We start from the raw sequence: 137,032 nt of genomic DNA, 5'->3' as shown, positions 1-137,032 counted from the left end.
GAGGTGGTGAGAGGCATACCTAGCTCTGAGAAGATCGTTGTAGCAGGGAATTTCAATAGTCACATCGAGGTGTTACCAGAAGGCTATGACGATATGCATGGTTATGATTTTGGGGAGAGGAATGATGAGAGAGTTGCTTTATTGGATTTTTATTGGATTTTGTGAGGGCGTTTGAGTTGATGGTAGTGAATTCGAGCTTTTCGAAGAAGGATGATCACCTGGTCACCTTTCGAAGCGCAACAACCAAGAGCCAGATTAACTTTTTACTATTTAGGAAGGGGGATAAGGTGTTGTGTAAGGATTGTAAGGTCATTTTGAGTGACTACCTTTCGACCAAGCATAATTTTCTAGTGATGGACCTAGGTTTAAAAAAGGATAAGAAGTGACGGGGCGGAGAGGGCTGACCTAAACTTAACTAGGGGGCTTGACGCCGGTGAGTGCGCTGGAGATAGGGGAAAAAGTATCAGAAATATCTAAATGACTTATAATAATTAATTAGAGGTGATATTTAGTAAAATTATGGTTGAAGCAGGTGAAACAAACGTGTCATAAATATCTATTTTATTCTTTTAATTAAATATTAAATTTTTAATATATAAATAATTTATAATAATTAATCAGGGGCGATATAATAAAATCATAGTTGAAGCAACATAAGTAGACATGTCGAAACCTTAAAAAAATTTAAGTGAGTCTCATATAAGACGTCAAGTTAATTTAAAATATCAAAAGTTAATTTATCATTTTATGTCTATTTTACCTTTTCACTAAATATTATTAACCTTTTAATACTTAAATGACTTACAGTAATTAATTCGTAAATATTTATTAAAATTATGATTAAATTTCTTTTTTATTAATATTATTAATTTTTAATACTTAGATGACTTATAATAATTAATTAGGATGATATTTACTAAAATTACGATTGAAACAGCTGAAACAAATATGTCATAAATGTATATTTTATTTTTTGTATGAAATATTATTAATTTTTAATATATAAATTTCTTATAATAATTAATTATGAGTGATATAGTAAAATAACGGAGAAAGCAATCTGCTAAAGCAGGCATGTCGAAATCCTCTCTTCTAGAATATATTTATATATATATATATATATTACTATATAGAAGAGCGAGTAAGAGTGAGTAGATTGGACGACCAAGGGTAGTTTCATCATTTTAAAAATAAGTCTACATTATTAGCCTTTAAAATTTGTCCATAAACTTCTAATGACAATAAAATCAAGCTTCTTTCAATATATGTCAATTGTATCCTAAGTTGTAGATATTTTAGTAGACCCATGATATCCAAATACTAGTCATTTCTATCCCCTTTTTATTTGGTGAAATTTTAATTTTATTTTATTCAAATAAAAATGTTCAGAAGAAAGTAAAATTAATTTTTTCCCCACATTCGATTGTTGTATATAATAATTAATAGAGTAGGATAATAAAAAATAAAAGAGACATCATTACATCAACACTATTCGCAAGTAATTTTAGATTTAAACTTTTCATAATGTCCACATATTTTTTACGATATAATTTATTAAACTTTAAAATTTAAATCAAGTGATGAACTTTCTTCATATTTTATAATAATACTACAATTTATATATTAATTGATGTGAGAATTTAATTTAAGTAATGTACAATATGAAGTACTTTCTCTATCTATTTTTACTTATTCATTTTGACTTATTATATTTTTTAAGAAATAATAAATAAAAGATTGTTTTTACTATATTATCCATATTAATTATAAGTCATCTAAGTGTTGAAAAACGAATAGTATTTGATAATAAGTATAAACAAAATAATAAATTATCTCTTGATTATTTAAAATAGACCAATAAAGTTGAATAATTATTTTTAATATAGCAAGAAAATAAAAATAAATAGAGAAAGTAAAAAACTTTTTACTATCATGTTATATAAGAATATTTTTAAGTAATAAAATTGAGATTTGTGGTTCTTAAAAGAAAGGCAGACTATATTCTATAATAAATAAACGAAGCTTGACGCTAAATATTTATTTACACTATATACATATATATATATATATTACTCCATTCCTTCATGAGTTATTTTTATTGATAATATATAAATGGACTAAAAAAATTTCTTATGTACTTTTTGTGTTGTTTCATTATAAGTATTTTATGAGTGAACATATGTTGTTAAGCTAAAGAGACAAAACATTTTTGTCATTTCCGTTTAATTGATTTCTTATAGATATAATCATGTTTGACTATATTTTTATAGTTATGTATCAATATATACAACTTCAAGTGAACAAATACGAATTATATTCATTGTATGAATGAATACTGTTGATAACAAACAATTGGTTACATTAACAAAAATTGATAATTAAGTAAAATATTTTTACGATAAATAATTAAATAATAAATTATAATTATTTATTTTTCTTAAAATTAAAATATTGAGCCCGTAACTGGACCCTTCAATATATCTAGTATATATAGAAAATGTATAAAATTATGTAATTATTGTATAAAATATGTATCGAAACTATCTAATTTTTTTATAAAATATTTATATGTATAAGATATGTATAGAACAAACCAACAAATTAAAATGACTAGAAAATGAAATTTGAAATTCACGAGAAATTAATTTCGATCGAGAGGCGGTTTATATCCTTTTCCCTTTATTCAAATCTGGTGGATTTTGAGATTTTGGACTCAACAAAATTGGGCATGTCCGTACAATTGATCCAAGATTGAACTTTTCGTTTCTGGGCTTGTCCGACGACCCGACCCACCTTGAGGGGTCGTTGGTTGGAAGTAATTTACTTGGGAATAATTAATTAATTTTGGGATTAGCTCTTTTGATATCAGTAATGTCATCAAGTATATGAGATAATTTATTTTATTATTATATGGTATAAATGATGAAATGATTTTTTTAATTTGAAATTAATAAAAGCTCATATAGGTCCGATTTTATTTTGGGAGTTCTATTTTTGGGCAATTGAGATGTGAGAAAGAGACTATAGGATTGTGGTTTTGTAGATATGATTATTTTTATGAAAATTTTAGTGAAATGACTATAAATTTGGAATCAATTACAACTACAATTTCAGTAATTGTATTTGTTCTCACAACAACTATACAATTCTATTGCATTTTCAGGATTAGCCTCCCTTTTTTTTTTACCTTATCTTATCTTGTTTTATATATTTTTATTTTTCCTCCATATCTAAACAATGAGTTGGCCAGGATGTTGTAGTTTTTTTTTTTTTTTTGGATGAAATTTTAATGGTTGACTTTGGTTGTTGACTGCTGACCTTTGATTAATCTTTCAACAAAAGATACTATAATATCAGGATATATCACAAATGCGAAAAAACTAAAAAAAAAAAACAACCAAAAGGACAGAAAAGGGTGCCTTTAAATTAAATATTCTATCCATTAAGAATAATTTTACAGTGAGTAATCTCTAGAATTTGAAGTTATAAATTCTACATCAACTTCAGATATTACGTTTATCATCACATTATTTATAAATTGAGATAATATCCACTTACCCCGAACTATACCCAAAAACGTTATGACACACCTCAACTTAAAGGGGTACGTCCTATTACCTCCTGAACTAATTAAAAGTTTAATTTTGACACCCTTAATGCCTACGTGGCACAACACACTTACTGTTCGTTTTTATTTGTTATGTTTTATTTTGATAACTAAATTGTATGAGCTTTGATCAATATTGTAAACCACATGTTTAATTTCATCATATTAACTTAAGAAGGATTACAATTTATAGTAGTGTTGTGATGGTGGAAGTGGAGAACTCAGAATTTAGAGATCGTGGGTGTCTAGGAAGTTTGAACACATAAATTGATGCTCAAAGCCTTTAAGGTTCCGCTTAGAAATCGAAACACCCAACTATTTTCTTGGTTAACCGGGTGTTTTTATAAATTTTATACCAATTTTTATACATTTCTTAATAAATGTATCTAGCCTAAGTCGAATTTAACGGGTGTCAGAGCACCACAAAATAGGCCATATAGGTCCTCTCTTGGGCGGTGGGGATTGCGCCATTTTTAATTAGATTCGGTTCCGAGTTTGAACTTCGAGTATGGAGAAAATCTTATTGAGAACGTCAAACTCAAAATGAACGTTGCAGTGCACGATTCAAATTAATGAAGGCTTTAATTTGAATAAACACTTTTTCTTCATAGTTAGGGTAGGGTCAAAGTTTTTTTCGAGTTCAAATGGTAAAAATCATTGCATGAAAGAGTTATTTCATGTTGTGGATGAATCATTTGAATTCCTTAGTGCAAGACAACCTGACCAACCTAGCCAGCTACTTCAATTTATTGTGATTCTAAGTATTGGTTCCAAAACAAATTACATAAATCCTTTTATGCCTAACTTGTAGGATTTGGACGGCACTACTTTCACATATTCTTAATTATATTATTTGTTTTCATTCATTCATTGCATGTTGTTGAACATCCAAAATAATAAACACACACACACACACATATATATATATATATGTCATCTTTTATAACGAGATATAATATTTAAATGTGTTGACGGCAAGCTTTGACGCAATAATAAGAGTTATCTTCATATGCTTCGATAGAAAATAGATCTCGAGTTTTATTTATGAATATGTATTTGTATATGTATATATGTATGTATGTATGTTTATATGTGTATGTACATAGATAAAATCTCAATTATAATTTTCTTTAAATGCGATAACTAACACGTATATGTATTTCATAAAGGGCAGCCTGGTATACTAATGCTTCCCTAAGTTGGGCAGAATTTTCATTTTTTATGCTGCACCCGTATCGGATTCTTCAAAAATACACTAATTTTGGCGAATTCGACACGCATTCATTGACATTTTTGACGAGTTCGAGCAACATAGATGCTTCCGCTATGCGTAGGAGCTGTCACAAATTGTTTCAAAGGCTTGAATCCATGACGGCATGACCTCCTGGTCACATGTATATGTATTTCATTTATGAATAAAATGATAGATTAAAGTTTTCATTATTATCTTAATAATTATAAACGTCAATAAATTTAACTCAATCCAAAAAACTATTACATGCATGTTGTGAGAATTGCCTATGTATTTCATTTATGAATAAAATGATAGATTAAAGTTTTCATTATTATCTTAATAATTATAAACGTTAATAAATTTAACTCAATCCAAAAAACTATTGCATATATATATATATATGTATGTGTGTATCAGATTGCACCTCCTTCACTAGTGTGAGACTCTACATGTATGGGGTCATAAGTTCAAATTGTGAAAAAAATATCTTGTGGAGCTACATAAAAAGATTATATATGTAAAATGCACTTAATGTGGTTTGATCTTTTCGAGGACTTCATGCATAAAAGAAGCTTAATTAGTCCAACGAGCTTCTTTTATACTCCATTCCGTCCTAATATATGCAATGGCAGAGCCAGGATTTCATTAAGGAAATTCAGAAATGACATACAAATAAATCGAAGGAGGTTCTATATTTACTATATATACGTAAAAAATAATTTTAACCATATATTAAATAGTATAATTTTTCACCGAAGGAGGTTCGGATGAAACCCCTCGTCAAAGGATAGCTCCGCCCTTGAATATATGCGATGTCTTTTGTTTTTCATATTAGAACTAGTATAAAAATAATGTTGTAATTAATTTTAAAACTGAAAATTCTGAATTCGTCTCTAACTTTGTTTTGTGCGTACATAATTATTCTTTGAAATAATGTACTAATACTTTTCGCACACACACATTGCACTTGATTTTTACTATGTTACGTCCCTTCCGAAAATTACCATATTACCATATTTGCAATAAGAATAACAAAAAATAATTTGGAAAATTGTTGTCAAAATATTTGATATCTCATTACAATAATATTAATATTACATAAAATTTAAGATACATACAGGGAGTACATAGAGTCCTCCTCCTTTTGGGTTAGTATTTCAATCACTTGATTAATAGTTATTGTTATTTTTTTTGTGATTTTAATTTTCTTGATTAAAAAATAAGTTTTGAGATATAAACTATTAGTCGAGTGACAACAAATTTCACTTTCTGAGTTTTGAGGATAGAAATGTATCTAAAGTCTTCCACTTTATGTTGCATGCTTACTACTTTTAACATTAATTTAATTTAACTAATTACGATACTATTATTTAATATCTTCTCAATGACTTAATCCATTCTTCAAGGAACATTTTGATAATATGGCTTAAAGCATGTATGGTTAGCCAGGTTCCTGTAATTAACTTTTTAATTAATTTAATTACCAGATTCCTGTAATTAAATTTTAAATTAATTTAGTCATTAGTCAAGTGAAAGACGATTAATTTAACTTAACGTACCCACACTTGGTTAAGGCTTATGAAATATAATCGCATAATTAACCATAGTCCTAATTAATTAAGTTTTGATATATTACATGTATATTTAAGTGCAATATTATTACTTAGTTATCGTTAATTGATACATACTCTCGTTGTAATTTATAATTTAATCACAATAAATTAATATAATCGTTGGGTTCATAGAAGTGTGAATGGAAAATGGAGGAAAAAAATGGTGGAGAAGAGGAGACACCAATTTGGAAAGTGTACTCCCAAAATTGAAAAGTTCACTAATTCTCCTACATTGGTGGGAGAAGGGAACTTTTGGAGTGTTTATAATGATGAATACTTACTCCACATGATAAGTGAGGCAAGAAATAAGAAATGCCTCGCGCCGTCGTCGTCGTCGCTCGCTCGGCTTCGGATCGATGAGATTTATCTTTTTGGACAAACTTTATTTGACGAAATCTGATCAATACTCCATTTATATGCATGCAGTAACAGTAACAGATGCAATGTTTCGACATAACTGATGCACTGTTTCGACTCAACTGATGCGCGGTTTCTGAACTGATGCACTGTTTCGAACAGGTGCACTGTTTGGTGAAATGGTATACTGCTTCAGCAAAAATGCTGCAGACATGCATTTTCAGAAACATCACACCATTTAAGTGAACCAATATCACCTTTTCGAAGAGGCATCGGCTAGGCTATATAAACCTGCTTTCCTTTACAGGTTTTGACACGAAATTTTCAGATTAAAAACTCTCTTCTTGTCTAAAAAATATTCTGTGTAATCACTCAAAACGTTCTGCGAGTTCGAAGATATTCCAACCGTTTGAGGTACCGCTACTGTTGGTCTATTAGTCACTTTATCCTGGGAGGAAAAATTTCACAACCTCGGGTACAGTGAGGGGGATTATTTCCTTAAGAAAAAATCGTGAATTCGGACGACTTGGCTATTTTCTGTTTCATCTTAATTTCTGCAAAATAAAATACACCTCTTGAAAAGGTCATTTTGATCTTGTGTTGAGAGTATTTGATATACTTCATTGTGTTCTTGTTTATACTTGAACTCAAGTTGAAATTGGTGTTGTAATATACAAATTCTGTGTACCCAAAGTACAAACGAAATAACAATAATTTGACATAAACATTAGTGATAGAAATTCCTTCCTATTGGGATCGAAGAAATTCTTTTATATGTGACTAAATGTCTCGAGTTTAATTTAAATCAGGAAACTCTTAAAGGACCTTATGCATGCAGTGCAAATTTCTATTTATCCGGCCTATGAATTTTATATACCACATAATTAATCAAAAGAATGAAATATAGGTTTTACTTTCATGGTGAATATATAATAGAGGGTGAGATAACCCATTTTTTTCATTTTAAAAACAATTAAGTAATAATAGAGCATCATCATCATAAATTAATAAAGGGGAAGAAGTGACGCTCTAAAATTCCTTCTTAAGAGTAACTAGCTTGCTGTCATATAATTATATCAGAAGGTCACGAGTTCAAGTCATAAAAATAATCACAATAATACAAGATAAGATTACATATAATAAACCATATGGTCCGATCCTTCCTCGGACCGCGCATAGCAAGAGCTTAGCTTATTGTTCTTAATCACTTTAGTGGACAGTCTAGTAGCGGATAATTCATGATTTAGGGGATAATTCATGATTTAGGGGTCATGGGTGCTCGGGAGATTCAAAAACGTATATTGATGCTCAAAGCTTTAAGGTTCTGCTTGAAAATTAGGCAAAATGATCTTTACTATGTCAGTTTTGTAAGTTGGACACTTCTACTTACATGTTTATCATGTGGACCCTTGAACCCATCAAAAAACAACATTTTGCACCGTTTGATCGTTGACCTTGCCTATGTGGCAAGGTCGTGGTGACTAGGACAAAGAGAGTGTAGCCACTCGCCTGGGGTGCGAGTGGGGGTCAATTTTTGGCTAATTTTACATTAAAATAATTAAGAAAAAATATTAAAATTTAAAAATAAAAATAAAAAAAGGTCCTTTTTTCCTCCATCTTTTTAAATTTAAAAATATTTTTAAAAATTTAAAAATAATTTAAAAATATTTTTAGAAATTAAAAAAAATAAAAAAAGATCCTTTTTTTCCCTCCACCTTTTTTCCCTTCCCCACCCCTCCCACAACCCCCATACCCCTCCCAGCCTCGTCCCCACCCAACCCCACGCCTTTCCATCCCCCACACCCCACCCCAACACTCTTCCAGCCCTCCCTCCCCCCATACACGTTCACTTTTTATTTTTTATTTTAATTTTCCCTCTCAATTCAATTCTTTTCATTTTTTTAATTAAAATTTAAATTTGAAATCTTTTTATTTTTTTGGGGATTAAAATTTAAATTTAAATTGAAAGTGAGTGATAGTGAATATTGAAAAAAAAAATAGTGAATTTCGCTTGAAAAAAATTAAACTTTTTGTGAATTTGTTAAAAATATTCAAATTTAAAAATAAAAAATTTATTATGTTTGTATATATGAATTTGTAGTTAAAAATTTAAATTAGTTGGAGAAGAATTTTAATTATTTGGAATGGATTTGATGTTTAATTTGTGAGAAAAAATAAAAACATGATTATTTAAATTTTTCTACAATTTATAAATTTTCTTATTTAATTAAAGTAATTTTAATATTTAATTTGTTATGTAGCATTTTAAAATTGACTTGAAATTTAATGTAATATATTTTTTTTTCTTTTTTTTTTAAAATGACGTGGCAGACGTGTCAGACGTGGCCATGTCAGCTGACGTGGGGGAGAATGTCTTACACTCACCAAAAAAGGGTTTTAAATGTTGTTTTTTAGTGGGTTCAGGGGTCCAGGTGACAAACATATAAGTAGAAGTGTCCAACTTACCAAACTAATATAATACTGGGGTCCAGAAGGTCATTTTGCCTGAAAATTATAGCACCAACTATTTTCTTGATTTACTGGGTGTTTTTTTACGTCTTATATCAATTTTCATATATTTTTTATATAATTATACCTAGTTTGTCTCGATCTTAAAGAATGCCGGAACACCAAAAAATATCATAGATTTGCTCCTGATGACCACTAGGTTACGCCTTGAGTGAAAAAAAACATTACCTAATCGTAGCAACATAATGAAATATGTGAGGCAGACTTATGTAAGATATTATAATTAATTTATATAGTATAATTATGTCTCTCCTCACTAGAAGATATTATAATGTATATTAAGTTAAAAGAATTATTGTTAGCGTGAAATTTACAATATTGTTTTCTTTTTACCTTCCTTGATAGTAACATCTAAAAGGGTCTTACAGTAAAATACTAAAATACTTCAGTCAAAGGAAAATTGCAGTTCAAAAGTGTTCATGAACGTGTGTAATGCACTTGAAAGTTGAAATTAATCACAACAAATGAATGGATGATTATATTGATTATCATATAATATGGAGTTATTCGGATGGTAAGCATTATCACTTTTACATTATTAATCAAAGTAAATACAAACATAGGCACAGTTAGCGAAAATGATTATGCATGTCCCCCTAACCCTGCAAAGTAGCTTGATGGTTGAAACACATATACTTTCAAGAAGAATAGGTTTTTGACTCGTGAATCAAATATCGTCTCACTTGACAATTTCAATCTTGAGTTACGTTCTAGGACCACGTGCTACAATCACTAAACGTGATTCGAAATGTTAAAGCTCGAAGACATATGGGTCAGGGTTCGTATAATGATTGCGATTCTTGTATGTTACAAATACAGAGATCTAAGCATGAAAAATTTCTTGTTAGTGAGCTTTATCTCACGGCAGACCTATCTAATATAAATTGAAATTATTCGAATTAATGAACTTGGAATAATATTGAATTACAAATTTTGGGTGATTATTCAGTATTCATTTTTATTTTTTTATTTTTTTATTTTTTGGTTGTGATTCCAGCCAAGAATTTAGACTGTTGAAAGTGCTTTACTGCGGTTTTGAAAATCCAGCAACTAGTAATAGAATGTTCTATTATTGTATTTGTAGGGTCAAGTAAAAGGTCATTTTAATTAATGGAGGATGACTCAATAAACCTTTCATTAATTAATACTCTACTAAAATTATATTATTCTAATTCCACAATATCTCAAGAACTCTAATTCATAAATCATGCAAGACTTGACAGATGTCATAGGTGGCGGAGCTAGAAATTTTATTAAAAAGTATTACAGATAATGTGAAAATCGCAATATACTCCTTTTGTCTCATTCGTCGTTTTTTGATCGAGCACAGAGTTTAAGAAATGAGTAATGACTTTGTAAAGTTTATAATATTGGCACTCTTAAAGTTTACTTTTTAGTTGTATTTTTTTTATGAAGTGGGACCCAATAACGATAAAATAAAAATATTATCAATAAATAGTTATCAAATAAAGAAAGATTTTTTTTTGAAACGAACTAAAACAATGGTAACATATAAAATGAAATGGATTGGAGGGAGTACCTCTTAAATTATAATCAATATAAATAAGTACATTAAGTACTTACTCCGTATTGTAACTTTTTCTTCATGAACAGTGTTATAAGAATTGGAATAAAAGAATAATAAACATTTTGCTCCATAATTTTTTTAATACTAATTAAGTGGCATGTGTCAATGCAAAAAAATGCAAGTGGGAGTGCAAATTAATATCCTCATATTTAGGAGATTGAACTATTGGATTATGATTACTTTATTTATTTATTTATTTATTCATTTATTAATTTTTGTTGCCTCTATGAAAAATATATTTTTGATTTGTGCTACCCATTTGGTCCTAACGTCTAATAAATAATGCATTCAAATCATCATTATTATTTTTTATATATTGATTATCTTTTAAATTAGTATATTTTCATGGAAATATAAGTTTGAAATTTTTAAAATGATGAATTAAGTTAAGTACGTTGATTTTGATCATTGTTTCATTAGTCCATCAGTTTATTTGGATCAATTTATATTTGCATGTATAAATTCTAGGCAAGACTGAAAAATAATTCATTTCACTTATTTTTATTCTTTCAAATTCAATTCAACTTATTCATTTATCACCTTTATATTTATACGTGTCGTGCATGTATTAATTTAGTTATTTAACAAGAAGTTGGATTTAATCACATATAATATGATAGTAAATATCTTTGTTTGATATGTATTGCAAAGATTAACTCGATTCTTAGACGATGAAATATCTTCTTGAGATTATATATGATTTGATAGATGAAAATAATAATTAATAAATAGTAAATGGAAGTCCTTTTACCAACTCTTATCATATCTAGCAATATTTGCCGTACAACAATTATCCAGCTTTTCATTATATTTTTTTTTTGAGTCGAGGCTTTATTAAAAATAATTTTTCTACCTAATAAAAGTAAAAACAAAATCTATGTATATCCCACCCGTTCTATATATTCTATGTTACTCAAACTTTTTAATAATATCAACGAGTATCTAATCCTCAAAGAATAGTGTATTTTGAGAGAATATCAATCACAAGTACGATAATATTTTTGGACAAACCGAACAACATGATAAAATATTTATGCCATGTAACAATTTGAGATTGAACTAGTTGGTAGTGGGTGCAAGTTGAAGGGACAATAGTATAATCATGGCATATTAGAAAAAGAATAAATAAAGTAAATTACAGCAATTAAACTTATGAAGGAGACAAACATGATCAGAGATCAGATACTAGGTAGTATTAAACTAAAATAAAAATAAAAAAACAACCTTATTAAAGTGAGAAATAAAACCTAGGATAAAGAATCCACCTTGAAAATCTTGATGGGACTATGCTTTATATTCAAGATTCTCCAAATCCAATGACTTGGCTAATATCAAATATATTAATAAAACATATAAATTCGCGTCGAAAAATCTTACACAAAATAAAAACACTCCCTGATAAAAGTCAATTTCGCTCTTAGAATTCAAATTCGAAACCTTTAATTAAAAATGAAGAGGTACTTATCACTTTACTACAACTCTAACTGATATATGCACATGCTTAGTATAATAAATTAAATCACAAAAACAGTGTGTACTAACATGTTGTAGTACGTAACTTGTCTTATTTTCTAGAAATAACTAATATCACTTTTTATCAAGTCATTATAACCTATAATTGTTGTTTGTATTATTAATGTATATAAATTAGTTTAAATTATTATATACACTTGAGAAAAATAAAGTATAATGCTTCTAGACAAATCTTTAATTTATGGCATATTCCAACACGTCCTTTAGCTTAACCAAAACAAAAGTGATTAAAACTTAATAAAATTCCAAGGTTCTTATCCATATCCACTTTGAAGTGACACATTTTCAATTTTTTTTTTAAATAATAAATTTAGAGGTACAATAGATTATTAGTGATCAATAAGGGTTGGGGTGGAGTACTAATTACTCTTTTATCCTTAATTGAAATCTCACGTTCGAGTTCCAACCGGATACAAAACACTTTATCCATTAACGTGATACTTTCTGACATTAATCTAAATTTAATTGAACTTTAATACGAATATCAAATATCAAATGAGAAATTAAACCAAAAAAAAAAAGTTAACAAAAAAACAATAGATGACTAGTGTAAGAAGAGAAGGCCAATAATTAAAGATTGTCTCTACCTTTACTATTTTAATTGCTTTTAGACAACTGTTTAGCCACTAAATGTTGATTAATTAATAAATTAATAATATGCTTTGCAAAGTGTAAAGTTGCAAGTGTACTTCTTCATTTAAAAGATTATTAATTTTTCTTCTTCTTTTTATTATTACATCCGTACATCACACGGATTATAGCTATCTTTTCTTTTTGGTTACTTAATTTATTAAAATTCTTCTTTTATTTTTTTGGCTAATATTTTAGTAAATTCAGTAATTGGAACTTTTTGGATTTGATTTTGGTTCACTTTTTGTTGTGAAAAGGTATTTGGAATAAATTCCGCGAATTTTTCACTGACTTTTTTATTCAATAAAAGCACTGACACACAACTTTTTAAAGCTCAAAATAAAGTTGGATAAACGATAAATATAACTAATTTTAATAGGTAAGCATAAATATAACTCTAAAGTATGACTATAAAAGTATATTTAATTTATTGAAAAGGAATAACCAAAGAATAAATATAACTTATTTTCCAACGAAAATACAAAACAATTACAAATTTAAAGATGAGTATTTCGTTGCATGTCTTATTAAGTTCACGTAGAAAAATATTTTTTAAACACTTTAAAGTCGCACATTATTTCTTTCCTGCAATGAATTCGATGAAAAAAATAGCTAAATTTATTTCATGTACGAAAAGTTTGCATAAAAAAAGAAATATTTTATTAAAAATAAGAATAGAATGCTGATATAAAAGAGCTTTCCAACTCTAAGCATACTTACTTGCTACGTATATTTAAACATAATTTAAGATTCCCTCTTACTTTGCTTTGAATAATAAAAAGGACAATTATAAGTGGAAAATATATTTCGTAGTGGAATAATAATCCATCAAATCAATATTAGTTTCCTATATATGCAATCTTATATTTAACTCGAAAATAGAGGTTGTTTTCTATAAATCATTGGCTCAAGTAAAATATATCAAAATCAATAGACACCTAAAATAAAAGAAAACAACATATGATGATACGATCGAAGCATAATATAGTAAGAAAGTACAAATACTACTATTAATAGTGAACTAGACAACGCTCGACTAATTATTGGCCTTCTACAATAAATTTTGAACTCCAATCCTTCTGTTTAAGATCATCTTTCCGATAAGTTGTACGGTGTGACATGTCTTGTCAACCCACCTCTTCCCAGTACTTTTTTAATTTGGCCTACCTAGTCTATCTGTCCTAAAGCCTAAAATATATAGCAAATCTCACACCTCCTCGTCAGGATAGTATCTATACATCTCCTCTTCACATGCCTCGAATCATCTTAATCACGCCTCCCTCGTTTTGTCATCCGTCATGAAGTCCATTCTACCTTCTCCCTAATATCGTTGTTCTTAATCCTACCTCTCCTCGTATGCTCACACATCCATCTATATTAATAACCACAAAAAAATAGCTAGTAAATAGATACAATAATGAAGATAACGAAGAAAAGAGAGAGTAACACCGACAAATAATACGACACCTTAAGCAAAAGAAAACAACATATAATAATATGATTGAAGCATAAAATTGTAGGAGAGTACAAATACTACTACTAATTAATAAGAAACTCGATTAACTACTTGTCTTCTATAGTAATTCTCGACCTCCAATCTTCCTATTTAAGATCTAACTCCTCGATAAGTTGTAGGGTATAGCGTGTCTTGTCAAACCACCTCTCCCTAGTACTTTTTTAATTTGACCTACCTAGTCTATCTCTCCTAAGGCTTAAAGCATATAGCAAATCTCACACATCCTCATCGGGACAGTATCTATACATCTTCTCTTCACATGCCTCGAATCATCTCAATCACGCGTCCCTCGTTTTGTCGTCCGTCATGAAGTCCATTCTACCTTTGTTTTTAATCCTACCTCTCTTAATATGCCCACACATCCACCTATATTAATAAACACACACAAAAAAAAGCACTGTTTTGTGGTTATTAGCTACTATTTTATTTTTATTTCATTTCATGACATAATTAGCTATAATTGATCCATAAAATTATTACTCCGTACTATATCCCTCGTATAATATATATAACATAATAAAATCTGAAAATATTAGTGTGCAAATCAAGATTAACCTTATAATGTGGTCTTAAAATATCATTACTTTGAACACTACCTGTTCCCTAATGACGTATTAAGAACATGCTTAGCTTGATATTTTTTACAAATTAATCTTATTTTAATGGACCCCCAATAATACCCAAAATGGAATTCAACAAATTATAATTAATTATATAATGGTCATTACCGTGTATCTATCTCCTTAAGAAGTAAGTTAATCCAACACTTGGTTCTTTCTTATTAGCTAGCTAGTGGCTTTCAAGATTAAAATATTATCCACCGAATTAATTTATTGATTAAAGTTTTTTTTAATATTAAATATAACAAGAAAAATTCCTTTTTAAAGTCTTTATGAGTGTATCAAGTTGTCCAAATACATTAACCTATGTTATACGTGGCATTTGTCTATGAAACTTAAATTTTTTAAAGAAATTAAATTATGAGGGCTCACTTTTTTGTGTTTTAATATTAAATAAATTTACTTATGTGATTTGATCAAGATGTGAATATGTCACCCAATCCCTTAGCAATCTTCTTTTTTCCTTTCAAGTATGTTTTTTTGGATATTATATATTTTGGGCATTAATTTTTGTAGAATATTTCAAATTTGCAATAAAACATATATTCTCTTGATCATTATATCAACTATTAAATTATTTAAAAAGGGTTTTTTTGATAATTTCGAAAATCAAATTGCTCATTTTCATCAATCGAGAATCAAACAAACAGGACATTATAGTAAAGCGAGAAAAAAAAGTTTAATTTCTTATTCAACTTTTAATACAGTCTTAGATATTACACATCGAGTTGATTATCATTTTCTCAAAAAAATTATTATTTCCAACAGATTATCATTTTGTATCATTCAACTCGATGAAGTCGATAAACAAATATAACCTCTAGCAAATCTTTATTTTTATTAAAATTTAATTTAACCAATCTGATAATTGTATATTCAGTTTGTGTACTGATTATACACTTGATATACATTGGCAACAACTACAATCTATTAGTGTTAGGCTAGTACAATTCGGTTAGCCGACAACAACATATCAATATATTTTCACAAAGTGAGGGTCTGAAAAGGGTAGGGTACGCAATCCATACCACTACTTCAAAAGAGAGATAGAGAGACTTTTTCGATAGACCCCCGGTTCAAGACAAATTGTTTAGCTGACTGACTAAAAATATTAACGATATTATATTTTCCTTCTCCACATTCTAGAAAGTAAGCACAATATAGTAATTTCACATGTTAAGTGGTATGGTACAGATCATATCTAGCTTATAACCAAAAACACAGAAAACAAAATTGAAAAATAGGATATTGATGATTTGAAAAGGACATAAAATTGACTGATGAAAATAGGGTCCTTGCTTTTGCCACAAATATAAATACCCAACAAACACTTGCAGATTATGTCACAGAATTTATAAAGCACAAAGTAGAATATATAGCTTAATACCTAAATATATAACTCCCCTTCTTATATTAAGAGGTCTTTAGATATATAACATATATTATGGTTTGTGAAATAACTAGTGAACAAATGGGGAGCAACTGGGGATTTATTGAAGAAGTATGGAGAAAAGGGCCATGGACTGCTGATGAAGACAGATTGTTAATTGAATATGTCAAGTTGCATGGTGAAGGCAGGTGGAATTCTGTTGCTAGGCTTACAGGTAATTAGTTATAAATATTACTTACAAATATATACTTTCAAAATAAGTTTGGTATGTAGGAAAATATTTCTAAAAAATATTTTTAGTACTTGGAAAGAAGTGTCCTCTCTACCTTCTCTCTGAGGTAAAGTTGAGGTCTGCGTACTTTCTGTTCTCTCAGACTCGACTTTATGGGAGTACGCCTCACCTCTGAGGTAAAGGTGAGGTTTGCATACTTTCTGCCCTCCCAGACTCGACTTTATGGGAGTACACCTCACCTCTGAGGTAAAGGTGAGGTTTGCACACTTTCTGTTCTCCCAGACTCGACTTTATGGGAGTACACCTCACCTCTGAGGTAAGGGTGAGGTCTGCGTACTTTCTGCCCTCCCAGACTCGACTTTATGGGAGTATACTGGGTATGTTACGTTGTTGTTGGAAAGATGTGTTAGTTCTTTTGATATATATATATATATATATATATCAGTGTGTGTGTGTAGAAATGTTTCTTATTTTTTGTTATTTGATTGTTATAGGATTGAGAAGAAATGGAAAAAGTTGTAGACTAAGATGGGTAAATTATTTGAGGCCAGACTTGAAGAGGGGGCAAATAACCCCAAATGAAGAGAAGATCATACTTGAGCTTCATGCTAGATGGGGCAATAGGTAAATTTTTTAACTTTATAATCATGAAAATTCTTTTGATTATCTTCTTAATTAATAAACTTTAACATTTGACAATTATTATTCAAAATGATATAGATGGTCAACTATTGCTCGAAGCTTGCCAGGGAGAACGGATAACGAGATCAAAAACTACTGGAGGACGCATTTCAAGAAGAAGACCAAGAACTCATGTGACAACTCTGAGAAGTCACGTGCAAGTCTTTGGAAAAGACAACAATTCCAACTGCAGCAGCAGCAACAACAACAACAAATCAAAAATCAAATCGACATCAAAAAGGTCATGTCATTACCAACTATGGCTCAAGCAAAACAAGAAATGGCCATCTTGTACCCAAACATCTACACAATTGATCAACAAGATCAAGTTGGGTTGTTCTACTCGATGCTTAATAACTCGACCTCTATATCACAGTCTGAACCCTCTTCGTCCAATGAAGATATCATGTGGGATGACTTATGGAACTTGGATGATTTTTATGGCCATTTTATCAACTCTACAACTTATAACAAAACCAACACTAGTCCTTGCCTTCAACCTATGGCTAGTACTACTACTCCATCTTTCTATTAAATCCTCAAGAAAATCACTAGGAAGCAATTTCCCTCTTTCAATCCTAATTTTCTCAATGTTTGTGTGACCTATAAGTTACTTGTTCGAGCCGTGGAATAAACCACTAATGCCATGCCTGCATCAGGATAGACTGCCTACAAGGTGCGGCCTTTTTCCGAACGTCTTGTGCGTGAATGCAGGATGATTCGTGTATTAAGCTGCCCTTTTTTTGCTTACAACTTGTTGCTAGTTGGGAGTTAACCAAAGAAGGTTTATTATCCAACCAAAAGAGAGATTGCAATTTGTGTTCTGGATAATATATGAAGGTTCAATAATTTTGTAAGTCTCTTATAAGGCATTTTAGTATTATAGTATAAAATTTATTAGAATTATGTACTTTGTGCTATCTGAGCTGCAAAAATAGCCCAGTTAGTGATTAGTGTGATGGTCATGTTGAGGAAATTGTACCATAATTGCCAAAATAATCAATTAGTTTTGCTTGGAACTTTACTATTTTCATCAACTTAGACAAAACAATTGGTATTACTTTAGGATTACTTTTCGATTTGTTTGTTTTGTCATGCTAATCTTCTTCGTATCGTTCCAACTTTATCAAGAGATGTTGCCGTAAGAGCGTCACTTTAGGAATCCAAGACTAAAGTTAGCAATTGATTACAACCATATCCTTGATATTAAAAAAAGATGAACAGTATTTTTGAGGGGGGAAATAATCTCGAATAGCTTAATAAACTATATCGTATATGTATTACTAGTTGAGATGTTTTTGTTGAAAGTCGAAGTCATAAAAATATATTACACGAGTATATATTGTCAAAGTTCAACAAGCTCTGATTATCGACTAACATATCATACCGCTAAATACCGAACTTCAACGATAATCTTAACGATAATCTTTTTTTTCTTTTTACTATCCTCTCGAGAAACTCCCACCTTTTTGCTTCCCTGATGACTCGTTTAACTCTTCCTTTATGTGAAGGGAATGAATACGTTAACCAAATGAAATCCGGAATCCAAGTAGATTAGATTAAGACAAGTACGTGTTCAACTCTTTTCTCATCGAACCAGTGTCAATAGTTGTTCAACCTGAGGAAAGTGCAATCAAATTAGAACTTAAAAGTGAACGGTGCTTAACATCCGAGCGACCCCTTCTTGTCAATGATAATCCTCTTTTCTATTACCCCTCTCGAGAAGCTCTCATCTTTTTGCTTTTTTGGTGATTCGTTTAACTCTTCCTTTACGTAAAGGGAATGAATGTCTTAATCAAATGAAACCCGAAATTCAAGTATATTAGATTAAGACAAATACGAGTTCAACCCTTTCTCATCAGACCAGACCAGGATCAATAGCCGTTCGACGTGAGAAAAGTCCATTCAAATTAAAAGTTGGAAGTGAACGGTGCTTAACATTCGAGCGATCCAAACAACTCCTTCTTGTCAATGATAATCCTCTCAGCAATCAAAATCTTGAAATTCTCAACTAAAACCAAATGCCTCTCCACTTTTTCCCCTCCAAATTTCACCAACTTACTTCAACTTTCCATTGAATCTCAATCTTTAACAACTACCCAAAAGCTCCACTCCAAAATCATTCAACTTGGACTTCACCAAAACTCATTTATAGCAACAAAACTCATCTCTGCATACTTTACTTGCCAAAACCCTGTTGACAGTCGCCGTGTTTTCGACGCATTTGAACACAAAAATGAGTTTCTTTGGAACATTTTGATCAATGGGTATGCGAAGAATGCGTTATTTGGTGAAAGTTTGAATGTTTTTAGTCAAATGTTTAGGTGTGGGGTGGTTCCAGATGAGTTTACGTATTCGAGTATAGTGAAGATTTTGGGGGAGTTAGGGGATTTGGTTAATGGGAGGAGTGTTCATGGGAGGTGTGTGAGAAATGGGGTTGTTTTAGATTGTGTTGTTGGTAATTCTTTAATGGCTATGTATGGAAAATGTGGGGGTTTTCAAGATTCATTGAAGGTGTTTGATGAAATGCCGTATAGAAATGTTTCGTCATTTAATGTTGTAATTTCAGGATATATGAGTGTAAAGGAGGGTGTTTTGGATGAGAAGTTGTGGGATTTTGTGAAGGATATGTTGTTTGAAGGTTGGGAGTTTGATGCATTTACTGTTTCGATGCTTCTTTCTTTGTGTGGAGAGGTGAAGAAGAATTGGTGTTATGGGAAAGAGCTGCATTGCTATATTGTGAGGAATGGGTTGGAGGACGATTTCGTTGTTTCTTCTGATGTTCACTTAGGATGTTGTTTGATTGATATGTACGCGAAGAGTTCCAGAGTTGAATTTGGAAGGCGAGTTTTTGATAGGTTAAAGCGTAGAAATGTTTTTGCTTGGACAGCGATGATCAATGGGTATGTGCTGAATGGAGATTTTGATGAAGCTTTGGTGCTCTTTAGACAGATGCAAGTGGAAGGTGTGGAACCTAATAAGGTTTCGCTAATTAGTATCTTACCTGCCTGTTGCTCGTTTGATCGTTTGAAAGGTGGAAAACAGATTCATGCATTTTCAACTAGGAGAGGGTTGAATCATGAAGTGTCGTTGTGTAATGCTTTAATCGATATGTATTCTAAGTCGGGATCCTTGAGTTGTGCACGAAGAGTCTTTGAACATGATTGTGTTACCAAGGATGCTATATCGTGGAGTTCAATGGTTTCTGCTTACTCCTTACATGGTAATGGTCGGGGTGCTGTTGGTTTGTATGAGAAAATGCTTCAACACGGGATGAAACCGGATAGGATTGTGGTTGTTGGGGTTCTCTCTGCTTGTGCTAGGTCAGGATTGGTAGACGAGGGCTTCCGGATATACAGTTTTGCTGTAAATGAGTATGATTTAGAACCAACTTTGGAGATGTGTGCATGCATTGTGGATATGTCGGGTAAAGCAGGCCAATTTGATAGAGCATTGGATTTCATCAAGACCATGCCTATGCAACCTGGTCCTAGTATTTGGGGTGCACTCGTGAATGCATCTGCAATCCATGGAAACAGTGAGGTACACGATTTAGCGTATAGGTTTCTTATTCAGATGGAACCCGAGAACCCCTCCAATTATGTGTCGCTTTCAAATTTGTATGCGACTTCACAGAGGTGGGATGTTGTTGCTGAAGTGAGAACGACGATGAAAGATAGAGGGCTGAAGAAGTTCCCAGGTTGTAGTTGGATTAGCATTAACACTGAAACTCATAGCTTTTACGTTGCTGACAAGTCTCATCCTTGTTCTGTTGTGATTTATGATATGCTAGATCAACTCATCTTAGCAATGAAGCGAGATGATAATGGTGTTCGCTTTGAAGATACTGTGAAGGTTTATGAGTGATCAGAACTTGTCAAGTTACAACAGTTAGCAAGCAAATTTGAGTACGCGATTGCCTTTTAGCTGTGATAGATCCCTCCAACTAGGCCGTGTTGTTATGCCTACGATCATGAAGAGAAGTAGTGCTGAACAACAATTAGTGACAAGTGTTGTAACACCCACTTTAAGATGACCTTTTATTCAGGACATCGGGGGGAAGGCATGAAGGTGCAGCGATGCAGCCTAGCTTGGTCTAAGGGGAAGCAGGTGTAGGTGAAAAAAAGAAGGAAGAGTTAAAGTTTGGAGCACATGTGGGGCAAACGGAGAGCACCTAGGAATGCCATCCACACATAAGCCGCTGGTGACAGAGAAAGCGAGCAACACCTTGTGTAGGCGGTGCCAATCTTAAAGAAGCACAAGCTTGTCTTCTCGCTGGGAATCATAGAGAAAAGCACGCACCTTGCCGCGGCTGAAGACCTAAGAAACCAACCTAGTCTTCATTGTTACTCCTAAAGAGACTATACTCTGGAATCCAAAGAGAGCTCCAGCCTGCAGTATACAGGCAGTTGAAAGATCTTATCATTTAGTCTTTCAAACAGGAAATACTGTTGATTTTCTTAATTCATACTTCCCCCCTTTTCCATCAACCTTGTAACAATATCTTGGGATTATATGAAAGTCTAAAATTTTAGAATCTATTGAAACTTTGGGGGACAAACACTCATGAAAATGTGAGGTAGAAGTAACATGAAGTACGCAAGAACTTGAACAAAAACACATTAATTGCTTCCCAAAACCAAGAACAGGTAAAAAGGAAGACCACAATGGGAAGTTCCATCACCGTTTCTATTCAATGAACAAAAGCCAAAAACTTGATTTACAAAACCTATTTACAGCAGCACATGTTGATGAGGCACACAAGCCATAGAAAGTACCTACTCAAAGCACGAAAATTCAAAGAACTATTAACACTCCATTTTCTTAAACAAACTTCTGATCAGCAATTCCTAGAAGGTCAAATGGCTCACTTAGGTAACACTACTTACTTTCGGATCAACTTCACAAAAAGACCTGAAAATGCAACAACGAGACATAGCAACTGCAAAATCATGATGCGGGTAAGTCGTTTCTTCATCAATCTCACATCTTCCAGCATAGCTGTCAATCGATCATTGATTTCTCGCATCACATTTAAATCAATTGGTTCAGCTTCTCTTGGCACATACGCCTCCAGTTCAGGCATGTAGTGTTCAATCACAATTCGGGGCTTGCCATTTGGACGGTAATTGATCCTAGTCGGAAATTCCTCTGATGGCACCTCCAATGATCCTTCGGTTGCCATTCTAACATCATATGAGAAACTAATGTATAAGCAACTGGCTAGTTCATGAAAAATTGGATGATGGGAAAGATTCAACTCACTAACAATCAAAACAGAAAACAAAAAGTACAGACAACACCAACCTTCCAAGAAACAATAGAATAGGAGCAATAATTGTCAGTTACTGCTCATTCATGACAACAAAATACACCATTGAAATTAGTGAAAAAACATGTTACGTATACACTCCAACTCCATTTGGTATGACAGAAAATAATTTCAGATGGTGACTTCTCATCATTAAGACTCTACCAAGAAGACGAGCCCCTGTAGCGAGAGTAGCCATGTGACAAAGACTCATCTTCTTTTAACAGTCATCATCATAATATATTGAAAAGACTCCAGGTTGTCGACTTGTGGGAGTACTTATCTATGTATAGAACTATGTAAAGAGAAAACATCATTTTTATCAGTAATACAACTGGAATATGACGGAGAGAGGGAGAAAAATATCGAGAACAAGAAAGAAGGAAAGAGAAATCTTTTCATCAAGAGTTGTCGCTCTGCAAGGACAACCTATTACCACCGCAAACTTTGATTTATCAATAAATTATATGTAAGCTTCTACATTGGTAGAACAAAATGTTAAAAAGCAAAAAAGCAGTCTCATACATTCACTGAAAAACAGTAACCTCCACGATGGAGGTCAGTGATTTTCCTGGATGCAGTCATAACGGGTTGTTTGATTCACGGATTAGTTATGGAGGGGTTACGATGCAGAGTTTATTTATGCACTGAATAATAATGTGGAGATTGTTATGCAAATAAAAATGTAGGTGGATTACCTACTGTAAGAACATTTTTGTCTTTAGATACTCTTATTCACATATTGCTACACATATTCTTATTTAACATCCTACCTTATGGTTATTAGCAATGCAGAGTTAATAGACCAACTAAATGTTGTAATTTTGTGGAGCTTAATACTACAAAACAAACCCGACACTAGTTATGTGGAGATTATATTCTTACGAGGCCAATTGCACTTTGTATTACCTGTGGGGGACCTTATGCTGGAAGTAATTTGTATATGCACCCAACCAACTCCAAAGAGTCAACTTTGCATAACTAGAAAACTAATTACGAAGGACTAGTGTCCGTGCTCTCCTCCATCATTCTACGACAACAACATACCAATGTAGTCCCACAATTGGGGTCTGGGGACGGGAGGATGTTCGTTAGACCTTAACTTTACCTTTGTAAGGTAATGAGGCTGCTTCCGATAGACCCTCGGCTCAAGTAATGACACAAATAGCAAGATGACCAATGCGGAAGAAGCAACAGATAAATAGTAAAAACAGGTCATTCCTAGTTTTGCTTGGTGATTGTGAAATTCCAAGATTTTCTCCACCTACTCCTTGGATTGTCCACAGATGGAATTGTTTACATTGGAGTTATCAGACTCATACTCTTTGTTTTTCCTTATACAACCAAATGTTGACTGCAATAACAAGGAAAATGCACTCTTAACAATCCAAAAAAAGCTACCTCCAACAGCACAAATGCCCAATCAAACAAAAAAAGAATTGACTAAATAATTTCAATAATAAAATAGTCACCAAATTCAGCCAAAAGCCTTTTTTTTTTATAACCGTGCTGTCTGACCAGCTTTTGCACACCTCGACTTCAGTTATTTCGTTTTGTTCTGCTTTGATATGCTTTGCCTTGACCCAAGAGTCTATCGGAAACAAAATCTCTACCTCCCAAAGTAGTCGTACACTCCCCAGACCCCACTTGTGGAATTACACTAGGTATGTTGTTGCAATCATACCCAATGACGGACCCAGGATTTCATAAAGGAGTTCGAGCAATGAAAAGTCAACACACAAAGAAGCCAAAGGGGTTCAATATCTAGTATAGATATACATTAAAAAAATAATTTTAACCATATATAACAATGTAATTTTTTGTCAATAGGTCCCCCTTGGCCCTACCTAGCTCCGCCCTATACCTGACATCTCTCACCAACAACAGGTACTAGATAACTCTGTCTAAAAATTACATATCTAGTCTTATCTAGCCAACTTTGCACACATCTCTCATCAGCAACAAGTTCTAAGTAACTCTATCTATCAAAGCTAAGGACACAACAACCAGTGGCGGAGCCACCTTTGCTTTAGGGGGTTCATTCATCCAAACCTCTTCGACGGAAAATTATACTTTTTTTTTACATGGTTAAAAATATTTTTATGCATGTCTAGTAGATATTGAACCCTCTTCGATAAATTCATATTTTTACTTCTGAACCCCCTCAATAAAAATCCTGGCTCCGCTATTACAGCAACAACAATATTGTATTCCCATTTTGTGGGGTCTAGAAAGGGTAAAGTGTTGCCGGTTCATACCACTACCTCGTGATCAAAGCTAAGGACACATGGGGAAAAATCACCTAGTATTCAGCCAAAGTTAAACCACAAAAGGGAATTTCTCATGAGATAAAGCAAAAAGACCCATTAAAATTTCACATTTTTTTCTTTCAACAATTTCCCTAACATTTTCAAGATCGCAAAAAATAAAGAAATAGTAATAAAAATTCAATAAAAAAGAAAATCATAATAACAAGAATTTCCAATTGAAAAAAAGAAGAAGCAGAAAATGGGTATGGAAACTTACTGAAAATGCTCTGTGTTGCCCCAACACATGGGAGAGTGTGAACAGGGAAGGTAATGATAATTTTATTGGGCTGAATTTTGGGCTTTTGTTCATGGATCTAAATGGGCCAAATATATAAGGTCAACAATATGAATTCCGACAATGTAAAGTTTAATTACTAAAAATTTGATATTTTGTATAGTTACTGAAAATCTAGATTTTAAATATGTCAAGATACATAATTAGCTCCTGATATATCTAATAAAGATACATTTTTTTCTTCTTAAAGATACATAATTAGCTTCCAAATTTGGGTCTGTCGAGATATATAATGGGCTCCCGATACATCGTAGATACAATAATTTGTTGGAATTTTTGTAATTACTCTGTAAGGATGAAGATTTGTGTAAATATGGTAATTTAAGGTATATGTTTATGTTATTTTTTCAAACTAAATTAGTGTACGTGCTTTGCACGTGTCTCTCATGTAAATCAATAAAATATATATAAGAATTAAGAACAATATAATTAGAAAACAGCAATATATTAACGTTAAAAAATGATATCTCTATTTAAATTATATAAATAAATATTTTTTCTCAAATATATTATTATGTGATGTGTCTCACTTCAATGTTTATTATAAACAAAAAGAACAAAGCTAATTTGAATTTCATGCTCATAAAACTATTCTTGTCATGTAATATATATATATATTTGTATGTATTTTCTAGTTTAGTAATTTTATATCTAGTTGATTAATTAAGTTATTCTTTTTTACATTATATTATATGATATAATAAATATTAAATCTTGAAAGCTTTCTAAAATTTCAACCAACTGGTGAAGTTTTTAGGCTTTTCCTTTTCAAAACAACCCTTTTTATACAAGTATATTCATATACAATTCCTATATGATTTGTATTAGATATATATTATTTGTATTATATTAGAATACTACTGAATTTAACCAAAAATAAGGAAAGAATTTTGCCAAAAATATATTTGTATTTGTTATGAAACAATAAAGAACAAGAAGAAGAGTGGAGAGAATAGAGAGAGTGATTCTTATTTCTCTTCTTGAGGGATGAGAGATCATAAGATTATCAATACAATGAACAAAACTCCTTTATTTATAGGAAAAATTTACTCCTAGTCTGAGTAAAAGACAGATGCTTCAAATCCTAATAGATATCAGAGTAGATCTTCATAGATCTTGATAGACATTCACTATAATGTAAATACATTTATAACACTCCCCCTTAAATGTCTAATTGGTATATAATGTGCCTCGTTAAAACCTTAATAGAAAAAATTCAGTAGAAAAAAAATCCCGTGAAGGAAAAAGAGCACACATCTCTAATAATACGCATTTCGGTTGCCTCATTAAAAACCTTACAAGGAAAACCAGTGGGACAAAATAAGGAAAAAAGAGTACAACGCGAATTAACTCCCCCTAATGAGAACATCCTTGACCTTTGCATCTCGATCTTGCGCACCATCTTCTTAAAAGTTGTAATTGGAGAAGACTTGGTGAATAAATCAGTCACATTATCAGTTGAACGAATCTGTTGCATGTTAATATCATCATTCTTTTGTAGCTCGTGTATGTAGAAAAGCTTTGGCAAAATGTGTTTCGTTCTATCTCCATTTATGAATCTTCCCTTAAGATGTGCTATGTATGTTGAATTATCTATGTATAAAATTGTGGGTAGATTGTCATATTTCACACCACATTTTTCTCGAATGAGATGTATTATGGACCTCAACCATACACATTCTCGGCTTGCTTCATGAATAGCTATTATCGCAGCATGATTAGATGAAGTGGCTATGATAGACTGCTTTATATATCTCTAAGATATGGCAGTATCACCACATATGAACACATAGCCTATTTGAGATCGAACTTTATTCGGGTCAGATAAGTACCCAACATCAGCATGACCAATAAGATCGGGACTGAAATCTTTAGAATAAAACAAGTTCATGTGTTTTATCCCATTTTGATGTCTCATAGTAGGAGAAGAAATATACCTTGCTAACAAATTGACTGAAAAAGCTATAGGCCTTGTAGTATTTGCAAGGTACATGAGTGCATCAATTGCACTAAGACATGGTACTTCATAACCAATCCAATTCGATATATTTCGAATTTCAGCAAATAAGCTATTGCTTTGAAAACTCTCCAAGAGTTCCAATGATGTTCAAGCAATAAGCTTATACAATATAAGGATTATAAATAAGTTTCCCAGGAACTTTTATATGCTTCAAGCATTTTGAATCCTTAAAAGTTTTTCACATAAGTTTTGTCAAGTGACAATATTCAACATTTCATGAGTGGCATCTTCAAATATCTGGACTGCAAATCAAATAAGTTTAATGCATACCATGATGCATCCTTTCATGTCACTTGATAAATATTTCTACGTCAGCATGTTTAAATTAACGTAGAATTAAGATCCTCGTAATCTTTCACAATATTGCACCAATATTGTGTCAAAGATATTGATGATATATCATTTAGTACCGGTTCACAATGCGACATAACATTTTCAGATCTCATCACTTCATTATTTTCAGGTACATGAACCTCTCATAAGGTTTCATGAAGTGTTATGTCGTAGACTCTTCAAGAGCTCATTGCCTTCTTATTATGATTATTTTCTCCTTATTTTTCAAGGACTATTTCATTTGAAATCGATTAGTCTACCACACTCACACATGCATAGACTTTGTCTTTTAGGAACACAAAATAAGAGCACTTGCGCTTAATATGAGATGCTTTTAGCATTTGACTTGAATTATCTTTTGGATGAGGATCTGGTGATAATTCCTAACATATTTCATAGCGTTTATAATCTCCCCCTTACGTTAGGAAAACTAACATACATCCTCTACTTCTTTGAGGAATCCATCTTTGTATATTATGGTATATTCATTAATCGTATACCGCACATCAAAATTATTAGATGGAATAATTGGTTCCCGACCTTGAACCAATTGAGAGGGAAGAAATAATCATAATTTATTGGTCTAATGTATACAAGTGCTATTGCAATATATCATATTTTAGACCAATACATGAAGTTTTGTTCTCATTAACAATGGTTTAGATATTTATCGAAGACATTCAATGCTAAACCATCATCATCAAGATGAATTATCTTGATTACACAATCTGAAAGTCATGCTTAACTCAATTTTATTGAGCAAGCAACTTTATGAATGTCAAACTGCAGGTTGACAATAAATGTACATGTGATCATCTTATTGATGCATCATTTTAACATATCACATGATAGATGAACGAGCCCTTATTCACCTTTTATAATTTTCAGATTTAAAGAGATCCAATCCCAATATTAGTTGGTCCAACCAACTTATCACGAGAACAAACGACATAAACAATTCTTGAAGAATCTTCTAATTCTTCAATACTTGCACATCTTCGAGATGTCACAATCGTTCATATCAATTTATGAACTTTTATTCTAGTAAACTCTAAGTTTACCATGACATGTACTTTTTCTTTAGTAAATTTCAGATTTACTATTACATGAATAAATTTCAGATTTACTACTTCAGAGGTAGATTTCAAAATTATTCAACCTCTTTTGGAGGTGAGTTGTGATACAATCACAATCAAGTGCACGTTTGCATTAATAAGTTTCTCATTCCCCAGGAATGAAATATAATCATGCCTTAAGCCTATCAAATTATGATAGTTTATAACCTCTTTCAAGATTCTGCTACTTCAGAAGCAAATCAAGGCATATATATGATGTAGAGAATTTTTCTCTAGCATATCTTATAATCATATAAGCGTGTGAAAATATCATCACTTTTGATGATCATTATCATATTGTCTCTCCATGCGTATATTCGTGCATTCAATCACTTGTCTTCTTTCAGACATATTATGCACTGTTACCACATATACCTCAAGAATGGAGTAAGTTGTCATATTTCAGACTTATCATATATTGCTACCACATTCACTTCATGGAATGAAGCATATTCAATGGGTCAAATTTCATGACTTTTCATTAAACATTCATTATTTTGCCTTAGCCATCACAATATCATCAATATGGTGTATTGAGATTCAAACTCAATATTTGATCCATATAAAGGCGTCTTAGGCATGAATTGATGGGATTTGAACTCAGCATATTATCATTTTTTTTGATAATATTGTTCTTGAGGAATAAATTTAAAATATAAATGGTTTCAAACCAATTATTTTTTCTCAAATCCAGTAATAATTATATTAGTAGTAAAAAAAAGATAACATAAAGAATTACTAACCTTAAAATCCTTCAGATCTATAATCTCACCTTGTTTGACAAAGTCTTGTGCTGATAACGTGTTATGAAATAATAAAGAACAAGAAGAAGAGTAGAGAGAAATAAAATAAAATTAAAAATCATTCATTCTTTCATGTTTACGGAACCATCACCAATCAAGTGATCAATCTTTCCTCCAGGGTGCTCGAAAAAGTCTGCTACTTCCAAACATGTGATGTCAACATTATTTTCAGAGAGAAAGTTAGCCTCGAGATTTCTCTCTTTCTTCTTTAGTGATGCTTGATAAAGATCAACCAAGTGCTTGAGAGCACGACAATCATGTGAATAATGTCCTTTTCCTCCACATCGAAAACAAGTAACTGTTTCACGTTTCTCATCTTTTCTTTTTTTGTTTGATGAATTATTAACACCCGAAATAGGATTTCTTTCTTGGTCATCACGACCACGACCACATCCACGACCACGTCCACGACCAGGGCCGCGGCCTTTTCCACGCCTAGCATGGTGAGCGTGCACATCATTCACCTCAGGGAATGGTGCAGATCCAGTTGGTCGGTTCTCATGATTTTTCATCAACAAATCATTATTTTGTTCAGCCACGAGAAGATGAGAACTCAGTTTAGTATACTTCTTGAAACCTTTTTCTCGATTTTTTTGTTGTAAGAGCACATTCGAGGCATGAAAAGTAGAGAGCGTCTTTTCCATCATATCATCATCATTGACCGTCTCCCAACAAAGTTTCAATTGAGAAGAAATTCTGAACATGACAGAATTGTATTCATGAACAGACTTGTAGTCTTGAAATCTTAGATGCATCCACTCAGATCGTGCTTTCGGGAGGATGACCATCTTTAAGTGGTCAAACCTTTCTCTTAGGTTATTCCATAATACGAGTGGATCCTTAGTAGTAAGGTACTTAATTTTCAGAACTTCGTCAAGATGATGACGCAAGAAAATCATAGCCTTAGCACGATTTTGACTAGATGCTGTATTTTCATTCTTTATGGCGTCTCCAAGACCCATAACATCTAGGTGGATTTCAACATCCAACACCCATGAAATATAGTTCTTGTCCGAACTTTGAAGGGTAACAAACTCACATTTCGTAAGATTGTTAGCTATATGAAAAAAGGAAGAAATAAAAAAAAATAATACCTTAGCCTTAGCCTTCAAATTTGAGAAGGTAGAGTCTCGTGTTGATAACATGTTATAAAACAAGAAAGAACAAGAAGAAGAGTAGAGAAAATAGAGAGAGAGTGATTCTTATTTCTCTTCTTGAGGGATAAGATATCATAAGATTGTCAATACAATGAGCAAAACTCTTCTATAGGAAAAATTTACTCCTTGTCTGAGTAAAAGACAGATGCTTCAAATGTTAATAGATATCAAAGTAGATCTTCATAGATCTTGATAGACATTCACTATAATGAAAAGATAATTTTGTCTATTGCAGAGATTTTTAATAAAGGACAAAAAGTTCAGATTAAGTTTTTAAGAGTTTTCACATTTTTAATATATTCTAGATTCTAGATCTAGATAGATATGAAATAGTGTAGTAAAAAATTGACGAAGCAGCCTATTTTGATATCATCATTTAAACTTTACTTATATTTTTTTAAAAAAATTCACATATATCCGCTTCAAATACGGGGGTTTGTTAGTTAGGTTTCATAAAGCTAACTCTAGAGACAATGTTTGAAGTTATATATGGTTGATGTTTAGTCTTTTTTCTGAAATTCACTTCAATCATTTCAATCAAAAATCGTAACTAAAATCGAGCAAAAATAACTGAAAGTCATATATGTTTGAAGTTCAAGCAAAATAACTCAAGCGAGGCAAAACGACTGAACTTCAATACGATATTCATCAAAATAGGAGGTTGTTTGGTTGATTTAATTATGAATTTATATGGTGAATAATGATACATAGATTCTTATTTGAGAATAATAATCTGGATATATCACCTTAATTAATAATATACGAATTGTTATCTCGAAATTAATTATTGTAAAGCTACTCTTTTCTTAATTGTTGTTATCTGGACACTGTTAATATATGATTCTTCTAGTCATATTTTATACCTCATAAAATAATGCATAAAAACTATAGCCAATGGTTAAAAACATAAATCAAAATGTAGCATAGTTATGTTAAAAGTTACTTATTTATTCATTGATTAGTAGCTTTACAAGCACCCTTTCCTCTCTCTTTCTTTTATTATGTCACACTCGAACCAGCTTCCGTGCACCTCGACTATTTCAAAAGGGCATACTACCCTCCGCCAGTACAACTATTGAGTAACTCTGACACCATAGGCTAGACAGATGAAAAGAAATCACCGAATGTTGAGACTTTTTGGAGCTCAAAATCATGTTTCCTTTTGTTTGTTTCTTACTTCTTTTCCTTTGGACAAGGTCTACAACAACAACAACATACCCAACGTAATCCCACAAGTGGAGTCTGGAAAGGATAGGACGTACACAGACCTTACCCCTGCCTCTAGCCCTCCATTGCAGAAATAGTACTCGAAACCAGCTTCTGATCAGTGAGAACTGCCTGTGGAGATCTTGAAAAGACCCCTCTCTTGCCCCTCCGAGGCAACAGTTTACACAATGTGGATACGCTACAGCGTCCTCATTCAATCTGCCCTATAAAAGATACACCTCTTGAAAGTCCAAACATAGCCGAGAAACAAACTGCAGCGTTGCAACTTGTCACGAAACAATTGAGATCAAGATCACTGCAAGAGGTGAGTTAGTGTACCGGAGACTGGTCAGGAGTTGTTCCGTTCTCATCCTCATTTCCTCATGGTTGGAACAAGGAGATGAGCAAATTTCTTGAAGCAGACTGATCATTTAGCCAGCAGTGTATTCTCATCTAAATCAGATTCTCTTTTGCGTCTATAAGAATAGAACGACTCAACAACTACTCTCCCTACCCTTCTATATTTTCTCGTTCTTTTACTTTGACCTCTCTTCCTTCCCTTTTCAGCTGCAGGTTGAGCCAAAGGGACATAACTGAGCCATCCCAGCGGCAGTAACGCCGCAACAAACTGGATAAGAATTCCAATATGCAGACTCGAGTAGTTACCGGATGTTATACCAAGGAAAGAAGCCAAGGTAACACCCAAAACCCCGCTTAATATTGACGAAAAACACAGAGCAGATGCCAAGAAAGACATGAGAGATCCTTCACATCCGGATGGAGCCAAACTTGCAAACAGCACATGGAATGGCAAGAGCTTAAATATTGCAATAGTTTCTGCTACACCGGAGAAGCAGAGAGCAAACCATTCATTCGGAATTCCCAATTTGAGGTTAAGCTGCTTAACAAGTACAAGGTCGAGAAGAAGAGAAGCAGCATATGTGATCTGCACAATGCCAATCAGTTTTCTCATCGGAACCCTTTTGCCAAACCGGTCATACAAGACTGTCAAAGAAAGAAGGATCAGTTGGCCTATCACCTTTGACATCCCTATAACTGATGGATCAAGATTTAGACATTGTGTCTGATAACAAAATATAGATCCGGAGAGGAGCGGGACTCCTAAAATTGACATAACAATCCATATAAGAGGACGATAAATACTTTCTTCTTTAACTGCAACCATAAGATCCGAATACTGTTTCTTAAATATTTCCGTAATTGGCTCCCTAACAGAATAATTTGATGATTGGGCCAAACCAAGGGACTCTTCTCTGGTTGCTGAAGTTACGGCTAGTTGCAGCGCAAGCAGAGAGGAAAAAGCTAGAAACATTAATTTAGGCTGCTGTGTTTTGAGTAGGAAATATCCTCCGATCAAGTTACCTAAAATTCCACCAGCAGCCGAAGCCATAAATGCATAAGACTGTAGACCCTGCATTCTGTTTCTTTGACCATATTCAGCCACTAGAGCATCTTTGGCAACTTCTGTGATGGACGCTCCAACGTTGCTAAGAAGAACACATGCCATAAGAGTAGGAAGAGCTTCACTTGCAGAAGAGATTAATGCCAATTGACCCCATGCCAAAACCTGGAGTAGAACTGAAATGAGCACATATTAGTGCTTGTACAATATTTAGACAAAGAGATTCTACTTGGTACGTCACATTATATACCTTTATTTATAACAAAAAACATGAATAGTTAAACCAACAATTTTTTCGACCACCTCAACTTCTTCACACGCACACAACAAAAGAAAAATACAAGAAAAGAAAAGGAAAACACAGACAACAGCGAAGAACAAGATAAATAGAATTTGCTAAGTAATTCAATTCATATATCCCGGTAACATTTAGAGTCAAAGGAATTAAAACAGGTGCACTTCAATACTAATTTTAGAACTTGTCTCAACGGTTCTAGAACTTAAATTTTTGACTTGCTACACTAAATTACATCCATTGTACCCGGTCCTCCCCACCATGGTCTGAACTAGGGTACTCGAAAAAATTACACTACGTATACACGATCAAAATTATTTTTTTTATTTATATGGTAGATATTGAACCCCCTTAGCCTCTTCATATGTTCACTTCTTTACATTTTGAATTCCCATAGTGAAAATCCTGGTTCCGCCATTGTTTCCCACTAAGTGAAGCTTTCAAATCTTGTGACCGTCAACTTCCAAGCAGTGAATTGGAAATGGTATCGCTTTCTATACACTTAAACTCAGTATCTTATCTGTAGAAACCTTTCCTACTGTAAAGGAAACTAAAAGCTACTGTTAACTTTATTCCAACCACCTTAACCTCAAGGAACCTCTTTGCTTTTGCAAGATACCAGAATCAAAACAAAAGTGGTAAAAAGGATCAAAAGACACAACACACAAAAACAAGGTAAACTGCTAAATCTTGAAATTCCAGAAGAACAAAAAAGCAACAAATATAGCAACAAAGACCAAAGATATGGTAAATCAAATAAACCAATTGCAAAAGGGAAGTAAAAATATTACCTCCTAGGGAAATATAAGGTATTCTATGAGCACCACCAATATAAACAGCATCAGACAAAATTCCATAAATAGGCTTAGCAACCATAGGCAAACAACCAAAATTCTGTACAAGCTGCAGTGTTGATGGATGCATATTCATTCCATTAGCCATATGAAAGTTCAGAGCTAACCATGGAAAACACCTAAACCCCTGTACCCAATACCCAACCCCACACAAAATTGCCATATGTTGAGAAAAAAAACCATTCTTCTCCTCAAACAACACTTTTTTCTTAGCCTTATTAGGAGGATAATTAACTTTCTCAACTTCCTCAACTTGTTGGGGTATTAATATCTCTATCAAGTGAGTTTTGGGCTTCCATGGTTTGTTGATGGTGTTCTTGATGGAAAGAGTTTGCTGCTTACAACATGACAAAGATTGGATTTTTCTTGAATATTGGACATTAGGCAAAAAAGGGTATCCAGTAGAAACTACTGAAAACATCATGATGGTAGGATTTTGCTGCTTACAACATGAAAAAGATTGCCATTTTCTTGAATTTTGGACATTGACCAATAAAGGGTATCCACTAGAAACAGCTGAAAACATCATGGTGGAAGGATTTTTGTGTTGACAACATGATAAAGATTGCATTTTTCTCAATTTTTGGACATTGGGCAATAAAGGGTTTCCACTCGAAACAACAGAAAACATCATGGTACAAGGATTTTGCTGCTTACAACATGAAAAAGATCTCAACTTTCTCAATTTTTGGACATTAGGCAAAAGGGTGTTCTTGGTTGAAGGATTTTGGTGCTTACAACACGAAAAAGATTGCATTTTTCTTGAATTCTGGACATTGACCAATAAAGGGTATCCACTGGAAACAACTGAAAACATCATGGCACAAGGATTATGCTGCTGACAACATGAAAAAGATTGCTTCTTTCTGAAATTTTGAACATTGGTGGAAGGATTTTGCTGGTGACAACACGATAAAGATTGCATTTTTCTTGAATTTTGGACATTATGGAATAATGGGTTTCCACTAGAAACTACTGAAAACATAATTTTTATCAAAAGGGTGTTTCTTGAAAAAAAAAAAAATCAAGGAAGAGGAAAAGGGTGTTTATTGGTTCTTGATTTGTGATGAATTTTTCAGAAAGGAAGGAAGAATATAATTGTGAAGAAGAGAGAAATCTAGAAGACAATAGAGATTAGAAAACATATTTTATAGATTATTTATTGTCCTAATTAGTGTGGAAGAAGGATTAATAATTAATTAAATTAGTAAATTAGTTTAAAGAAAGAAGAAGAGGGTTCCAGCTGATACCTTGGACAACAACTTTGGCTGTACTTTTCTATGGAGATTTGAAGGGACCCATTCCACGTACCTCATTGGGCGTTTGTTCTACACGCGCCTCCCCCCACCCCCCACCCCCCACCCCCGTTTGGTTGAAAAAAGGGGAAATGAATTTTTATAAAAAGGGGTTTGTAAATTGAATTTATTTTTTGTAGATAAGAGATGCTCCATATTAATGTTGTTGCTATTACTTTTTTGGTTTATTATTTTTAATATGATTTTTTATTTCTGTATTTTCTTTTGTATTTCTTGTTAGGTTTTATTTCGGAGTTGGGATGAGAGTCCATTGAAAAGGTACTTGCTATATTCGTAAGTATATATCACCCTTTTCGGACTTCACCGCGAAATTATATGTTATTTGAATATAAAAGATTTGTGATTGAAAACTATCATTTTTCATGACTTCATACTTTTCATATAAGTTTTAAACCATCCTCAATAATGCAAATATTAGTTTACGAAATTATATGATTTGATTAAGTAACTATACAGATTAAAAATTAATATAAAACCTAAATTATTAAGTTGAAATCTCTCTAGACAAGTGTCTAAAATTCTTGAACCAAGAATCTATCGAAACAGTTTCTTTACCTATTCAAGATAGAAATAAGATTTGAATATAGTATATCCCGTTCAATTTTAGCTTGTGAAATCAATATGTGTGCGGGGTTGGTGGAGGGGTTGGTGTTATATATATATATATATATATAAAGTTTGTTCCCAAACATGTAATTTTCTTAAGAGTTTTGCATAAAAAGTTGGAGCTTTCCTTATGTTGAGATCATTGATCCAAGTTTTTCTGCAAAATAGCGAAACTAGTTCGGAGATTATAATTCTTAAAATGTACTAAAAATTTTAATTCATAATGGCACATACTCTATAAAAATTAGAACATATTATAATATTAATATTAGTACATTTTCCTAATTTTATGGATCCTGGGAGGGGGGGAGAGGGGGAAGAGCGGCAGTAGTAAAATCAGGATTTTGCACTACGGGATTCACAAGTACACATACAAACTAATCGAAAGAGTTCAATATGTACTATATATATACATAAAAAATAATTTTAATCATGTATATATAGTATAATTTTTCATCGAAGAAAATTCGGATGAACCCTCTCCTAAGTGTAGCTTCGCTCGACGGGGACGGGGGATAAAAACAAATATTACTACGTAATCAACGAAGAAGACTTGGACATCTAACATGTCATGATTAATATACTTTATATATGGTATATATGTTCATGATTTGAAGCATTAATTAATTTGACTAATCTAATCAAACTCAATAACTAACGTTCATAATTCATGTACATAAAGAATTGACTGAGAGTGAAAGAAAAAGAAGAGTAGAAGAATAAATACCGTTGAAAACAAAAATTAAAATAGAAAAATAAAAGAGATTATTTTGTCAATTAAAAACTTAAATTAATCTATCCGTTAATTTTTCTCTAATCAAATATTCTTCTTGCAATACGCATGCATGTTTCCTCTCTAATCTCTATTATATCTATGAATGAATTTTTTACTACACATTCTAATTTTATAGGGTCCTATTATTTTTGACCTAAATTCTAACATGTTTTTGTCAATTTTTTTAGCTGATGTGACACCTTTTTAGCTAACGTAACACATTTAACGTGAATCTCATTTTTATGTAATAAAAATGTCACGTCGACATAAAAGGGTGACAAAAATAAGTTAAAACTGATTTTACGGGTAATAGAACTCCTGGGAAATTGAACTGTGTTGAAACAATTTTGACCATAATTGAAGAATGTATTAAATGCTTAACATAATAACTAAATCAAAATACCACAATTTATTAATTATTTAACCAAAAAATGCTTATAAAATTGAAAGGGTAAATCGTTTTTTGTCAAATTTTTATTCATTTCTCAAGATTCAAGTATTAAAACTTCTTGGAATTGAAAAAATTTAGTTTGATCATCTCACGACATGTTAATTTGGTGTCCATCTATAATAATTTAAAGTTACTTCGATCTGTTCGATAATGTTACAAAGTAAAAATCGATGTAACATTACCCCATGTTTTCGAGCCAAAATTTGATTCATTCAAATATGAATCACGAGCTCGGAGAATATAACTGTATTCAAATGTTATGGTTATGATTTACGTATGAAATTATACTGCTTAAGATTAGACTCATGGATGCCGTTTATTTTAATTCGAACTTATCTCGATCCTTCGAAAATAACGAAAAAATCATGGACCAATGAGAAATAAGATTGCATAAGTGACATGTTGACCACAAATATAGCAACACGTGGAAGGTAAATTTGAAGGTTCAATGATTAATATGTGAAATTTTATTTAGGGGCCACATGGCATACTATATAGAAATTCATGTGAGCCGCAACAACATATGAACCGGCCAAGTGTGTGCATGTGTGAGTCAAGAATTTTGACTCACACATGTTTTTTACATGAGACAAAATGTGCAAACAAATAACTCATAAAACCATGCATTAACAAATACGGCCCACCTTCGTCTCATTTTATATATCATTATATGATCGGATACGAAATTTAAGAAATAAGTGATAACTTTATAAAATTTATAAAATTGTTCCTCTTAATATTTACTTTTTTGTTATTTTTTCTAAATAAGTAGGACTCATTAAGAATAAAATGAAAATGATGTCATTAAATAATTACCAAATAAGAAAACGTGACATTGTTTTTGAGACAGACCAAAAGAAATGGCCAGACATAAAATGGGACGAATGGAGTATGTATAAACCATGCAATCCGGATCAAATTCAATATCAAATTCATAAATCATCAACATATTAAAATGACATAATACACATATATATGTGTAGTTTAATTTGGTATTAACTGACATTTATATTCTTCAATTTTGAGTGTATATAAATAGACGCTTAAAGTTAGAATAAGTAAACACACGCGTTATTTGTGTGAGATTGTCATGCATATGTCATGTAGATGCTACATAAAATGTGTGTGTCTACTTATGCAACATTATACAAATCTATATACATTCAAGATGAAACGACATAAACATATTAAAATGACATAATACACATATATGTGTCATTTAATTTGATATAACTGACATTTATATCCTCCAACTTTTGGTGTACATCAGTAGCAAGGGCGGCTCAATACTTTTGGTGGCCTAAATAAAGCCGCACTTCCACAAGAGACCCTTAATATTTTTCTAGGAAGACCTTAATATTTTTTTTTTGAATTTTATTTTCCTAACTTCGTACGATGTAAAGTTATGAATAACTATTTTATAATCGATTCTTCTTCAGTTGATAATATATTTAATGCATTCATTCTTTCTAGAGGCATTATTGATCTTAAGTAAGATTTTCTAGTTAACATAATCAAATTGAATAGCTAGATTCATATTAAAAAATAGTACTTATTTTATCACATCTCTTCACAATTTTTGAGCATAGTTTTAATCAAATCAACATTTAAAAATTATTTTTACTTTTAATAGAATTATTTTTTATTTTTTACAAAAGCTATGTAATTATATTTATACAAAATGGGGCCTCCAAAAGTTAGAGGCCTAAAGCCAAGGCTTTACTTCAAAGCCGACTCCGACAAGCAACACTTAAACTTACATAAAATTAGAATAAGTAAACATACGTGTTCTACTACATAATAATTTGCGTGCGATTGTCATATGCCATGTAAAACGTGTGTATCTACTTATGCAATATTATACAAACTAGTTTAAACCCACGTCCGTTGCACGTGTATATCAAGTCCTGTAGAATATAATACTGAAAGATGGTATTAATATATTTAAAATAAAAGATTGAATGAATAATTTTATATGAAAGATAAAATATACATTTTTGTGAGCGATTAATACAAATTTTAGGAATATAGTAAAGATTGACCATGAAATTTTCAGCATTTAATAAGAATGGTCGGCACACAAAACATCAATGAAAGCTTAAATCAAAGCAAAAGCCAAAGACCTACAAGCACGGTACTAATAATAATACTCTCAAACACCTTAGTTATCAAACAAAAATAATCCTAAAAAAAATGAGGTTCAAGAATAACCATTGAGCCTATATCACATAGAAGCGAGAGAAATGCTCAACTATCAACTAACTTTCTATCCTAATACACGACCTTTAAACTCTCTCCTATCTAAGTTCATGTCCATGGTAAGATCAAGAAGAACCAGGTCCGACTTAATCACTTCCCTCGATACTTCTTTGACCTCTTCCTCTGCTAATGCCCGCCACTACCAATGCTCACACCAAATAAATTCTACTTTACCACGAAATAATTAGGAAAAATAAAGCAACACAATCAAATCAATGAGAAAGAAGATGGTACAATTGAATTGTAAAATATGTTATTCTAACATAACATCAAATACTTCAACAAAAAAGGTATAATCTTAATATTCAAGTCCTAATGATATCTTGTGATTGTGTAAGGCAACTAAATATAGAGCTGAATTTAAACAACTAAAGTTGCATTCATTCTATGATCTTTACCATTTCATAAATAGAAAAACACAAACCACTGAAGGTTGAGCACAAGGAAATAAGAATTTGTTGAATCCAAACAATTAACTAAAGAAAATAATTAACAAGCCAGTAATTCATTTACGAAAAAAAGTAAGCTTAACTGCCTTCTAATTATAGAAGCAAATATCCGAAATCAAATTGAGGCTAAAATGAGCAAAAATTCATAGAATCCTAGCTATAGAATGAATTCAAAGATACTATTACTGAAATTCCAACAAATAATACATTAGGTTCTAGTAATGAAAATTCTACAGCAATAACATATTGACACACACAAAAAGAATTGAAAAAAAAAATGAATATTAATGAAGTACCATAAGCTTATCGCAGAAAGGAAAATCCTACATTAATCTGACAAAGTGCAAGCAGTCATAGAATAAGGGCAGGCCTCATTTTCTTCTAATATTGAGATTTAAAGGTCTTACTTTTTTTTTTAATAAACTACTCCAAATCTTTCTATGCCATAGCAGCTTTCTAGACACCTTAAGCAGTTCCATTCAAACCATCTAATTTAGAAAACAACAATCTCATCTTTCCCCGTGCTAGCAATGCCTTAGACTCCTCCATCGAAAAACTAGTCATGTCGTATAGATCACTAAGGCGTTCAATATCAATAAGATGTGCTTTTTTCCTAACACAAGTAGGCGCCCAAGTAAAATTCTAGCCTACAAGCACATCTAATATTTGCAACAATAACATACGTGCACGCAAAACCTTCCCCTACCCCATTATTAGTATTTTTATAGAGTAAAAGATTATTTTTAATAGATCCTAGACTGAATTAATAATAATAATAATAATAATAATAATAATAATAATAATAATAATAATAATGCTTCAAAAAGAAAATAAAAAAGACTGTATTCCATCGTCTGTGCAATAACTTCACAATTGATAATTTGGTGCACTTGAGATACCCATGTTTAAGACCTCCACACTTTCTAAAAAATGTCATCGTACATAACCAATCTTAAGTACCTACAAACACTTGATTTGAGGGTGAATATCTTCTCGTATCTAATATTGCTGAATATAGAAGTTGCAAAACTTTCAGAACTTATATCTTCCCCATTCAAATCAAAACACTTGAGTTAAAGTTAAGTCCCTTAGAGTTCGATATGAATACAAAAGAAACTATAAATCATACAACTGTTGCTGTTAATCAACGGCTAGCGACACCCAGCAACACCAACAATGCAAAACAATGTATCTACTATGAAGTAAAATACAATTATTTGAACATGATTTACCTGGCTTGAGTGAGGATGGACCAACTTTGCACTACTATTACTGTTAAAGAGGCAAATCATTGGGATAGTATATTTGGGAAGGACTTTTGGACCTGCCTTTGTTTATCATTAACATAAAATCTTGAAAACATAAGCTCTATAACTTGCTCTTCACATATCCCTTTCTTCATCTTCTTGTACCTTAATAGTATATATTTACGGAATCTTAACCCTAGAATTGAAAAAGAGAAAGAGCAACATAATCGACCGTCTCTTTATGCATTATGTATTTGTATTTGTAGGTTTTATTAGGACTCCTTATATATTAATTCTTCTAATTAATTTGTCTTACCATATTATAGTAGGAAAATATAATAGGACTTTGTAATTTAAATAGAATAGGACTTTGTTGGCTAATGGCTAAATTATAATAAATTTATTATAGATAATATTTAATATCATAAAGGGCGAAAAGATGATTTTATCTAAAGGTGAGACTTTTAATGAAGGACAAAAAGTTCAAACGACATTTATAAAACCCTTCATACGTTTAATATAATAGAGAATAGAGATTTAAGTGTTTATTTGTAACATTCAGAACGAAACGACATAAATATAAGATGACCAATACATTTATACCACAAATTACCTCATGCATTGCGCGCATGTAATCCATGCAACATTAATTAATTGGTTGTGTCTTCCATTAGTAATTTTAAATTAAAACAAAGCAATTAATAAATCATCCCCTTCATTAATATTCCTTACAATGAGAAGACCAACCATGCATGTTCCTGATTTACTTATTAAACAAAGAAAAAAATTGATGTTTGACCAAATCATCACCTCATGAGTAATTAACATGCCCCCTAATTGAACAATAATACTACCTCCAAGTTAATTTATTTGAAATATTTTGATTTGGCATGAAATTTAAGAAAGTAATGAAAATTTTGTGATCTTAAACTAAAGGCACATGAAACATATCAAAATATCATTTAATCCTGTGGTGTAGAAAGTTAAAATTTAAAGCATTGAGGAAATAATCATTCTTTTTAAACGAACTAAAATAGAAAGTACGTAAAACGAAACGAATGAAGTAGAGTAATATATGAAGAAAAAAAGTTATTCATACAACTTTCCTAAAAAATGTTTGTGATAGTATTAACTAATTAATGTGTCATTAGTAAGTACAAGATCTTCTATAGACCAGTAATTATATTCATAATATTTCATGCAAATAAGTGGAGATATTATAAAAGAAAAAAAATATTATTCGAAATTTTTTCCTAGTAAAAGTAGTTCCCAATTTGCTTGCCTGCCTGACCTTAATGTATCACAATAGCAGACGAAGAGAAAATAGGAACATTATACAAACTGTACTGTTATAAGGTGATATTAACAAATTAAAAGAGCCAAAAAAGTAAAAAAGAAATGGAAGTAACACTAGCTATTTCACTAAAACTAATATGTAACATACGTAATTATCATGAATATTATTTTTGTATGACTATCAACAATTATATTCCTGTTGGGACAATTGAAACATCTCCATGGCATGCCAAATCAGCAGCTTAATTCCACCCTTAAGACCTACACAATTGAAAAGATTTTTTATTAAAATTGCAAATTTAACTGAAAATTAAAACTTTAATTAGTATTCAAATACAGATGGTCTAACAAGAAAATCATTCATCTTGAAATGCAAATAACTAATTCAGAATACAGAATTTTAGGTTCGAAAGAAATATTTTCAAATTTTAATTAAGATAATACTAGAAATAACATTTAGAGAACATATAGTCGTAGAAAATTTAACGTAAATTCTGCAAAATTAGTTCATCCAAAGAAGTTTATTTAAATATTGATTTACAAATCGCCAAAAACAAACAAAAAAAGATAATTAAATACGAAATTTCCAGGTCTAATCAAAGATATCTTAAAATAAATTGCAGTAAAAGTTCTAAATAAATTAAAATAATAATGATAATATTAATAAAAAGAAAATTAGAAAGATTTAGTACGCTACATTCATGTTTACAATTATCGCATCGAAATATACTTTTTAAACTATGATCAACCAAGAAAAGATTTCATCTTTAAAATATGCAAAACATTACTGTACGAAAAAAATAATACCTCAGAATTGTTATCTTCTTTTTCTTGATTTTGAGCATCCACTTCATTCAAAAATTCTTTTAATTCTCTGCAAATTCAATTCAACCATATAATTAAACATTAATTTCACTAAACACAAAAATATTAGTAAGTAAATACTAAAATTAAAGACTATTAATTGCATTTATTTTACCTTGCTTCTTGTAGTTTCTGAAGTCAATGCCGGAGTTCCAAGAACAATATCAGCAGCTGTGGGATCAGAAACTGATCGACGAATAAGAGGCGATTTTACGGAGATTGGATTGTTGTTGGTGTTTTCCGGTGACTGAGACTGTTTCATGTAATGGCAAAGGGCAGTAAAAGAATCGAAAACTGGTGGTTCTGAGAGTGTTCGCCGCAGATTCTTGTTGTTAGTGAATCTTGAAAATGGAAGTGGCGGATTTGCCTCCGTGGCTTCATTAGTAGTGGTGGTGGTGGAGAAGGGTGATTTTTCAGATACCCTTTTGTAGAAAGGTGAAAAAGCAGGTGGTGGTGTAGTAATTTGTGAAATGGAAGCTTGACAATCCTCATCTCCGGCGACAATGGTGGTGGTGGTAGAAGAAAGTGTTTTTCCAGATACCCTTTTGGAAGATGGTGAAGCAGCTGGCGAAATAGAGTCTGAACCACCCTCCTCAGTGGCGGCGGCAATGGCTGCGACGGTGGTGGTAGACTTTTCAGACACCCTTTTGGGGGATGATGAACCAATTGGTAAACTGGAGACTGAACCACCCTCCTCAGTGGCGGCGTCGGCGGCGGCGGAGGGTGGTGGTGAATTGAGAGTGACTCTTTTAGGAGAGATTTGAGAAGGAGAAAGAGATTTTCTCTTCATAGAGCCAACATTACTGTTCATGATGCTGCAATTTTCACCAGAGAAGACGGTGGCAGATGGGTGGTGGACGGCGGAGGAGCAACCGTGAACGGTGTAAGCCATATTTTTCAGTTTGTTGTAAAATCTTTCTTTCTTTCAACTGATTTCTTGAAAATGAAAGCGCGCCAATATTATATATTTTGCTGTTTAGCGGTTAAATTTAACGGTTTACACTTTGCACACTTAGTCCCTCAAATATTTACAATTTCTATTTTAATCCTTATGATATTTAACTAAAACATGTCTTATATGTACGTAATTTGTGATGAGTCTGGACGTACAATTTGAATAATTGTAATATTTATTTAACTAAGCATATTAGTGTTCAGTTGATTGGAATATGTAATTTTGATCACCATGCTTGTGATAAGTCTTCAAGAATTTGATGGATTATATACAATTATGTGGTTCTAACAAAGTAATAATGAATATTAGATATATGCTAGATCTGCCACTAGTAGGACCCATTCGGGGGAAGCACTCCCTATCAAAATTTTTTTCGTACCCAGAGCTCGAATCCTAGACCTCTGATTAAGGAAGGAGCAGCTCCATCCGCTGCACTATATTTTTGATGGTCCCATTTGTTATTGTTGATATGCTTCTAACAATAGTGTAGATGCAGTACATTTTCCATATAAAAGGGAAAAATTGACAAAATAATGCATTTTAAATTTGTAGTTAAACTAGCTTGAAGCAAATATAGAAGCTGCACAAATAACTCCCAGACCATTTTGGTCTCATTTCTGAAATATAAAGAAAATCTTTGCATTGACAAGTACAAGTTAAGTTAATCCTAAGAAATCTAGCTGCTACAACATAAATCGTTGGAATTCGGAGAAGAAATAAGAGAGTGATCGCGTAGGAGAACCGTGCTACCTTAAGTTCCATCACGCGCAAATAGGTGACAAGAACACTACATTCGTAATACATTTAGGTTCGCCCTAACGAACCTGGCTAGTCGATAAAAAGTTTATCATCTCTAAAATCACCAGGAGCAAACAAGAATTTTTCCACATTTTGGCTTGAAAAAATGTAGGATTTGTCGCCACCACTTGAGCAACGCTGCAATCTAAAAGAAACATGCATGCAGGAACAGTATGTGGAGGCTTACGAGGGTAAACCATATCTTGCTGCTCAGCCAGGCAGGGTGGCGTTCCAAAGATTTGCGAAAAATCAGGATGTCAGCTCAAAATCTCTTTCTAACAGCGACTGGACCTCAACGAGAGAAGACACCTTATAGTCTGGTTGGTGTTCAACGTTTGCATATTCTGGGGCATCATACCTTCCCGTTTCATCGAGCAAGCAAGTAAAAGCTCCAGCTCGTTTGCCACAAGCAACCTGTATATCAAACCCAAAATTTTCATTACAAGTCACTAAACATATTTTACCATGACTTTCTAAATGAAAAGAGGAGCATGAACAAAAAATATATTTCACAAGGCTACATAAAGCATCAATATGGCAAGCAAAAAGTAATGTCAAGTCAATCGGTACCAATATGAATTAGTTGAAACTTAGTCAAGCTAAGCGTGCATCGAGTCACCTATTGCAAAGAGCGGACGTGAAAGAGAAGAAGAGAAGTCAGCTTGAGAGGAAACTTACATCATCTTTAAGGCTGTCCCCAATCATCATTACTTCATTAGGTTGAATTTCCCAAGTTGAACAAATGTGCAGTAATGGAGCTGGATCGGGTTTGTAAGGACGATATTCCCTGCTCAGTGCAGGAGAAAATTTCACCTGTATCAAAAAGAGATTCTAAAAACGTAAGCTTCATATAGTATATGTAATAAAAGACCATGGAACTAACCATATAGCATGAGCTGAGGTGAAAGATATATTATAGCAAACATGGAGAGATTTACCAACCAAAGATGAAAATATCCAGCAAACTAATAGCAAGAAACAGGACTGCGAAAAAGAACTAGCCTTTTATCATTTTTCCTTTTTTTTGTGTGGCTTAGGGCAATTGATATGAACTATCTAAAATCACTAGACATGAACAAAATATCCTTCTCAAATAAAAAAGACATATTACCCTTTTATTTACATGAAATCTGATTGCTTTTACAAATATATTTTTTTAATCTTACGTCCTTTGATCATCACATGTCAAGAATCTGTACTGCTAACTGGAAAGTCTTTTATCGTGTATCAAACATAGTCCTAACCTAAATCATGGAAGAGTAGATTGTGAACTAGACATGGAGTAGTATATTACAAACACCCTTTAGAGAGAATAGATTAGTCCTCCAAGAACCAAAGAGGAAACGATAACATCTGATTGAACCATACATCCAGCCTAAGACTATTTTGTACAACAAGAGAACAAGGACAATTGTTAAATGCAGATTTTCCTTAATAGATTAACCATAAGTGGAACACCTGGAGACTATACTCAGACATCAAGCTTCCTTAAGCACCTGGAAAATCCACTCAGATTTCAAGATTCTTTTCATTTTTCTAAAAGTTAGAATTCAAGCATTTACGGGGCCCCGAAATTAAAGCAAGTGACCTATTATGCTTTCATTCTGAAAGATACTAAATAATATCGTGGAGAAGGGAATTTGTTTACTCATTCTTGGACTCGGACAACACTATGAATTTTGATTTCCTCCTATCAGATATGTTCACTTCAGAATGAGACCAGTTCTCCGTAAACTGTTCTCTGAAACCTACTAAAGACTAATTGGACACAATATCCGCCGGTATTGTCCATGCAGATTGAAAACAGAAAAGATAGGGAGGCTAGTTCTTTTTCCCTTCTTCTGGTTCTTTTATAACCGAGAAACCTCGAAGGCCAATGGCACACGGTTTGAAACTCAGTGGATAATGAGCCTACCCCTCTACCCTTCTCCATTTATTAAATGCAAAGCTTTTGTCTGGGGCAAGATTCGAACCAGTGTTATCAAAAGCGAAAAGCGCAAAAAAGCTCTACGGTCCGTTGGGGCTTTATGTGCAATAAGCGAATAAAGCGTGGGCTTTTTAATGAAAGAAAAAGCGCAAAGGGAGAAAAAATACAAAAATATATGTTTAGTCCAAGATTAATAATTATAAGCATGAATGACAAAATATGATCAAAGAAAATGAACAAATATTCCGATAAAGTGATATATCAATTGTATAGTGTCGTCTCTTCAGAAGAAGCTCATTTGCAAGGAAAAGTATGCCTTGGAAAATTGATGATGGTGCGCTGAAGCGCACATTAAGAGACGCGAAGCGCTCGACATGTTTGGGCTTTGCTTTAGGGCTTAAGTGTGCCTTTGATAACACTGATTCGATCTTGTGATGTGTACATAACCCACACATCACATGTTGCATTGTACCAGAAGTCCAAAGCCATGGGGCCCTACTTCTGATTTCTGAATATTAAAAGGATAAGTAAAAGGCTACACGTAATATCAAAGCCATGGAGCCCTACTTCTGAATATTAGAAGGATAAGTAAAATGTGTCTTAGATTATCTTTTTTATCTTTGTTCAACTACATGGGGGATCCTGTAAAGAAATGAATTGAGCATGCTATCATGCTTCTCGTAAGCTAAAATGAGCAATGCAGCTTAGAGCAACATAATTGTGACGGAAACCAAAGATTCTCTAATTGGGCTGCCCTTCTTTATTTGTGACTATCAGAACGTACAGATTCTCCACCACACTGTCTGCACAATTATGCTAGGCCATCACGACCTTTAGCCGCTCATGATCCTCTGACTGGTAATGAGTGAAGAAGAAAATTTTAAGCTTGAATATCCATTCTGCTTTCCTATTTGCCTTCACTTCACACTAAAGAAACCAAAGCGTATGAAAGAAGATATATTCTGCCTCTTCCTTCTCCTATGGATTGATGATTCATGTTTCATCCCTATATAGAACTAGCATTTTTGGGGGGAAGTCCAATTACCTTTGTTCACAAACTTCAGCATACAATATCAACATATAACTCATGCCAAAACAATTGTTTTATATATTTTATATATCCAACTGAAAAGCGAAAAAACTTACTCCAAAGCGTTGATGAAACAAGTCCACTGCATCTTTGACATTTCTAGTGATTAATCCCCTTCTGAAACAATTAAATTATTCTCTTACGAAGAGCCATAAACATCTAACCTGTGAAATGACATCTCCTTCTTCTAGTACATTGAGTAAATATAAGTACTTTTCAATAAGAGGGAAGCATACATCAAATCTATCAGTACCACTAACACAGGACGCGAACTGTTTCCTTCTAACTAATTTAACTCGAATATATCATTTCTCTCATCAAATCAAAAGTGTGGTCCAAGGGAAGCCATTAACAGTGAAGGGCACAAAATAATGAGAGTGAAGGCTGAAGGGCATAAAATAATGTAAGATGCCTTCGACAGATAGAAGAAAATTTAAAAATACCACGAGCATAGCATTTTATCACAACTTATATATCCCAAAAGAAAGAAACCATTATGTCACAAGAGAATTAAGCTTGATAAGTCTTCCAACACCAATTTGAATATAATTCGGCTACATCCTCATGACAGTCGAAAAGGAGGAAAACAGTAAATGATGCATCCTAAGACAGTACAAAACAGAAGTCTAAAAGATCAACAAATTGAGCAAAAAAATTTTATGCACGAGAGAAATGCCAAAAAGACTGCCCTGGAATTGCATTGTAGTAAATACTCAAAAAAAAATTGGAAAAAACATCTGGCCAATTCGCATATCAGGGCTTTGGCTCACTAGCAAAGGTAGTAGAATGCGGAACATGTAGTAGGCGTACATCACACGTGTGGATCCTGACTAGTGAACCAGGTCTCATATATTAGCAAAGAAGGGTAGAGGAGTTAGTCCACGACCCATCTACTCGAACTTGGAATTTAGAAACATCAGATTTCTTGGTTTAAAAAGAAAGGGCCCGCCAATCTGCAAACCTGCATTCTCAAGCAGTCTCATGAAGAACTTTAACATTTAACCACACCTCGAGTGGCAACTGTTCAAAGAATAAGCAAAGTTCAGGATTGAGAAAGAAAGATTAGGCACATTGGACCTTAGGCCATGGCATAGACACGATAAAACAGATGGCAAAGTTGAGGGAGAGAGAGGAAAATAACTACTTTGATAAAGGAAATTGCTCAAACTGGTTACCCGGGAGCTAGATAAAGCGAAAAGCTCATGCAGCTCACAAGGAACATTACATCATAAATGAAGCTCCCCTTCCATCCTTAAGGTGGAAGCTTGATTCTCACCTTTCTATTCCCCTACTACGTACCATTACCCCCTTCCCATGAAAACGAACGAGCAAATGGATCAAGTACTTGTTGGGTGTTCAGCTACATGAATCCTCCATATCCGTTCGGATCCATTCTAGGATCTAGCCCAACAACATACACAGTGTAATCCCACAAGTGGGGTCTGGGGAGGGTAGAGTGGTACGCAGACCTTACCCTTACCTCAAGTAACACAAAACAAGTCAGTTTGAAAATGACCTGTAGAAATGTTCAATTAAATAGTTGTATTTAAGGACGCTCAAAATAACCTTTAGAAATGCTTGAGCTACCCAAACTCTGTAGCTTCTACTCTGCCATACTAGATGCTGACTAAATAACAAAAATCTACAGCATATAACTTAGTCTCACCTAATATTCCTAGAATCAAGAAAACTGCAAAGCTCAGCAGCACCTGCAACCAAAATCAAGATTCCAAAAACACCCCACAAACCAAAAAAAACAATCAATCAACATCATAACCTCAATAATCAACAGAAACATTCCAAAAAGACTCAATCTTTTACTCACCAGGCATAATCTGGAGATGATCAAGACCCTGTTTTTCAAAATCAGCAATAACTTGATAAGCCTTCTTTTGCTTATCAGGAATCCAACTTTCAATATGGTGCAAAATATCAATACCAGAAGGGTTCTTAGATTTAACAGCAACATACTCATCATGACCAAGAACAGCTCTATACATGGCTTGAAAATCAATAACAGGAACAGTTAGGGTTCCATCCATGTCAAATACAATACCTTTCAAATGGGGTTTTGAAGAAGCAGCCGCCATTGTTGTTGTTGAAGAAAAAATGGTTCTTGGATGGGAAAAAAGGAAGGTTCTTGAAAGTGGAAGGAGCATTTCTGTTTAATAGAGATATAAAATGTAATGAAATTGTTTTGTGTGATTATTAGGAAAGAAAAATAAGTGGCAATGATGAGTGGAGGAAGTGAACAAAATTTTTTTTTTTTTTTTAATGTCTGTCGGAGAAAAACAAGATTTGTCATAAAGGGTGGTGTAAAAAATGAGTTTGTTCTTTTGATTTGGTGAATGCAAAGGCGAAATGTTTCCTTTTCTATTTTCCTTTTCGCTAGAAATACTTTCTCCGTTTTAAATTGAGATGACACAATTAAAAAAAATAACTATTAGCATAGCCAGTTTATCATAGTATTTCTATTAATGATATTTATATTTTAATTTAAAGAAAATATATTTAATGCAAAGAGTAAAACATGAAAAAAAATTTATCTCTACTTGATTAATAAAAAAAGACAAGTAAAATGTAAAATTAAATTAGAAAATTTGAAACGGGTAATTTTTAAAGGAAGGAGTAGTAAAGCGGTACCCATCCGAACTATCACCAAATTTTCTACACACACTTCGACTTCATAAAAATTCTATTACCGATAAACTCAATTTTAGTATATTTTTATCATTCTTTTTAGCTGACATGTTACCTTTGACGTGAGGCTTATTTTTATGTAAATAAAGGTGTCATGTCAGCATAAAAGATGACAAAAATATGCTAAAATTAAGTTCAGTGAAGTAATAAAACTCATGTGAAATTGAAATGTGTCGTAACAATTTTGACCATAAATTGAAAAGGTATAGATGCTTAAAAGGGCAGTTCGGTGCACTAAAGCTATCACTATGCATGATGTCCGGAGAAGGCCCCACCACAAGGGTATTAGATGCATATCTCCACTAATAGTAATAATAATTAGTGGTAGAAAATATATTTAACACTTTTTAAATCCTAATTTATGAAAATATACTGAATATATTATTATTGTAATAGTAATTAGTAAAAATAGCACATAAAAGGTGCTTTGAACTAAACCTATGCTTCTTTCCCCAAAAAGAAATAAATCTTCAGGTATGTACTGATATTCTAGCTTGATTCTTTTTTTTTTTTTATGCTTTTATGTTTAAAGTAATGTCATCAATGAGTTGAAGGTCTGTCTTGTTATGTTATGGAGTATATATTTTCCTTGACCTACTTCTATTTTAATTTTAAAAATTAATTAACTCAACTCATGACATGTAAAATAAATGAAATTATTCTCTAATTTTATTTTAGTTGGCCTTTGGTGATTTATACATTTTTAAGGAAAATTTTAATTGGGGAGTGTATTTTTTATTAAATTAAACTTATTAATAATATTTTAAAATTTTAAATTTAATTACTATTACTTTATATAAATAGTTATTTAATGCTAATGATAAAAGGAAAAAAAATATGTACTTAATCTGTTTTAAAATTGTTCATTGTTGTTGATTTAGACATTCTCTTTTAAGAAAAAAATTATTTTATCAAATTAAGCTTATTAATTATATTTTAAAAATATAAATTTGAATATATATATTTTATTTAGTCATTTAATACAATAGTAGTACTAGAAAAATATAATAATATATTCTTACTTTTATAAAATAAATAATTAAATTAAAATAAATATCTTTAAGAAAGCGTCAACTATTTTGAATTGAACATAGTATTAAATAATCATAATTTTGTATAATGGGACAACTAAAACAAAGGGATAATAAATATTTTTAGCAAGATAACCACCTAAAACAAACAATAATAAATAATTTTAACAAAATAACCAGCTAAAACAATGGAAGGTACTTAAATAAAAAAATAAAAATAAAGCCCTAAATGACTTCTCCTTAAACCCTTTTTCTCCTTGCTGTTCTGGTAAGAGAAAATCTTGAACTCTCATTGTATCAATGGCTTCTCAAACTTCTTCAGATAATAATAAGAAGACAAAGAAAACAAAGAAAAGAAGCAGAGTTGAATCTGAAGAATTCGAGCGAATCAACTCATTGCCATGGAACCCAACAGTTACTGAGAAAGATGATGCTTTTTCCTTCCTTATTGGCTCCAATGAACTTGAAGGAGGTTCTTTTTTATACCCCTTTTTGTACTGAATCACTTGTATTTATCTCTTTTGATAGTTTTAGAGAAACCCCATAATTGGATAAAGCAATTTATTGTATAAAGATTGGATTTTTAGCTTGTTATCTATTGGGGAAGATGAATAATGATCTTGAAGGAGGTTTATATTTTATATCCTTTTGCACTGAATCAGTTGTATTTCTCTTTTTTGATAGTTTTTGAGAAAACCCATTATTGGATAGAGATTGTTATTGTGTAAAGTTGAAGTTTTGGTACTATAAAGATTGGATTTTTAGCTTATCTTCTCTTGTGGAAGATGTATTGAGGTTGAGGAGAGGTGGTTAGACACGACATGACGCATAATGCAGCTTCAGCTTACTAGGGACATGACCTTAGATAGGTGGATGAGGAGGTCACGGATTAGGGTAGGTGGGTAGTAGGTAATTGAATTTTGTCTTGCGTTTAGACGGGTTTAGGCTTGGTGGTCCAGTGAGCTCGCAAAGAGTTTCTTGTTTTTCACCCCTTTTTGCATTGAATCAGCTGTATTTCTCTTTTTTGATAGTTTCTGTGAAAACCCATAATGGGACAGAGAGGATAGAGATTGTTATTGTGTTAAGTTGAAGCTTTAGCAACAATATAAAGATTGGATTTGTAGCTTATGTTCTTTTTGGGAAGGTGTATTGGGGAGAGTTAATTAGATTAGATATGATGCAGCTTCAACTTACCTAGGACATGACCTTAGATTGGAGGATTGTGGAGGTAGCGGATTAGGGTAGAAGGATTGTAGATAGTTGAGTGTTGTCTTGCTTGGTGGTCCAATGAGCTCGAAGGAGGTTTCATTTTTGTCTGCCCTTTTGTATTGAATCAGCTGTATTTCTCTTTTCCGATAGTTTTAGAGAAACCGATTGTTGGATAGAGATTGTTATTGTATATAAGGTTGAAGTTTTAGCAAAAATATAAAGTTTGGATTTTTAGCTTATGTTCTCTTGGGGAAGATAAATAATGAGCTTGAAGGAGGTTTCTTTTTTCTGCCCTTTTCATAGAATCAGTTGTATTTCACTTTTCTAATGGTTTCTGAGAAAACATATTATTGGATAGAGATTGTTATTGTATAATGTTGAAGTTTTAGCAAGATAAATATTGGATTTTTAGCTTATTTTCTCTTGGGAAAGCTGTATTGGTGTGAGGTGATTAGAACACTACCCGGACTTTGTTAGATCTTTAAGTTATTGTGCTTACTGAGCTGACAGATCCCCCATTTTGTATCTTTGCATCTACTGGATGCCTTAATGAAATCTCACTTCATAAAAAAAAAAAAAAAAGGAACAATAATGGATCCATACAAAACATTTATGATCTTGAGGATTCTTATGGCCAACCCCAACTAGCTCGGAGTTGAGGCGTAGTTATCATTGTTGTTGTCATTGCTGTTGTATTCTCTTGGCAGAGATAAAAGGTTGTTTTTTCAGCCTTTTTTCTTTTGAACAATGTAAAAAATAACTTATTTTAGCGGTATCTTTGCTAATTTAAGCAATTATACATCCTAGGAGATTGCAAACCTTAGCATAGCAATAACTTTTTGGTTTGTAAGCTTTCTTGAACTCTGGGTACTTTGCGTTAGTCATTAAGCTTTCTTGTTGTTGTGTTGATTTTTCCCTTTTGTTAGTTAAAACTTATGTGTTTGTCAATTTGGATTGTTGAGCACAAAGACTGATACAGATTGGGGTGTTTGAGTGTAGGATTTTTATCTCTTGAAGAGATCGATGAATCAGAATACAATTTGGATATTGCCAAATCAACTGAAGGAAGCAAAGAAAAGGGGAAGATAAAACTGAAGAAACAAAAAGTAGATACCAAAGATGAGGAATTGAATGGTGAATTGAAGGGTGATAGCGAAGAGGAGATTAAGGAGGTGAAAAAGGAAGTGAAACAAAAGAAGAACAAGAAGAAGAAGAAAAAGAAAGATAGGATCAATAAAGATACTGTAAATAAAGCCAAAGGAGATGAAGAGTCGCCAGTTGGTTAGTGTTGTATCAAAATACTAGTATATTTTTTTTTTTGTAAAGGCTTCTTAATTTTCAGGTTCAGTATAATGCTAACTTGTTCTTTAATTTGTCCATGGATATTTTCATAATTTCTGAGATTCTGGTACCAGTCATTTAACTTCAAGTTCAGTGTCAATGAGAGACAAACTAGAATCCCATTGGCAAATTTTTTAATAATATCATTGGCTGTTCACTGGATGTGCAATGCATCGATATGTTGACCTATTGTTTCACCAAGCTAAGTTCTGTGTTTGGGGTTCTTGAATGGTTTTGTAAGTTATATATTTTGTTTCAGTTTAATTCAATTCCATTTATAAAATAGAAATTTAGCAATGCTTGAATGTTGGAAAAATGAAGGATAACTGCAAAGATCAGAGCTATAGGATATGTAATTCTTTTGCTAATGTATTGGCGATTCATCATGTTTTTAGTTATCAAAAAAGATAAAAACAATAGGCATCCTTCCTATAATTCTATTCCCACAAGTGCTTCTAAATTTTCCATTGCTGCAACTTCAAAGTCTATTGGTACTCTCTAGAACCTTTTGACCTATTTCCGTTTGACTGTTTTAATATATGGGGAAGGTTAACTTGCACAAGTTTGGAGTAGACCGATCCATTCTTATTGGACAAGAAACTGGTGTAACTTAATTTTGCAGTAGAAATTATCCTTAATTAATCTTTCAGAATAACTGACTAGTGCCTCATCCATTGATTTTATCATTGCAACATTATGTCACATTTTTATTTTTTTTTGAAACTGGTAACTGTGTATGACATCAGAACAGATCAGTACTAGAGTAGTACTGGAATCATATTTACAAAGTCCACTGCCTATGATCCTATGTCTATAATGAGTCTTGTACATCAATAATAGAGACAAGATCATTAGAGCACAGCTGATTACACCAAAAACACAGAGTCAAGATACAATTCCACTTGACCTGTTGCATACTATTTTCTATCTTCTCAAAGCATCTAGGAATCCTTTCCCTCCATATTGTCCACCAATTACCAGATGGGATGATTCTCCACCTGTTTCTATTCTTTGCCAACTACCCCACTTCCTCCCAACTTTGTAGTGTCTCTATAATCTGTCCAGGCATAGACCAAGAGATGCCTTTGAGACTTAGAAATAGTCTCCATAGCTGTCCTGCAACTCTACACTGTATAAATCGATGATTAACAGTTTCTGCATATTCCCCACAGAAGAAGCATCTGGAACATAGAGGTATCCCTTTCCTCATCAGGTTATCCTGTGGAAGGACAGCCTTTCTTGTTAGCAACCACACAAAACATGCAACTTTATGAGGTACTTTAGTCTTCCAAATTTTCTTCCATGGCCACTTTTCTTGCTGTTGGCTTTACATCTCTACATGTTGCATTGCCTTGCCAATTTATCTCATCTTCTGCTTCTTCGAGCCTACTGAACTGCTCTATTGTACCAAAAAACTCAGCCACCCTTTGAATCTCCCAATCATCGAGTTGTCTCCTAAAGTTGAAAGTCCACCCTTTATCAGTCCACAAATCTGCTATAGTCTTCTGTTGGTGCTGCACCAGGTTGTAAATATCTGGGAAAAGTATTGATAAGTTCCCTGCCACATTCCAGTCATCTACCCAGAAAGCAGTCTTTTCTCCATTTCTCACTTTGATCTTGGAATTTTCCTTAAGCACACCCCATAGAGTTCTCATTAAAGACTTCTATTATGGTTTAGTATTGATTCTTGTTTTGAAATCTGACTCAAACAGTCACCGATGGAAACAATGATCAAGAACAAGATTCAATAGATGAAACTGAATATTATGCATGGAATGAACTGAGACTTCATCCACTGCTCATGAAATCGATTTACGCGCTCAATTTCAAAGAACCCACTCCAATACAGAAAGCGTGCATTCCTGCAGCTGCTCACCAAGGAAAGGTTGGTTATGTGATAAAAATCAAGGTATTTCACTGGAGTACAATGATGTTTATGCTGGTTGGTTTGTGTGCAGGATGTTGTCGGTGCTGCAGAGACAGGTTCAGGGAAAACATTAGCATTTGGTTTGCCTATTCTCCAACGTCTGCTTGAGGAGCGAGAAAAGGCCGAAAGGCAGTTTACAGAAAATGGTGAACTGGATGAAAAAGTTGCTCCAACAGGTCTTCTCCGTGCTCTAATTATTACTCCTACAAGAGAGCTTGCCCTTCAGGTGTGATGATTCTCATAATATAACTTGTTTTCCTGTATTATTTTAAAATAATAAGCTGATATCTTGTCATCTATTTAAGCTTTGTTCTAAACAAAGTAGTATGAAGTTCTTTCAAGAAGTTTGTATTTGTACCGAGACACCTGTAATGGCATTTATGCATTTGTGTATACATATTTACATGCACCAACATGTATATATGTATGCATGTCGCTTCATCAAAATAATAGTATATCAAATTCTTGTTCAAAATATGTCTAGCAGTAGAAAACCAGCTGCTTGGCAAGTTTCTCCTCCTGGGTTTCATGCTGTTGGCGGCAAGCATTGCCAAGTATCACCCAGGAATCTCTTTCGATCAAGATGAAGGTGGTAATGTTACAGAATTCAATCAAGATGACGGTGTTAATGTTACAGAAAAAAATGTATTGATGCTGAGGCTTACTCTGAGGTGCATCAAATTCAGGACATTATTTCCCTGTAGGCCCCTTATCTAACCAACGTTGGGGGGAAAACAGAAAAATGGAAGATTATATGTGCTTAACGAATTATGTTAAGTTTGCGTGTTCCTATTTGCTGTGAGCCTGTGACTTTCCAATTTAAGTCCTTCAAAATGGAATATGGACTTCATGTTTGTATTTGCATTGCAGTTCTTGTTAACGTAGTTGGATTTTCCTTTTGTTATTCAATAATTTTGCCCGGCCAGTGCTATCTATCTCTTTAGACTGCAACTCATGTTGATTGTACATTGTGAGGGGCTTCTCATTTGCAGTTTCTTGCCTATCCTTTTTTCCTTTTAAAATTTATAATAATTCCTTCTCTCCAGGTCACTGATCATTTGAAGGCAGCAGCAAGACATTCCAATTTTAGGGTTGTCCCTATTGTTGGTGGAATGTCAAGTGAAAAGCAAGAAAGACTTTTGAAAACAAGGCCGGAAATTGTTGTTGGAACTCCTGGGAGACTCTGGGAACTTATGTCTGGTGGTGAAACTCATCTTGTGGAGGTTAGTGCCAATTTATGACTTGCAGTTGACTTGTTTCCCAGGGCAATACTTTCTATCCCTCCCTTCTTCCCCAGCCTAAAGAAAAAAGTAGAATGATCAGTTGGCTAAGTAAGCAAAGGATAGAGAGTTGATTCTGCCTCTTAATTTTTGAAATAGATTCTTGTATGACCTTTTCTTTTCACAATAGAAAATTATTCTGTTTCTGCATCCCTCAAAACCCTCGGTTGTGATTGGTCGTTGTTTTACTTTTAACATAGAATGGGAATGCCAGTGAGGTTGTTCACTGGTTGTATTTATTGCCTGGTTTGCTTAATGATTGCAACTCAAGTGTTAAGATCCAAGGGATTGTGGTCCATAAGTCTAACTGTTATCGAGTATTGGTTGTCAATTCTCATGAGACCTGATAATCTGAATGGATCTTGCTAGTTGTTCCACATTTTGTTGTGGATAGGGTGATACATGCATTGCCTTGTTTCTATTCTTTCTATAGAGTGGGTAATGCTAATTTCTTTTTGCCTCTGCAGTTACACTCACTGTCATTTTTTGTGCTGGATGAGGCCGATCGCATGATCGAAAATGGCCATTTCCATGAGTTACAGTCTATTGTTGACATGCTTCCTATGGCTAGTAAATCAACTGATGACGATTCTCAGAAATCACAAAATTGCGAAACAATTTCTAGTGTCCAAAGAAAGAAGAGGCAAACATTTGTGTTTTCTGCAACCATTGCTTTGTCCGCCGATTTCAGGAAGAAGCTAAAGCGTGGATCACAAAAATCTAAAACAAACGATGAGTTGAATTCAATAGAAACTTTGTCTGAGAGAGCAGGAATGAGGGCAGATGCTGCAATTATTGATCTGACCAATGCATCAATTCTAGCCAACAAGCTCGAGGAGTCATTTATAGAGTGAGTTGGTATTTTTCTGAGTTTTTTCTCTATTGACTATAATTGGGCTAACATCACCTCAGCTTCTGAATATATTTCAAAGATTTTTTTATGCTTATTTGCTGGTGAAGTTTAATTGTTGCCCAGATTTGCAAATTTTGTATATATTTCATCTGAGATACCCTTTCCTTTACTTGGTATACTTTTATATTCCACTGAAGCTTCACACATGTTTCTGCTACTGTAAATTCATTCTTGTTTCCTCATGCATGTTACCCATCTGAACTGCATCATCCATTGTTGGGTTGCAGCTGCAGGGATGAAGATAAAGATGGGTATTTATATTACATCTTGAGTGTTCATGGACAAGGTCGGACAATTGTCTTCTGTACGTCGATTGCAGCTTTACGTCATATCTCATCCCTATTGCGCATCCTTGGCGTTAATGTCTGGACACTTCACGCCCAGATGCAGCAGAGAGCCCGACTTAAGGTCACTTTCATGATTTCTTTTACATATTAGTTTCTGCTCCTTTTTCTTTACATTGGAATTGTCTTGCTAAATTCTTTTGCGGCGAAAAGGAGGAAATATTCAGGCTCTTGCCGTTTGATTGGTACACCAATGATCTGCTTTCGAATTAGTTGACAAGGAACAGGAAAATGCAATGATTTTAGATAAAGTAATAATTTAATTGATTTGGGAGTTGGGACAAACTGCCGTATACCAGGAGTAATTATATATATAAAAAAGAAGAAGAAAAAGTAGAGAACCTACACAAAGCTATGATTCTAAAAGAAGACATGATATTTTCTACACAAGCAGGGCATTTGTGAAGGTTCGAACAGTTGAACAAATTTGGGAGTCTTCCTCCTATGTACCGAGTCATTTCCACCCCTTCAAAAGCTCTTTAAAAGAAACATGAGAGCTAGTGAGGCTGCATCTGGAATGGAGACATGCCTTAAGTCATTAAGTCTAGTTTTCTCCAAAACATCTCAACAACAACAACAACAACATACCCAGTTTATTCCCACATAGTGGGGTCTGGGGAGGATAGAGTGTACGCAGACCATACGACTACCTCAGGTGAAGTAGAGAGGCTGTTTCCGATAGACCCCCGGCTTAGAACCAATAACAGTATAACAAACACAAAAGCTACGTGCAAAATAAACTAACACCGCTAACAACAAGATAATATTACAACCACAAGATAAAAATAAGAACTATCTAACCGAAATCATAGACTTAACACAGCACCACGAATAAAAACTACAAACACAAAAGAACATCTATGAGACAATATTCCATCAAAAGGCGTCGGGCCAAAAATTGCAACATTATAGCTCGATGTGTTCATATGTAAGCTCTCATCAGTACATGCCTTCTTCCTCCATCACTATGCATCCTCCTTCAGCTGTGAGCTTAAGTTTTGGTAAAGGATCGACAATAGGTAGTATCAGCTGGTGCTATCAGATCGAACAACTCATTTCTTCTCCGGAATAAAGTGAATACAATTCATGGCCAAACGGGTTGTAAAGACCATCATTGTGATTAGCAAAAACTTAAAATAACTGTGCACCTAAGGGTGTGGCCCAGTAGTGGTTCAATGAAGTGGGTTGAGCACCATGAGGTCTCAGGTTTCATCCCCAACAAGGACATACACTAGGTGATTTCTTCCCATCTGTTCTAACCTTAGTGGACAGAGTTACCCGGTAACTTATACTGGTGGGAGGTGACAGGTATCCCATGGAATTAGTCGAGGTGCGCACAAGCTGCCCATGCACCACGGTTATCAAAAAAAAAGAGTATGGTATGCAGTGTAATAGATTCACCTACCTCCTGCAAGTCTTCTAGTGAAAGACCCCATGAGAGAGGCTGTTGGCACATGATTTTGGCTGGTGAGGTTGATGGTGCACGGCAATCAATAAAGGCTTCCGGTGGTGAGATCATGGGAGATGAGTTGTTGCTGAGGCCTAGAAGATAACATTGACATGATTAGAGATAGGGTTCTGGCTGACAGTTTGACTTAGTCCCATAACCACCAACCACTGGACAAAGCTCTGTAGCTTTTCCAGTGAGCAGTTTTGTTTTTCCATGACTCTGTGATTAAAGAGTGAGATATAATGGAAATGCTTGATTATTCCCTAAACTTGGTTAGTTACGTATTTTACAATTTGGTCAGATTATTGATTTGGTGGAACTGAAATCTCCTAATCTATGCTAAGTTACAGCAATTGTTTGGATCTAATCAGATCAAACTAAATTAAATGATTCAAGTCAGTACAAATCACTATTGAATCATGTATATCAATCAACATAAATAAACCGGGAATAAGTTTAGATATTGTTTTCAGGTAAATAAAGATTGCTAGGGCTTATTGTGCTAAACCTGGTAACTTCACATTGTTGTATCATTTATGTCTTTGTTATCAGTTTTTCTTTCGTCTTGCTAAAAAGACATTGCAACCCGCTATCTGCAGTCATGACATTTTATCCACTTGCTACGAGATTGTTCGTTCTCCAACTGAGAAGAGAAAATATGTCATTTTGTTCCATCTTGTCTAATCATCACATCAATATGCTTTTCCTACATTTTTACGGACACTGAATTACTAAACATGTGCTTTACCTTATGTTCTGTTGCCTTTTCTTCTTAACCATTTTGTTCAATGCAGGCAATTGACCGGTTTCGGGGACACGAGCATGGTATACTCATTGCTACAGATGTCGCTGCCAGAGGTTTGGATATTCCTGGTGTTCGAACTGTCATTCACTATCAGCTACCTCATTCAGCTGAAGTAAGTTTGTAATGTGCCTTCTTATTGGTAGCTTTTTACAACGTTCACAATTTCAATCTGTAAAAATTATTGTGCAGGTTTACGTTCATAGAAGTGGAAGAACCGCTAGAGCTCACTCTGATGGGTGTAGCATTGCTCTAATCACTCCAAACGATACCTCAAAGTTTGCTGCTTTATGCAAGTCTTTTTCAAAGGTAATCTTTGAATAGCCACTGGAAGGGGCAATTGCTCAGTATATGGATAATATCCTCTGTAAATGAAAGAATAACTATTCTAAGTGGTGACTTTGAGCGGAATACAGCGTGAGAGTAGAAACCATTCAGTTTGGAAGTTGACTCGATTAAGTATAGATTTTTTAACATATGAATACTTCCTTTTAGGTTTTTAACTTTTGTGATTATTTTGCTTTATATTCTATATATACAAAATGATTAGACGAAACAGTGACATTGTGTATCTCTAAGCAGACTGCTTCTCTTCTCCCGATTTATAGTTTCTTGCTTCTATCTTTCTCTGTTGGTTGACTGTGGCTGTATGCTTGCTTAAATTGGTTGACAACCATTTCAAGACATAATTTATCTCCCTCCTTTTTGTACATTTATACTTTTTTTAATGAAAGCTTCTATTAGAGTAGCTTTTTTTTTTTTGCACTAATGGATACTGTTGTTATTTCCAGGAAAAATTCCAGCGGTTTCCTTTAGAAATGTCATACATGCCTGAAGTTATGAAGAGATTATCCCTGGCACGTCAAATAGACAAGATTTCGCGAAAGGACTCTCAGGTGATCTTCTGATCCATGTATCTTTTTGAGTGTTGTAATGTTTCTTCTGGTGTCACAGTCACGAGTCTGTGTGACCAATCTTACTCCTGAGGATTATAGTGCATCTTTCTTGACAATGCAATTTACTTTACACTGCAAAGGCCTCTTTGTTCTTCGGCAGATGGTATTCTTCAGTATAATAATTTTACTAATCGCCAAGGGAAATTCACGAAAGAATGTTGTTTTTGACAAGTGAAATGTCTTATCTTGTTTTCCAAATGCTTCTTACTAGCATCACTTCATTGTACACACCGAGTTCCTCCTTATATTTTTTGGCATACCAAAGAGGAATAGCTTATTTGTAAGGCCCTTCAACCTCCAGCCTTATGGTTGGGGTTTCATGTCATCGAGGGAGCAAAGTAGGAAATTGCCACTGATGTTAAGAGGTTCGTAGGGTGTGGGCGCTTTACAGAAACATCAACCACTAATACAAATTCGTACTATTTGACGGGTGGGGTTCACAATTTAAAGGAAAAAAAAAAAACATTTAGCAAATTGTTTTGTCCGTATCCTGCTAGGAGCTTCATCTTAAAATTTCAGAATATTGAGTTCAGATATATACTATTGGTTCATTGTTAGTTTCCTATTTTCAGGACAAGGCCAAGAAAAATTGGCTTGAACGAAGTGCTGAATCAATGGAACTAGTTTTGGAAGATAATTATAGTGAGGAGGAAAGAGTGAACAATCATAAGCAAAAGAAAGCCACGTCTGCTCAACTAACCAAGCTACAAGAGGTCAATCTGATTTTGAAATTTCTGATATTAATATCTAAAAAAAGGGCTCCTCGGTGCACTAAGCTAAGGACCGGAACACTTTGGGTCTTAGGACTTATGTACGCTAAAAGCATTGTTCTTTTGACACTGCAGGAGCTTAAAAGTTTTCTTTCACAGCCATTGCAACCCAAAACATTTTCAAAACGCTACTTGGCTGGGGTGAGTTCTCTTTCTCTCCCTCTCTCTCTATATATATATGTTTCTCATCCCATATGCAGCAGATTTATTATGATGAGACTTTTTAAGGTGTTGCAATGATCAACGTTCTGCTTGGTTATGCAACTTGTTCAACACTGGATGTTCATTGAATTTAAAAAAAACCAGACACCCTCTTTTCCAAATTGCCCTTCAGTTCTCTTTTTTCTTGGGTGTTTTTTCTGGGAGCCCGGAGACGTCCTGCAATAACGTGATGTTTCTCGGAATAAGCCATCGTTCCATATATAAGGTTGAAAGATGATATGGGACAAATAGACTAGCTATTCTTTCTTTCTGAGATACGTGGTACGAGTAAAGGATAACATAATCCTATTCATTGGTGTTTTTTCATGACTCTAATTAGGACGCATGCATCTCTACGTGTGTTTGTCTAAAGGTTTCGTTGTTCTTTTCAGGCTGGTGTTTCACCTCTCCTTCAGAACCAATTGGAGGAATTAGCTAGGCAAAAAAATCCAAATGATTCCGGAGATGTCAACAGGAAGAAACTGATTGTTATCGGTCAGGATTGTGTCGAGCCCCTCCAGGCACTAAGAAGTGCTGGTCCAGAGGTAATATAGAAGTAGTTTTCAACAATACAGTCATTATATACATACTTGCATATTCTGTATAATGGTACGTTCGTTCCTAAACTCTGCCTATTATCCACATTTTACACACGCAGACTAAGTTGAATTTGAAGGAAATTGCTGAAAAACGGAGAGATATGACCGAGTTAAGGAGAAAGAGAAAAGAAACCAAAAAACGTATTCCCCTCTCCCCCCTCCGTCCTCTGATAATTATCGTTAACATCTTCTTGTTCACGTTAGTCCTCCGGCATTAGTCCTTATTCATCTTTGTTTTGTTTCCATGTCACAGGCTTGCGTGAACAGCGACGAAAACAGAAGAAAAAACTTCAAGCTGGAAGAGAGTGATTCTTTATGTATTCTGTCAGAGTCGTCGAAATCGGGTATGGATTCTCTATGCTCATGTAAACAACTATGGTTTAATTTGATAGCTATAGATCACTCTGCCAATTTTGTTGTTACATCTTAAGTTAATCATGTTGTAAAGACTGTAGATTATACTTATTGGTTTTGGAATCAAATACTCAATGAGATGTACAAGAGGAACTTCTTTTTTTTTGGTTTCCCGACACCGGTGCCCGCATTGGAGCCCCGACTAATCCGGATCGCACGTTGCAGTGCCTATTAAGGTGCCAGCGCTCCCAATAGAGTTTTCTCTGCAATCAGGGTCGAACCCTCGACCTCTAGTTAAGGGTGGAGCAGCTCCATCCACTGCACCACAACCCATGTTGGGGAGGAACTTCATCCTAATGCTAAAAGGTTTTCTTGTATTACCGAATTTATTTGTCTAGTTTTGATTTGAAACAGAGTTTAAAAAACTAAGGAGGACTTTGAATTTTATAGTCTTAAACATGTCGTGTGACAAGTTGAAGTAAAGAGTTGCCAATAAGGGGAATAAACATTTTTTTTTAAACGGACTAAAAAGAAAAGATAAACAAATAAAAACGGAGGAAGTCATTTCAACTTAGATAATTTGGTGAATGCAAATTTTCATTTAGAATATATGATATGAATAAGCAATATGATAGGCTATAGAAAAACAAGATGAACACACAGATTTACGTGAAAAACCACGGGCAGAGGAGGAGAAATTTACTATATTGGAGAGGAATACAAGGAGGAGCCAAAGTTCTCAATAACACACAAGAACCGTCATATTATATTACAAGCAACCCTTTAAAGCACACTTATATAATACGTGCGTACAAGAAAACTTTAAGTCCAAAAACATACAGATTTCTACGCTACCATCATAGACCCCCCAAAAATTTTCAAACATAGGTCACACCGTGATTTTTTCAGTGCCGGATCAATAAAATTCGGGTCACAAACTCTAATAATATACTTCCTCATTTCAAGTGGAACATCAACCTATCTCTTTTATATATAAAGAAGGAACAGATTGAATATCCATCATTTCCTTTACTTATGTTTGTGCCCTCTTTATTTGGCAAATTCTTTTTTTAATAATGTTTTATTTATTCAAAATGACTTTTCTTGTTTCTAGATGAAGAAAATCTTTTTTTTTTTTCTTTGTAATTCTACATAGATTTGGTATATATAGTGTTGATAAGAAAGGTGACATATCAAATCAGCACTTTGTTTCTTGATATGGAGGCTTACAAGTACGAGTTGTGAAATGGACGGATTAGGCTAAATTTGGAGAGGTAAAAATAAATCGACTGTTGATTTCTCCAAGAAACTACTTGGCCTAAAATGAGTTGGATTAAAACATTAGGTCATAATTCAATTCGTTTCAATTCCACTTGGATGTGTTTAATAGTACAAAATCACACTTCAACTTGGTCGTAGTATTTGGCTACTTGCAATCAATTCAAAGTTTGATTGAGATGTGGTGCCGCTTAAAAGGGTGTTTGGTAAAATTTGAAGTTGCAGTTGCTTAAAAACAATTTATTTTTGGATTTTTTTAAGCCAAAATCAATAAGCTGCAAATGACAACTTTTTTTTATTTCAACTTATAATTTTTTAAAGCTTGACCAATGAAATTACCTTTGTGCCCTAATATTTTTTTCCTTATTCCAATTTTACCCTTGCTCGTCATTTTGAGGCCTTTGGATCCATAAGATTGGGCGTTTTGTGTGCAGTGGATGACAAAATTGTGGTGTGTTACTTGAATATATATATATATATATATATATATATATATTAAAATATATATTAATTTTAATTAGAATCATTTTAGCAATAACAATTAATAATAATCAACTCTATATATTATTAACAGTTATAAGTGTCAAATCATTTTAATAAAAAAAAGTGCTTAAAAACATTATTTACCAAACACATCAATAACTTTTTTTTCAGTTTCAGCACTTTTATTCAAACACTTAACTGCTTATTTTTAAAATAAATTCAGCAGTTTCAAAAACACTTTTAAACAATTTTTTTTCAGCTGCTTTTTTTTCAGCCTATCCAAACGGCCTAATGATAACGTAAATTGTACATTCACATTTTATACTCATACATAAAACTCATAGCAATTAACTCAACAACGACTACTTCTCTTCCTCTATTCTTTTTTTTTTTTTTTTTTTGTAGTTTTTGTTAGTTATATAAATTCAGCGACCTTTGTTCCATTAAGAAAAAAGCAAGATCACGCTAGTGGTCAATGAAGTGAGTTGATTAATATAAGATTTAGAGTTCAAACATTAGTGGATGTAGAAATACTTGATGATTTTCTTTTCATATGTCCTCCCGATACATGCATTGATGGAAAGTAACCGATATCTCATGGAATTAATCGAGATCACTTATACATTTCGTTAATGGTTTATTTGAACAATTTTGCCTTGAGAATCTATATTGTGATTTAACATTTTCAGAAAAAGATGTTTTTTGTAAAAGATATTTTGCCAATTTAATTTAAGACAAACAGAAACTAGAAAGTGACTTAACCTAAAGATCCATCATGATTCATGCATTTTCTGAATCAACTTCCAGACAACTTTTGTCTTTTGGATTAATCAAAGAAGCTTAATGTACTATAGAGCTTTGAAACATTTATGTCTCAATTTAGAAAGCAAACAACAACAACAACATATCCAGTGTATTCCCACAAGGTAGGGTTTGAGGAGGGTAAGTGTACGCAGTCCATACCACTACCTCATATGAAGGAGAGAGGCTTTTTCCGATAGACAGATAACAGTATAACCAACACACAAACAGAAGACATAGAAGCACACAATAAAAATGGAATAACATACCGCTAGATAATAATGAAAACAAGGCACCCACAAGGTAGTTTGGTGGAGCGAATGGGCAATTTTGTGAAACTTGCGCGCGCCATTGCGGGTAAGAAGGGGTTTGGGCATATGGCTGCGCACTATATACTGGGTACGGGGGTGGTGGAATGGAATATAAAGGATTTTGTGGAGGGTAGTAATGGTGGGGAGGAATATATGGAGCTTGGGCGTAGACTTAGGCTTGGGATTGGGGATAGGGGAGAGGTGGTCTTTTGGGATAGGAATGGGTTCCAGCTACGACAGTCGCTACATCCTCTTTCTTCTTTTTACCTCCAAATGGGCCAGATCCTCCTTGAATCGTTTGTGTGGTGGCTTTTAATGCGGCAAAACTCACTATTCGGCTGGTCTTAATTTCGTCCTCTATCATCTCCCCCATTTTGAGGACTTCTATAAAAGATTTTCCCATTGCCGGAAGTAAATGTTGAAAATAGGTCTCATCTTGCGCCTGAATAAAAACTTCTACCAACTTACTTTCTTTCATTGGAGGCTTTACCCTGGCGGCCTGTTCACGCCACCTTATCGCGTATTCCCTAAAACCTTTAGTGCTTTTTTTCTTCATGTTGACCAAGGATTTTTTGTTCGGAATCAAGTCGATGTTGTACTGAAAATGTTGAACAAATCATCCCAGCTGTTCCATTTATCGATGTCTCGATCGATAAACTATTCTGAGGCCAGATCTGAAAGACTCTCGCCAAAGAAGACCATGAGCAATTCTTCCTTTCCTCCTGCAACCCTCAACTGGTTGCAATAACGTCTTAAGTGTGCCACGGGATCGCCGTGTCCTGCATACTTCTCGAACTTAGGCATCTTAAAATCGGGGGGAAGATTGATATCTGGGAACATGCAAAGATCTTTATAGGAAACACTCCGAAAATCTCCGATCCCTTGTAAATTCCTCATAACCTGCTCTAAACTCTTCAGTTTCTGAGCTATGATATCCTGTTCCTCCATTGCAACAGGTTTCTCCGTATCAAATGGAAATGCAGGCGGCTGAGTGTACCCATACGGTTCATTCATTTGCAAAGTAGGCTCCGGGGCATAATACTGGCTATCTGAAACCTTCAGTACTGGCTCACTGGCAGACCTAGGAAGCCTCATTGTGGGACACGCAGCATATATGGGAGTTTCATGTGGTGGCGGAGCCACGAATACCGGTGTGGTCGGTGGCGCTGGCTGAGCAGCTGGTCTTGATTGGGGAGCTGCCAAGGGCACACCAGAACTGCCAGGATAATAATGTCGTGGAGTGAATTCTGGTGCGTGCTCAGGTGACTCAGTAGGAACAGAGAATTGTGCCTGAGAGAGCGGTGGGCAGTTAGAGATATTCCCAAGACCTTCAGGGAGCGGAGGAGGAGGCATTCCGCTGGCCCATGCCCGGTGCAAATCTATCAATTGTTGCCTTAGCCTTACTACCTCATCATTGTGTTCAGAGCTTTCTTCCCTGTGATCCTGATCCGGGTCAATGAGCGAATTTTCAATCTCCCTGCTAGCCATGGCGAGCTTTGCTTTGGATCTAGTGAAGTATGGATGACTAGCCAGAGTGCTGCAAACCTACCACTATTATCTGAAAGAACATGCTCATCAAAGATGACATCTATTAGGATTAGGGCACGCAGCAAGGATGGAAATCACATTGGTAAAATTGTCCTAACTTTATGTTCATTTCTACCAGTTTTTTAGGGTATCGAGGTCATTTTAACATCATTCTGATTTTTGTCTACACCTTTTTTTTATTATATATTTTTTATTTATTTATTTATTTTTTATCTACACTTATCATTATTATCCATCTCTGTTTTTTTCTTTTCTCTCATTATCTACCTTTATTTTATCATTCTTTATGGCTTTTGTTTTTCTTTAAAAGAGGAAAAATAATAAAAAACAACGAAATAAAATAATTAGATCAAACCCAAAAGTAGGTTGCCTACGTATCATGTTGTACATGAATCAGATCTTGCGTAGTTCGGGCAGCATGCGCCTAAATATCATTCATTTTTATTTTTTTTGCGAAAACAAAAATAAACAAACCAAGGAAAGACGTAACATCACATTTTGAAGAAAGAAAACAACAAAAACGTACAAAAGTTTGGGACCACTTTAAAACTAAGCAACAAATACGAAACAACATTATAGACCCCTAAGACGACGTAGGTGAAATTACTAATAAAGACTCTACTACCAAAAACAACTTGACTTTGACTTAAAACAGACACCACCCTACAATGACAGACACATAAAAGACTCAAACTAAATAAAGATAAGAAGTGCTCTTTCAGACTGGTGCTCTGCGTGATGACCCTGGCTGATATGGACCTGCCTCTGAAGTTCTCTTTCTCCCATTTAAGCTTTGTAGCATATCTTGTAAAGACACCCTGATACCGGGGAAGAAGCTTCGGGCCCGTATTCCTGCTTCATGAGGAGTGCACTTGGAAAGATTATTCTGACATCTTTCTACCATCTTGAACGAATCTGCTAACTGAACTCTCAGTGTTTCCACTTTGAACCCTACACTTTCATCCTGATGGTCGTCTACTATGCATTCTTCTTGTATTCTCCCTCTAAGCTGTGCTGGTAAGGGTTGATTGATACCCCGAGGGACAGATTGAAGCCAGACCTCATATCCCTGAGTGTGACCTGGATTATCCAAACTTTCTTTGAGTGTGTCCACACCTAGCTTTGTTGCATGCTTCCAAAACTGCTCATACTTGCTCTCACCTAGTGCCTGGTCCTTAAAGTACTCAACATCCTTCAGAAGATCCACTGCTGGTGGTACGTCCTGCAGTCTACCCAACTGGCGCATTACCCTAGAAGGACTGTATGGTCTAGTGCAATTGAGCCCTAACATAACTAAAGAGAGCTGTGTCTGACAACCCAACAAGATTATCTTCGGTCGAAGCCACAGATAAGTCCACAAAATGTTATCTCCGATTCTTGGTTCAAGAAATTCAATCCAAGCCTCGACTTCTACGGGTAGCGAGAATTTGTCCAAACGCAACCTGGCATCTATGGCTTTCACTCGATTGGGAATACAACGATCTAACACGTCTGGTCTAACTAAAGGAGGTGTATGCAAATGCTCTATCATCCATAACAGCAATATCAGGTTACTGCCCTCAAAAAATCTCCTTCCCTCCCTTCACTTCGGTTAAAGCCTTATATATTTCTGCTAAGATAATGGGTATGAGAGTGAACCTTCCCTTTTGATTTATGCCCTTGTCGTTTTGCTCCTTATGAAATAGGGCCATCACACAGATTGCAAACGGGTATTAATACGTCTTTCTTCTAGTGGAAACACTAAAGTACCTAACAAAACGAGGGTGAAGACTTCAAGACGCTTTCTCTCCCACTTCTCGTTAGTCACATGAAATTCATCCCAAAAGCAATCAAAACCTTCCGAGGGCCCGAATCTAGCGAACAAAAAATCTAGGGAAACCCACGAGTCACTTAAACAACCCAAACGAATACCCTTACTTTTTAAACCACTAGACTGCAAAAATCTCACGCCAGTATGATTTCGTGCTCGGATCATATCCTTCTCGATATAGGGCAAATGCAACAAACCGGATATTTCTGCCAAAGTAGGAGTCATTTCACATTCCCCAAACCTGAACACCAAACTACTTGGATCCCAAAAGGTCAACAAAGCCTCTATTAAATCTGGACGAGGGGTAACATGCAGAAGTTCCATAAGATCACCTAATATTTTAACCAGTTTCTGCTGATCAACATAGTTAAACATTTCCCACCATTTGATTAACTTTTTGGGCACCTTGACAACCATCAGAACTCTAGACTTGGTGGACAAATTCATCCTGTAATAACATACAAGATGTTATCTCAAAAATTCGACAGGAGTAGAAGATTCCCAACCCTTGGGATTTTTGACGCAAACATATGTCGATGGGACAGACCACATCCATGACTCCAATTTGCCGAACAGAAGTATTGAGCGAAATCAGTCTACTTGGCAAACGGCTCTCGATTACGGGGCGAGAGACCTAGGCTAATACTAAGACAAAGGCCAACACAAAGAATTACCGGGCCCACCAAGGGTTGCCTACGTATCCCAACCCAAGGGAAGGGAATCAGGTATGCGTAGTTCATCCCGATTGGACAATTAACGATTAACTAATAAATTGACCCTAACTTAAGAGACACTGCCAAAACAAACGAATAAAAACTTTTTGGATTTTCAACTAGACACTTCAACTAAGACTGACACCACTAATTATGTAGAAAAATCTTTTTGGTATTTCGTTTTTGACAAATAAGTAGAAAAGGCAAACAAAACCCTCTTTTTTCATTTTTTTTTTACGGTACTTTACAAAACTTACAAAAAAAATCTTTTTGAGTTTTTGGATTGTGAAAAACAAAAGACATAACGAATTCTAAAATAAACTACGACATTCCTCTTTTTTCATTCTTTTCGACTTACTTTTTTTCTATTTTTCCTTTTTCATTTTTGCCTACGCACCTTACTCCTAACAATTTTTTTTTCAAAAATCAGTCCGTCAAATGACCACGTTACCCTTAAAAATGCAGCAGTTAGCACGTAGGGATGCTTTAGAGGTGAGTCTCCTACAAAGGGCCATGTGGGTCCCGCTAGGTCTCCGTATGATGCACATAAGCATGAACTAAAGGCTGACCTACGTTGTGGTTCACTAACAAGGTTGTTCGGAGGAGCGTATGGTCGATAGTGGCTGCTTTGCTTTCCACCTACTCCATAACACCGACGGCTCCCCCCCTAAAATAAGGGTGACTCAACTAGAGGTTGTGTACAACACGTGTACTACGGACTTATTGCAGAAAGAAGGCCGGGGGGTGGACTTATGATGACAGATATAAAGCGGTAACACATAGGATAAATACAATAAACAAAGAGCACGAAAACGCACAAAAGTGAAAACAACATCAACAATAATCACAAACAATGTTTATACACTCGTAATGCCAAACAAAGCCGATACTACTCCAAAAATAGCTCGAATTCTCATACTGTCCCCAGCAGAGTCGCCAGAAGCTGTCACACCTCTTTTTTACGTACTCCAAAAAAATGTATATTTTAAGTCCGAAAGGGTTTTATTATTTAAGTGGTTTTATTATTTAAGTGACAAGAAATGAAAATTTATTTCGGAAAAGGATTATTTATTCAGAGTCGCCACTTGGCATAATCCGGTGTGCCAAGTCACCTTTGGAAAATCCTTTTCGAAACCATTTGACTCTTAAACTGGTTTGCGAACAAAGATTCCGGCTAAGGAGTTCTGTTGACCGAGGGGAAAGTGTTAGGCACCCCTCGATCCCGTGGTTCAACCACGGTTGCTTGGGTAGAGTGTATCAACTATTTTGGCATTACGAAATGTACAAACCACACAAAAGCACGCAAAATGATCAAACAATAACAAAAACAAAACAAAAATGTAAAGTCCAGTCCAATTATTACAACCCGAAATAAAAAATACTGAAATAACCCACACTAGTCCTAAACCATGCTTTACCCGATGCCTCGCGCCTTGATCACGAACATCCTTAGCGTACAAAATTCTTTGGGGCATTCCCCGGTGAGTAAATACAAATTACCTCGGGGCATTCCCTGGTTAAATAAATACACTTTCCAAACACGATAAACAAGACATTCAACAAATATTCCAATCATTCCAACACTACACCGATCCTAAACTTGCCTACCCGAGCTTACTGTTTGCCTACCCGCTCGACGACATATCGCATTCAACATCAACAATGTATCAAAAATATCATAATATTCACTTTTATCAATTTTCGATTCCCGTCCCCAAATCTATTTCAACCAATCGCACCATTAAAACTAATCAACTTCTTTCATCAATACACCGGAGTCACATCGCCAAACACGTGATCATAACAACAACAACATCAGACAATTACAATCACCTAACACATAATCATAGCCATTTCAACCAAAAAATAAAATAAAGAAGAAAGTACGGGAGTAAAGAGATGGACCTCAAGAGCTTTCGATTGATTTTAATAAGAGAGATAAGAGCCGCTTCAAGAACCTCGATAAACCAAACTTCAGACTATGATCCAACTCCAACCCGGTAACCTTCGAAATTCCATCCGAAACCCCGAAACCAAAACAGTAACCAAGTTTCCAAAAACCAGTACGAAAACCCACGAAGAATACCCAACAGGCCCAAAACGAGACGCAAATTCAAACGGAATAGCGACAAGGAACCTTTTCTGGGGCAACAAATTGAGGCTTTCCGTCAAGATTCCGGCCACCAAACTCTACACCGGAAACTCGATTTTAACATGAAATTAAGAAGAAAGACCAAGAATTCTTGTGATCTCCTACATATTTCCAAAATACCCAAGGCTGAGTTTTGAACGTTTTCCTCCTTTCTCGACCGATCTGAAACTTTTATATCTTTTAAAACTCGTTTTCTCCCCTTTCCCTCGAATCTGACAAAACCTCCATTTTTGGACCTCTCTAAACACTCCCTCTTTTAGTGATGGAATTGAAGGTATTTATAGTTAAATTAGAACTTCAAAATTTGAATTTGACACTTAAATCTATAGAAGCCGACGGATAGAAAAAAAGATGGGGATTCAAATTCAAAAACACGAAAGAGACATCACATAACCTAAAATTTTGGACGATCCTTGGACCTTTAGTGTGGATTTGAAATTGATTTTCAATTCTTGTACCGATTTGGAACTGTTTTTCTAATGTCCGTTGGTTTCACGGGTTGGAGGAGATAAAATTGAGGGAAATCTTGACAAGTGAGGGCAGCCGATGGTCAGTTATGGTGGTGGATAGGGTTTCATTTTGGGGGTGGTTGAGGAGAAGAAGAAGAACAAACAAGGGAGGGGTCAGTAGTCTTGCTATGCATTTTTTTGAAGAATGGATGGAGACTAGTCGATGCTTCTCTGATAAAGAAGCAAAGACGCGCCTGTGCTCATTATTGAAGACCAATTTTCTTGAGATATGCTGTGTTATTATATTTTTTTTTGTTGTTGATGATCCAAAATCGTCCTTTTCTTTTTTGTTACTGTTAATGCCAAAAAAATGTTCCTCCTCGAGTATGTGTGTATCTGTGTATATATATTGTGAGGTGGGTATTAGGGTAGGGTAGGTGGGGTAGGGTATGGGGTGGTGTGGTTCATTTGGATTGGGTAGGTTGTTAGGATAAGATAGAATTAGTTATGATAGGTTTTGTTAGGAATTGTGTTATTTTATTATTATTTTTAATTTTTTTTTGTATTTTGTGAGGGTATAATAACATGGGTGAGGGTACACGGTAGGATAAAATAAGAATGGGTAAAAACGACATCGGGGAGGGACGAAATTAGGTGTCTACATTTGTAGTCATTTGAATTTTGTCATCATGCGTGACAAAGTCTTCACTAGGATATATTCGATACGAAGGAAAATATTTTTTCCTAGAAAAAGTTATAGCTACTCTCGAAAAATAACATCGGTCTCTAATTTTGCTAATCCAAAACACCATAATTTATTTTGCTCAAATTGGACATACAAATAGGGTTTGATCCCCGCCTCTGGCGATTAGAGCAAAGTTTGTGGTCAGTTTTCTACAGCAAAATGCGCTGACCGAGGAACGAATGATTAATCTTACGACTGCTGACTGTGGGGATATCTTGGGAAACCAAAAAAAGAAAAAAAAAGTTGAATGGGTAAAAATTCAAAAATCATAAACTTTAAATTTGAGACTCGCCTCGGAATATAAACTCAATACAAGTAAACTTAAGCAACCTAGCTATTTTTGCTTTCCCCTTAGTAAATTTGCATTCCTCGAATAAATGGTCCCTAGCTAATCACTAAAGAAATTAAAATTAGTTACGGATTTCATTGCTAATCTTTATTAAATCTCTCGTAGTCAATAGAATTTGTTGATTAATATTTATTGTCAAATAAAATTAGTGATTAATTTTGTTATTTAATTGTAAAGCTGGCTGTCATTAATTAGTACCCACTCCTTTTCATTTTATTTGGCCACGGTTAACTTGACACATTCCTTAAAAAATAATTAATTAAAGGTGTATTATCTTGCTAAATTAATTTTATTAATAATACTATAAAACTATAATTTCGACTATTAGTATCTCATATAGTTAGTTAATTAATACTAATGGGAGCATGAGAAAGAAGTAATAGAACTTTTTTGATTTCTGGACAAGTAATCTGAAACAATTCCTTTTAATATCATGTTTGATAATTATTCAGGAGGTAAGTTGTTTGTGTATAAAATTAATAAGATGATTTGTTCGAAATTTAAAACCGATATAAAATTTATATAATTATTTATGTACGATACAAGATGGAATAATTAATATGCTAATAACTAAATTTTGGATGACTAATATATTTCGTTTTAGTCTATAGATTCCATAATATATTAATCCACTGACTTGTTGGGAATCTAATAACCACATATCAAAAGTCAGAGTTAGAGGATCTTATTTGTTTAATATCCAAATATAAATTAATGATTACGAGATATATGTGCTTGCATTACAAGTTAAAGAAATTGTATACGTATAATTACAGGTTTGAATTTCAAAATTTAATAATAAATATATTCTCATAGAGTACGTGATTAAGAGTTTGTTTGATTCTGAAAGTCAATACTAATTGGAATCTAAGCAATTATTAGTGTTTAATTAAGAACTGATTAATGTACTTCTCAACTAATTGATTATGATTAATTTCTATTAGTTGGAAAGGTAATTTCAATGGATTTTAAAATATGCACGTTAGGAGTAGTTATATATGTAAAGATTAAAATGAAGACAAACTCGCTAGGATGGTCAAGCTGGTTAAGTAAGTAATCTTTCTTCGAAATCGGGGGTCTTATCGTTTTACGTTCGAAATTCTCTACATATTTTCTCGGCCGAGTTCATTGCAGACTTGTCTAATGTAGTTACGGGCTATTACACTGAAGCGGGATTTTACCTTACACTCATTCAAAGTGTTTGATCGTCAATATCCAAAATTGCTCAATTAAAATCAACAACTCCTACACAGAGTTTCAATTTATTGTAACAACAAATTGTTAATAGCCCAATATCAAATTCTGTCAAGATTCAAATATATTGTTTTTGGTTTCGAACCAATACTGAAAAATAATATGAGTGTTGGGGTTAAGATTAATCGAAAATTTTTATCGTGTTGGAATAATTAAAGAGAAAAATATTTCTTGTTAGGTTAGAATTCCCAATATTTAGGACTCAAATTCAATGATTTTGATTGAGGCGCGGGGGGAAATTTCATTCATCCTACCGCAGCTATTGCACTGATATCAAAATACAAGTATCTTAGTGAGGGTTCGAGCCAGCCTATGGCTAGGGGGTTCGTTTGAACCTCCTTCGATGTAAAATATACTATTTATACATGATTAAAATTATTTTTTTTATGTATATATATATATAGTAGGTGTTCGATCCCTTTCAGCTAATTTTTCTTCAAATATTGAACCCTTAGTTGAAATAGTGACATGATTATCTCAAAATAGAAAATTAATTAATTAATTTGGCAAAATCTCCAATCGAGCATAGAACTCTCAACATCTAATAACATGTGCACCCATGTGATTCAAGAATTTATTTATTATTATTTTATTTTCACTGAGTTTATTTTCCTAGATATATTGACCACAATCATTGACCTAGGTATATCATTATATTTGCTGTAATTTTAGAAGAAAAAATAAAGTCATTTGACGTTTTTAATTTAGTTTTTTGTTTTCCTGTCCAAATAAACTGAAGAACAATGAATCTAGCCCCTAGAAAAATAATAAAAATTGTCAAAGTCTACACATCTACTAATTTAACTTTGTTAGAAAGGTGAAAAAGCAACGACGTAAATTAAACGTACGGTATTAAATATTAATTAAAGAAATAAAAAAAGGTTAACTTTAATTTTTTCATGTTAAACATGCTCCATTGGACATGTGGTGAAAAGAAACTCTTTGGGAATTAGAGTTAGAAAGAAACACTAACAATGGTGCACAATTAAAGTTACCTATGAAACCTAATTTTTTTCATAATTAACCTTTTTGTCTATATGATTTTTTTTTAAAAAAAAGTAATTAATCGCTATATGATTTTTTTTTTTTAAAATGTAATTAACAGTATAAGCAGAAGGGTACGTGAAAAATAACAGTAACAACGTAACAACAATATACTCAGTATAGTCTACAAGTAAAAAGTTTATATTATTTGTCAATCTGATAAATTTATCAAGTTCTTATCACAAAAAATAGAAAACCTCAAAATACCTAAGGACTTGTTCATTTTCATTAAGATTAACATATCTAAATATAAATCACATCGATGATTGATGGTTGTTACTATAGTAATGATAATTGATATTGATGATTTCAAATGATGGCTAAGAAGTGACAGTTAACTTTATTGGCTAAAATTAATGACAGTTTTAAATGAAGACGATAATCATAAACGATGAGATAATAATAGTAATAATGGATCACAACAATAACAATAATGAACGAAATATGTAAACTTTTATCTATATATAGAAATTCTTGAATTACCAAAACATATTAATGATAGGAAGAAATTGTCAAGTAATTTTGGATGTATAAACTACAGTAGTCAACATTGATAGGTTCATATATTAATCCCTTAAAATCTAAGCAAACATTTTAACTTTGTGTTTATCTTTCTTGATGCTCTCTCCGCTCAATAATGTTTATTCACTATTAACTTGACATATAAATTAAGAAATAATAAATAATAAAAGTAATTTATCATATCATTCTTTAATATAATACATCATAATATATAATAGTAAAGGCAAAATATAATAGAAATGGTTAAATTATTCTATTATTAGATATTTATTTTTAGTACAGTGGACGAGTAAAGATGGACGGAGAAAATATTTTAATTTATAGTTTCAAAATAGTATATTTTATTTTGTTAAAAAGCTTTGTCCTTTTGTATGCTAACCTCCCTGCATATATATTTTTTTAATGGGGAACTTGAAATATTTTTATTTGAAGTACAGTGTGTATTATATTATTTAAATTTGGATTTCAAGAAAATCACTGTCACTTTGTGCATAAATTAATCTTAAGAATTTGGGTTAGCTTCATTCTGACATATGACATCGTAATTAAAAGTTGATTCATTGAGTTTAACGGTAAGATTGATTGTCATAATGAAAAGGAATATATGTTATATTTGATTTCATTGGCGAGAGAATACAGGGTGTATTTTTTTAAATATATTTATGTATCAGATTAATAATTAAATAGCATTTTTTAGACTCTAGTTATCCATAAAATTTATTTTGATTTTATGATATTTAACTAAATATATTCAGTATTTAATTACGTGAAATGTGCACTTTTCATTCATTTACTTATAAATCATCACAAGTTTTTCAATATCATTTTTTCATAATCGAGAATCTTCGAAAGTTAGTAGTGCAACGTTTGGAATTAAATAAATGACATAATTTTCATTAATAAAATAACACAATTTGTATTATAATACTGTTGAGCCGGGGGTCTATCGGAAAACAGTCTCTCTATTTCTTCGGGGCAGTGGTATGGACTGCATACATTCTACCCTCTTCAAACTTCATTGTGTGAGAATATACTAGGTTTGTTGTTGTTATTGTGTTATAATACTGTTGAATATTGAATGTATCAAATTCAAATGTGATATGAGATTTACATAATAACTTATAAAATTCTAGGCGAAAATATTGATAAATTTCTTTGTCTGTTTATATCCAACTTAAGCAATACACAAAGGTAGGGGCAGCTCCATGCCTTAAGAAATTAGGCACATGCCTTAGGCACCCAAATTTGAGCGGTTTTATTTTCTTAGCAATAATAAAATTATTATAGGGTTTATTTATAAAAATATTTTGTACTATTGATTTTAATTTGTTTGTCTTTTTTAAATATGTAAGCTTATAGAATTAAAGAACATTTTTGGTGTATTTTACATATCTTTAATTTAATAATTTAAAATTAATCTTTTTTTTAATATTTTTAAACTCCAAACACCGTGTTAAGTCGAAATAAATCAAAAAAGAATTAAAATGGAAGGAGCACTATTTATTAAAAAAGTAAGAAAAAAAATCATATATCCAAAAAAGAAATAACTTTGTTTCTCAAAATACTTTTGTAAGAGATATATTAGCAACTTTGCATTTTTAAAAAGTTAGAAGAATAGACTTTAAATTAAGAAAATATTTATTTATTTTTTTAAATTAAGCCTCCGATTCATTTTTGGCTTTAGGCCACCAACGGGCTTGAGCTGCCCCTGCACAAAGGTAGAATCAAAATTTAAATTTCATGAATTTTATAACGTATGAATTTAAATTAATCGAGCTTTATTAAATGTATCAAATATATGGTAGGTATTCAACTTTTATTTTTTTAAAAAAAAGTGGATTGTAATTTATTTTCTTTATTCTTGTGGGTTTGGGGAGGGGTTTGTATATTTGATGCTTCGATTTGTAATTTTACTGAATATTTTGAATTATTTTAAGACATGCCCTCATTTGTTTGCACTTAATGAAGGTGTGAATCTAAATGGTTCAGATTTCAGACAATTAAGTGCATTTGTTTTTTATTAAGGTTTTAACTCTTAATAGGCCTGAATAGGTCTTACTCATTCAGATCTAGAACCAAGTCTTAATAGCTTATGAAGAAATATTCTAGCGTTGGATAATATTCACCACTCTATTCATAATCAACAATCACCACCACTAGTCACCTCTGCCACCGTCACCATTTTCATCCACCACCCACCTCCACCATAACAACCACCATCGACAAAAAATACCACTACCAACCACAATTGTCAACCGCTACCACACCTATCACCTCTTTTATTCTAATTATATTCACCGTCACTACTGCCGTCAACAACACCACAATCAGCAATCACTACCGGTCAATCCTACTACCAACCAACTCATCTATCACAACTAGCACCACCACTAACTACCTCTAATACATCACAATCTCTACACATTCTTTAACCGCCACCTCCATTGTCACTAGTAACGCCACCTCTACCACCACTTCAATCAGTACCATCACTACAATTTATCTCTACTAATAACCATCTCCACCATTACAATTTATCTCTACTAATAACCATCTCCACCATTACAACAAATAACATCTCCAACTAGCACCAACACATCGTCAATTATCATGCATTCATGTTTCAGCCAACACAATCAACACCTTAAACTACTAACATCAAGCAACGTCACATCACAACAACCACCACCACCATCAATCGTCACCATCCTAATAGTCACTACAATACCAACCATCACAATTATCACCACTAACATTATTAATCAATAACATCAATCATTGTCACCGCAACCACCATTTTAAGCCATCTCCACTATCACTAACAAACATTAATATTTTTTCTCAATCAAATACTAATAATTTTGTTGTATTAAATTACATACTCTTTTAACATATAATTAATTTTTATTTGAATTGTATTTTTTATTTTATTATGTATACAAATAAATTTTTTTTTTACACATTCAGATGTTAAAAAACAAATGATCTTAATCATTCAGTTTTCAAATATAAGACAATATCTTAATCATTCATATGTGCATGACGGCTGAATCTTAAAAAAAATAAATGGAGCCGTGAGCAGGAATCTTGTGGTCACGCATAATACAAGAAAATGGGACATTATTTTTTTTAAAAAAATAAATATAATAATAATAATAATAATAATAATTGCTGAGATTCTTTTTAATAATTTGCAGTATCATTTTTTTGATAATTTGCTCTATCAATTATTTAGCAGTTTGCACTGTATGAATTTTCATGTCATTTTTTTGAATATTTTATAACACAAATGATGAAAAAGAGAAATCATGCAGTTATATGGTAATTATTTGTTACGGCCTATGGGTAAATATGAAGAAATTTTTCAAATATGAAATCAAAGTCTAAGTTGGATTTGAAAAATTTATTTCTAATGTGATTTTTAGTAAGGATAAAATGGACATGGGATTTAAATTATATCGCTATCACTTGATTGAGGTGTAGACTTCAAAATCTCGATGAATTCTACCAGAAGAACTTAATTTATCTTAGAGTTCTTGGACCCTACCCTACATTAATCATAAATTATGCTTATAAAATATCCCATAAACTCGTATTCGTAAAAAAATCGAGATCTCTAATATCTTCAATATAGACATCTTGAATATCCATAAACTCATGAGATATTCATTTTTGGCAAGCAGGCTGCTGCGCGAGTACTTTTTTTGACTTTTGCTGCAATAGAGGAGATTTACATTGGACTAGTTAAAAAGACTTAGATAACACACCGGATTTACATAAGAAAAAATATGTAGAGAAAAGAGGTTAGACTAGTCATTGCACTAGTTGCATCTACGAGCCTCCCGCTTCGATACCATCTCTTTTTTTACCAGTCGAGTTGTCCTGTCAACCTTTTGCGGTGCTTGCTTTCTAACTAGAACTCACACAGCATAAACATAAATGAGAACTAAGCATATATAGTATGACTCCCTAGCGCACAGAGAAAGAGTAAGCTACTTCACTCGAGAAGAAGAAATACGCTAACGATCGGCTCAGATAAGGATGCCTCCTCTTATTCCAAGCTAGCTCCGATGTAAAGACATCTTGAATATTCCATAAACTCATGAATACTCATAAAGAGATCGAGATCTCCAATATCTCAGACATTCAATAAACTCATTCCAATAACAGATTTGTACTCATATTTATCAATAAAAATTCTTGTTTTTTCAAATTTGAGGTCTTCAATATCTCATAAATTTAATCAAGAAAGGAATAAATTTATATCCATATCGTTTATCAATATCAATAAAAAAATTTGTTTCTTTCATATTTTATTTGTTGAAAACATGAGGTTGTAGAGAGGTTATTTTTAAAAATAATCTTAATTTAAATAGTAAGTAATACATATTAAAGCCACTAGAAAAACTATTTCTAGAAAAAATGAAAACTTTTCATAACTAGACAACTCTCTGTATTTTGGTAATATTTCAAATTTAAAATTCAATATTTTAAACCACTGGTGGAAATATCAGCCACAGCAAATTTACTTGCAATATCACAGTTAATATTACTTCATTTGTATGACATTTGTGAACTTCAAGAATTTACTATATTTACAAATCCTATTCACTGATAGTTGATAATTCACAGGGGCCCCACATGATCACACATTGAAAATAGTCCTCTTATACTAAAAACAAAATAACTACTCCATTACTTGATTTATTAAATTTATTAATATCATTTGAAACTCTAAATTTATTTATTACTACTTCATCTGATTATTTAATATTAAAAATAATAGAGAGAAAAATAATAAAATTTTCTTACTTTATTAAAATAGATAAATAAAATAAAATATTTGTTTCGGATATAAGAATTTAATTGTGAAATTATAATGAGTATATTATTATGATTGTTGATATAGAAGCCTAATTATGGAATTACATTCATATGTTATTATATTGTTATATATTGTTGATGTAGGAATCTACATTATCCAAATCATACTAAATATGTTATTCTCGTTTTTTGTTTTTAATTTAGCATTTGACATCCACATTAGAGTCCCCTAAATCAGAATTCGCACCAAAAAGTTTCACATTGAGGGTAAAATGAGATCGAAGAAATGCTAGGATAATTTTCACAAATTTCAGCTGTTTAGTACCTAATTACACCATATTCCCATTCTTTTCAAAATCACATAAAATTTTGAATTTTAAATTTTGAACTGGCTGGATACATTACTTTTGATTGCGATATAATACTCAGTTGATTCCGTGATATTTCTTCCCGATTTCATGATATATCGCGATCTTAGGTAAGGTATATCAACATAAATTACTCCTATTATTTTATTTTATGTGATATATTTTGATTGGACACGAAATTTAAGACTTGATAAAAGACTTGGTAATGTTTATTAAATTGTCCTTTTTAAAAAAAATATTCTACTAGTATTATTTTTACTTAAATGGATTTTATAAATATGATCAATAAAAATAAAAGTGAAATTTCATCTTTAAATAGTTATTAAGTAAATAAAGGTGGCATTCTTAAATTGCAACACATAAAATGAAATGAAGAAAGTAAAAATTTTGAGATTTTTGTAATTATTTTAAAGAGATAGATTTTTGATAATAATAGTAAGCTAAGATATGATAATTAAAATTCTCATTAAAATAATTTAATATTTTTTTTTTTAGAATAAAGGGAAAGTCAATTTTGTCCCTTTGATTTTCTCTATATAAAAGAGTATCCTGTCATACATTCACCACCATATACTCCCATCAAGTTTCCTCTTGAATCTCTCCCTTTTCTTCTCCTGCTTCTTCCTTTACCCCACCCCCACGCACCCCACTACCCCATCATGTCTTGCTCCGTCGACCAACTCGCCCCCTTCCTCGGCCCCAACACCACCGACGCGGTTTCCGCCGCCACATACATCTGTAACCAATTCACAGGTGTTTCCAACAAGTTCATCGACACAGGTTACGCCATCGACTCTACGTATCTGTTATTCTCTGCGTACCTTGTTTTCTCCATGCAACTAGGTTTCGCTATGCTCTGCGCGGGCTCCGTCCGCGCAAAGAACACGATGAATATAATGCTTACGAATGTCCTGGACGCTGCTGCTGGTGGACTTTTTTATTATTTATTCGGTTTCGCTTTTGCATGGGGTGGTCCTTCTAATGGTTTTATTGGTCGTCATTTTTTCGGGCTTAAGAATATGCCTTCAGAATCATTTGATTACAGTAATTTTCTGTATCAATGGGCTTTCGCCATCGCAGCCGCCGGCATTACAAGCGGATCAATCGCTGAACGAACTCAGTTCGTAGCGTATTTGATTTACTCGTCTTTCTTAACCGGGTTTGTTTACCCGGTTGTTTCTCATTGGTTTTGGTCTCCGGACGGGTGGGCCAGCCCGGGTAACGCTTCGAATTTGCTATTCGGGTCGGGTGTGATTGATTTTGCCGGGTCGGGTGTGGTTCATATGGTAGGTGGTATAGCTGGGTTTTACGGAGCTTTAATTGAAGGCCCGAGAATCGGGCGGTTCGATCATACGGGCCGGGCCGTCTCGCTTCGTGGACACAGCGCGTCGCTAGTGGTTCTAGGCACCTTTCTGTTGTGGTTCGGGTGGTACGGGTTTAACCCGGGTTCGTTTAATAAGATTCTATTGACGTATGACGGCGTAAGCGGAGGGTATTATGGTCAATGGAGTGCTGTGGGCCGTACCGCGGTGACCACGACTCTAGCGGGGTGTACCGCGGCGCTAACAACTCTTTTTGGTAAGAGGATCTTATCGGGTCATTGGAACGTAACGGATGTGTGCAACGGTTTGCTAGGCGGATTCGCAGCAATCACGGCTGGTTGTTCAGTGGTAGAGCCATGGGCAGCAATCATATGTGGGTTCGTAGCAGCATTAGTATTGATTGGTTGTAACATGTTAGCAGAGAAATTTAGATACGATGATCCACTTGAAGCAGCACAATTACATGGTGGTTGTGGTGCGTGGGGGATAATATTCACAGCCTTGTTTGCGAAAGGGAGTTATGTGGATCAAGTATACCCGGGTAAACCGGGTCGACCTCACGGGTTGTTTATGGGTGGTGGTGGAAAGTTACTTGGGGCACATGTGATCCAGATTCTAGTTATATTCGGGTGGGTCACAGCTACGATGGGTCCACTTTTCTATATACTTCATAAATTCAAGTTGCTCCGGATATCTTCGGATGATGAAATGGCGGGTATGGATCTGACCCGACATGGTGGATTTGCTTATTATCATGAAGATGATCCAAAACAAGGAATGCAAATGAGGAGAATTGAACCAACAATCTCAAGTTAGAACCAAAAAAAAAAAAAAATCATCTTTAAATTTATTTTATTTCCATATATGTCCTTTGAATGTTCTATTAGTAGTATTTGTTTTAGAAAATTAATATAAGGATTTTTGCTGGTAAAGTAATCATGAGATCATGAGTTAAGTCGTGAAAATAACTTTTATCTATATACTCCTAGATTCTCTTATGATCTGATATCTCATGAGTTCAAATTGTAACAATAGCTTGTGGTTTGATTTAGGGTGTTTGTGGAAAAAGAAAAATGGATTTTCTAGGGGTAAATGGGTGGTTGTGCTTGAAGATAATGTGAATATGGACTGTTCTTATTTATTATTATTATTATGTCTAGGGGTGACTATAAACATTGTACTCTATCTTTGTACATATTATGTGTATTTAAATTTACCATTATTGTGGAACCGTCAAGCTTGACTTTGTCTTTTGTATATTTACTTTTTTCTCATTTTTTCTATGTACTTTGATTATTGAAATTTCGCTGACAAAGACAGTAAAGAATAGTAGTTGGTACTTGCTAGTTGCTACCACAAAAATTGCAAATAAATACCTAACGCTTTGGCCATAAATTCAGTTAGAAACTTGAAATATTTAGTTATTGAAGTTTCGTTGAAAAATAGTTTTTGAAATTTGTAGATTACTTGAATTTTTTTATTTATTTTTTTGAGGTTTTGTGTTCAACACTTTAACTAGTCTAGGCAAGTTTTTCTTAGATCGACCTTACAAAGAAATTGAAAATTATTTTCAAAAAAGTAATCAAATTTAACGAACAATGTGTCTAATTATTTTAAAATAATTCTCTCAGAATCTAAGGTCAAACAGAAGTTTTACACTATCGTACTGCTCATCACACACTTTTGTTTTAGAATAGTCAATACCACTATTTAATAGATGTTGTAATGATAACGCTTGTTCAAATATTTACAACACTGAACAAATTTGAATTAGTAGAATTTTTCCTATTGACAACAGAAGAGGGAGACTTTTAGTAGCTCAATTGGTCGACTACGTAAATTTTTATTTTATTGATAAATTTTTTATTTTTCACTTGTAATTTTTTCATCATTTTTTCCTTTTTTTCCACCCCTAACTTTATTTATTTATTTTTAAAAAGAAAAAAAGATAAGAATGGTGGAAAGGGTGATTCAAAGGTATCTCCTAGTGTAGAGGGTGACCAAAGACCTTTGTGTGAATGGGAGAGAATCTTGTGAATGCCAAAAAGATTGGAAAAAGTGATTTTTCCATTGCATTTAATGCTAACATTTTTGTCTATGAGTGGGTCCCCATAATAATAAACATACACATAATAAAAAGACAAGTAGGACCATTACGGGACGTTATAAAAACTTTGTGCCTTTTTGTGTTATCTTTTTGACAATTGGGTGGTGTGATTTCATTATAGTACGAAATTTATAATTTTTTTGAAGAGTATTTGTAATAATTACGATAATTATCAATATCAAGTATACTTATAATATATCGAGTAATTGTTAGTCAAGATTCAAGTGTCCTAAAAACTCACCGGGACAGCTCAATATATTGTGTGGTCTAAAGCAAAACTTCAAAATGAGGCCTTAAAAAGAAATTGTATATTTTTTATATTTGAAGTTTATTTCTATAACTTTATGAGATGCAAAATTATGAGTACATTTGTTTTACAATCAATTTCTCTTAATAATTTTCATTTCATTTAATTGTATATTTAAATCATTTCATTTTTGTTGAGATGATGTTGATCTTAAGTATGATTTTAATAATTTTATTTAAAAGATTTCTTTCAATTAAGACAAGTGTTATCAGTGGCGGATGTAGAGTAGAAGGTGTGGGTTCTCGGGAACCCACATTCGTTACCGTAAGGCTTAAAATTACATAGAAAAATCGTCAAAAGTTATAAATATTAATAGGTGGGAACCCATAAATAAACCAAGGAATAGCTCTTAGTGGTAGAAAAGGAGCCCTTGGGAACCCACAAGTTTAAAATTCTGGATCCGCCTCTGAGTATTATAGGAACTCTATATTCAGTATAAACATTTAAAAATTAATAGAATTTTTTATCTTATTGTTGAAATATTTCTTACCATTCTACTCCCTCCATCCCATTATAATTATTATTTTAATTCATTTCACGTCCATTACATAAAACAACAAATATAAAGTATAGTTATTAAGTTGCCTTATTTATTAGATTTTATTTAGAATTGAGAAGTACTAAAATTAATTTCACGTGTTTCTACGAAGTTGCTATCAGCTTCATCTATTATTAGAAAAAGCCAATTCATCAATTGCGGTGGAGGATTGAAATCCCTTCATCTTTAATCAGCGATTTCTGATTTAAGTCTCTAAAAATGAATAAAAATCGCGTTGGAAACGCCACGTTCAGAAATAAACCCTGTAATGTGTGAATTTAGATTTAATCAGACCTCGATATAAATATCGGATGTTGAATTATTTTTTTTTTAGAAGGAAAAAAAAAAAAAGCAATTTGCTTTGGCCCCTCCTATTTTGACAAATCTTATGGTTATGAGTTATGTACAAGTACTTATCTAGCTAGTACTTTCGATTATTTGGTTTATTCTACCTAATTAATTAATGAAATCTAATTATTACCAAACTAATACCTATTCACTTTAATACATCATTTTGTTTACGTTGCTTATAATGTTTATCCACTGACAAATCAACTCTAATAAACCTTTCAAACATAAAGATGATGTTGCTGTGTGATTAGAAGAAATATAATGTCCATTAGTTTGAATGAACCTCAACAATTCATAAATCCCAAAAACCTTATCCCTAATTACTCTCTATTTTTGTTCTTTGCTAAATTACAAATAACCTCGTATTTTAAAATTTTTGCACACATAATTAGCATTTGAATACATAATTTTGAAGTTGAGATACATAATTTTAAACTTAAAAAATGTAACAGTTAATTACTCTATTTTTGTTCGGATAGATAATTAGCATCCAGGTACATAATTTTGAAGTTAAGTTACATAATTTTGATTAATGAGATACATCAATTTCCGAAATTATTTGATCGAGATACATAATACATTAACTAGACAAAAGGGAAATACATAATAGTATCTGAAAATTTATGGATTTGTGGATGTATCCGACTTTTTTTTTTTTTTAAAGGATTTAGGTAATTAATAAAAATGATAGAAATTTTATGTAGTTTAGCAAAGATAAATTGTGGTGTTATATATTTTTTCCTTCATTTAATTTCACAAGTTTGGAAGTTTTGTAGGCCTTGAAATTTTATCAAAATTAAAATTGAAAATTACAAGACGAACTGAATTAGTATTTTTCAAACTCTAAGGTTCGTATTCTGGAAACTATTTCATTCTAAATTTGAACTCGTATCGATAAAAAGGTACATATTTCATTGAAGATCATCTAGAATATCCATAAATACTTACATTTTCAAAGAGATCAACATATCAAAAATCATCTTTCTCAAATATCAAAGTGTTGCCAATCAAATACATTAATAAAGAGGTCGACATCATCTTATGTTCGAGAAATACCCTATGTTCGAGAAATACCCTAGTAACAGCGCTCAAATCATAATTAAAAAAAATATACTTACAATCTAAATCTGGAGTCTAGTAATAACATTATGAAAATGAATTTGAGCATTACGTTTACATAGTACTCCCTTCGTTTAGAATTAGTTTGTCCCTATGGACCTGGCACACCCATTAAAAAAATATTAATCATGTGTTTATTTTACCAAATTAGCCATATTAATTATACTTTGAGAATATAAATTTGAATAAATATACTTTATTTAGTCATTTAATAGCGAGAGTAGTATTAAAAAACATAATAAAATCCTCTTGATTTCATCAAAGAGACAACTAAATTGAAACAAATATTTTTAGGAAGAGGGTCAACTAAAACGAAATTGAGGGAATAGTTATGAAAAATTCAATAAGCTCGAATATAAAATTAGACATTGTTTTAACAAACTTTGTACTTGACGGTACAAAACAGGTACTTATTGTTTATTAACAGCAATTCATGAAGTAAGAGTTATGTTATCATTCATATAAAATCCTAGGAAACAATCAAGAGAAAGTTATGACTTATGTACAAGTACTTATCTAGCTAGTACTTTTAATTATTTGGTTTATGACTTTATTCTACCTGATTAATTAATGAAATCTAATTATTACCAAACTAATACCTATTCACTTCAGTACATCATGTGTTTATGTTGCTTATAATGTTTATCCACTGACAAATCAACTCTAATAAACCTTTCAAATATATAGATGATATAGTTGTGTGATTAGAAGAAATATAATGTCCATTAGTTGGAATGGACCATGACAATTCATTTAATTTCTCTAGTTTTGGAATTTTTGTAGTCCTTAAAAATTTATCGGATTTAAAATAACTAAAACAACATAAACATACATCTTAATTTACCATATTTATACAAATCTTCACCCTTATAAAGTAATTACAAAAAACTTCGTTAATTATGGTTCTTCGTTGGATGTACCGGGAAGCTAATTATGTACTATCTTTTACGAAGAAAAAATACATCTTTGTTGAATGTATTATGTATCTCGACAGGCCCAAATTAAAAAATATGTATCGGGAGCTAATTATGTATCTTTACAAAGAAAAAAAAGTATCTTCGTCAGATGTAACGAGAGCTAATTATGTTTCTCGGCAAACCCAAAATCTTAGTAATTATGTAAAATGTTGAAATTTTCTGTAACTGAGCTTCAAACTGTCGGGATTTATGTTGTTTGCCTTTTATAATAGGTCTTTACAAAACAAGCTCATTCAATATTTTTCAAACTCTAAGGTTTTGTTAGAATTTTTTGGAGACTATTTTATTCTAAATTTTAACTCATATCGGTAAAAAAAAAAAAGGTACATATTTCATTGAAGATCATCTTGAATATCCCATAAACTCTTACGTTTTTTAAAGAGATCAACACATCAAATATTGTCTTTCTCAAATACATTAATAAGAAGGTCCACGTCATTTTATGTCCGAGAAATACCTTATTAACAACGCTCAACAACAACAATAACAAGCCCAGTGTATTCCCACTAAGTGGAGTCTGGGGAGGGTAGAATGTACGCAGTCTAACCGCTACCTCCGAAGAAGTAGAAAGACTGTTTCCGATAGACCCCCGGCTCAAGATAAAGGAAAGTTAGCAAGATCGTAGTAATACGTGAAACAAGATGTGTGGGATAGAAATAAGCGAAAACACGAAAATACGGGGAATATGCAAATAAAAGATAGGTAATATGGAATAAGAAAAGGGACACCCACCTAGTAATAGCCTACATTATCGGATCCTACCCAAAGACATAGCCCTAGTATTACTATTTCGGCTACACAAGAGCTCCCTAAATACTAGTTACAAACGACACATGCACTAGCCTTCTACCCTTATCCGTGACCTCCACACTTTACTATCTAGGATCATGTCCTCAGTAAGCTGTAACAGTTCCATGTCATGTCTAATCACCTCTCTCCAGTATTTCTTTGGCTTACCTCTACTCCTCTTGAAGCCATCCAACTAGCTTCTCACACCTACGCACTGGGGCATCCGTGCCCCTCCTTATCACATGCCCAAATCATCTCAGTCTTTCTTCTCGCAACTTGTCCTCCACCGAGGCTACTCCCACCTTCTCCCGAATAAGCTCATTCCTAACTCTATCCCCTTTAGTGGACAACACTCCACACCATACAACATGACCGGACGCACTGCCACTCTATATAACTTGCCTTTAAACTTTACAGGCACCTTCTTATCACGCAACACACCCGAGGAGAGCCTCCACTTCATCCAACCTGCTCCAATACGCTTACAGACATCCTCATCAATCTCGTCATTTTCATGAATCATAGACCCAAGATACTTAAAACTATCTCTCTTACAGACAACCTGGGAATCCAACCTCACCACCATATCGTCCTCCTGCTTCAAGTCACTAAACTTGCATTCCATATACTCTGTCTTGGACCTACTCAACTTGAACCCCTTAGATTAAGGGTTTGCCTCTAAACCTCTAATTTCTCATTCCCCCCTCCGCGCGTCTCATCAATCTACAATACATCATCTAAAAATAACATACACCAAGGTACGTCATCCTAAATACTCCGCGTCAACACGTCTATCACCAGCGCAAACAGAAATGGACTAAGTGTCGATCCTTGATGCAACCCTGTCTCGACCGAAAAATGTTCTGAGTCTCCTCCCACCATTTTCACCCTAATATTTCCTCCATCGTACATGTCTTTAATGACCCTGATTTATGCCACCGGGACCCCCTCACCTCCAAACATCTCCAATGAACCTCCCTAGGAACTTTGTCATACGCCTTCTCCAAATCGATGAATACCATGTGTAAATCCCTCTTTCTTTCTCTATACTGCTCTACCAATCTCCCCACTAGGTGGATTGCTTCTCTCGTCGAGCGGTCGGGCATAAATCCAAACTGATTCTCCGAAATGAACACGACCCTCCTCAATCTCCGCTCAACCACCCTCTCCCAAATCTTCATAGTATGAGTATGACTCAATAGCTTAATATAAAATTAGACATTGTTTTAACAAACTTTGTAGTTGACGGTACAAAACAGGTACTTGTTGTTTATTAACAGCAATTCATGAAGTAAGAATTATGTCATCATTCATATAAAATTCTAAATATAAAACAAAATCACAAATCAGCAATCTTTTCAAAAGCCACACACAGAGAAAAGAATTTTCTTGGGAAGAGTTTACTCGGGTACCAGAGGCGGATCCAAGATTCAAAAGCTTTGAGTGACGCCTTATTTTGAACAATAACGTATACTTCGTACGATATTTTAGGATAGTGGAATCAATATTCAAAGAGTAAACTATAATTATATATATCTAACAAGTATTAGTATTACATGAAGACTTGCCTAATTGGTATGTCAAGTGCTTTGTAAAAAAGAGGTCACGGGTTCTATGTTGTTTTTTTAAGAGAAAATAGACAAGTGCTAAAAATCATTCTAAAAGTAGCGGGTTTCAAACCCGCGTTGTTAGAGTTAAACCAAACAATTTCGACCACTTACACCACTAGTCCCTTTGATATTGTGGGTGCCAAGCATAATATTTATACATTAACTTGTATACAGAGTTTCATCCGAGAAATGCGGATACCGTGCCACCCCATACTTTCTACATAGATCCGCCCTGTCGGATACAATGTTTACATAAAATAATTAGTTAATTCAAGATAGTGTGACATCAATAATAAATAATGATGGTTTGATTTATGGAACAACTCGTTAAAGAAAAAGACTTGACGGATTTTTAAGTCGACAAGTTTCTGAAAAAAGCTATATAACACCTTCGACCATGAGGTTGTGTTCGAGTTAAATTTTATAATTAATAATGTTTGTCTTTGTTTTCAAAATTAAAGTCATAAAGTTAAATCATTAGCGTACATTATGTTTCTTTAAAAAAAATAAAAATGAGCAGACATTGAATGTGAAACTTTATTATATGAAAAAGTGGCATGGTCAACTACGTCTACAAAATATAAGGGACAAAAATATTCATGGAAAATTATTGGAATTTGGATTAATTTATTGTTTGGTATACATCACTATCATTCAAGACTTTTATAATTTTGACGAAATGTTTTCGTTGAATATTTCAATCATTTCAGAAGCATCTTATGGCTATCTATTGGAAATGTTTTAAAAGAACCAATATGGGTTGTGGTGCAGTGGATGAGGTTATTTCACCCCTAACTAGAGGTCGAGAGCTCAATCTTGGGTATTGAGAAAACTCTATTGGGAGCGTTGTTACCTTAATGGGCCCTGCAACGCGCGATTCGGATTAGTCAGGGCTCCAATGCGGGCAGATGGAAACCAAATAAAAAGAAAAAAGGAAATGTTTTAAAAGGAAAAAAGTACTATGTCTTTTAATTATTTTTTTTTTAATTTGATATGAAGTTTAAGAAAATAAAAAAGATTTTTAAATGTTATAAATTTTAATTAAAGATATGTAAATGTGTTAAAATATATTTAAATCTTGTAGTCTTAAATATGAAGAAAGTTAAAATTAAAAAATATTTAAAAAAGGAAGTTGAGGCTAGTTTTTAAATAGACTAAATAGAAAGTAACACAAACAAATTAAAGGAAACAAATGGAATAGAAGATTTGGTTATAGTTACATTATCAATGAATACAATTTATTTAACTCATAAGGGGTAGGACTATACACATTTTATTATTCTCGAATTCCACTTGTGAAATTATAATATTATTTGTTATTAGTATTTTACAATGTTTTGATTATTTTTTAAAACGAAGATGCTTTGATAAGGCCCGACATATTTCGTACATGGGCCTGGAAAACACAGGTCCATCTAGGCAAGATATGCATTGGGCCTTGAAAGCCATGGGGCCATTATCCATGTAGGTTTCAAGTAGGGTTGGATTTTTGGACACTTCTAATTGTATATATTAAAATTTTATTTTAACTTTTTTTCTTTTTAGATTCAAGAAATTACTATCCAAGTGTATTTAAATTGAAATTATTTTTAAAAAATCGATTTTGAATTAGTTGATTTGATTATTTTGAATTTATATACTATTTAGTTTCCTCTTCATCTTACAAAAACAAACATCCTAGTAAAAAGATCATACAGAATTATCTTAATAATTTCTTATTTATTGTAAATAATGTATTTGGTGGATGTTCATATACTATACTATTGTAGATATTAGAAATAATAGTTGGTGTTCAAATTGAATTTGAAGACTAAAAGTTGTTTTCAATTTAAATTTGAATACATACATACTTGTCCGACTTACCAACTTGAAATCAAGATTGATGTACTTAGAAAGTCAAGATTGGTGTACTTAGAAACTAAATATGGTATCTATAAATAGGCACCATTTGTACATTTTATACATACATAAGAAGTAGTAACAAACATACTACTAAAATTCTCTCTAGTTCTCTCCTTTGTTAAAGAAAGTTTGATATTAAGATTTTGTCTTTATTTTATAACACGTTATCAGCACGAGATTCTGTCAAACAAGGTGGGATTATAAATCTAAAGGATTTCAAGGTTAGTAATTTCTTATATTTTTTGTTTCGGTGAACATCACTAGAAGGTGAGATATGAAGTTTATCGTAAAGTTTAACAATTTAATTAAGTTTGAAGGATTCAATAATATGGTTGTGCAAAGGTATAACCAAAGAATTGGTTAAGTACGTGATATAGGTATCAAAAGTCATAATTTTCTATATATGTTTGTCTTTAAAGATGCTTATTTATTTATAAATTTTATGTATTTTGTTTGTTTAAAGGAAAGATATTCAAAGGTCCGTTATGAATTTTGTTGTATAATTTCACATATTATGTCACTGATTATAAGATTTTGGGTTCAAATTTCATCTCATTAAAAGGATAAAACATTGGATTAGAATCCCGATGAGCCATGATAAGATATTGAGTTTAAGTCTCATCAATTTATGCCTAAGACGTCTTTATATGGATAAGACATTGAGATTGGATCTCAATACACTATATTGATGATATTATGATGGTTAAGGCAAAATAATGGGTGTTAAGTGAAAAGTCATGAAACATATCCCATTGAATATGCTACATTCCTTGAAGTGAATGTGGTAGCATGCAGTGCATAATATGTCTGAAAGAAGACAAATAAAAGAACACAAGTGATTGAACTTATGAATATGAATATAGGTGTACCAAGGATAAAATCTTTCGTTACATTATATGCACGCCTCATGAAGGAACAATATCTTGAAAGAAATTCTAAGCTATCATAATTTGATAGGCTTAAGACATCATTATATTTCATTCCCGGGAATGAGAATTTTGATTGTTAAAAGTTACATATCCATTCCCTAAGGTGAATGTGATAGGAGTAACACCTCCATAAAAGGTAGAATAATTGAGAAGAAATATTATGAAATATACTCCAAAATAGCAAACTTGAAAAACTATTCATGTTCTAGTAAATCTGAAATTTACTAAGTAGAACTCATATAACATGGTAAACTTGGAGTTTACTAGTACAAGTTTGTTCATAAGTTGGCACGAACAATTTTGTCATCTCGAAGATGTGAATATTGAGTATTACACAACATATATATATTAAAGAATTAGAAAGTAATACTCTTCAAAGAACATTATGAGTTCTCAAATGATCCTTCAAAAGGTGAAGGTAATTTTTGACACTAATGAGCATGATATGAAAGGTCATTGAACATGTGATTGTCGTCCGACCTAATTTGATATAAGGTTTATAAATCCTTCATAAAAAATAAAGGAATATAAAGTGATGGCACACTTGACCTTTCAAAGTGATGTTGAGGTCTGTCATGTAAATATAATAAATTTCATAGCGCAAGAATGAACTTCTAATGAAAATTTATGAAGCATGTGAATATGATTATAATTCATTCCTTGAAGAGAATGGGATTTGTGATAAGTATTGTTAATGATCGATCATTCTTGAAATGAATTTGTCAAGATGAGATAAAAATTATTTATAAGGACATGTTGATGCATGGTTGGATAAATGTCACATCTCACCTCTACGGAAGGTTTGAGAAAAAAAAGAAAATTTTATTTTGACATAAATGATCATTGATCGCGTAAATTTTATTTTAACATAAATGATCATTGATCGTGTACTTGTAGTATGACATAAATATTTTTGATATGTTTATCTTGGATTGCCAAAGGGTAAAAGCAAGAAACAAGTTTTGCATATATAATATTTTAAGATTATGGCTATACTTATATGATTTTCTCCTTGAAGGAGATGTTCATCATATGAATGGTGTGTAAAATATGTGTAGTACACGAAATTAATTGAGAGCTTTGGAGCTTGAGTGTTACTATCTGGAAGAATGAAATTGTTCATAATATTGAGATTGTAATAAGTTTCAAAAGAAACTTATTAAGTTTCAAAAGAAACTTATTAAGTTTCAAAAGAAACTTATTAAGTTTCAAATATTTTGTCAAAAATAAATTATATTGAGACTATAATTAATGAAAAGATGTTATATCTTTATTATTACAATCAACGCGGGTAAGGCTATCCGCGCTTTTCCTCTTATTGTTATACACAACTATGTGCATGATGACAGAATCACATGCAATAAGTAAATTAAAAATTTACTGAAAAAAATATCTGTTGGTATGATGGTTGACCATCTCGGTTTAAATGTGATGCAAAAATAATTGAGACATATGGTCATATATTGAAGAAATAAAAGACTCTTTGCGAATTCTCATGTGCTGCTTGTTCTCACAATGAATTGATCATTGTACCAGCTAAGGTTGAGATGTATTCCCTAATTTTTTTTTTGGAACATATAAATGTTCGCCTGCCATGTGGACCGATTGCTATTATATAGTTTACTAGATGCATTTATGATATGGTCACATGTGCTTTTCTATTAACTAGCAATTTAATTTTTGCAAAGTTATTTGCTCGAATTATTAAATTAAGAGCATAGTTCCAAACTATAAATTATGTTGATAATGCTGGTTGATTTAGTAGAAATTATATGCCTCCAATTCTAGCTAAATCATTGATTATGAAAACAAATATCCCAAAAGAAATGTGATGTGAGATGTGCCATTCAAAATATAGCAGCATTCATATGCATCAATCCAACAAAGCTCCCCTATTACTATTGGTTCAAGGTCAAGAACCAGATAAATTTCATCCAAAAATTTTGGTGTGCTGCATATGATGCAATTGCTTCATCACAATGCACAAATATGAATTCCAAAATAAAGTTGGAAATAAATGTTAGATTTTCTAACATTAGGGGGAGAGTTGAATAACAGTTGAAAATTGTGCATGAAATAAATTATCTAGATCCTCATAATAATGTATATGTGAACTTGAAGTTTAAGAGAAAATTCATTTGCAAAATGTTGCAAACTAATTGTCAGATATGTTTGCCAACTCTATATGATAATTCAATTGTAAAATGCTCCAATGAAAAGCCTGTAAAAAGATGAAGTTTATGACACGCCTGAAGCATGATAGACCAATCGGTTTCAAAGGTAAAATTCCTTGAAGAAAAAGGAGCAAATGATCAAGATGGTCATGATAACGAGGCAAATACTTTGAAAGAGCACTGACATAACACTTCATTAAACCTTGACAAAGGTTCAGGTACCTGAATTGTAATGAATATGAGGAGATCTCCATTAAGTTATGTCTTATTAGAATCGATATCAAACAATCGTCGATGATGTCTTTGATATAATATAGTGCTTATAGTATCGAGGAACTTGGATACAAATCTGTCAAAGAGTACGGACAGATAAATTATTGGCCAAATAAAAATATGTAATTCAAGTAGTTTATTTCACTTGAAAAGTGAATATTTGGACTCATAATCCAAAGACCGGAAGTATAATGCCATTGGGGTACAAATGATTTACTATGCGAAAGTAAAATTCGTAAGATATAAAGTATGACTTGTGCCTTGGGGCATAAAGATTTCACAAAGTTTTTGGCATTATTGTAGGAGAATTATTCTCCTGTGGTGGATGAAATGGAGTTTGTTTCAGTTTGACAATATTGAAAAGCTTGAATATATATAATAAATTATTGTCATGTCTAGCTAGATGACAAAAGTTATATGAAAATCCTTGAAGGATTTAAAATGTTATAAAGCGATTCTATTGGATACCTTATAATTACAAAGATCGCTTAATTTGAAAACAGATCAATTTTGATCTCAGGAAAATGATTAGTAAGTATTATGTTTTAGTGCAGTTGGTGCACTTATGAATTGCGGAGCATTATTTATAAGAATAAAAGTGTGTGTTAAACTATGCGAGTATAATACGTGTGCTGCACTCTTTTTTTCTTAGCTGAGATTTTATTCCACAGGATTTTCCTGGCAAGGTTTTTAATGAAGCAGCTAACAATGCGTACTACTGGATATATATTCGAAGTATTTGACAAATGAAATATTTGTACATTTATGAACATACGTTGAAAAGACATAAAAGGATGCATCTTGATAAGCATAACTCTTATTTGATTTGCAGTTCAGACACTTGAAGATGTCACAGATAAAATGCTGAATATTATCACTTGACAAAATTTATATGAAAACTTGGTTAAGGATTCAAAATGTTTTGAAGCATATAAAAGTTTCTGGGAAACTTATCTATAATCCTTATATTGCATAAATCTATAACTTGAAAATTATTGGAACTCCTGAAGAGTTTTCAAAAGCAATATATTATTTACTGACATGAGAAATATGCTAAAATGAATTGATTATGAACTACCATATCTTAGTGCAATTGATGTACTAATGTATCCCGTAAATACTACAAAATTTGATCTTTTTTGGTTAATTTGTTAGCAAGGTACAATTCTGCTCCTACGAGGAGAGACATCGAAATGGGATCAAACATATGATCTTAATTTATTCTAAAGATGGCAGTTCCGATCTTGTTGATTATATTGATGCTGGGTATTTATTTAACCCACATAAATGTCGATATCAAACATACAATATGTTGACATGCGGGGATACTACCATATCTTTGAGATTTATAAAGCTGTCTATTATGGCCACTTCATCAAATCATGCGGAGATAATAGCTATTTATGAAGCAAGCCAAGAATGTGTGTGGTTGAGATCCATGATACATCTCATTCGAGAAAAATGTGATCTGGAATGCAACAAAGTACCCACTGTTTTATATAAAGACAATGCAGCATGCATAGCACAATTAAATGGTGGATTCATAAAAGGAGACAGAACGAAACACATTTCGCCAAAACTTTTCTACACACATGAACTCCAAAAGAATGGTGATATTGACGCGCGATAGGTCTGTTCCAGTGACATTTAGCAGACTTATTTACCAGAGGATTGCCGACCTCAATATTTGAGAAGTTGAGATACAACATTGGGATGCGCCGTCTCTTAGACATTAAGTTATATTTTTATCTGGGGGAGTACATACATGTTGTACTCTTTTTTTCTTAAACAAGGTTTTATCTCACTGAGTTTTCCTGGTAAGGATTTTAATGAGGTAACAAACAAGATGTATTACAAACCCTTATTGTACATCTTATTTACTTTAGAATTTCTCTTCACATGAACATCTAAGGGGGAGTATTGTAAATAATGTATTTGGTGGATGTTCATATACTATAGTACTGTAGATATTAGAAATAATAGCTGGTGTTCAAATTGAATTTGAAGACTAAAAGTTGGTATTTAATTTGGATTTGAATAAATACATACTTGTTCAACTTACCAACTTGAAGTCAAGATTGGTGTACTTAGAAACTAAGTATGGTATCTATAAATAGACACAATTTATACATTTTAGGCTGAATACATATACAGGCTCCTCAATAATTTGACCTTTTTCCGTATAGATACTTCAATTAAACCATGTACCTATTGAACTCTTTACTCCTTCATAAAATATGTCAATTGAACACAATCGCTGATGTGGCGCTGACTTGGCGTGACATGTGTAATACACACTCCAAATATAGAGTGAGAAGCCATAATTAGTAAAAAGATTAAATATAAAAAACCCCAACCAATAAAAAAAAAAAGAAACTTAAAATATTTTTTTTTTTTTAAATAATCACCATATTCATTTCTTCTCCATATCTTCTTCTTCTCCTCCATTAATGGCTACAACCAAGAAAAAGAATATCAATTCACTTATCATTTTAGGATATTTCGATATTTTATTTATGAATTATTGTCTGCACGCATATAGTAAGATTGTATAAAATTAGAAGACTTTTAATAATTTTTTCAACTGTGAAATTTTCATATGTATGAGAAGCATACAATTTAGCAAAACCAAATTATACTATCCAAACAAATTTTAACTTCAAACAAATTTCACGATTCTATACTCCGTCACATCGCCGATGGCCGGAATAACCATTACCCGATTGCTCACCATCTCTCCACCTCCGTCCTCCGCACTACCCAAATCTTTTCACCACTTTTTTCCAACCCAAATCCCTAAAACAGTTTTTTCCTTTTACTTTCCACAATCAGCTCGCTCCTAAGCAGATGAGGGGGGGCTGTGTTCAATCGACGAGGGGAGGCCTGTTCAGTTGATGAAAAGGAGAGGGGGCTGTTCAATAGACGAAAAAGGAAGGGGGGCCTGTGTTCAATTGGGGTGGGGGGGTGAGGTGAAAGAGAAGGGTTGTTGGGTGGGGGGGGGGGTTGGAAGAGAAAGGCTGGTGGGGTGGGGGTGTATTAGTTTATTTTTTTAATTTAAATTTAATTTTATTAAAAAAAAATTAAAATTATTTTAAGTTAAAATAATACGTGTCACTATTTGATTTGCCACTTTGCCACGTCACTAGCGTGTGTATTACACACGTTTTATAATTTTTGCCACGTCAGCAAATTGGGCTCAATTGAAACCATTTGTGAAGGAGTAAAGGGTTCAATAGGTACCTATCTTAATTGAGGTGCCTATATGGGAAAAGTGAAATAGTTCAGGGGCCTGTATATGTATTCCGTCTACATTTTATATATACGTAAGAAGTAATAACAAATATATTACAAAAATTCTCTTTAGTTCTCTCATTTGTTAAACAAAGTTTGATATTAAGATTTTGTCTTTATTTTATAACATTATTCTTATTATTATATCAAATAAAATATTTATTCAAGCAATTAAATTTCTACTATATAGAAGACCGATGCAATGAACGACCAAGGGCAGAAGAGTAATTTTACTCTAACAAAAATAAGAGTAATTTTACACTACCAAAAATACTCTATTTCCCCTGTTCAAGAACAGTCCAGTTCCGTCCTCCTCTGCTTCGTCCGCCGCAATCACCGCCGTCCTCCTCCTCTGATGAAAACTCCACGACTACATCGCTACTGGAACACTAAGTATTACCACTGAAGCTTTTAGTACTTCCAAAGTTCTCCATCTTTCGCTGAAATTTGCAGCCTATTCCTTCTCTCCAAAACATAAGTTAAATCTTCTGCGCTTCGCTTGGTGCTCATCATTCTATCAATTGGTTAGTTCTTGCTTTATACTATTTCTTTGTTGATCTTATTAAGGGTTTAAATCGGGCTATCTGTTGATATTGCGAGTTCACATTTGTATTGAAAGTAGTAACTCAACTTTGGCTTGATTGTCCAGAGAAACTGCATGGGTTTCTCGATTAAAAGTTAGTTCCATCGTCTACCCGTTATTTTTTAGGTATTCTTTATATTCGAACCTCAGACTCCAAAAATTGAATTTTGAGTTGTACGTTTCTTTTATATTTAGCTGGGTGTATTTAATTGATAAGAGAATTTGAGCTAAAAGTTGCTTTTGGAGTAGTGAAAATGGGGTTAAAATTAAGGTTTAGAAATTTAGATTGCAGGTCAAGTGCTTGATAAAAGTAACGGCAGGGCTTTCACTTGATTGTTCATAGATTTAGCTTATCGTATCATTTGATAGTTATTTATTCTGGTTACTTGTAGGACCTCCTCATACTTCACATTAATGGATGGTTATAGGGGTGTATAGTTATGTTCATATGATTATGGTTAACAATACGACATATAGTGGGAGTTCATTTCCCAGGATTGATTCCAAATAAGATCATATTATTTACTATGCATGTTTTTGTATTATATTTGTGTGAGATTACTGCATCTACCTTCTAATTAATCTGCATACACAACCCTCTGTAACCTCACTCATGGTATTACTCTCGGTGTTTTTTCTCTGTGAAGTTGAATAGAAACACAATATTATAGATATTGGGGTTCTTGGAGCAAATCAACGGTATTAGTTTTTCTAGCAGATGTAGACTCAATTTTATTCCTCTATAGCAAAGCAAGACAAAATAAAGGAGGGTAGCTAGAAAGCTAGATAATTAGATCTTCCTAGCAGGCTCTTCCTCATTAAGTTTTGATCAAATGTGTTTGATATCCGCCATCTTCATTTGCTGCATCAAGAATCTGGAATACTTGATAAAAAATAAAAGGATAGTGTTAGGCTGATTTAGAAAGGGATCTTTGACGTAATAGGTGAAGTCGCTTCCATTCGGCAAGAAGGTTACGGGTTGAAGTTGTGGAAACATCATCTTACAGAGTGCAAGTTAAGGCTGTGTAAAATAGTGGTCCAGAATCACACACATAGCGGGAACTTAGTGCACGAGGTTGTCGTTTTATAGATAGCTAAAGGTGAGTACAAATCCACCTTTTACATGATGACGAAATAGATCAAAAACACACTTTAAAGTATAAATGAGTTAAATGATCAAAAACGCACGTAAAGTATCCATTTTTTTTTTAGTTTCATAGTTGAACTATACGTTTCTTACCTTAACTATGAGGTGTGTAAGGAGATGCAAGAGGTTGGCGATAGTTTATTCGAAGAGGAATAGAGGTTGACTTGGTGAAATATTAATACAATTTTCTGGATTAGCATTTGAAACTTCACAAAATTTGAAACAATTTAGTCCTGGATATGTGGTAGAAAATATTATGCAATTGAATGTTACAGATACATTAGAAAAAAGCCTCTCCCCCTTTTTTAACTATGACAATCTATATTCCATATCAGTATTTCAATAGATAAAGGCATTATTGAGGGTCTATTCAAGATATGGGATAATGTGTGAGTGCACACTACCCTCTTCAAATTTGTGAAATTGTATTGGGTATGTTGTAGTAGTAGTAAAAGATAGTTACTCCTTGAGCCGGGGATTTATCGAAAGCAACCTCTCTACATCCCAACCCATGGTATGGTTAAGGTTATTTTTGCTTGTGTTAGACTGTTGTGGTTCTCTTTTAACTACAAAGCATGACGGATAAATAAATGAGATGCTTGGACTTTGTACAAAAGCTCAATTGCATCAACTTGACAGAACAACATGGTTTTTGCCTACTTATTCAGAGAAAGAGAGTTGAATTTCATCGAGTCATGATCACATTTTTTTCGAACTAGCAACTATGGATATACTTTTGACACTTCTAGAGCTAATAACTATGGACTTAATTCTTCTGTAGAGCATAGCGTTCTGTGCTTGAATCTATGTATTTTTATTTTTCAGAAGTGTTATTAGTTTACCTAGAGAGGATATACTAATTCAAATATTTTGTGGTATAGAGAGAGAGGAGTGATAAATAGCATTGTGATGCTTTCAAAAGAAGAAAAAAATGAAAGAAACTCTTTGAAGTTTACACTTAGACATATACAAACTTTATGTATTTGTGCAGCCACTTTATTTTGATCAGGACTTTGCTAGACTGGATATGCTAAGAACTAGCATCTCTTTTACCTTCTTCATATCTCAATACTCCTATAGTGTGTCCTAATTATGTCCCAAATTTTCTTCTGCAAGTATAGTACGTTGGATGTAGTTGTAAATGTCCTGTGGTAATTTTAGCCCTGAATTTCTGTCTTGTTCTCTGTATATATTGATATTATATATGGCAGAAGTTTGATGTCAGATATATCATAACAACATAAAGACTAGATCCAGTGTAGATGAAAGCATATTCCACTTTCTATTTGACACCTGCAGGACCTTTATAGCAAAATAGTTCCATCACAATGACAATGTTGAACGAATAAAACTAGAGAGAACTGAGATTATGTTTCCTGTGATGGAGTTAGGGAGTTAGGCTACAGAAAATTTATTTTGTGATAATGAGATAATGTAAATCCAGGACACCACGCTACAAAGTTGCAGTAGAAAGACGTCCTTGATGGACTTGAGCTGAGTGGCAATAGAGTCTGTCATAGACAAAGTCATCTCTGTCGGTTTACTTACTGAATCAGTACTCTCAGGGATTCTTATTAGATATTTAAGTTTAATTGTCTAACTTACACCAGTAAATACAACCAACTAATTGGAGGAACTATTTAGATTCCCAATCAAAGCTCTAGCAACACCTATGCAGTTGAACTACCAGTCTAAGATCCATTGTCGAACTTACATTGGGAAGTGCAGATGGATCAATTTAGTTACCTTTCCTTATTCATCTTTAGTGGATATTTCTTTTATTATCTGATGATAAGTAGTTTTATTTCAGCGTCAAAGAATTGGAACTGGCTCCGCATGGTTTGTCACATAGGAACACTGTTAAACTGATGGTTTCCTTTCTTTACAAGTTTTATGTTGTTTACTAATGAATTACCACTCTAATTTTTATTGTCAAATTAATCCCAGGTCAGTTTCCGTAAGGAAAAACACCAATAATGATAGAGCAAAGGAAAAGCATTCCATAGAATTTGATTAACACGATTTTATGAATAAATACAATTATTTCATAGGAAACAAACAAAAGAATCCAAAGAAAAAAAGAAGACATAAAGAAATGGACAGACTTTACATTAATGCAACAGGCTGTGTGAAGATAACTTTCAAATTTCCCATTAGATTGGACAGAATTCAGGTAATAGTCATTGGAGAATCTGAATAATGATAGTACTTCCCTCAGGTTGAACAACTTAATGGAATCCAATATTTTAGTAAATGATATAAAAGTTAAGCTCTCCTATTTAACTTTCACATTATTAATCAACTCTTAAATGTTTAGTTCTTGTGATATACCCTTTTTCTATATTGACATAGAAACTAGGAGCAACGATTTCATTTTGAAAAGGGGAACAACAACAAAAGTTAAAGAGATGAAGAAGATTTTACTTTACCTTCCCAAATGGTTCTACAAGTTGGTGGATTGTTAGTTTTCTACTCCTTTCTCACCTGTTTGAAAGACAACAAAATTTAATATCATCCTCAAAACTCAATTTAACTACTCTAACCTTAATAAGCATTTTTATAAAATGGAATCAAAAAGCTTCCCAGGAAGCTTTAAAAAAATTAAAGTCATTTACCTAATCTTTAACAATAATATTGTTCTTTCTCCTAGTAGTATAGAAGAAACTTATAAGAATCAATAAGCTATATGGCACCAAGTGCCAAGCTATTTGTATCACTCTAATAGGAATTGTTAATCTCTAAATATATTGATTATAAGTCGGTTATAAGTCGGATACGAGCAATTGCAAGCACACGTATACACATCCATACATGACAAATTTCTACCATTTTACCATAAAGTGAGTGATATCTATGTTGATCGCATCAATAACAACATAGCGCATACAATCCTACGAGTGCAGTTTGGGGAGGGTAGTGGCTACCCAGACAAAGGAATCGATTATATAAAATAAAATTTATAACAAGGGATTATAATCAATATTATTTAACTCTAGTTTTTGTCCGATAAACACAGGGCTTAAGGGTTTCCTCCTCTCTTTCTGCCTCTTCTACTGCTCCTGAGCCCGGTAAGTTGCTGTTTTCTTCATCATCCCTTTTTAAAAGACACTTTTTTTCAACTTATTCAAACAGACTAAGTTAATATTATTCTACTTTTTGATTTTTAACTTATTTTAACACTTTCTAATTTAAAAATAAATACTTAAAAACACTTTTTTTTTTACTTTATCAAACCCCTTAAAAGCACCTAAAAATAAATCATTCAAACACCCCCTTTAACTCTAGTTTTTGTCCGATAAACATAGGGCTTAAGGGTTTCCTCCTCCTCTCTTTCTGCCTTTTCTACTCCTCCTGAGCCCGGTAAGTTGCTTTTTTCTTCATCATCCCTTGTTATAAATTTTATTTTATATAATCGATTCCTTTGTCTGGGTAGCCACTATCCTCCCCAAACTGCACTCGTAGGATTGTATATGCTATGTTTTTATTGATGCGATCAACATAGATATCACTCACTTTATGGTAAAGGGTAGAAATTTGTCATGTATGGATGTGTATATGTGTGCCTGGAATTGCTTATATTCGACTTATAATCAATATTATTGTTAATGATTAGGTAAATCACTTTAATTTTTTTATATTTTTGAGGCTTCCTGGGAAGCTTTTTGATTCCATTTTATAAATGCTTATTAAGGTTAGAGTAGTTAAATTGAGTTTTGAGGATGATATTAAATTTTGTTGTCTTTCAAACAGGTGAGAAAGGAGAATCTAGACGAATAGAAAAATAACAATCCACCAACTTGTAGAACCATTTGGGAAGGCAAAGTAAAATCTTCTTCTCTTCTTTAACTTCTGTTGAAGTTCCCCTTTTCAAAATGAAATTGTTGCTCCTAGTTTCTATGTCAATATAGAAAAAGGGTATATCATAAGAACTAAACATTTCAGAGTTGATTAATAATGTGAGTTAAATAGGAGAGCTTAACATCTATGTCATTTACTAAAATATTGGATTCCATGTACTGTCATTATTCAGATTTTCCAATGACTATTACCAGAATTATGTCCAATCTAATGGGAAATTTGGAAGTTATCATCGCACAACCTGTTGCATTAATGTAAAGTCTGTCCATTTCTTTATGTCTTCTTTTTTCCTTTGGATTCTTTTGTTTGTTCCCTATGAAATAATTGTATTTATTCATAAAACCGTGTTAATCAAACTCTATGTGATTTTTTCCTGTATATTGATATGTTTGTCTGGATCTGCAAACAATGTAATTGGTGTATTTGTTTACCTTTATTGTGTTGCTAAGTTGCTCGGAGACTCCAAAAATGTTGCCACACATGTGTTGGATCCTCCAAAAATGCACTACTTTTGGAGGATCCGAGTCTCCGACACACACCCAATGACATTTTTGAAGAGCGAGAACCTCGTAATTCTAGCTTTCATAAGAAAGACTGCACCAAGATTAAGCCCAAATTAAAAGAATAAAACCCAAAACTAAAGTCCCTGAACCCTCTTTCCCGGAGAAGAAAACCCTCCCTCCCTCATTAAAAGATGGGTGAGGATCACCTCCAGTAATTTTTCCTCCATTTTTGTCCAGTAATTTCATCAGATCGTGCAAGTCACCAAAACAAGATCTAAGGCTACAATTTTCTGAAACTTTTAAAAGAACGTAATCTTCTTCTCTTTCACTCTCAATCCCCTGTTCAGCACTTCTACAAATGTTGACAATTTATGATATGGGTTTATTTTGAACCAAAATGTGTTTCTACTATCCGTTTCTTCATTTTTGTTTATATCTTGATATTGCTGTCATTTGTCTTCTTCTTGCGATCCACCTATGAATAACTTTCCTTTTAAGCTGAGGGTCTATTGGAAATAGCCTCTCTACCCCACAAAGGTAGGGGCAAGGTCTGCGTACATCTCACCCTTCCCAGACCCTACTTGTGGGATTACACTAGTATGTTGTTGTTGTTTATTTCTGAACCAGTGGGTATATCAACATCAAAATGTTTAGATAATTAAGTGAAGTAGAATGAAAGTTTAAATTGGATGCTTAATTTTGGGATAAATTTTTTCTTATTTTATATATATATATATATATATATATATATATATATATATATATAAATTACATAAACTTCTTTGTTAACATGCAACTTTTTTTTTTTTTTTGTTTTTCAACTTTTGTAATTTCATTTAGTATTCAATACGAGATTTTGACTTATATTTTGCTGTAATTTGAGATTTTGAATTCCAAATTCTAGTAATTTTGAAATTGTTAGGCTGATGCAATTGAAAGACTGTAAAAGGCAATAGGCCACAGCTATTGATTGTTATATCATGTCCTTATTAATGTCATTGTAGTTTTAAGGAATCACTCTTTTTCCTGTGACACGTTTACTAAAATGAACATTAATTATTTCAGTTGTTACTCGTTAAATTCGTACAGATACAAGATGGAATTTGATTTTTGTTACAGCAAATAAACCACTGTGGTACTTGGTGCACAGTTTGCTTCAGGAAAGCCTGCTCTTCTTTTCTTTCTTATAAGTTGCAGAAACTTTTGTTGGTTCTCATTATCAACAGTAGAAGCACTAATCCATAAGGTTCGATTCTAATCAACAGTGTTTTTTATGTAGTAAGTAATACATGTATAGTCGTATAATAGAAAGCAAAGGGGAGAAAGGCCAAAGCAAAAAGAGGAAGAAGATAGAGTGGAGCGTAATAGAAAGTCTGAAAATAAAAGAAAAAAGAACGAAGCAGACTTCATTTTAACATAGTGAAGCACCATGGAAAAAACATGTTACACCAATCAGAATAAAAATGGATAGAAACTTATGTTACACAGAGAGCGAAATTTAATTTCTTAGTGCACATGTACTATGGAATTGTGAAATGATAGGCTAATCAGAAGAATGAAGATCGAGAATGTTGTAAAGATTTGTATTTGGGCGGGTTGTATTATAGCCCATGACCCATAGTTTAGCCCATCTTGACCCAAATGCCTTTGGGCAGGGTTGGGTATTAGCCCATTTATTTGTTCAGCCCAAACAATCCGTTTGCCATGCCTAAGTGTGGTCATGCTTTTATTGATTTAACTTTCTGGTGGAATGATTATTGGGAGAGAATTGATCTTTCCTCCTGCTTCTAGTTACTACATGAGTATGAACTGGAAATTTTGTTTTCTCTACGCTATGTAGTTTGAGTTGTCTATTTTTCATTAATATGATAAGAATCAAGCTAAAACTCATCTCACTGTGCTTTATTTATTTGCTCTTCTGTGCTCACAGATATGAGCCGATCAAGTGAAGCAGCCGCCATGAAGCGGAAAAGACCAAATATGGATTCACCTACTCAGGGACTTGTAGATGCTGAGCGTATAGTGCTGGATGTTGTCAGAAGTAAAAAGAATTTGGGTGTCTGGGTGGCAGAGGTGAAAAAAGAGGCAAACCTTGCACCAACTATTGTGGATAAATCCCTGACGTCGCTTGTGAAAAAGAAGTTGATAAAACAAGTCGTGAATATCCAAAATAAGGGAAGGAAACATTACATGGCTGTTGAGTTTGAACCTTCGGAAGATTTGACTGGTGGTGCATGGTACTCAGAAGGAAAACTTGATAAAGAATTTATCACTGTTCTTAGAGACACGTGTCTCAAAGTCATAGAAATGATGAAAGTTGCTACTGCAGAGGGAATCCACGACTTCTTGAAGAAACGTAAAGTTGTTGAGTGCACAAGTCAACAAGTTGCGGAAATATTGAACTCTATGGTTCTGGACAATGCTATTATTGAGGTAAAGAGCACCGGATTGGGAGAATATCATTCTATTGCTGTTGGATCAGTGTGCTATCGAAGTGCAAGTGGTGTTGCCTTAGGGACTGGTCCGAAAACAATAGGGCAAATGGCTTCAATTCCATGTGGTGCTTGCCCTAGGATTAGTTTATGTACACCAAATGGAATTATATCCCCACAAACCTGTGTCTACTACACTAAATGGTTGAACTTTGAATTTTGATGGACTTCTGATGAGCATTTGACATTGACGGGACCGATATCCTGAACACCCTTTACCACAGAACCCTTTTGGGAATTTTAATGATTTGGTTGAAATGTGATGACAAGCCACAACTTTTCAATATTAGAGCTCAGAATGTAATTTGCCCTGCATTATCAAGTTTGCAACTTAGTTGATCATCTAGCATGTTGCTACAAAAATGTTATTCATGCTTTGGATCTGTAATTCGGTTGACAATTCACTCTTTTTCCTTTCTGATTTATACGAAAATGAAATTATGTGTTTTGAGTTGATCTGATGTTCACCTTCTTTCCAAATAACATATGTAAAATCCAACGATTCATCAAATATACTAGCGTGAATAAACAAATCAAGCATTCATATGTCAATCAACTTCAGAGAATTAAAGACCTTACATTGAGTTCCTGTATAAAGCTACGCTTGTTCGATCCCCTTGTTATCCGTTATTAGAATCATGTTTCATGATTTGATTTGCTTGATCACATTAAGTCTGATTACCCTAAACAAAATTTAAGTTGCCAACTTTTAATTTGCAAAGCAATATACAAATATAGAAATCTCTATAAATTAATGAAGACGAATTATGTAATCATCAAATAACTTTTTGTTCTTTATTACTTAAATATATTTATTCACCAATTATTATTGTAACATTGCTAATATAACTTTCTCTCTAATATATTAAAAGTGTGAAGTACTTAGAAATGTGTTTGAACTTTTTTTGCTTTAGACAAAATCGTTTTATCACTATTTTTTTCTAATATTTAAGAGTTGCAAATTAATTAAATATATTTATGGTAAAATCTTTCCTTATTAGAAATCATCAGAATTAATAACAACTAACATTTTTTTATTAGTTTAAGAATTCTAAATCAACTAAATTTGATTTTAAGAAGATTTAAAAAATCTATAAATCTATATCTACATTATATTAAATCCATTAACCACTGAAAATTTATGGCGATAAAATATATACCTGCTTACAATAAAATATATGTTTTAAACTTTTTGTACTTCATTAAAAACCTTCGTAAATAGATAAAATTGTCTAATTTTAAATAATCAATAATTATATGTGCGAGGAACTTGTGGCTAAATTAATTTATATGATATCTATAATCTATATCTATAATCTCTATTATATTAAAAGTGTAAAGGCCCTTATAATTGGCGCTTGCCTTTTTTACCCTTCATTAAAAGTCTCCACTTTAAACAAAATCGTCTTTTTCCCTTTTATGATATTAAATATTAATTTAAATTGCAAAATCCTATATTACATAGTTATTTACATTACAAAGTCCTATTCTATTTCAGGTAGGTAACTTCTACAAATTATTTTCTTAAATTAAGTACCTCAATTAAAATACCTTATATACTTCTTTTTCTCACGTTCATAAAGATAACGATGGAGACGACTCCTATGAGGGAAAAGAAAAAGAATAAGCTAAATTACATAAATCAATTCTTCAAAAATTGACTTGCACTTTGTTTTCTCATGAAAACAATATGACAATGAGTTTACGCCGTACAACTGCTTTCTTTTGACGGTGATTTTCATTTTATTTGTGCAACGTGTAGTGATCTCAAACAAATATGTGTTTACGTTAATTTTTGTTAAATTAATTTTGTTATTTGATTATTATTATTATTATTATTATTATTATTATTTTGAGTTGAGGATCTATCATACATAATCTTTTAGTGCATAAAAGAAATAGTAGTAGAATAAAGGTAAGTTCTACGTGTACGAATATTGTTATTATTATTAATGTTGGTGTCGCAGATATCATATGTACTTATAAGTTGCTATAATGGCTAAGGTTTTACTTGGACATCACATGCGCAATCATCAATATTGAAAAGGTAGGCATTCATGATATGCTATTTTTTGTTGTATTTTCATTTAATTCTGAATAGTGTATTTTCTTTTAACAAAAACGGATGAGAGAAAAAATATGTAGAAAAAATGTGTGTTGTTTGAAATTGAGTTATTCTTCTATAAAATTATTTCTTCTTCAATTTTCAATTTTGAAGTTGTTTGTATTATTGTAGTCGAAAGAAAGTGAAGACAAAAGTACCTTAACTTTTTTTTTTTTTGAATCTATGATAGATGATTTAGTATTAAATTTTATGTTTTTTTGTGCTGGAGTTTTCTTAAATTTTGGTTTTATTGTAGTAAAAAAGAAAGTGAAGACAAAAGTAAGTAAAGTCACTTTTTTCTTTTTGCAATAGCTTTATTAAAGTATATCTTTTTAGAACTATTTTGATATCTCGATTAATGTATTGTTTTGTTGATATATTGATCATCGTATTATTTTATTGTGGTACATTGGTGCTATATGAATATTCCATTGAACTTGGGTTCAATCAAGACAGGTCAAATTAAATCAATTCTAAAATAAAGACCATCGGATAAAGAAAAATTGAGGTAAGCAGCCACCTACTTTGAGAGTTATGTATCAATTTAATTTCTTTGACTATTAGATTTAAGATTTTTATGGAGTACATATCGAGAATAGTAAAAAGATCTCTACCTTTGTATCAGATTTCATGTCAAAGCACACTATTATTTCTTAAACCTACCTTCACTTCGACTTTTTGTCATCATAAGCAAAGATTTATTTTTAACAAAGTAATTTCTTTTGTTAGTTGAAGTTGATCGTTGGTGGGTTTTGGTTTTGATGAATTCAATTGATCCAATTTTATTTTTTTTTTTTGTTGAGAAGTTCAATATTCTTTCAAATTGAGTTATTAATGGGTTTAATCAAACCTATTTAGCTAGCGTATTAGGGCTAAATCTTTTCAAAGCATGTCTGAAAAATTTTAACTCGCGAAGATCTATGTTTTTTTTGTTCTTCGTCTGATAATATAATTGAATACTTTGTTTTTTTTTCTCAAATTATCAATTTTATTTTCAGTGTTTTGTTTATACATAGAAGCATCATGGGTTCTTTATCAGTAAAAGTTTTTCTCTAAATTCAGGTAACTATTATATATGTTTCTATCGTCTTATAACACCTTTTTTTCTTAGTGATTTTGTCTTGCCTGAAGGGGAGTCTTGGAGTAACTGGTAAAGTTGTTGCCATGTGACAAAGAGGTCACGAATTCAAGCCTTGGAAACAAACTCCGACAGGAATGCAAGGTAAGATTTGCGTACAATACACCCTTGTGATGGGATTCTTTTTCGAACATCACACATAGTGGTAGCTTTAGTACACCGGACTGTCCTTTTTTTTTTTGTCTTGCCTACGCATTGTAATACTTGCATGAAAATGTGATTATAAAGGTCTATTTTGAAAGTCACATACTTTTTTTCTGGAGTTTTTTTAATTTCTGAATGTTGAAGGTGACCAAATAGTGATTAGATTTGTTATGTTATATCGAACGGACATGATGTTGATTCATCTTACCGAATATGGCCTTAGATAGAAGGTTATAGAGTACTTTAATCAGATTTGGGTAAAGGTTTATTAGATAATTAAGCTAGCATTGTGTTTATCTTTTGTTCTATATTACTACTACTATTAACATTATTATTGTTTGGATGATTCGTATGTGTGCAAATGCAAAGCTATATTGACTTTATATTGTCAATCTCCCATCCTTTGCTTTCTGTTGAATGTTTAGTTTTGTTGATCTGTTTTAATTTTGTATTAGGTGTATCTCTGTGAACATATATATGCATTGTTAACTATTAGTTTCTGCATGTAAATTTTATATGCTGAGTTTTAGAAGAGTAATTGTGCTGATATTTCAATTATTCATATTATTTTGTTGTAGATCAAGTGATAGATGAATATTTGGTTGGGCTCTGTAGCGGTTAGGTTTAGTCTTATTATTTTAATACTTCGATTATTGTATTATTTTTTTGTAGTTTTTCTTCTATTATTATATATTATTTGTTTTGCTTAATACATGCGATAGATGAATTTTCGATCGAATTTTTACCTAAAGTTTATGTTTAATGCTATTATTATGATATCTCAAATCTCGATTATGCGTTATTTTGTTGTAGTTTATTAGTGATGTATGAGTATTCAGTTAGAATTGGAGACAATCAAGACAGGCCAAACTAAATCAATTATAATGTGAAAATTCTTGGATAAAAAAGTTTGAATTGAGGTAGGTAAGTAGGTACTTTATATTTGTTGTTAATCCACCAAAGATAGAATATAATTCATAGGAAATAGTATGCAAAGACAAACTTGAAAATAATAATTAAAGAATATTGAAATCTTAGAAAATTGAGTGGAACTATAATGCTTTTGGATTCCTTTCTTTGCTTTGCATGAAAGTTTCTCAAGTCTAAAGTTAGCCACAGTTCCTCCTTATTTCTCATTATAATACTCTATTAATGGTTGTCTAAAATTTCAGAAATTATATAAAAAATATACTATTAATTAATTATAGTTTTTTTTTTGTTATGAAGTTTTGTGAGATGATTTTTATATGTATATAGGAGGTTCTAATTAATTGATGCACCACACGTATATTAACATTAAAAAAATATATACTTTTGTCATTTAAATCATGAATTTAATGTTTCATATATTGCGACTTCAACTGTAATTTATTTGTTTTTGTATTCAAGTCATTCACCATAGAGACATCAAAGGTAGTTGACTTATCCATATTAATTAGTAGAACTATAATACCCTAAAAGACAGAGTGAAAATTTTTCAGACAATTTTAAAAGATCATATTATCTCCATTTTAATTTATTTGTCTAATTTTGACCAGGCACCCCTAACATACTAATGATTTATATCTAAATTGCCCTCAATTTTGATAAAAATATAGAATTTCGAGAATAAAAATAACACTTCATAAAATAAAGTGCTTCTACAAGTAGGAAAGAAATATAATGACTAAGTTCTTCTTTAATTTAACTAATTTTTTTATCTTCAAAGTTTTACATTATCTTTTTAAAAATTTCGTACTTAATAAAATGACTTACTGACGTACACACGAGAATTTATTTTGTATATATGTTTATTTTGAATTAACGCTCGATATTTATTTTGTATATATATTTATTTTTAATTAATGCTTGATACACGTGCAACGCGTGAAATCTCTTAAAAAAGTGTTTTGAACTTTTTATCCTTCATTAAAAGTCTCTACAATAGACAAAATTGTCTTTTCACCTTTTTTAAAAAAATAAATTTATTATTTAATCAAATTAAGGACTCCTAAAAATATATGAATATGAATTAAACACTCCTAAAATATATGGGATAGAAATTAAGGACTTTTGAAATATATGGAAAGAAATAATCAATAGAATATATATATGGAATCCTAATAAAATAAATATACTAAATTCTGATTATTAAATTTTTTTAAAATCAGGTGATCCAAAATAGAGATTCAGATTCTCTTTTTATTATTTGTAAAAACTCTTATAATCATATAAATACTATAATATATTTTAAGAGCATAAGTTCCTAAATTATTATTTATTCTTAAATTACTATATCTATCCAAATCACGTTACAATGCTTACTTACAAAATTTTATTTTTTTTATTTACGTAATGTTTTTTTCTAAATAGAGTCTATTTGTCATTTTCTTTAAAAGAAAAATCATGTTTTAGCTTTTTCTTTTTTTTTTTAGATGTTGGAATCTATAATATTTACCTTTTTAATTCCTTTTTGGTTAATACAATATTATTTTTTTAATTCCTTTTTGGTTTAGACAATATTTACTTTTTTTAATTCCTTTTTGGTTTAGGATCTCCTATATATAAAAAAAATATTATTGCACAATCTCATTCATGAACTTTATCACTTTTGTATTTCTAGATTTTCTTTTTTTTTTACGATTTTTTTATAGTAGATCTTAATGTTTGTCTTATTACTTTCTCTTATGTTTTCCACCATAAATATATTATTCATATTCTTTATCAAAATTGCAGATTCCTGAAGTGAATTTGTCCAGAGGTATTTTTCTAAAATTTTAGATTGATTTTGAAATTTACAATAATAAATGATGTATTTTTTGATAAATAATTATAAATTGAGAAATTTCTTTGTGAATTTTGTTTATAGTATTTCATATACAATTAGTGATTTGAAATTGAATTATTTATAATTTTGGATAGATTATTTAGATCGTTGCATTTTATCACAAGAAATTGGTTGGTCATTCAGAATTCATGATAATTAGTAATGAAATTGACTTATTTATAATTTTGGATAAATTATTTGGATCGTCGCATTTCATTACGAAAATTTGATAGGTCATTCTGAATGCATAATAATTAATTATCTTATTAACTAAAGATTTTCTTATCTATGCTTTATGGTTAAAAAACTACGTGTACTACGTTCTGAGGATTATTCACGGAATTTATATTTTAGGAGATTTGATTTTTATTTATTAATTGTGTGGCTTGTAACTTGACTTTTTATAGCGTTTTTTCTTAATTGATTTCTTCTCTTAAATAGCGAATTCCATCCAACAATATAAATATAGTATAATAATTGTTTCGAACCTTCATAGAGGATTTTGACAATTTAAATAGAGATCATTAGGATGTTAATTGTTATTTTTCTAATAGATCTTATTTGCTTTTTTGTAGTTAGATGCTTCAAGTTAATCGATCACTAAAATAAGGCATGATAATGGTTATTTAGTTGGTTTCATATTGTTTCTTAATTTTGAATATCGTGAATTTTTTTCATGTATTTTCATCTAAATTTTTTTTGAAAATTTTGTACTAATTGTGACTTAATCTTATTTTTTTAATTGGATTTTAAAAAGAAATGTTTAGAATTTTGAAATCAACTAAAAAAAGTTATTAAATCTTAATCAGCTAAAATGCACTACAAATGTGAACCTTAAGGAGTAGTACTATTTTAAAACTCTATAAGGCATGAAGCCTAAAAAAAACTCTCAAAAAAAGAATATTTGTTGGCTCAATTAGTGGTAGGTGTAAAGGAAATAACACAAAGAAATGTCTTCCTGTATACATACATACTCCAGCACACAAATATCTTATTTCTTTATCATACAAAAAAATACACGAATTCAATTGTTTATTTTTACCTTTTTTTTTTAGTTCATTTCAATATCTTTATTTAAAATACTCTATTTCTAAATTTTCATACAATATATTTAAAACTACAAGATTAAAGTATATTTTAATATATCTCACATATCTATAATAATTAAAAGAGACATTAGAAAATGTATGGTGAATTATCATGTTCTTCACATTTTTTGTCTTAAAATTAATGTTGATTTTTAAATTTTTAACTTAATAATATAACGTACACACAATAATTTATTCTTTTGATATTCATTTATTGTTAATTAACTATATACACATGCAAAGCACGTACACATAAACTAGTATATTAAAAGTGTGAATACCCTTAAAAAAGTGACATATAATATATTAAAATTGTGAAGATCCTTAAAAAAGTGATTTGGACTTTTTGCATTTCATTAAAATTCTACACTTTAGACAAAAATGTCTTTTTACTATTTTTCTTCAATTATTATATTATTATATTATAATATTTAAATTAAGGATTTCTATAACATATGGTAAAAGGAAATATCCTTCAAAAAAAAATTCCTTAAAAAACACAAAAACCAACAATTACCTTAAAGTTTCAAAAAAAAAAAAGTTATTTAAATTTTTTAAATAAAAAAAAATGAAACCACGTTATTAAATTTGTGAGTAAAAAAATTTCAATTTCCACAATAATATAATAACATCCACAATATAAAATTTATTGGCAGAGATATTCTGATAACTGTTTTTTTATGAGCTCTAAAGTTGTCATCTACAATTACAAAAGGTTAGGCTTAATTGTATTGTTCTAATATTTCAATTATCGTATTATTTTGTTGTAATTTATGTTATGTTCAAGTCTATGTTGTAGATGAATGTTTGGTTGGATTTTAAAAATTTTGCATTAAGGTTATGTTTGATGATATTGTTGGAATATTCTCGAATGCAGTAGTTTATGTTCTGTTATTATTTGTTGTTTTTTCAGGTGATAGATTAACGTGTGATCGGACTTTGAAGATTTTTCTTAAGGTTACAATTTAATCGCATTGTTATGATATCTCGATCATCGTATTGGTTTATTGAGTTTATAGTGGTAGATGAATGTTTGGTCAGACTTTGAACAATTTTTGTGTAAAGGTTAGATTTAATCAATTTATTTTGTTGTAGTTTCTGATCTATTACTATATGTTGTTTTTGTTATTATCCGTCATAGGAGATGATCCGGATATTAATAATTCACATAGGGCTTGCCATGAAGCACACGTGCAAAGTACGTACATTTGACTAGTGTTTTTATATATATATATGTGTGCGTGTGTTTTTTCGTACTGATGAAATATGGAACTTTTATTGCATTATTCAAGATTCTTAAATTGTCTAAATTAGTAATATCAAATTTTAGTATCATTTCGTTATGTTACTTTAGCTTTTAAAGAAATTCGAAGTATAAATATTCACACATTATCTCTACCATCTTTTTGTAAATCTTTTTCTGTTGTAATAATTTAATTAGTTTTCCTCATACAAGATTTTTCATGTAATTGAAAGTAGATCATAGTAACAACGCTAAATTGTGATTTTGAATTCTTTTATGTATTATATACAACAAGCAACTAAAATTTCCTATATTTTATTCTCAGTGTAGAATTTGTAATTTAATGTAAATCATAAATCTATATGAAAAATTTAATTGAGTTTTTAATTTCGTCTCTCACGCAATTGCTGGTTCGGTTTGTTGAAAAGCAGGAAAGGGTATATTAAAATTGGACTCGTTTCGTTGTTGGAAGTCGAAATATATCGAAGTTGGACTAGTTTTGTCGTTGGCTCTGATTCGAGGTTCTTCGGCACGGATTTAATCGGAATAATACATCAATTTTGAAAGCGGCATTAAGGTCCAATTCTATCTTCTCTCCCTTTATTTTTTACATAATAGTGAATGATTTGTGTGTTTGGTATGTTTGAATCTTGATTGTGTATTGGTTGATGTTGGATTTGAACGTTGAAAACTTGAATTAGTAGTCGGAGAATTGATTAATTATTTTGAGAATGAATTCGGGGTGAGGATTGAAAATTTGATAAAAATAGGTGAATGTTGATTATTTTTTATGCATTGTTGGACATTGTTGAAATCGATAGTATCATTGTTTTAGGTTGTTAAATGGGTAGACAAAGGTTCAGTCGGGTAGGCAAAATCTAGGAATTATGGAATGTTGAATGCTTGAAACATGTGTTGAATGACTTGGTTTTATTGCTTTTGGATCAAATGTATTATCTGGCCGGGGAATGCCCTGAGGTATTTGTGTTTACTCACCGGGGAATGCCCCGAGGTATTTTGTACTCGAAAGATGTCCATGACGAAGGCTCGAGGCATCGAGTAAAGCATTGGAGCGTAGTTTAGGATTACTGTAGGTTTACATTTCAGTACCTTTTATTTCGGGTTTGTAATAATTGGACTGGACATTAACTTTTGTATTTTCGTTTGTTTGGTTTGGCTGTTTTTATGTGTTTTATGGTTTATACATTCTTAGTATCAAAATTAGCCAATACGCTCCACCAAGCGACCGTGGTCGAATCACAGGATCGAGGGGTTCCTAACACCTTTCCCTCGATCAACAGAATTCCTTAACCAGAATCTTTGTTCGCAAATCAGTTTTAAAGAGTCAAATCGTTTTGAAAAGGATTTTCCAAAGGTGACTGGGCACATCGAATTATGCCAAGTGGGGACTCTGAGTTTTGAATGTAAAAATAATTCTTTTTCGAAACAAATTCTTCATTTTCGTCACTTCATAATGAAAACCCTTTTTAAACATAAAATCACTCTTTTTGGTTAAAAAAAAGGGGGTGTGTGACAAAGGCTAATAGGTTGTACTGATTCCTGTTGGCATCTCTTATGATACATGAAAAATGTAATTACCAACTCGTAACCGAGAAATGCCCTTTTAAAAAGCTGATAGTCCAAATTACTAGCTTCATTAAGTAAATCTAAAGCTCAGTTGTGAATAAGTAGACTGTTCAAGTTAAGTTATCAACAATTCTCGGTGTTGTAGTAGGAGGGCAAGGGATCAGAAAGTTAATACTATACTGTTTATACATATCTAAAATCATTATTTGTATATGTATATACATTAGATGTTAACCGCTTCGACTTTTTAGTGCATTTACTTGTTCGTATTTTGAAACAGCCTTTCTACTTCATCAGAGGTAGAGGTATGGACTGCGTACATCTTACCCACCCAGACCCCACTAAGTGGGAATACACTGGGTTTGTTGTTGTTGTTGTTGTTACTTGTTCGTATTTTGAACCCCTCAATGAAAGTCACGATTCTCAATCAAGATAATCATACCATGGAGATGTGTTAATAGTACGTAAGTACTTTGAACTTCACAGTTAGTGGATCAGACTTATGATTTCCCTTTCAAAGTTCATGATCTCCCTACTTATTTCTAATTGCTAATATTATTCATTAGTTTACTCTATCATATGTTGTTATTAGTTTGCACCTTCCCCTCCCATAATGAAACAGAGGCTGCCATAATGAATCAACGGCTTCCTGTGAACGCCATCAAAACAGAAACTACAGACTGGACTTGTAAGGCTCAGGTGGTCGGCAAGTTTTGGACTCGTGAGAAAAAGCTTAGAGGTAACAAGAGCGTCCATCTGTTGTTTGCTATTGTACTTTACTTCCCTTTTAGCTGAGCTCTATAGTTACTCAGAACATTTACATTAAATAACTTGTGAAAATAAGTGACAAATGTTGTACAGAGATGCAAAATATGCATGTCTAAAATTGAGATTGTAAGCCATTCCCACATCTGCTTTTAAGTTAGCTACTCAGGGAAAATTTATTTGAGATATGTATACTTGCAAAGAATTATGTTTTCCCTCCAATATTTATAGCATCTCAATCTCAAAAAGGCGGTAAATTACAATCAAAATTAAATTTGCCTCCCTTTTTCGTAGCCTCTCAGACTCAACCGGTAAATAGAGCACCCCTTTATTATTGCTTTCTCTTCTATGGTGATTATCATACAATCTAACATGCAAAATTATGATCAGCTTATGTAGGTGTTCTAGCCTGGACAAAATGATTCTAGCAGTCATCATTTGATATTTTTCTTTTTGTTTTCTTAATATGTAGGTAACAACTTTATTAGATGATTGAAAGTTTGTTGTTGTTTTTTTGATAGAACTAAACATGTTATGTTGGCTACTGTATTTGGATCTAGGCTTGAAGTTCAACAGTGTGGATTGTGCTTTTGCTGAAAAGCACTACACGGACTTGTCTGCAAAGCCTTTCTTCCATGAGTTTGTTGAATCCATTGTTTCTGGTCCTGTTGTTGTGATGGTATGGGCGAGCAAGGGTGTAGTTACTACTGGTAGAAAGATAATTGGAGCAACAAATCCATTGGAGTCTGCTGCTGGCCGGTACCATCCATGGTCATTATGCTATTGACGTTGGGAGGTAAAACATCTTACATCCAGCATGCATTTTCTCTCATGCCAACGTGCCAATACTTAGGACTAAATATGTGTTCCAAAGCACTTAACCCCAAGTTAAAACCTTTTGTAAGTTGCAACTTATCTGCTCAATCATGTAACTTATAATACCCCTAGCACAAAGTTAACTTGAAAGTGTTTGTACCAATTGAGTTCCGAGCTAAGTTAAGTTTTCTCTGTGACTTTTGCGAAGCTCTATTTTTTTCCCGAGATTTTAAGATTAAAGTAGCTTCATTAGAGAGGTAAGTCAGAGTGTGTTTCATCCGTTACTCCTATGGAGATTTATCCTTAAAAATTTTCTTCCCTTTTACATTTTAGTAGCTTCATTTAAGAAGTAGATGCCTCTTATTTTAAGATTTCATTATCCTTTCCACTAATTAACAATAACAGGTTTCGACCCAAAAAAAAGACCATAAATTTTTTAATTCAAGAAAAGAGCGATAACCAGTTTCAATAGATGCATAAATATAACCATATGTTGTTGAGAGACTGTTCATAAAGGTATGTTTCATTTCATTGTCAGGTGGTGTGATCGTTTAGAAAAACCTATTTACCAATTTCACCATAATATACAAAACATTACACTGGTCACTGGGTATGTTGTCGTTGAAATGTATAGTTGTACATGCTCAAAGAAACCATATGTCTTCTGAGAAGTCTATGAACAAGAGCGAAGATAATTTCCTCAGAGAAGGAAAATTCTTCAACTTGTGACACCAAGACACCAGCTATACTATGCCCCAGTGTATATTCTTCATACTTCCAAGTTCCTTCGTGCTATTGTCCTACTATTAAAAATTATGACTGATCTTATTTTATATCACAGGGCTAGAAGTGTTACAAATGCCATTTTTCAAATAGAGATCAAGAGAACTGCTAAACTAAAGATTAGCAATTGGAGTTGGTTCAGCAGGGACATTATCCACCCAGTCATATGACTTGATGTGCATATCTCCAAAAAGAAACTTACTAAAAACCGTCATTCCAGGGTGATCATGTAGTGGAATGACAGCTGATGGGGGCAGGCAGAAGATATACCAATCTGCCAAAGAAACAAAAGACTTTATAAGCCTCAAAAAGAAGACACTGAAGAGAAGAACATACAGAGCTCATTCATTAATGCATGAAATGGCGTTGCACAGACTCATTTTTATTCTACTATACACGTTCGTTGGGCCCGTGCATCGCACGGGCATACCTATCTAGTTATTATAATGAAAAATGCAAAAATAAAGTAAAAATTATGTATATGTATATCATACTACTAAAAGTTCATATTCAACTCAACCACTCTTCAATCCTTATAAGCTATATATATATATGATTTAACCATCAATTAATATGCTTTCTAATGATTCAGTGTGTCATGGCTCTTCGAATGATAAAAAAAAGTATAATCAGATGTCAAAAATAAAATATTAAAAAGAGTACGAGCAGCTCTACATACGCAAATTATTTTAATAGACTGTCATACTAAGTTTGTGTCTACATTTGTGATATGAAGCCATGTTTATTAAATTTTTTTGAGGAGATTTTAGTTAGATATTCATTAAGATCTCATTGAAGAGTTTCGAAGCTCAAATTTTAAAATTCGACTTATCACAAATATGAATTATTTCGAGCAAATAATATGTTAGAAGAATTAGAACATCGAGCGTAGCTCATATCACAGATTGGAGTATTTTAGGAGAGATTTGAGTTGGTCGACACAAAAAAAATCCAACTTGTTGACGAAGCTCAACTGCTACAATGTATATACATCTTTGTTACATAGTTATGCATTATATATATATATATATATATATATATATATATATATATATATATATATGATTACATATTATTTATATAATATAGATACAATACATATACATGCGGCTATTTTAGCTGAAACTAATAGTGTTTCGCTGTACATTTGTGTTTGAGATGGTTTGGACATGTAAAAAGAAAATATTTGAATGTACTAGAGCAGAGGTGTGAGACACTGATTAGATAATTTCATGAGAGTTAGGGTAAACGGAATAAGTATCGAAGGAGAGATGACTAGAGATGATGTGGTATGATTTCAGTTTATTAAGGACTTGATCTTAGATAGAAGACCGTGGAGGACACATATTATGATGTGAGGCTAGTAGATGGTAATACACTGCTTGTTATCTGTCCTTACTAGCAGTTATAATACTGCTCGTGTAGTTTATGATTCATCGATTTCTATTGTTATTTGTTGTTTAGTCCTTTGATCATTGATCATAATTACTATTTTTATTGCAGTATCCTTTTGTACTTTGATTACTCTTTCTCTTGAGCCGAGGATATTATAAAAATTATCTGTCTACCTTTTTGGACATTATTTCATAAAATTATAGGAGTACTAAATATTGTTAGAAAAGATATGTCTGCCTATGTGTTTCACCATATATGGTATATACAATGCCAGACAATTTTATGATAGCAAATAGTAAGGGACACTTAGCTTTCTGAAAAAGCAAGAGTCATTTGTGAATAGTAAAGGTCAAATGTGAATAGTAAAGATCATTTACTAAGTAGAGAATTCATTATATAAGGAGTTCATTGTCATTTGGTTGAAGTAAGGTTTCGAGAACGACTACTCTCTCCACTACTCTTTCTCTCTCGTAATATATACTTTGGTTACTATTAGTCAATTTCATAACACGTCACGAGCTCCCTTATAAGGTACGTATTATGTAACTATTTATTTTCAGACTCCAAACACACACAAAAATATAAATTGCTAAAGGAAACAAACTTTTGATAATAATCTATTAACAATATATGATTCTATTTAGATTTATTTGAGATGGTTATCTTATTTTGAAAATATCATTATATCTAACTTATTAATCTTTTTATGATAGTTTCACTATGTTAAATTTATCGAAACTTGAGTTTGTGGCACTCGACATTATCGGAAAAAATTATTTATCATGGGTCCTTAATGCTGAAATTTACCTTGACGCTAGAGGTCATGGGGATACTATTAAACAAGAAAATAACTCATCAGGTCAAGATAAGGCAAAAGTTATGATTTTTCTTCGCCATCACCTCCACGAAGGATTAAAAACTGAATATTTAACTGTGAAAGATCCACTTGAATTATGGACCAACTTGAAGGATCGATATCACCACCTTAAATTGACGGTATTACCAAAAGTAAAATATGACTGGATACACCTTCGGTTTCAAGATTTTAAAACTGTAGTTGAGTATAATTCTGCTATTCATAAAGTAAGTTAATATTACGATTATGTGGAGAAACCATCACTAATGAGGACTTACTAGAGAAAACTTTTTCCACTTTTCATGCTTCTAATGTATTGCTACAACAACAATATCGTGAAAAGGGATTTAAGAAATATTTTGAATTAATTACATGCCTACTTGTGGCAGAGTAGAATAATACTTTGTTACTGAAAAATCATGAAGCTCGTCCTACTGGATCTGCTCCATTCCCTGAAGAGAATGTTGTAGCAGTGCAAGATCAGCCTGAAATAAGGCAAAATTATTATCGCGATCGTGGTCGAGGTCATGGCCGCAGACGTGGGCGAGGACGTGGCAGAGGAAGAAATAATTATCGTCATAGTGGTGAAAGTAAACAAGAGAATAATAAAGGTTCTCAAAATAATCCTTCAAAGGGTAAAGTTAATAATTGCCACCGATGTGGTATGAAAGGTTATTGGGCACGTGTTAGTCGTACGCCTGATCATTTTGTCAAATTTTATCAAGCTTCCCTTAAAAGAAAAGAAAATGATGTGGAAGTACACTTGAACTTTCGAGGTAATGATGATGAAGCAAGTCCATCAAATACATATGATGATGTTGAGACAAATCTTGCTTACAATAATGATGACTTTAAGAGCCTCTCAGATATTATCCATTTGAAAGCTGAAGATTTCTATGAGGACATTGATTGAAGAACTGATCACTTTAGTTAAGAATAAATTATAAAGAAAGTTATTAATTTTTTTTGTTTGTAATTATGTTTTCTATTTTATTAAAGTACCGTGTGTTTCTAATTTCTATATTTCTTATGTTAGTTTTTCAAATTTTTTATAGTATGCTTTTTTTATTTGAAGAATATGGAAATTCCTCAATCATCAATTGGATCCAAAATAAGTTACAATGATATATGTCTTATAGATAGTGCTACCACGCATACTATTCTAAAAGATAAGAAATATTTTTCTTATTTGGTGATGAATGAAGCCAATGTTAATTCTATATGTGGTAGTGCAAGATTAATTGAAGACTCCAGAAAAACTAACTTATTACTTCCCGGAGAAACAAATTTGATGATTGATGAAGCATTATATTGTAGTAAGTCTCAAAGGAACTTTTTAGGTTTCAAAGACATTCGCCAAAATGGCTATCATATTGAGACTACCAATGATGGAAAAATTGAATATCTTTATATTCCTATAATAAATTCGGGTAATAAATATATACTTGAAAAATTACCTGCTCTTTCTTCCAGCTTATACTATACAAGTATTAGTACTGTTGAAACACATGCCATAATAAATCAGAAGTTTACTAATTCAAATAATTTTATTATCTGACATGACCGGTTGGTCCATTCCGGTTCCAATATGATGCGCAAAATAACTGAGAATTCATATGGACACTCATTGAAGAACCAGAAGATTCTTCAATTTAAGGAATTCTCTTGTGCTGTATGTTCTCAAGGCAAATTAATTAATAGATCATCAATAATGAAAGTGGGAATTGAATCCCCTGCATTTCTGGAACATATACAGGGTGATATATGTGGGCCCATTCACCCTCCATGTGGACCATTTAAGTATTATATGATTTTAAATAGATACATCTACAAGATGGTCACATGTGTGTTTATTATCAACTCGTAATTTGATATTTGCGAGATTAATTGCTCAAATAATAAAGTTAAGAGCACAATTTTCAGATTATACAATAAAGATAATTTGTTTTGATAATGCGGGTGAATTTATATCCAGGCTTTTAATGATTATTGTGTATCAACTGGAATAACAATTGAACATCTGGTTGCACACGTTCATACTCAAAATGGTCTAGCAGGATCATTGATTAAACGTCTCTGATTAATCGCTAGACCAATGCTTATGAGAACAAAACTCCCATTTCGATATGGGGTCATGCTATTTTGCATGCAGCAGCTCTTGTGAGGATAAGGCCCACAAGTTATCATAAAGTCTCTCCATTACAATTAACTTTTGGTCAAGAGCCAAATATTTTTCATCTAAGAATTTTTGAATGTGCAGTATATGTTTCAATTGCTCCACCACAACGCACAAAAATGGGTCCTCAAAGAAGGTTGGGAATATATGTTGGGTATGAATCTTCTTCTATTATAAAATATTTGGAAACTATGACTGGAGGTTTATTTACGGCAAGATTTGCTGATTGTCATTTTGATGAAACAATATATCCAACATTAGGGGGAGAAAATAAACAGTTGAAAGAGGAAATAGACTGGAATGCATTATCATTATCTCACTTAGATCCTCGTACAAATAAATGTGAACTAGAAGTTCAAAAGATAATTCATTTACAAAATATTGCAAATCAACTGTCAGATGCATTCACTGACCTATCAAGAGTTACAAAATCTTATATTCCAGCTGCTAATGCTCCCATTTGAGTTAATTTCCTGGTAGGACAATTGACTACTGCAAATGAGTCTAAACTACACTTAAAACGTGGTAGACCAATTGGTTCCAAAGATAAAAATTCTCAAAAAAAAAAGAGGAGCAAATGATCAAAATAATCATAATATGGAGAAAGCTACTCAGGGAGAGCAACAAGACATAACAATTGATAAAACCTCAGAAAAGGTTCAGGTACCTAAAAATAATTAAAATAGAGAGATCTCAATAAGTTATGTCTCATCAGGAAAAATATGAAATCGAAATGATATAATTGTCGACAATGTGTTTGCTTATAATGTTGCAAATGAAATAATACAACAAAATGAGGATCTTGAACCAAAATCCATCGAAGAATGTAGACAGAGAAATGATTGGCCAAAATGGAAAGATGCAATCAAGATTAAATTGGCTTCGCTTGAAAAACCCGAAGTTTTTGGACCTATAGTCCAAACATCTGAAGGTATAAAGCCAAGTGGGGTACAAATGGGTTTTTGTGCCAAAAAAAATGAGAAAAATGAAGTCGTAAGATATAAAGCACGACTTGTGGTACAAGAATTTTCGCAAAGAGCTGGCATTGATTATATGGAGACATATTCTCCGGTGGTGGATGCAATCATCTTCAGGTATCTTATTAATCTGGCAGTTCATAAAAAAATTAATATGCATCTGATGGACATCGTCATAGCCTATTTATATGGCTCATTAGATAGTGAAATTTATATAAAAATCCCTGAAGGATTCAAAATGCTTGATGAATACAAAAATTCTCGACAAAATTATTCAATCAAGCTTCAGAAATCCTTATACGGATTAAAACAATCAGGACGCATGTGGTATAATCACCTTAGCGAATACCTATTAAAAGAAGGGTATAAAAATGATCCAATTTGTCCTTGTGTCTTTATTAAAAGGTCTGGATCTGAATTTGTCATAATAGTTGTATATGTTGATGATTTGAATATCATTGGAACTCCTGAAGAGTTTCCAAAGATAGTAGAATGTTTGAAAAAAGAATTTGAAATGAAAGACCTCGGAAAGATAAAATTTTATCTTGGTCTACAAATTAAACATTTTACAAATGGAATATTTGTCTATTAGTCCACACGTACGAAAAATATTTTAAAGAGATTTTATATGGATAAAGCATATTCATTGAGTACCCCAATGATTGTGAGATCACTTGATTTTAATAAAGATCCATTTCGACCTCGTGAAAATAATGAAGAATATGTTGGTGCTGAGGTCCCATATCTTAGTGCAATTAGGGCATTAATGTATCTTGCTAGTAATTCACGACCAGATATATCTTTTCCTGTAAATTTATTAGCAAGATTTAGTTCTTCCCCAACACGAAGACATTGGAATGGTATTAAGCATATATTCAGATACCTCTGAGGAACTATTGATATGGGACTATTTTATTCAAATGAGTTCGATTCACAATTAATTGGTAATGCAGATGCAGGATATTTGTCTGACCCACATAAAGGTTGATCTCCGACAGGTTATTTGTTTACATATGGAGGTACAACTATATCATGACGTTCAACAAAACAAACCATGATTGCTACATCCTCAAATCATGCAGAGATAATAGTCATTCATGAAACAAGTCGAGAATGTGTTTGGTCGAGGTCAATAACTCAACACATTCAGAAAATATGTGGCCTTACTGTCATGACCTAAATCGGGGCCTTGGCCGTGATGGACATCCCAAACCATGAAGGCCCGAGAGCTCTTCTAACTTGTAATCATAAACACCATTCATATACAAATAGAAGATGCGGAAATATTTAATGAAACAGAATCATGGTCATAAGTCTGAAATTTATTCAACAATGGAGAATGAAATTCAATACCAACTAACAAAATCTGAAAATCGTCTGCGAAATCTCTACTACATGATCAAATAACAACTGTCTGAGAACTGGAACAAGGCCCCCACTAGATCAAAACCATAATAGCTGATAATTAACTAGAAACAACTAGGCCTTCTGAAATATAGAAGGCTCACCAACTGAACTCTATACTTCTACCAGACAAAAATCTACTCCTGATCAAGGTCCCTAGATTTAGCCTCAGAACCTGAATGGTAAGGGGAAGAGGAGTCAATATAGATGCACTAGTACGCAGAGCAAATCCAAAATAAAGCTTTTATATAAATAACATAGTTGAGAGCTAGTCATAAAACATCTTAGATGATATAATTTTAAAACACTTGAGCATTTTTTATAATCATAAAACCTTTCTATCAATGCAATTTCCTGATCTTTGTATTACTTTTGAGTTAAGTGGCACTCCCCTACAAGTCTGATATTCCACGGGCTATATGGAATCCGTCATTGCCTCGGCGGGGAAGCCCCCAACCCAAGTATGCCGCAAGGGTTGGAGTGTCTGAGTCTGATACGCCATAGGACACTAGGCCAGCGTATAATAATATACCTGGATCGACAAATCATGATACTCGTGCCTTCTTCGAGGAACCACCTAACATCTCTTATGCCCATTTTTAGCCTTTTCTGAACATGCATCATTCTGAACTTCTAAATCATGAAAGTCTGATAAATTCTGGTTTCTATATTAGTCTATGTTTGTTATGGCATTTGTCTGATTTGGTATCGTCATACCAAGACTTACAAGTCATATTTTTTGAGCCATAATGTATTAAAATCTCTATTTTCAAGACATAAGTTTGGGACCACCATATCAATAAAACAATTCAAGAAACTCTTTCTTTAAAGCTTATGTAAACACATGTAAGAAACTTTCTTTGTCAATATTTCAACAATATAAGGTGGTCATGTCAAATTTCTCAATCACATACAACTCTTTCTCATTTAAAACAAGGATATAATTATATCAAGAATCTCCCTCTCATCATCTCTAAATCATGCTCAAACACTATGATAATGAGAAAACTATTTTCAAACCATAGATCATCAAATCATTCCCAATAAGATCATAAACTTGAATTTATCACAAGAGAGGGATTTCATAATTTGTGCTATCAAACAAATCTTAAATTTCAATTTCATACATATACATATACTTGTAAATCAATTTAAGGGGAGAAGGCCTAAAGGCCAAATAATCAATATCATTAAACATTCATAGTGCATAATAAAAATCATGGATTCCAAAACCCCTTTAACAATTCATGCTTGATAATCTTTAAATCATATGTGAGTATTTCAACAACCCATGTAGTTTTTAGGATGAACCCCACGTACCTTAAATTATAAGATCTGAAAGATAGAACCTAGATCTTGAAAGATGAAACCCGGATCTTGATCCGTTTCTTGGAATTCTTGGTCTTGATGGTGAGTTCTTGATCTTTAGAGGAGGAGTTCTTGAGAGAAAATTGGATAAAAGAAGCAATTTTGGTGTTCAGGGGGCTGAAATTGTATGTTATAGACGGATTTTGGGTGAGGGAAAATATCCAATCTGCCCTTGGTTTTGAAATTCACGACTGGAACACCGTTTTAGGCTTTACCGCGATGCGGTGGGTATGTCATCGTGATTCGCAGCGCTTCGCGGTGGAATTGCGGTGACTTACTGGATTTTGACAATCGCAGAATTGGTCTTCATCGCGATGCGGTGAGGCATCCATCGCCATTTCCACTGCGATGCACTCTACTTTGCCAAGTTATAACTTTTTGCTCGGTTATCGGATTTATGCGAAATTGGTATCGTTGGAAAGATAATTCGAAGATATTTCATTTGATATATAATACGCCTTTTAATTCATTATATACAAAGAGTTGTGGTCGATGGAATTGAACCCAAGTTTTGATATTCACTCAAACTCGAACGATTGGAAAACTTTCAACTCGTCCTTGAGTCAGGGGACCTCTATGATCTCAATTAATGCTAAGATTGATTCTCACACTACATAATTTTTTAAAACACTAAATTTGCCTTGGATTTATGGCTTTTGGAACCTTTATGCGAAGGAATGACGATTTATGTTCTAGCCCAAAAATGTGGGGTGTTACATTATCTCCCCCCTGGGATCATTTGTCCCCGGATGATGGGTAGGAATGTTGATGTCTTAAAGATATGGGATAACGTGTACCTGATATGACTTATAAGAAGGGATATAACTGATCTGAAACATTTAAACTTCTATCATGAAACTGAATTCTGAACTGACTTGACTTTACTTACTTCAAGGAGCTGATTCATGCTGAGAGTCTAGGATTCCCTTGAAGTGTTCATGATCAAATCATACATATTGAATTTGGAAGTGATAAATTATGCAAATGCGAATCATGAGACAACAAGACTTAGATCATACAATGGTATTACACTGTCTGAGCTAAAATACTTGGAAAAAATTTAAGATTATGCGTCAAACTCTTATGAACTGAGTCATGACTAAATAGCTGAACCTGAAACATGATGCTTGGACTGAACTAAATTCGCAATTTACATGTATGGAAGAGATTATCTCTTAGGATGGTCATACGCATGAGACTTCAGATAGTAGGACCGGGTAAAAAGAAAGAAAACCACATTAACTTGTCTGTCTGATTGTTAAACTGGATTGCTGGCTATACAGACTGAATTATACTGAACACTTATACTCAACTGGAGTATCTCTTTAACACTCTTTCTAAAGAAGTTCTAGTTGCATCAGGGAGCAAAGAATCTTGGGCATGAGTTACACAAGACATTCAACTAAGGAATCACGACAATGATACTACTCTATATCATTGAATATAGACATAAGATTCATAAACTAGGATAGAATTACCAGGCCTTAGGCAGTGCAACTTCTTACTTTCAAGCTTAGCACACTTCTCGAATACTTCCTTAACTATACTATTCCCCTTAAATACCGTATTCATTTGATTCAACTTATAATTCTCATATGGGCATTGGTAGATCTTTCTACTAATGTCTAAAGTAACTTAAACCCCTTCACCGTGATCAAGCCTTACTCTAAATCATAAAATACAACATACCACACCGTGATACTAGTATAAACCAAATGATTCATCTTTCTATATCTTTTTAAAGTTCACACCCTAAGCATAATGTGTCTTACTACTTCAATGACTAACTCTGAACTCTTACTATGGATTCACTAGCGCATACTGCGTCCCTCTTCTTAAATCCCAACATGTCATTCAAGCTTATATTTATACCAATGAACTTCAAGGCAAACACCTATGAAGACACACTCCATATATTATCTAAACCACTACGAATACAACTCCCACTCGCTACCCTAAGAACATACACACATAAATTTCAACTAACCATAACATGTATCAAAGGCTTAGTCCCAGCTATTACTTTACACTTATGGCCTTATCTAAATAAGCATACTATGATCTTCCATCAACAAGACATATTTACTCATCACCACTATCATCACATAAGGAGGAGTCACTAAAAGGTTAGAATATAAGATCTTAAAGCATGGAAGGATATTATATGAGACTTGATACTTAACTGAGGCCTGAGAAACGGCGAATCAACATCAGGGATTCATCAAAGTGATCTGAATTAAGAGTATACATGTCTATAAACTGAATCTCGCCAATCACTTGGCGTGTAGCATGAGTTATGGGAACTGAGCACACCATCAAGCGTAAGTACATGAGTCATGAGCTGCATGACCTCAATTTGGAGTTCATAACTTATGGAATGTGATCCCGATTATTCAAAGAACTGGAATTCCTCATTTAGGAACTAGAAGAGCACGTGATTCTCTATCATATACATTAACATGAACTATGATCATGGAACTGAAAGGTAAGGCATGAGTAAGTATTCGGATAACTTAAAAACACTGAGATAAGAATGGGTTGAGCCTCACCCTCACTTTCTGATGTTCTATATCATACTTGCATTTCTACTAGAATCTGAAAGCCTAGCTTGGTTTCTTGTTCTATTATCTCCCCCTTAGCTTTAAGCCATCATGTTGGGTTTGAGAGATCCCTTACTAGACTCTATACTGAACTATACTCACTGCACTCTGGGGTCTGGGATATGATTACATCAGGAAGTGGAAAACCCATTGCTAATACTACCTTCTAAGACACACTCCTATCTTCTTATGGCCCCAATAGTCATTATATAATACTTGCACACTTACTAACTTCGAATCTTCATGAGTATCCCCATAGTCGGAGTGCGCACCTTCTAGTGCTTCAACTCTTATTTCTATTAGCTCAATCTTCAAAAACTCAAACTTAACTTTTAACACTTAACATGGATACCTCCAAGTCTTTGATTAACCATACTACTTTCGTTATAGCATACCAATATCTCGACTCCAAACTTATATCTCTCTATCATGAGAATCAGGATCATATCAAAAGGCTCAACACTATCAATCAAAACTCCTTAACTTGGCTATTTAGAACACTATATACCATCTACTAGTCTTCCTCCACCTAACAACTCAACGGTACTATTAGCCACACGCAAAATGTAATAGTTTTAGAAAATGCCTTAACTCCATATTACCTTGGGCATACTTGTACATCATACTTCATTACGAATCAAATAAACTTAAGCCATTGTATACACCGTTCAAGCCTATTATATCACTTCCGTATAACTAGTATCATTAACCAAGAAATCATCACATCCACCTTCATGGACATCAACTGTTCAAACTTAATGTCTAGTGCTAAACATGATTTGCAACCTAACCTTATACATAATTCTTACAAAACATTCATCATTAATCTTAAGCTACTATTCTTACATCCACATTCTACATATAAATTCAAGCCTATAGTCTAGCATCAACCATCTACCACTAATGAAGAATGCAACATATTACACTAGTCCATCAAATTGGGACATTCTACCCAAATACCTCAAAAATCTACCACATACCTTCTCACAAGTAGTACTAGTTTACAACTACCAACGAAAAGAAGGTCAAGGGAGGTAAAGTCACATAATAGACATAGCCAACCTTAATCTTATATTATAACCCCATACAATCTTATCTACTTATACGACTTTCTCACATCACACTTACTTACCCAAGCGTATATTTAGACTACCTTCAAATTCCACAAGCAACCATGAGTCTATCGTTATAACTTACTGGTTAATCTAGCCATTTTCATACTTTAAGCAAACAACAATTCAACTTGACTAATAACTCATTGTCTACCTTCTACTAAAATAACACACGAGGACGTATCACTTTATTGCCAACTCAATCCCATGCAAAAAAATTCTACTATACATATATACAATAAATCACCCTTACCACTTTTCTTGTCAGCACACCTCTATACCCCTAGTTCCAACCAACACGAGAACAAGATGAACAACAAGTTTCTAGTGAATCGAAATAGGCCTCACACGGCTTTACTAGACTTTGATTTTGTGTTTTGAACAAGAAAATGAGATGAATGCTAAGGCAACTATGATAGTGAATAGAAAGAGCCCCACACGGCTTCACTAGACTTTTATTTTCAACAACACAATGATAACAAGATTACAAGAGATAGAAACCTGACCCACAATATTCAATGATCTAAGAATACACATCTTACTCTGTATAAATAAAAATCTGAGTCAAACATTTTCCCCACAGACTACTATACAATCCATACGTGCTACTAGCTACCACATTAGTCTATCGCTATAAAGTGGTAAATCATCCTCAAACAACGGTCATTCAACTAAACATATTTATTTACACAACAGTCACTCTCTCTCTCTGACTTCTAACCTTGTGACTTCATATCACCAACTTCTTGGCCATCACATTACAATAGGTCATGACACTTTAACATACACTACTACTTTGGTGAAAATACAGTTCCAACAATCTGCTACACATCATTACCCTTATACATGACATCTGTAACAAGAATTTTTTTCTTGAAATGGACTAGATGCACTTAATACCTCAGGTTGAAAAGCACGATTTCATCAGAATCAGAGTTCCCACTAGAATCAATACACTCTGAAGAACTAAGGGACTTTTCTCAAGTCTTTGCATAATTTTTTTTAATAATCTTTATGGCTCAATTCATAAGGACCATACCATTTAGATTCTGGACTTCTGCACTTGAATCACCTCAACAATGAGACATATCTGCGAACATCAAAGTAAGGAAAGAATTGGGATGCTTTACTTTTGTATGAGCGACCACATATCACGAACTAGAGCATAAAGAGGAACATTCTGACTCTATAGCACGAACTAAATCACAAAGAAAGGAAAACATTCCTAAATGCCTAGTATTCTCCTGTTTATAAGTATGATGCGCTACACACCCGTAAATAAGACTCTACCCGACGTGATTTCGTAGACACCCTGGGTCTATGAACCGTGCTTTGATACCAAGTTTGTCACGATCAGAACCGGGGCCCTGGCCGTGACAGATATCCCGAACCATGAAGGCCCGAGAGCCTTTCTAACTTGTAATCATAAACACCATTCATATACAAATAGAAGATCCAAAAATAATTAACGAAACAGAATCATGCTCATAAGTTTGAAATTTATTCAACAATGGAGAATGAAATCCAATACCAACTAACAACAGTGAAAACCGTCTGCGAAATCTCTACTACATGATTAAATAACAACTGTTTAAGAATTGGGACAAGGCCCCCAGTAGACCAAAACCATAATAACTGATAATTAACTAGAAACAACTAGGCCTTCTGAAATATAAAAGGCTCACCAACTGAACTCTGCACTTCTGCCAGACGAAAATCTACTGTTGATCAAGACCCCTAGATTTAGCCTCAGAACCTGAATGGTAAAGGGAAGGGGTCAATACAAATGTACTGGTACGCAGAGCAAATCTAAAATAAAGCTTTTATATAAATAACATAGTTGAGAGCTAGTCATAAAACATCTTAGATGATATAATTTTAAAACACCTGCGCATTTTTGATAATCATAAAACCTTTCTGTCAATGCAATTTCCTGATTTTTGTATTACTTCTGAGTTAGGTGGCACTCCCCTACAAGTCTGATATTCCACGGGCTATATGGAATCCGCCATTAACTCGGCGGAGAAGCCCCCAACCCAAGTGTGCCGCAAGGGTTGGAGTGTCTGAGTCTGATACGCCACAGGACACTAGGCCAGCGTATAATAATATATCCGGATCGACAAATCATGATTTTGGGCAATGAGTTGTCTAAACTTGTGCCTTCTTCGGGGAACCACCTAACATCTCTTTATGCCCATTTTTATCCTTTTCTGAACATGCATCATTCTGAACTTCTAAATTATGAAAGTCTGATAAATTCTGATTTTTATATTAGTCTGTGTCTGTTTTGGCATTTGTCTGATTTGGTATCGTCATACCAAGACTTGCAAGTCATGTTTTCTGAGCCATAATGTATTAAAATCTCTATTTTCAAGATATAAGTTTGGGACCACCATATCAATAAAATAATTCAAGAACTCTTTCTTTAAAGCTCATGTAAACACATGCAAGACTCTTTCTTTAAAGCTCATGTAAACACATGCAAGAAACTTTCTTTGTCAATATTTTAACAATATAAGGTGGTCGTGTCAAAATTCTCAATCACATGCAACTCTTTCTCATTTAAAACAAGGATATAATTATATCCAGAAGTTCCCTATCATCATCTCTAAATCATGCTCAAACACTATGGTAATGAGAAAACTATTTTCAAACCACAAATCATGCATTTCAAATCATTCCCAATAAGATCATAAACTTGAATTTATCACAAGAGAGGGATTTCATAATTTGTGCTCTCAAACAAATCTTAAATTTCAATTTCATACATATACATATACATATACTTGTAAATCAATTTAAGGGAGAAGGCCTAAAGGCCAAATCATCAATATCATTAAACATTCATAATGCATAATAAAAATTATGGATTCTAAAACCCCTTTAACAATTCATGGTTGATAATCTTTAAATCATATGTGAATGTTTTCAACAACCCATATAGTTTTTAGGATGAACCCCACGTACCTTAAATTATAAGATCTGAAAGATGAAACCTAGATCTTGTAGATAAAACCCGGATCTTGATCCGTTTCTTGGAATTCTTGGTCTTGATGGCGAGTTCTTGATCTTTGGGGGAGGAGTTCTTGAGAGAAAATTGGATAAAAGAGGCAATTTTGGTGCTCAAGGGGCTGAAATCATATGTTATAGACGGATTTTGGGTGAGGGAAAATGTCCAATCTGCCC

At 32.9% G+C, this 137,032-nt stretch overlaps 8 protein-coding genes and 2 long non-coding RNA genes across 23 annotated transcripts; 7 read left to right on the top strand and 3 right to left on the bottom strand.

Moving 5' to 3' along the window:
- Nucleotides 1-16,550: 16,550 nt before the first annotated feature.
- On the top strand, nt 16,551-18,602 carry LOC107866591 (MYB-like transcription factor EOBII). Of its 2 annotated transcripts, none has more exons than XM_016712619.2 (3): nt 16,551-16,831; nt 17,344-17,473; nt 17,570-18,596. In XM_016712619.2, the coding sequence occupies exons 1-3, from the start codon at nt 16,672-16,674 to the stop codon at nt 18,063-18,065; spliced, it is 786 nt and encodes a 261-aa protein (XP_016568105.2). In that variant the 5' UTR covers nt 16,551-16,671; the 3' UTR covers nt 18,066-18,596. The 2 variants fall into 2 exon arrangements, with proteins under 2 accessions (XP_016568105.2, XP_016568106.2); XM_016712620.2 differs by lacking the exon at nt 16,551-16,831 and adding an exon at nt 16,877-17,226 and having other exon boundaries at nt 17,570-18,602.
- A 115-nt stretch (nt 18,603-18,717) lies between these two features.
- Nucleotides 18,718-22,072, top strand: LOC107864551 (pentatricopeptide repeat-containing protein At5g27110). Its single transcript, XM_016710961.2, has 2 exons — nt 18,718-21,230; nt 21,324-22,072. The coding sequence occupies exons 1-2, from the start codon at nt 19,502-19,504 to the stop codon at nt 21,395-21,397; spliced, it is 1,803 nt and encodes a 600-aa protein (XP_016566447.2). The 5' UTR covers nt 18,718-19,501; the 3' UTR covers nt 21,398-22,072.
- Nucleotides 22,073-22,137: 65 nt separating this feature from the next.
- On the bottom strand, nt 22,138-25,486 carry LOC107864553. 2 transcript variants are annotated; one of them, XM_016710963.2, is made up of 4 exons: nt 25,368-25,391; nt 23,950-24,195; nt 22,420-22,716; nt 22,138-22,308 (listed from the first exon to the last, which is right to left on the bottom strand). In XM_016710963.2, the coding sequence occupies exons 3-4, from the start codon at nt 22,713-22,715 to the stop codon at nt 22,260-22,262; spliced, it is 345 nt and encodes a 114-aa protein (XP_016566449.2). In that variant the 5' UTR covers nt 22,716; nt 23,950-24,195; nt 25,368-25,391; the 3' UTR covers nt 22,138-22,259. The 2 variants fall into 2 exon arrangements, with proteins under 2 accessions (XP_016566449.2, XP_016566448.2); XM_016710962.2 differs by lacking the exon at nt 23,950-24,195 and having other exon boundaries at nt 25,368-25,486.
- A 6,314-nt stretch (nt 25,487-31,800) lies between these two features.
- Nucleotides 31,801-35,931, bottom strand: LOC107864550 (probable folate-biopterin transporter 8, chloroplastic). The gene is made up of 2 exons (XM_016710960.2): nt 34,589-35,931; nt 31,801-33,678 (listed from the first exon to the last, which is right to left on the bottom strand). The coding sequence occupies exons 1-2, from the start codon at nt 35,634-35,636 to the stop codon at nt 32,507-32,509; spliced, it is 2,220 nt and encodes a 739-aa protein (XP_016566446.2). The 5' UTR covers nt 35,637-35,931; the 3' UTR covers nt 31,801-32,506.
- Nucleotides 35,932-45,443: 9,512 nt separating this feature from the next.
- On the bottom strand, nt 45,444-51,061 carry LOC107864549 (haloacid dehalogenase-like hydrolase domain-containing protein At2g33255). Its single transcript, XM_016710959.2, has 5 exons — nt 50,510-51,061; nt 50,351-50,393; nt 48,741-48,801; nt 46,346-46,480; nt 45,444-46,081 (listed from the first exon to the last, which is right to left on the bottom strand). Exons 1-5 carry the CDS (start codon nt 50,841-50,843, stop codon nt 45,917-45,919), a joined length of 738 nt encoding a protein of 245 aa, XP_016566445.1. The 5' UTR covers nt 50,844-51,061; the 3' UTR covers nt 45,444-45,916.
- Nucleotides 51,062-52,620: 1,559 nt separating this feature from the next.
- LOC107864548 (DEAD-box ATP-dependent RNA helicase 13) lies at nt 52,621-64,734 on the top strand. 2 transcript variants are annotated; one of them, XM_016710958.2, is made up of 15 exons: nt 52,622-52,887; nt 54,624-54,905; nt 56,678-56,850; nt 56,924-57,118; nt 57,939-58,115; nt 58,640-59,022; nt 59,313-59,493; nt 61,674-61,796; nt 61,874-61,990; nt 62,473-62,577; nt 63,210-63,350; nt 63,483-63,548; nt 64,001-64,153; nt 64,267-64,348; nt 64,461-64,734. In XM_016710958.2, exons 1-15 carry the CDS (start codon nt 52,716-52,718, stop codon nt 64,514-64,516), a joined length of 2,406 nt encoding a protein of 801 aa, XP_016566444.2. In that variant the 5' UTR covers nt 52,622-52,715; the 3' UTR covers nt 64,517-64,734. The 2 variants fall into 2 exon arrangements, with proteins under 2 accessions (XP_047264957.1, XP_016566444.2); XM_047409001.1 differs by lacking the exon at nt 64,267-64,348 and having other exon boundaries at nt 52,621-52,887.
- A 19,034-nt stretch (nt 64,735-83,768) lies between these two features.
- Nucleotides 83,769-85,771, top strand: LOC107864547 (ammonium transporter 1 member 1). Its single transcript, XM_016710957.2, has one exon. It carries the CDS (start codon nt 83,872-83,874, stop codon nt 85,348-85,350), a length of 1,479 nt encoding a protein of 492 aa, XP_016566443.2. The 5' UTR covers nt 83,769-83,871; the 3' UTR covers nt 85,351-85,771.
- An 8,522-nt stretch (nt 85,772-94,293) lies between these two features.
- Nucleotides 94,294-109,940, top strand: LOC107864545 (DNA-directed RNA polymerase III subunit RPC6). 10 transcript variants are annotated; one of them, XM_047408996.1, is made up of 5 exons: nt 101,111-101,425; nt 105,648-105,699; nt 105,937-105,991; nt 106,382-106,453; nt 108,923-109,940. In XM_047408996.1, the coding sequence occupies exon 5, from the start codon at nt 108,925-108,927 to the stop codon at nt 109,645-109,647; it is 723 nt and encodes a 240-aa protein (XP_047264952.1). In that variant the 5' UTR covers nt 101,111-101,425; nt 105,648-105,699; nt 105,937-105,991; nt 106,382-106,453; nt 108,923-108,924; the 3' UTR covers nt 109,648-109,940. The 10 variants fall into 10 exon arrangements, with proteins under 10 accessions (XP_047264954.1, XP_016566441.1, XP_016566435.1 ...); XM_047408998.1 differs by lacking the exons at nt 101,111-101,425; nt 105,648-105,699; nt 105,937-105,991 and adding exons at nt 94,294-94,455; nt 108,082-108,238; XM_016710951.2 differs by lacking the exons at nt 105,648-105,699; nt 105,937-105,991 and adding an exon at nt 108,082-108,238.
- Nucleotides 109,941-119,487: 9,547 nt separating this feature from the next.
- LOC124896979 lies at nt 119,488-122,421 on the top strand. The gene is made up of 3 exons (XR_007053359.1): nt 119,488-120,333; nt 120,920-121,155; nt 122,017-122,421. It is a non-coding gene; the product is annotated as an uncharacterized LOC124896979 (long non-coding RNA).
- A 1,361-nt stretch (nt 122,422-123,782) lies between these two features.
- On the top strand, nt 123,783-125,228 carry LOC124896978. Of its 2 annotated transcripts, none has more exons than XR_007053357.1 (2): nt 123,783-123,884; nt 124,599-125,228. It is a non-coding gene; the product is annotated as an uncharacterized LOC124896978 (long non-coding RNA). The 2 variants fall into 2 exon arrangements; XR_007053358.1 differs by having other exon boundaries at nt 123,784-123,884; nt 124,604-125,228.
- Nucleotides 125,229-137,032: the final 11,804 nt, after the last annotated feature.

Source organism: Capsicum annuum, chromosome 3 (assembly GCF_002878395.1).
Source record: "Capsicum annuum cultivar UCD-10X-F1 chromosome 3, UCD10Xv1.1, whole genome shotgun sequence".
Lineage (NCBI taxonomy): Eukaryota > Viridiplantae > Streptophyta > Magnoliopsida > Solanales > Solanaceae > Capsicum > Capsicum annuum.
Note: the sequence above shows the minus strand (reverse complement) of the source record. Positions and strands in the feature narration are given on the sequence as shown.

Excerpts from the sequence above, each read along its gene's own strand:
- LOC107866591 (XM_016712619.2), top strand. The coding sequence starts at position 16,672 with ATGGTTTGTGAAATAACTAGTGAACAAATGGGGAGCAACTGGGGATTT. Across the intron at positions 16,832-17,343 it reads TTCTGTTGCTAGGCTTACAG|GATTGAGAAGAAATGGAAAA; the intron begins GTAATTAGTTAT and ends TGATTGTTATAG. Across the intron at positions 17,474-17,569 it reads CATGCTAGATGGGGCAATAG|ATGGTCAACTATTGCTCGAA; the intron begins GTAAATTTTTTA and ends AAAATGATATAG.
- LOC107864551 (XM_016710961.2), top strand. The coding sequence starts at position 19,502 with ATGATAATCCTCTCAGCAATCAAAATCTTGAAATTCTCAACTAAAACC. Across the intron at positions 21,231-21,323 it reads AGGGCTGAAGAAGTTCCCAG|ATCAACTCATCTTAGCAATG; the intron begins GTTGTAGTTGGA and ends ATGATATGCTAG.
- LOC107864553 (XM_016710962.2), bottom strand. The coding sequence starts at position 25,396 with ATGTGTTGGGGCAACACAGAGCATTTTCA. Across the intron at positions 22,717-25,367 it reads GGCAACACAGAGCATTTTCA|AATGGCAACCGAAGGATCAT; the intron begins GTAAGTTTCCAT and ends ATATGATGTTAG. Across the intron at positions 22,309-22,419 it reads TTTGTGAAGTTGATCCGAAA|GTACTTTCTATGGCTTGTGT; the intron begins GTAAGTAGTGTT and ends TGCTTTGAGTAG.
- LOC107864550 (XM_016710960.2), bottom strand. The coding sequence starts at position 35,636 with ATGTTTTCAGTAGTTTCTAGTGGAAACCCATTATTCCATAATGTCCAA. Across the intron at positions 33,679-34,588 it reads ACCTTATATTTCCCTAGGAG|TTCTACTCCAGGTTTTGGCA; the intron begins GTAATATTTTTA and ends TGCTCATTTCAG.
- LOC107864549 (XM_016710959.2), bottom strand. The coding sequence starts at position 50,843 with ATGCTCCTTCCACTTTCAAGAACCTTCCTTTTTTCCCATCCAAGAACC. Across the intron at positions 50,394-50,509 it reads TCATCTCCAGATTATGCCTG|GTGCTGCTGAGCTTTGCAGT; the intron begins GTGAGTAAAAGA and ends TTTTGGTTGCAG. Across the intron at positions 48,802-50,350 it reads CTTGATTCTAGGAATATTAG|AAGGGGATTAATCACTAGAA; the intron begins GTGAGACTAAGT and ends TAATTGTTTCAG.
- LOC107864548 (XM_047409001.1), top strand. The coding sequence starts at position 52,716 with ATGGCTTCTCAAACTTCTTCAGATAATAATAAGAAGACAAAGAAAACA. Across the intron at positions 52,888-54,623 it reads CTCCAATGAACTTGAAGGAG|GATTTTTATCTCTTGAAGAG; the intron begins GTTCTTTTTTAT and ends GTTTGAGTGTAG. Across the intron at positions 56,851-56,923 it reads CAGCTGCTCACCAAGGAAAG|GATGTTGTCGGTGCTGCAGA; the intron begins GTTGGTTATGTG and ends GTTTGTGTGCAG.
- LOC107864547 (XM_016710957.2), top strand. The coding sequence starts at position 83,872 with ATGTCTTGCTCCGTCGACCAACTCGCCCCCTTCCTCGGCCCCAACACC.
- LOC107864545 (XM_016710953.2), top strand. The coding sequence starts at position 108,925 with ATGAGCCGATCAAGTGAAGCAGCCGCCATGAAGCGGAAAAGACCAAAT.